Raw genomic sequence first — 142,907 nt, forward strand, 5'->3', positions numbered from 1 at the left:
TTAAAGTCCTAATCTCACCACCTGGGGAACTAATAATGACTTCATCAAGCTCAATATACAATAGAAAAGTTTTGCATGGCCTCCTCATCAACCAAACGACATTACAAACACAACAGAAATTAGGCTGAAAATTTGTAAGCAGTTTGTTAATAATTAACTTTACTTGAAACCTAACACTATAACCTAGCTTTTTCCTTGTTAGATTGTGTATTTGTGTTGATCAAAAGTTTTGGTGATATGATTTACAATCCTTTCTAAGAAAGTAATGGATTTTCGCTATTTTAATCTCATTATATAACAATAAGCTTAGGGCATGTTCACATTTACTGAACTGAACTGATTGAAACTGAACTGAACTAAACTGAGTTTAAATGAATATTTTATGAAAAAATAAAATTAGGAGTTGAGCTGAACTAAACTGATTGGAGCTGAACTGAACTGAACTGAGCTAAAATGAATATTATATGAGAGAATGAAATTAGGAGCTGAACTGAACTGATTGAAGCTGAACTAAACTGAACTAAAGTTAAGCTGAAGTGAACAGACCCTTAATAAATTCAATTCATATATATAGCTAATTATGGTCTATATATATACACACCAAAGTAATATGTAATTACTCTGTACTCCATATATTTAACTAGGAATAAAGAGGTAGCTAAAGACCCTTAAATTAATCGGTAAATATAATAGATACAATTGGCAATTTATTTATTTGAAAATTCATAGAAAAAATAAAACGGAGTAAGAAATAAAAGAATTAAAAGTAGTTCTTCTAGATAAGGCATGAATCTTTAACTAGACAAATGTCACTCTTATAAAAAAAACCTCATATAATAGAATTAATGCACTTATTCACCTTTCAACTTCGTACCCATGCTCCCATGATTTCTCAAACTCAAAAATATGGGTGTACAATTTAATTGATAGATCGAACAAACTCAGAGATTGATATAAATAAATTGTTGTAAGATGAAACAAAACAAAAGAGTTAGCATTGAAAGCAATGCTCGACAATGGTAACCCCACATCTTATGCCACACGAGGGGAGGACAAATTGTTGTTAATTAAGGTAACTCCTAATCCTTATGTCATAAGCTATCATACTCGTAGAAATATAATTTGTTATATACATCCGGATACACTGTACATCTAAGTAATCCAAGGTTAATTTTTGCTTTTCATTTGATGATTAAATGAAAAACAATTATCAAAATGAGAATATATACTTATAGGTTTACGGTACACCCGAGTGTATATAACAATCTCTCTCGTAAAACGGATTAAGTATTATAAAGCATGGATGTTAACATTATTACCATCTAATTTAGTTAGTTAAAGACTTAAAATACATATTAGAACAAAGTGATATTTGAGTCTTTGGATCAAATATTGTCTACAAGGAAAAAAGATGCAATTTATCTTAAAATAAAAGTTACCTAAAAATATATTTCTCTCACGTTTTGGGAGTATAATTCAAAGAAAAAGTTTTACTTTATTCAGAAAAACAGATAAATCATTTTATCTATGTAAAGGGAGCTGAAACTTACCATAAGTCCACAAAGAACATCTTTCATTTTTCTATAAACAACTTCAAAATTTGCTACCTTTCATGCATTTTATGTCAATGTAATGCATACACTAATTTTAACATTTTCAATATAAAATAAAGTTAAAAATATAAAAAAATATAAAAACGTTCTATCCAACAATTTTATTTATTTATTTTATTTATTTTTAATTTTTTTTTATTATACGGAGTAGTAAACTTTCTTTTTTTCTTTTTAGTTCAATTCACTTTGATTTTGTAGCTATCTAACCACTTTAATTTACTTAAAAGCGCATCATAATTAATTTACATTTTTAATATAGTATTGTACACCCGGGTGCACCATGCGCACGGTGCATCCAGAAGGCGGAAAGACCGAAAGCACATACTTTAGTATGACAAAGAACATACTTATATATGTTTGATAATATGTTCTTCTATACTTATGTTCTTTAACATATGTTGATTTAACATGTTTTTGGGTTTCAATAATACAAAATATGTTCTTTGAAGTTGGCTCGTTTGAGGTAATGAGTTCTTTAACATATGTTCTTTAACGTATATTTTTTTTAACTTACATTCTTTAACGTATGTTTTTTAACGTATATTCTTTAATTTATGTTTTTTAACGTATATTTTTTAATTTATTGCTCTTTTAACATATGTTATTTAGAAATTTTAAAATTTAATTAATTTGAAAATGAAATCTTTAATTATTTTTAGTTGAAAATAATTTTAAAGAGAGAAAACTAAAATTATCATGGAAAGTTGAATTTTTAGAGAGAGAAAAAGCTATTTTTGGAAAATGATATCTTTGGTAAAGATTTTTTCCATCAATATGTAATTTTTCATTTTTTTTGTAATATAATGTCTTTATATTCTTTAAAAAATGCATGTTTTTTTGTTAAAAACAAACATTTTTTTTAACCACCTAAATGTTTTTTTTTCAAAAAACCTAATGTTCTTTGTTCTTTGTTTTTTTTATTATTTTATTTATTTATTTATTATTATTTAACCGGATCACCATGCGAATGGTGCACCTGGATGGCTGGATGTACAAACCATGCATTGCTTTTGTTTTGTTTTTGTTTTTTTTTTTTTAACAGCGATAATTAATTTACTTAAAAGTACGTCAAATGGTTACAAGGCAAATAAAATAAAATGGAAAATCATTAAACCAAATAATTAAACATAAGATATTATGATGTCCTTGGTTATGGGTGTGAATTTTGTAATTTTTCACCCAATAGGGTAGCTAGGAAAACTACAGAGAAAGAGCGGTATAACCGTAAATCACGGATCCAGGCTGATTAAAGTCAGAATTTGGGAAAAGGATTGCCTATTTCTATCGACCGTACATGCTGTATGGTTGTGCAAATCAAGTGGCCACATACACCCCCACGTGGATTACAACCGTGCACTTCTATTTTTATTTTTAAATTTAATTATTGTGATTTTTGAAAATTTTATACTTTCGGTCTCGTAATACTTGGGATGTTAGTGTGGACACATAACTTAAGAAAACAACAAATTGATCCATTTAAAACATTTGTTCACTTCACCTTAAAATAATACGTACGAAGTAATATTTAGTAAAAATAAGTTTAGTTCAATGAAAATAATTTCATTTCAGTGAAAATCAGTAACTCTAAAGATGAAATATAAAAGTGGATCATTAAAAATAATTTCATTTCAGCAAAAATAATTTCACTTCAGTAAATTTAATTTATGTTCAGCAAAAATAATTTCAGTTCAATAAAATTAATTTCAACTCAGCAAAAAATAAGGTGAAGTGAACGGAGCCTTAATATTGCTGAAATTTTTTTATTGTCTTGAAATTATTTTTGCTGAACTTAAATAATTTATAATGAACTGAAATTAATTTTATTGTTGAACTGTGAGTATAAATCTTCTTTTAAATTACTAATTTTTTGCTGAACTTGAATAATTTATAATGAACTGAAATTAATTTTACTAAACACAAATTATTTTTGTTGAACTGTGAGTATAAATCTTCTTTTAAATTACTAATTTTTTTATTGAACTTAACTCCTTTATACTAAATCAAATTTATAATTTAATGAACTGTATAAACTTATTTTTACCGAATTGAAGTTATTTTTACTAAATATACTTCATATTTTCTTTTTAAGATGAAGTGAGCCGGGCCTAATTCTTCTAATTTTGAAAATTCAACTTGCTTTTCGTTTTAAACGGTTTTAAAGTAACTTACTTAATTAAATCCTTTTTTATAAACTTCTTTTACGATCTCACGGAGTGTCATCTTATTCTCGAACCTCAAATTAGTTTCCTATATTTTTGCTCTTCTACCTTGTATAGTAAGCGGGTAGAATTTTTAAACAGAAAAATAATACGGAGTAATTATTTAAATATAAAAAAAATATATAGTTAAAAAAAAAAAAAAAGTTTGAATAAAACAGTATATTTTTCAGTGTTTTGTACTCCACCGTGGCAGCACCCGTTGATCAGTAGTCAACTATGTCTCTTCCACCTCACCATATTAAAGCCCCTTAACACCCACTGATAATTAAAATGGCTTGTGGCAATAATCATAAACTGAGTTAAAGCTTAATTCACCATATACCATACAAAACTTTCTAATACACCGTATAACCTTCAGTTTAACTAAAATGTCACAACATGTCATTAATGACTAACGGACGTTAACACCGTTAGTCATTAAGGCTAATAAGGCCACGTGGCAACATATGATTGGTTCCCTTTTAAATTACTTATTTTTTATAATTTTAATTAAAAAAAGAAAAAGAAAAAAACCCAGCCACCCACGTCCCTCCACCCAGCCAGCCACCACCGGTCGGCGAAAAACTCGACCATAACCCTTGCGCTGGCGCCGAATTCCGACCACAACCCCCACACTGACCTGAAATTCGACGAGAATACCCCCGTCGGGCCGCCGTACTCCCTTTCTCTTGAACCACCGGCGAAATCCTAGAAGAACAATCGAACCACCGGTCGCGAAATAGCCCATCTCCCTCGAAGAACCCTTCGCTAACCACCGGTCAGCGCCCAAACCACCCTCCCCCGCGCCGACGAATCAATTTCGCCCCTATTGGTGCCATTTCCACCCCAAACTAAACCACCACGTATGTCAAAATCCTAAAACCAAAATCTAGGGTTTCGATTTTGGTGTTTTAGGGTTTCGGGGTGGTGGTTTTCGGCAAGTTGGGCGGCGGCGACGTGTGGGAGTGGATTTAGGCTGCCGCGCGAAGGTGGTGGCTAGAGATTTCGGGAGGGAAAGGGGAATTCGTAGGTGGTGCTTGGGAATTCGAGAGGGATAGGGGAACTCGCAGGTGGTGGCTGGGAATTCCGGAGGGAAAGGTGGCTGGGGTCGGGAATTTCACCGGCGAGGAGGGGGGACAATCGCCGGCCAGCTGGGGGTAGGGTCAGGGCTAGGCTGGTGGCGGCGGTGGCTAAGGTGGTGGTGTTTTTTTTTTTAAAAAAAATTATAAAATAATTTCTCTAAAGTTAGTTAATTAAATAAAGAATATTAATAAGAACCAATTATAAGTTGCCATGTGGCACAATTAACGTTAATGACTAACTGAGTTAATGGAAATGGCAAGTTGTGACATTTTCGTTAAACTGAAGGTTATATGGTGTATTAGAAAGTTTTCTATGGTATATGGTGAATTAAGCTTTAACTCAGTGGTATTGGTGAACAATCCGTTTTTTTAATGCTTCCTTCCAATTTCATAACAATGGAGTAAAATTTTGAATTTCAATTTGTTTCCGTACCTAAGATGTTTAAATAAGAGTTAATAAAGGTACAAATCTTGTACAATTATTTTATAAAGACGTAAATTACTTTGTAAACTTTTTTTGGATTAAATTATAGGTATTTGATTTTGTAGAAAATTTACAAAATAAATCTGCTAATGATTATGGTATCTCTAAAATTACTGATTCACCATTTGTTACATTATTTAATGATTTATTATTATTTATATTTTATTGTTGTAGGCATGAATATTAGAATATAAGTACTCCAAGGTCTAAAAAAAATGAATATATGTACTCCATAGTATTTTGTTTTTATAAATTCATATTTAACATTTATCTCGTTTACTACGTCTACCCCTAACTATCAATATTAAGGCGTCCATTTTACATACACATCTATTATATAATTTAAAAGACATTTTTCCAATTTTTAACCACAACACTCTAAACTCTTAATCCTCAATTTCTGTTAACTTTACCCCTCTCTCTCTTTTTATTTATTTATTTATTTTTAACCTTTCATTTTCATTATAAAATCTTACTCTATAACTTCCACTAAACAAATTCAATAACTCCCATAAAAACATTGACATATATATACGATTAATATACCCCGTGCTTTAACACGGGTGTACTCTAGTAATGTATAATTACAGTTTCTCATATTCTCTATTTCACCACATGCTATGTAGAAGGGTACAAGCAGAGTGTAAATTTATAATCCAGAATTATACTCAAAACAACCAAAAAAACCTACCAAATTAAAGTGAAGCTTCTTTATACATATGAATGAATGAACTTCACTCTTCTTGAATTGTTCAATGTATTGACCTGCTTATAATTACATCTCATTATCTCATTCTTCGAGAATAAGTTACTTTATTTTTAGTAGCCCAAATCAAAGACATCTACATACAACTATGTCTTCGGTACGGATGATATAAATAATTTATTTTCTAAGAATACATTTGTTTATATAAATAATAAATAATTGACGGCCGTCTAAATTGTGATATACGAGTACTTCTTATCTTATTTTTATACAAGTGTCATTTCATTATATTGAACAACTCGTTAGTCATGAAAGAAGGATTCTATGATTTGCAATAGTAATACAAGTACATATTAAGTCTTTGAAATCATCAAAACTTAATGAGACAAGTACCAAGTAAGCAAACACTTGTTACTTTAAAGTTATAAAGTACACCCGTTTTTTCAAAATATATTTATTATATATTGTATGTACATGCACTACTAGAATGATGAAATACGGAGTATTAAATTTCAAATATCTTGACATATATATAATCAACTGTCGAAATCAATTATAACCCACTTGTGAGTGTCTCATATTAGAGAAAGTTGAGAAATAATGTTTCCACTTTATAAGGTATACTTCGGATATTAAAGGAGTTTCTCCTACGTACTATCATAATTGGTTTTAGTATGAAACTTCGTTCGACCTTGTTTGTGGGCCAAACCTTTTTCATCTCTGTTACTTGTAATGAATAGTACGTTATGATTATAGTTATTGTAACACCTCACATCTATCATGCAAATGTAGTGACATATACTACTCTATATCGAGTAACGGCTGTATGATTTTGATGGTTGCTAATTGCTATGAGATTTTCTTTCCCCATTTACGTAGATCAATAAACTACTAATGATTACTTGTAATCCGTATAATATTAATAGGGTACTAAGTAATTATGTAGCTGAATGCTAAATCTGAGTTGTTTATATAACGACTTTTTTGAGCTTTCTCACCATAATTAACTATTTAAAATAGGAAAAATTGATCCCATTAATATGAACTTTGCCTCATCCGCCGAAATTAATCCCAACTTTCGTTTATTATCTATCACTCCCAATTTTAGGGGGTATTAATTTCTATTGCACCTAACAGGTCATCCAACCTGATGTAGCAGGTTACCTAGACACGTGTCAACACGTGATAGGTTAAAAAAAAAATTAAAAACAAAATTTTTTTAAAAAAACTATCAAACCCAGTCACCACCCCCCATTCTCGGAAAACACTCCATCACCACCCCCACCCCGTCGGAAATTCGCGCCCACCCCCAAAAACCCCTCCCCCGTTGCTGAAAACCGCCGCCCAGCCACCCCTTCCCTTCCCCCACCCCCGAAAACCCCTCCCCCACCCCCGAAAACCCCTCTCTTGCATCGAACAACCACCCAAAAAACCCCAGATCCGCCGCCCAGCACTCCCCCTTCCCTTGAAATTCACCCCTTTCCTTCCTCCACCCCCTAAAACCCCTCCCACGTTGCTAGAAAACGGCGCCCATCCCTCCCTCACCTTTGAAACCCATCCCTTTCCCTTCCCTCACCCTCAATTTCACCCACTTCCCCGACAATTAACCACGAAAACGGCACCCCTTCACCGTCAATTAGCCACGAAAACAGCTATGCTAAGGTTGTTTCCAGGGTCTAGGATGGGTGGTGGAGGAAGGCCGTTGGTTTTTAGTGGAAGTCGGAGGTTGTCCGACCGTTTTCCGGTGAATTGAGGGCCGGGGTTAGGGTTTCGGCAATTGAGGGTGGTGGGGGTGGTGGAGGTGGCTGTGCGTGGGTTTTTTTTTATTTGTTTTGTTTTTTTTAAACCTATCATGATGCGACACGTGTGCAATTAATCACATGTCAGCATTGTTTACCTGATTAACCAGTTGCAAGTCATTTGGGTGCAAATCGTGCAATAAAAATTAATACCCCCTAAAGTTGGGAGTGATAGATAATAAACGAAAATTGGGATTATTTTTGGCGGACGAGGCAAAGTTCAGATTAATGGGAGCAATTTTTCCTTTAAAATATTAACCCTCATACTCCGTATTTTGTAAATATTCAGCACCATATTATTTATTTTATTTTCTTTAAAAATAGTTCTTAGCCATCTCAAAATTAAAGTAAATCAGTATGAAGCTAAGTTAAGTTATAAGAAAATTACAAGCTTTTTCATCTTTGCACATTTTTTGCTTCTCTAATAAGGAATTTATTTTGCTTACATATAACGTTTGTCAAACTCATAAAAGTACGTAGTTTCAGAAAATATGATATCTTCTTACATACTTCGTATTTGATTAACTAAAAATTTATATTAACAAATTAATAAAGCAACAACGACAAGCTGTTTTTAAAAGTAACTGATGTAATGTGTGGAATTGCATATGTATGATAATATATGCACATTTTATTTTTTTTACATTATATGAATGTGTTTGGAGACAAAACTCTGGTGTCTAGGATGATGCTTCAATTTGTTACATAAATTATAATTTGAGTTCTAAAATGTATGGAGTATTATATTAGAGTTACATGTACATAGTATTAAAGTTAAATATATATAAAACAAGATACAATATAAATACACCTCAACACTTGTATATTATAGTAAAAGTTAAATTTATGGACTACTAGAGTTGAGAGTTAAAAAAAGAGAAATTTTTAATTCAAACATTATGAAAGGGGGAGGGGGGGGGGGTATTAAGCTTTCATATTATCCGATCATCTTTCTTTTTTTTTTCCGAGAAAATCTGATCATCTTTCTTGGAAAAAAAAAGTTAATTAATATAGAAATTAATTAAGCGAGTAGGTATGAAACGTATAGAAAGAGAAAACAAACACATTTAAAATTAGAGTTTGTCCATATGCGAAGGTATTAATAGCCATAATATCTGTAAATATTAAAAAAAAAAAAACAAAAAAAGAGTAATTATGTACATTAATTTATAAGGGGGCTAAGGAAATGATTGTAAATTTGTAAGAGTTAAAGAGTATGACATAGTTGTTAATTTTTTTACTTTGACCATGTAAAACCATCATGTTAAAAAACATTGTAAACTTTATTACAAGAAAATCAAGTACACCTTCAAATTTTAAATCTTCTTAGTTAAATAGTTAGTTCTTTAATTCAATTTCTTAATTCAAACATTGATTTGACCTTTCCAAATCGTACAAGAAGTTGTCATGAATCACGAATTTGAATCATTAGCACAACCAAAAAAGGAAACAAGAAATTATTAACCTTACCTTTTAACCTAAGAGAACAACACACACACACAAAAAAAATAAACATGTGTTCAAAAATTACAACAATATATATATATTTTTTTGAAAAAAAAAAAAAAAAAAAAAAAAAAACTTTGCCCGAGTGAAAGGGCAATAGTAGGCAATAGTGACATTAATTTATGAATAAATAAATAGATGTAGAATGCGACAAACAAGGAGGCCGGCTATTGTCGGCCGGTCAATCAGGGAGATGCAAGAGATTTTTTTTGTTTAGCTCCAAAATTATAGGACTGTATATATAATTTGAATGCAATAATTTGATTCGGGGTAACATTTTTTAAAATCAATATACTTTTTTAAAAAATTAAATACTTTAGTTAACGATTTTTATTTTTTATTTTTATTTATTTATTTATTTTAAATTGAAATGCTACATTTGATTTTTTAGTCATGTCATGTGGGATCTTGTTAAATTAGTCGCAATATATGTTATCAAAAAATCAGAATTTTTGTTTATCAGTAATTAAAGATATTATTGGTTTATTCTGTGCATTGACAAACGTGACTCAAGAAACATGTTAATCGAAAAGAAATTGAGGAAGTAATCAATAAGAAAAATTTCTAACTTAATTGGATTAAGTTCTTTTTTCTTTTTAGAAAAATGGGATTAAGAGATTAAGACATATACCTAGTATATGAATTGATTTAATATAAAATGTTAAAATTCCCCTAAAAATTAAAATAAAAAAATTTCTACTAATCTATCAATAAGTCCAAATTGACTAATTAGTGAATATAAGTAGAAATATTGATAAATTTGACCTGAATTGAGTTATTACTTATTTACCTAACCATTCCTAAAACAAAATTAACCCCTTGTTGATGTGATCTCAATACAAAATTATCTTTAATTTATTTTGATTTGATCCTAATTTAATTGACTTGATTAACCCCTCATTGACTTTTGAGAGTATATCAACTTCTTATACTAGTAACTAGCTAGTAATTTAATAAATCTTGGTTGAATGAAAATTTTAAATATCTAGTAATTTAATTAATCTTGGTTGAATGAAAATTTAAAATATCAAAGTCGATCAAGATCAAATAAAACTCAAATTTATATGAACAGTAGCAGATTTACCTCAAGTTTGAGATTAGTTAGAAAACCAAATTATTGTATGTTTACTTCATTTGACTTGTTAGATTTTGACGTCACTTGACTTAATAGATGATTTCACTTTGATAACATATGTTTGTCAATACACAACATTGACCATTAATTTATTAAATTTGACAAATAATTTATTTATTTTTTTGAAGAAATTTTTTGTTGAGAAGTATTGAAGATATTAGATTCTCTATGTTCATGTCATTTTCATTAACTTTGGAAAAATTACTCCAAAAATTAACGAGACAAGTAAGAATCTGTTTTCATTTTGTTAAATACGGGTCTGGGCCGCACCCATCACGGGAGAGTGCAAGTCCACCACTTTTACAAAACTAAGGAGGTTCCACCTCAAAACCATATGGCAATGAGGGGAGTAGCCCTTTAGCCTTATATAGTGGTGGTAACTCTTGAATTCTTTCAATGTGGGATTACCACTACACTCCCCTTTTAGTGTTTAGTGTTTTAGTGTGGGACAAGAGAGTGCTCACATGTGGGTTGTTCATGGGCTCAACACATTTACTGAACTGAACTGAACTGTTTATGAGAAAAGAAATTGGAAACTAAAATAAACTGAGCTGAATTGAACTGAAATTAAGCCGAAGAGAACAAGCCCTAAGCTTAATTTATTAGTTAATAAGAATAATAAAGACTAGATTTTGTATAAATTTAAATTATTAAAAATTTAGTGAATTTAATACACCCTAAATTACTTTTAAATACCCCATAATAATAAAAAGAAACACCCTTAATTATCCAAAGAGTTAAATGAAGAGAAGAATATTATGAGCATAAAATATTTGCAAAAATCAAATAAAAAAGACTGAAAAAGGCAGAGTGGTTAATTAAAAAAACTTGGTATAATTTAAAAATATTCCTTTCCATTTACTAAGGTTTTAGACATTAGAATAAGCATATTCTGAGACATTGAGCTAAAACAAGCACACCCTTTCCCTCCTCTCACTTTCTCTCTCTATATCTTCTTCTTTCTCTCTCCTCTTCAACTCATCAATCTCACCTCAGATTTAACACCATTAATTTCATCAAAATTAGATCACAAGAACCCTAATTTCTATTTTTATTGGTGGGTTTTTATTTTTTATTTTTTTTCAGATAAATTTTATCTAGTTAATTAGCTCGTTTATGAAGCCTCCTTGGCCGCGTCCGCTTTTTTTGGGTAATTAATCTTCACAACCCTAATTTTTCGGTTGTTTGAGATAGGAATTTGCCCAATTTTTCCGATTTTTGATTTGGGTATTTACGGAAACTTTGCAATCCCGCGTTTTTGCATTGCCACTTTCGTTGGCTATTTTTAATTTATGGGTTATTTAACAACCGGAAGAAATTCAAATTTATATCACTTTTTGGGAATTATTTTTTTGTAATTTTTTTCCCAGAAATTGTAAGCTTTCTCTGTTCATTTCTAAGATCTTGGCGGTTATTTGGCTGATTATTTTCGCCTTTTAATGATATGAACAACATATGTTTGATGGAATGCCTGAAAGAATTTTGTCATAAATTTTTAATATTTTTCTTTGTTAAAATGATTTCAGTTTGATCTTAATTGGTGTTATAACATATTACAAATCTTTATTTATTTCAATCATTGATATTCTCATTTTACAGAATTAACATCAATTTTTTTAATCCCTCAACTGTTAATGGGTTCTGTTTTTTTAATCATTCTGAGCCTGTTAGAGCTTCTTATGTAAAAAATGGGTGCTTTTGGTTGAGATGGTCCTCTAACAGATTTGTTAATTTCTCTTTTACCTATCTCCATCAACTTGTTTACTTATTTGTTAATTGATTTTTTTTTTTTAATTTTTTTTTCCAGACTGCAGATATAGAGTTAGGCAATAGAGAACAGTTGGAAAGTATGGAAATTGCAGAGCTAGAAGAAAACCTGTTTGCAGTTAGTGATGCCAAGGTTTGTTCTTTTCTTTGTATGAAACCTTTAACATTGAGATTTCAATATCAGATTATTGAATAGATGTAATAGAGTCCTATTCCACATTTCTAAATTGGTTGTGGTAGCACCTTGGATAGGTGTGGAAGTATTTTTTTGGCAGCAATTTTTCTTTTCTTTTCTTTTTGGTTAAATTGGCAGCAGTTATTGTTATGGTGTGGAGGTTTTGAGATTATTGGTGTGGTGAATAGTTAGAGTTAACCGTCCTACCGGATTTACATCAAATGGTTGCGCTTTGCTGCATCATATGTTTGTACTTTGTAGTGGTGCCTCAAATGGTTGGGATGATGGTTGTGGCGGTTGAAAAGTGTAAAGATTGGTACCTTTGCGGACTTCCGCAGAAAAACCAATTAGTTCTTGGACCTTTTCTTAATATGCTGACTAGTTTATTTTGTGCTGCTTAATAATTTTGTGTCTGAAGATGCTGATTATATATTGTATGATATTTTTTTCTTGTGTGAGATGGGATTGGTGAACGGAGCAGTTGACTGTATGAATTACTCCATCTCTTTTGGAGTTTGAAAAAGTTGATGAAAATGGAGATTATATCATGCTATCATGTAGTTTGACATTTATTTCGCTTAGCTTTTACCCTGCCCACTTTTATTGTACGTGAGTAATATCATTTTTTTCTTTCTTTCTTATTTTATTCAAATAGAATTATGATCAATAAAGCTAGAAGCAGTGTTGTATTTTTGGAAAACTACTCTGTATATGTTGAAGTTGGGATGCTGTGATAGTGTGATGTTACTTTATTTTTTGCACTTGATTTACTTGATACATGCATCCGGGGAATTGAGGGTCTCTGCGGATATATTTGTATGTAACTTCTAGTGGCTTTCATTAATAGGTTTTACTTCTTTTGCAGTTACATGGAGGAATGTGCAAGCTTTTTTCCAATATATACTGTAAAGTGTTGAATATCTTTCCTGCTCTAGAAGCAGCACGCCCACGAAGTAGGCCAGGAATCCAGGCATTATGTTCTCTGCACGTAGCACTTGAGAAGGCCAGAAATCTATTACAACATTGCTCAGAGTGTAGCAAACTTTACCTGGTATTTTTACGAATTTCAGAAATAATAATTGCATCATGAATCTTTGTATTTACTACCTTGGGTTTACAAAATACCTCTAATACCTACCTTTTACATTCCTACTCTGTATTTTTGTCCTCTTGTCCTTTACGGCTTGGGTATATCGTGTAGTCATGTCATAAGGTACAAGGGCCCGAGGAAATCATCATATTTCATGATGGCATCCAATTTACTCCATAAATTATTATTCTAATGATGAATATTCTGTTTGTGTGTTCCAGGCTATAACTGGAGATTCTATTGTTTTGAAGTTTGAAAAGATGAAATCTGCGCTTGTAGACAGTCTTAAACGGGTTGAAGATATTGTTCCACAATCAATTGGTTGCCAGGTTGGTCCGTTGTTTTAAATTGTATTGTCTAGTTTTCTCATGCTGTTTTGCATTGTAATTTAAATTGGGTGTATATTTCTGCATTGCCTAGTGAAACAACTTTCATATCCTTCCTGCTTTGGGAAGTTTTTACTGTGGAGAGTTTTTGTCAATATTTAGTTAGGGATTGTGAATTTGTGATAAAACTCCTTGCAAAAACCTTTTATTTGAGTGTCTTCATCAAGTGTTTTTAGGCACTCCTGTCATTCCTTTATACAAAGTATTTAGCATTTAATGTCAACACCTACTGTGGATTTATTGTTTATCATATTGGTATTCTATATGTGGGTGTGTAATGTTCTATACTGGTTAGGTATTCTGAGGCAACAAGTAATAGTGCTTATGGTATAAGTAAATTTTGTAAAATGACAATTATGGAACAAAATGAACTGTTAACTTGACGTATAGGGGAAAAAAATACGTAGTAATAAAAAAGGGGATAGTTGATAGCTTAATGGGCTCTCTTGTAGCGTTCTGTTAGTTGTTTATTCTAGTCCAATTAGAAGAGCAACATTCATAGCAACTGCTAATCTCTGGCTCTTTGTTTACCCAAATGCCAGGCCTATAGTTTTGTACAGGCTTTTCAAAAAGTTGCTCTAGTTAAAGTTATTGATTTCACTACTCAAATAACCTTTCAGCATTAATTGTTACTTCTGTACAGCTTGGTCCCTCTGATATCCTGTACTTATGGCCTAACTGATCCTCTTTGTTGTGAGAAGTGTTCTAAGTGATGTTTATGTTTATTTTGAGCATCTTTGTTTTGTAACATTTGACTAATGTTGTATCTTTTGCTCTTGTCTGCTGTAGGTTCAAGAGATTGTTAGTGAACTGGAGGAGACTGCTTTTACCCTTGATCCGTCAGAGAAACAAATTGGCGACGACATAATTGTGTTGCTTCAGCAGGGTAGAAAATTCGATGATAGTTTTAGTGACAATAGTGAGCTTGAGTGTTTCCACCAAGCTGCATCTAAACTTGGCATAACTTCTTCAAGGGCTGCTCTTGCTGAAAGAAGATCTCTCAAGAAACTCATAGAGAAAGCTCGAATGGAGGAAGACAAACGAAAAGAATCAATTGTAGCTTATCTTTTATTTCTGATGCGGAAGTATTCTAAGTTGTTCAGAAGTGACCTGGGCGATGATCAGGATTCCCAAGGTTCTGGACCCTGTTCACCCACTGTTCAAGGATCTTCTGAGGATGGTCTTGGTGCTTGTAATGGGAGGGCATTTGACCGTCAACTATCAAAAATTGTTTCATTTAACTTTAGACCATCGTTTTCATTTAGGACAAATAGGAGAACTGAGCACATACCCATTCCACCTGAAGAACTCAGATGTCCAATCTCATTGCAACTCATGTATGACCCAGTTATCATTGCTTCTGGACAGACATATGAAAGAATTTGCATTGAAAAATGGTTCAATGATGGGCATAACACTTGCCCAAAGTCCCAGCAACAGCTTGCTCATCGTTGTGTAACTCCTAATTATTGTGTGAAGGGCCTTATTGCTAGCTGGTGTGAGCAGAATGGGATTCCTATTCCTGGTGGGCCACCCGACACTCTTGATCTCAACTATTGGAGGCTTGCATTGTCGGATTGTGAGTCAGCACAGTGTAGGTCTGAGGATAGCAGCAACTCAGGCAACCTGAAAGGGGTAAAGGTAACACCCTTGGAAAGTGGCATTATTGAAGAGATCGAAGGGAATGAAGGTGAAAGTTGTTCTTGCGAGCAGGAGAGTAATGAAAATGTAATTGGTATATGTGAGAACTTTTTGACTGTTCTACAAGGGGAAGATGACTTGAGAACCAAGCTAAAAGTAGTTGAGCATATAAGACGGTTGTTAAAAGATGATGATGAAGCAAGGATGTTCATGGGTGCTCATGGGTTTGTTGAAGTGCTTGTAGGATTTCTAAAGTCTGCACTTGGTGAGCGGAATGATTTGGCGTTGGAAGATGGGGCAATGGCACTCTTCAACCTTGCTGTTAATAACAACAGGTGTGTCTGCTTTGCTAATTTCTATATGAACTTGGAACAGTTAGATATGTAAATACTGAGTTGGGTTCTTTTGAATGTTTTACGTTTGATGGCCTTTTGAACTTCTTTTCAGGATTGGTGAAATTTTTGATAGTGTCAGTACATAAAATAATTTCTTATACTTCCAGAATTTTAGAGATTCTATAGATTGTGCTTTGCAATTAAATTGAATTTAATGATTGCCATAATAATATTCACATGAGTCGTTTAATGATGTCCTATCCAGTCAGGAATTTGGATTTTTACTAGGCTGTTACTGCAGTATTGAGATGGGGCTGTTCTTGGGTGCTTTGGAAATCCCATTTTATGGACTTTTTGAATATCAGTCCATCTCTAGCTTTAGTAGACCACAGAGGATGTATTAACTATGAAATATGTTATTTGATTTATCTTGGATTCCAATATAACAAATCCATGCATGCTATACCTGTTGAGCTTCTGTAATCTTACATACTTGAAATTCATCGTTATTGAAAGCTTAAATCCCTCTCATTTTTTCCCTCTTGAAAAGTTGGTGTTGGCTTTGGAAAGAAAACAAGAAAAAGCCACTGGACAATCTTAGATTTGTTATCTTTAGGTTAAATGCTTTAGGCTGGTTAGCCATGAAGTTTCAGTTTGAAAGGTTAAGATGGGGTAGGATTGCCCCATCAGACCAAAGCACTCGATAGATATTCTAATTTTTTGTCAGAATTTATTGAAAATGCTCTTGTAAGAGTGTTGTTCCATTGTTGAATCTTGCTCATGAAATTGTTTCTCTCTTGTTACAGAAACAAGGAATTAATGTTAGCCGCTGGGGTTGTCCCTCTGCTAGAGGAGATGATTTCTGATCCTGGTTCTTATGGATTAGCAGCTGCCCTCTTTCTAAATCTTTCATGCCTTGATGAAGCAAAACCAGTCATAGGCTCGAGCAAGGGAGTCTCCTTTCTAATCAGGCTTCTTGTTGGCAAATGTGAACCACAGTGGAAGCTCGATGCCCTTCATGCTCTTTTTAATATTTCTGCTTGCCCATCCAATATTCCTAACCTCCTTCAATCTGGTATAATCAATGGTCTACTGCTTCTTTTGGTTGAGCCCAGAGATCAGACATGGACAGAAAAGTCCATTGCAGTTCTCATAAACTTGGCATCAAATAATACAGCTAAAGAAGCCGTTACATCAGCCCCTGGTCTTGTTGGTGCACTCGCATCAATTATGGACATGGGTGAGCCTATTGAGCAGGAACAAGCTGTGTCATGTCTGTTGCTTCTTTGCAACGGGAATGATAAATGCTGTCAAATGGTGCTACAAGAAGGGGTAATTCCGACCTTGGTATCTATCCAAGTCAACGGGACAGCTCGAGGCAGAGAGAAAGCTCAAAAACTTCTGATGCTATTTCGAGAGCAGAGACAGCGGGATTCTTCTCCTCAAAGAGTACATAGGTCTCCTTCTGTGAGGGAATTCACAGCTCAAGTCCTGCCCCCAGAGCCAAAGCCCCTAAGTAAGTCAAATAGTGAAAAGGTACTGCCAGTTCTTGAAACAAAGCCCCTTGGTAAAGCAGTTTCGCGAAAGAAACTGGGCAAGACATTTAGTTTCTTTGGGAAAAGAAAGAATTTCTCAGGTCCTCAGTGTTAGCAAAATCCAGGAATCTCCTCACACTTTCGCCACTCTTCATCCTCGAATGATGTAAATTCATCTTGTATCTTCTTATACTCTTCCCTTGCCCAATTCTTATGGGCAGCTCCCATTTTTGAGTCTTCTAAACAGAAGAAGAGATGTACAGCTCCCCGCCAATGTAATTTACGCATGAATTTTCTTTTTCCTTTTGCCTTTCGTTGGTTGCAAGGGCAGAATTTCATACAGTATTATGGTAGTTTATTAGAAGAGCCCTAGGTCCTTGGATGAAGTAATTGAGTGCTTTGAGTCACTCTATTATAAAGTAAATATCATGCTATTTCAGATTGTTTTTGGAGTTAAAAATCGATTCTACTCTACACAATTAGACATTAATCAGTAATCACCTCCTCTGCTTCGAGGTAATCGTTCCTTCCTTATGCCATTATTCATGATCTAAAGCTAACACTGTCCATAGTTCAGATCGTATTTTGTATGATCGATTTTAAACTTGAGTGACATGCTTCAATATCTCAAATTTCGATTCAAACACGAGGAGTGTACTATTAGGTGCAGTTCTTTGTTATAAAAGCATTCGTTCAGTGCGAACTTGGGTATTATTTATACTCCATGGTACAGAGTATATACGAACATTTAAGTTTAAACTTTACTCGGTAACAAATTAACATGAACTTTATATTTGTGGATAATAGATGAATTGAGGGAGAAAAAAATTAGGCATTACAGCCAAAGCAAAGATATATTACGCCGCAGACCAATGGCTTTATCTTTTACGTAACTTAGTTTTTTCAAAATCTATTATAATACTCTTTTTGTCTGAAATTAATAGTATAACTTAGTTTAATATACTAATTTTAGTTGATGATTTCGTTGTACAACTATGCGAATCTAATTAATTAAGCAATGGGATGACCCAACTACTCATATGATAAAGGATCATTTTGTCCAATCATGTCTAATCATTGACGTTAAGGAACTAGAAGGACTAGAACAATATTATGATTGATTTATCATCGTTTGATATAAATATATGCGAAGAAATGTTAAGTTAACAATTATAGTTGTCAACAAAACAACTGGTATCCTATTATGATATGTAGCATATCCATCGTTCATCATAGCACACATCTATCTAACACGGTTAAATCACTTTTGTAGATGTCGTATGATTTTTATATTATATATTTGTATACATAGTATAATAATATTATTGTCAAATCTTTACAACTATATTATGGATAGATTTATCTTTAATTTCTTTGTGATCAATAATTTTTATTTCACCCTAAATACAATTTATAGCTACTCTCATACTTGGTGTATCTTAGCTACTATATATATACGTACAATCTATCACAAATCTATCATCATCCCTATTATGTGTATGAAGCTCTACGCCGCGACATGGTTGATTTCGGAGTTTCCCAACCAAAGTCGAAGATTTCCAACAAAGGATGATCATCTGTTTTATTTCCCGTCTTAATTTCATGTTTTGTTTTATGAGTTTCTTGATGATTATCGACTTTTGCCATATCTTTCTTCTTGTGATCTTTAGTAGCTTTTTTATTCTTGATACCTTTTTTATTAACTCCTTGTGACTTCATCTCTTCAATTTTAGTGTTTTCCTTCCGCCCTTTCTTCGACGCTTCCTTGTTACCAACTTGTTGGGACGAATCTAGAATTTAAATTATAAAAAAAACGATTAAAACTAATAAAATATCAATATACTACCTTTGTTTCATTATTTCATATTTATCATAACAAATGATTTTTTTTATGAAATGAAATAAAGTTAGTAATTTTTTTTATAATTTTTTTTTTTTACTACAGAAGTTATAAATTAAAAAGGGGGAACGATTGCATTAATGATGTTGTTAATGTACCTTTATTATTTTCGCAAGTGGCACCAACTACATGAACATTATCTCCCGTGTTCACAACATCTTGTGTAGATGATGGTAACACTTTGTTTTGGTTACTTTGATTGTTATCACTATTTGTATCAACCTCGATTTCCTTCTCCTTTGCGCCCTCCCAAATTACACATACAATCGTCATGTTATAGCATATGCGACAACTTAATATAAGAAGGTAAATTTGTACAATACCTCGGGAAAATTTCTCATGGCATACTCAAACTCCTTAGGAAGATTCTCTACCTTACCAACCAAGTTATCAATCTTGTCAAAAACATGTTGCAATCGAGGGAATCGAGTCTCCAACATTTTCTCCATCGATAGGATAAGGTCATCAACAATGAAAAGGATCGCGAGCCATGGATATAGAACAATATAGACCAAGGGCTGACTAACCATCTTCGAACCTAGCTTGGCTAGTCGTCTTGTCACCGAACCTATAGGTCCATGGAGCTCAGTTGCTTTCTTATAGAGGCTTAAGGCAATGGCTAGCATAGAAGCACCACATGCTTGTAATGGGCCACGTCTAGAGGCCATCGAGGCATATGGCATATCGATCCTAAAATTATTATTTGCATCATTATATTTATACATTCATTTGGAAAATAATAATGAGAAACCAAAAATTACTGAAATATAAAATTACATGTTTCTTCTGTCAATTTTCTTAAACACAAAATTAACATTGGAAACTAGTACAAATGTAAGTAGTTCTTTGAAACAAAAAATTAACCTAACCTTACTTTAAGACCGTCTCACATCCATATATATATATACAAGACTTTACCATTTTTGCTAATTGAATTTTAATTAATGGCAAAATTACACATACAATAAGTTAAAACAACCAATTAATTTTGTAATGATTTCGACGACAAAGAACTAGAAAATCTATTCTTTAGCAACATATTACACATCCCAAGCAATTTCTTTTGATGTTTAAACGAATGAATTACACAATGATTAACCACGATTTGGCATAATTCTAATTAGTATATAACAAATTAACAATCAACATGACAAAAATATTTCATCTATTCAAAATTTAAATCTATAGGAAGCATCATGTATGGGATTTAAAATTTGCAAGAATTATAGGGGTTCGTAAGAATATTATAGACTTCGTACTTGAATATGAAATTACCATAAAATTAATAATTATTAAGAAAAATACTAATCTCACTTACGTACCTTAATAATTGTGTTTGACAAATCCCAACAAAGAGGATGAGAAAATGCAAAGATAATCTTGCAAAATAATTGAATTAGTTTGAGCCTCATTTTTTCTCTAAATTTTGGGATGCAATTAACATGCATGCAATTTTTGAGGATAAATGAACGTTGTTAATATTTGGACGCTTAACTCGGAAACGAATGGTTTCTCATTATCTAAAAACAATGGTAATATTGAACACATACAATATTTGAGCCGTCTATGAACAAATGTTGTGCAAGTTTTAATCCATTAATTGTCAAGTTATCATGAATTAAAGGACAATATACTATTTTCCCTTCATTAGGTGCAAAAATTTGGTTTTGTTTTGCACAATTTATCTTAATCGATAAACTATTTAAAACTCTAATCAACTAAAATACCCAATAAGTATATGAATCTAATCTAATACTCTATTAAAATTTAGGCCGCATTAATATATTATACATAGTACATAAAAAATCTCCCACATTTTTAGGTAAGAGAAAACTTTACAATGATAGCATCATAGCATAAACATGTTTTGAGGAGGCACATCTTATACTTAATTGACATTTTTTTTTTTTTGAGGAATTATACTTAATTGACATACTTTATAAGATATTGTCATGTTTTGGTCTTTTGGACATTGATAAACACTTTCAAATGTAAGTTAGTGACATCCTATTGAGAAACTCATTAACCCTTTTCTTAAGCTTGTCGTATAAAAATTGTATATTATCCCAAAATTATTGAATATAATAATTACCCCGTAATATAATATCTCAAGCAAAATGATCAAAACCTATTTGACAAACACAAAGTATCATCACACAAATATAATTTGGTTCAACCATAAATAGTTTTTGATCAGACTGTTTGACACAAAACCTACTGTTCGAAATATAAAGTTTTACCAGTTATAAAATCCAAGTGTTTGAATTTTCGAAGCCAATCATTGCTGGAATTTGTTATATACACTCGGGTGCATCGTACACCCAATTAAAAAAAAAAAAATCAAAACAAGAATACTCATGAATGTATGTTATACCCAGGTGCATGTAACGATCAATCATTGCAACACAAATAACAATTGGCCCAATTGGCTAACCATCCTCTCACTATTGGGTTTGCAATTGAAATAAATCCCAAAAAAAAAAAAAAAAAAAAAAAAAAAACAAGTTTAGTCCGAGTGACAAGAATTGAAGGGGTCAACTTCAATCTCCATCTCTTCTTTTTGGCTCCAAAAATTCCCAAAAACTTTCCAGCTCTCAACCAACAAACGATGCTCCAAAGTCCAAACCAGCAGTTGAAAATGGCTAAACAAAGGACAATGGAATTCGATTCTCTCTCCTTTTCATGGGTAATTTCTCTTTAAGTTTCTCTTTTTTTAATCAATTCCAAATTCCCCCCAAAATTATAATTGTTCTGTAAAATTTAGAATTTGTTTAATTTGTTGATTTTCCCACACCCCAATTGATGATTTTTGAAGAACTAAATGCCCAATATCGACTCTAATCAACTGCAAATTATTCGTATGTTTTTTTCCTCATCTGGGTTTTCTGGGGTTTAATTCTTTCTTAAATTATGTGTTGTGTTAATTTTAGCATCAAGAATGTACATTTGTTATGAATATCAAATTAATCTTTCTTAAATTATGTGCTGTGTTAATTTTAGCATCAAGAATGTACATTTGTTATGAATATCAAATTAAGTACCATCATGGATTATGGTCCTTATGGAGATGGATTGTGGTGGGAATAGTGACCCTTGAGTTTATGATCAAGGTGAACAAAATTTGGATTTTTATCTTAAATATTTGACTAATTTTGGAATTAATATTTTGATTTTTATCTTAAATGCCTTACTAATTTTGGAATTAGTACTTTGATTAGTTGGTCATAATTTGATGAATTGTATGAATTGAGTTGCATGTAAGCTTGTTGTAAGATATGCTGACCATCAAATCTATGTAGCTAGGAAATTGTGAATTAGCAACTTAGCAAGGCATCTGGTAGTTGATTGAGGTTGAGGGAAAATCTAAGAAGTTGATTGGGCATTGGTTTAACTGTAATGCTGTATTAGTGATAATATTATGCAAGAATACTTTTGAACTTTTTATGAAGGCAGAAAAAATCTAGTAGAATTCAATTTGTTGATGCCCAAGGGCTAGATCTATCACATATTCCCATTGCATTTTTATTTCGCTCTCGGATGAACACTACTTTGTTGGATTACAATGTTTTCTATCAAAATCTATCTAGTATCATGTTAGGCTCGTCTAGTTTTCAAAAGCAACAAGCTATCTAGTGGTATAAAGGGGAAGTTCTGAGATTGTAGGGATATCTGATCTACCATCGTGTTGTTGTATGTTCATGTTCTGTTAATCTTCTCTTCGTCATATAGTGATTTTTTTTTTTTTCCCGTCCATCTCTTGCATTACCAGTGACAACTCAACAAGTCACACAAGGGAAAAACAAACTTTATTTTGCATGGGATGTTGTATTACTCTAAGTTAGCTGTTGTATATATTGGCTATTGGAATGATATTTTCATGCAATTCCTCCAGGTATACCTGGAGATGGCAGTTGTTTGTTTCGAGCTGTGGTCCAGGGTTCCTGTCTTATAAAAGGGATGCCAACTCCAAGTGAGAGCCTTCAAAAGAAACTCGCAGATGAACTTAGAGACAAGGTAAGTGAGAATTTATTAATTACAAGGTCTTGTGAACTAATTAATGATTATCAACATTTGTCTTGGCTTATGAATTTAGTGCATTTTTTGGTTTGTTGATAGGGCAGTGTCTTCTTAGTGTAGCTTTTTTTTACCTTCTCTTAGCTAAATATTCTGTTTGCCTCTTACAGGTTGTGGATGAATTGATCAAGAGACGAAAAGATACTGAATGGTAATTTCCATTGAAGACCTTGCTCTAAGCTATAAAAACCATAGAGTCTCTCTCATAATAATTGAATTATGTACCATGAAGTCGTAGGAAATTATTCTGCTTCTTTCCATCACCATTTATATTCTGTAATTCATTGTTCAGGTATCTGGAGGATAAATTTGACAGATATATCTGTCAGATGAGAAAATCCTATGTTTGGGGAGGAGAACCTGAGCTTCTCATGGCCTCACATGTTCTGAAGTAAGTGAAAGTTATCTAATGCCCTTCACACAGTATGCTAAGGGTTTTTTTTTTTTTTTTTTTTTTTTTTTTTTTTTTTTTTTTTTCATCCTTGCTTGTTAAAGTTCGAGCTCATTTTTCATAGAAAAATCTTTCATTAGCATCATCAATTTAGACACCCAAATTATCCTTCGAATATGTGCAAAAATAGGCTTAATTCTTTTCACTCAAAACCCCTTATTTGAACTTTATTGAGTCTATTAATCTCATTTGTTTATTTCACAAATATAATTTAGTTGTGAGGTGAACTTGAGCATCTCTTGTGTGAGTTTCTCTAAATTTATTTAACCCGATTTTACTTGAACAGTTGAACATACTCTCCAAAACTTATTTTTGTAGGGAGGAAAGAGCAAAGTGTGATATGGAAAAATTTGGAGCAATTAGTAGTAATTTGGCCTTTTAAAGGCTTGAAAACATTAGCATTAATAATTTCTATGCTGTTTTGACAATTTTCATACCTTTGTCTTCAGGATGCCCATCACCGTTTACATGCTTGACAAGAAATCCAGTAACCTTAAAATCATAGCAGAATATGGACAAGAGTATGGTACGCAGAGTCCAATTTGCATTCTTTATCATGGGTATGGCCATTATGATGCATTGAAGAGTAATCCTTAATGCAATCGGTATGATATCTTATCTGTTTCTTCTTTTTGTTAAGGGTAGAAAAGATGATACATACTTGTATTTGGAGTTGCCATTATTCGAACTATCCATCTAGATAGAAGTGTTTAAAAGTGTATCCTAAATTTAGATATAATCAAAGTTCCTTCAGATTCAAACCTTCATATTCGATTTGTCTTATTTCCCTTTTCTTTTTCATCTCCCTTGAATCTTGCGGCTTTTCCAGGGGTGTATAGAGACAAGATGGACATAATGTTTTACTGGAACTTGCATGAGTTGCATCTACTGATTACAGACTACAATGACTATATATGGTGTTACCCAAGATGATCAAATCCTTTTAATCTGCTTGATACTTTGTACTATACTGCTATGCATTTGTAACATGTAAATATTGCATGGAAACAATCTAACTGGTGTTTCTCGTATTCATGGTTACTAGTAGGCAGGATTGATATTAGACAACTATGCAATGGGTACGAAGATAGCCCTCTAATGGGGTCAGACAATCTCCACATCGGAGTTCTAGCTGTAAGGCAGAGCACAGCTTCAGTGTATCTGCGGTCTGTGCTCTGCCTATTGTGACCTTAGACAAATCTCTATACCAGAAAGCTGTGATACAGTTCACAGTGTCAGAATGCTCATATATAATGGGCCAAGATGCTGGTTCAGCCATTGTTGTGTACCCGAGATAGCTCATAGGTGTACTACTTGGCACAATGTGCTATATACTTCGTATTGGACTTTCTCCTGTACTATTTTACGGGTATTAATTACTCTCTAATTTTTAGGTAATCATAGCATCCTTGTCAAAAATTTAGAGTGGTGATAAACAGAAATAGAGTAATGGGGAATATTGCTAAATTACTACTTCGTAGTTCTTATGATCAGTTCCTATTTTACTAAATATTTGATTTGAAGGTTGCAATACTCAACTAATTAAGAGCTGCACTGGAAACTTTGTAGATAAAGAATACACTTAAAATGTTCTCCTCCATTACTCTGTACGTGTTAGATACTTCGTATCTTTTTACTTCCCTAAGGTTGCGTTTGGATACTCTTATTTCATTTCAAATAGTGAAATTCAATTCCAGAATTTCAATTGCTAGAATTCAATTCCAAGTCATTTGTTTGGGAAATTATGAATTTGGAATTTCAAATGCTAATAAGGTGTTTGGTAATACAATGTATTTCAAATTCAGAATTTCAAACAAAGGCAAATTCTTCTAATAAAATCACCACAAAAATACAACATACTTACATCAAAGTTGTAATTCAAGTTCACTCCCACTTAAACAAATTAAATCTACTAATCATCATCAATTCATCATTACATATAAAATTTAGACTAACTCTGCTAATTCGATACATCTTTTTATCATATTGAACTCATCGAATCCATTGTTTTACGAACCTATTCACAACACTTTGTCTTGTCCTTTGGAATTCAGACTCCTTGGAAATTACACTATTAGCTTACTAGTAGCAACATGTCTAGAACAAAATTGCTCCTTTCTTTGCAGTGAACAATTGATTTCAACAATTAATTCAGGATTTTAGGGTTTAAAGATAATCTTACACATAATGAAATAAACATAGCAAATCATCATTAGATAAAAAATTTACAGATCAATCAAAGCATGCATACAACTTCGAAATTCAATTGGAAACAAAATACATTATAGAAAGAAAATTGGGCCAATTTGGAGGAAAGTTAGGCCAATTCAAAGGAAAAAAATAAAATCTGAAGGAAAATCAGAGAATTACCAAGAAGATCCAACACAATTAAACCTAAGATTATAGAAAATAAAACCTTAATTTCTCATAAATTAACCAATAACACAACAAATTCAAGCTAAACAAATTGAACAACCCTTGTAGAGAGATGTGGTTTCGCACAAATTCTTAGCAAACGAGCAATGAGAGCGAACGAGAAGAGAGAGAAAGCACGAGGAGAGAGAAAGATGCATTGTCGTTATTTTTTTGGATTTCAAATGACAGACTTTTATGCTGGATTTCAAATTATAAAAAATAAACTTAAGTTTAAGTGGGTTGGAATTGGGCCAATTCCAATTCTAAATTTTTTGGAATACCCAAACAAGGTGTTTGATCCAATTCCAGCATTTCAATGAAATGCTCCATACCAAACAGGCCATAATATAATTGTAAAATACCTCGAATCATGGAGTTTATATTGACTTATCAATTAGCTTACGAGAACTTATACCAGCAACCTCAAATGTTAAGTACGTATATTTCTTTAATTAACATTTGGCAATTGTTAAGCCCAAAAAAAAAGAAAAAAAAATGTGCATTTTTCTAAAATGTATGTTTTGAGATGATATAAATCAGTAAATCACCCTTTATGTTCCCTATCCCTGAATAAATCGGAAACTGATAAGGAGAAAAACTCTAACGAACCATTCAAAAGTCGAAGAGGGAATTGTGCTTAGTTAAGGCAAGTACATAACTAACCTAGTATATTACTCTGTATGTAAAAGTACATAGGCAAGTTATTATTATTATTATTATTATTATTTTGAAGAAAGTTATAATTTTTTTATTTTTTTTTTGAGGGAAGAAAGTTATAATTTATTATATAGATACATACGAAGTATTATTTATTTAGCAATAAAAGAAATGAGGCAATTTCTTTTCCATATATTCATTTTATTTTTATTCTTCTTAGGGACAGGTGTAGCCTTAAACTATAGATACTTGGGTACCAAGTAAACTGTTACCAAAGCATACATATCGGCAATAATCACTCTCATTATCCATTTTCCAAACTAAAAATTCATATAAATACTTACGGAGTATTTATTTTCCTAATAAACCCCACTTAAACCTTACCTTTGGGAAGAGAATTAACTCCGGAATAACCACAAGTTTCTTCACACATAATATACCACATTTCATTTCATTGAAATACAAACATCACTCTGAATTTCTCAAGGTTTGGACTCTATCTTTTTGTCAATTATTAGTTTGTTATTTAGTAAAAACTAAATTTATTTTGATTTTAAATTTTATTATATCTTATGATTTTTTAATGTTCGTTGTTAATTTTAAAATGAGTAGTAGTTTGATAACTTTGAATTGCTGTAATTTTCTATGTTTATGATAATATTCTTGCTTTAATCCAGAAAAACCAAAATAATGGTATATGAAGAGAAAAAGGGTTTCTAAATTATGAATATTTATTAACTTAAGTTGCGAATTCTATCACATATCCGGGTGTAGTTAAGATGTTGAAAGAAGGTACTTGCTAGATATGTATTGTACCATTTTTTGACATAATTTGTAAAGGTACATGCTAGATATTTTATACAGTCGTATACTGATAAATTGACTAAATTCTAGGTAAAAAGTAGAGATATTTTATCACGGTAGTAAATCATCAATTGTTACATATGTGTTAATTTATCGTTTCATTTGTATACAAAATACTAGTAATCTGTATAAAAATGAAATTAGTTGTTCATATGATCTAGACTACCCTATGTTCCTATTATCTTTTGTATTACAATTTACAATGTATAATGAACACATTTTAGCATAAAAGAGGTTTAAGGTGCTTCCTTTACGTATTCGTATTATAGCTTTGGATTTACTGTAAATTTCTTTCTAATCCTAGTAGTCCTGTCAAAGAAGCTTTTCAATGATAATGAATACTGCCATTTTCATTATAACTTATATCATTGTCTTCTTTAAAATTTCCATGATAATTGTATTTGTTTTGCAGTTTGGCACATGTTATTCTTGGATCTTTTATTGCCTATCTATCTCATATTAATGCAATTTATAAACCCTTCCGATAAGCAGTTCACGAAAATTTTATAGTTTTGGTGTTTTCTTAGGCATGTTGCTCCGAAAGTTCTCTGGAGGCTTACCAGACAGATTGAAGTTTTCCTCAGCAATTTGTCGCGGATATTGTGCAGTTGCAGCTAGTAATACAGGTTTGTCAAATGGTAGTGATGGACTTCAACTTACCCTTCTTGGTCCACCAGAGTTATACCAGTCTCCCTTCACCACTGCGAAAAAGGAGGATAATGTTACCTCAGGTGTTTCTGCTAGTCCTACTACTGCTGATTCTAGTACTGGAGATCCCTTCATGGACTTGATGCTTTCGAGTTACAACAGATATGAGGAACCAGTAATGGGACGCACTGAAAATTATTCCCCTACTTACATGTCTTCAGGGAATCCATGCCTCGATTTCTTCTTCCATGTGGTACCTGACACGCCGGCTGAACAGGTGGTCCAAAGGCTGAAGCAAGCATGGGAACAGGATCCATGCACGGCTCTGAAGCTTGTCTGCAACCTGAGGGGTATTAGAGGGACTGGTAAATCAGACAGGGAAGGCTTTTATACTTCTGCTTTGTGGTTGCAGGAAAATCATCCCAAGACTCTAGCAGGCAATGTTGGATCAGTTGCAGGATTTGGCTACTTTAAAGACCTTCTAGAAATCCTGTACCGGCTTCTTGAGGGTCCCACAGTTCGCAAAGATGAAATAGATCTGCTAAAGAAGAGACGCCGTCATGGTGGTAGTCAGTGGTGGTTAAAGCATGGTGGAGCATATTTGGAGGAGGAGGGAAAGAAAGGCTTGAAGCCTAAGCCTAAGTCAACTGAAGAGAAGAGACTAACAGCTGCAAAAAAGGGTATAGAGAGGTACAACAATGATCCTACCTATCGATTTTTGCATAATCACGTCTCAGAACTCTTTGCTAAGCACCTTCAATCTGATTTAGAGAAGATAAGGTCAGGAACTTATGATGACCTTAGCTTAGCAGCAAAATGGTGCCCTTCATTGTACTCGAGGTTTGACAACTATACTCTGCTTTGTGAGAGCATAGCTAGGAGGCTATTTCCTCAAGATCGATACCCTGAATATGAAGGGATTGAAGATGCTCATTATGCTTATCGTGTTAGGGACCGTTTAAGGAAAGAGGTACTAGTTCCATTGCGCAAATCATTAAAGTTGCCTGAGGTCTATATGAGTGCTAGAGAATGGAATTCCATCGTTTACTCACGAGTTGCCTCAATTGCTATGAAGAACTATGCTCAACTGTTTTATAAGAATGATGCAGAGCGGTTTACAAAGTACCTAGAACGTGTTGTGCAAGGGAAGTCTAAGATAGCAGCAGGAGCTTTACTCCCTCATCAAATTGTAAAGAAGGTCAAGGATCCCAAAAACAACAAAGATCCCATGACAAGGTAAGCAAATTTTGTGAACTAATTAACTAAAACAAAATTTTATACATTGGAACTTTGATAACTGATGGTCTACTAATTAAGTAATTGATAACATTCATAATAATGAATCTTACAGATTAAATTTGATTTTTGGTGATTGAAATCAATTTTAAACAGGATTGTTTCGGAGCTCCAATGGAAGAGAATGGTAGAGGATCTCTCCAACATTGGGAAGCTGAAGAATTGCCTTGCCATATGTGATGTATCTGGGAGCATGTATGGCTTGCCCTTAGAAGTGAGTGTCGCTCTCGGGTTGTTAGTCTCTGAGTTGAGTGAGGAGCCTTGGAAAGGAAAGCTGATAACCTTCAGTAGGTTCCCTCAGTTGCAAGTCATCCAAGGGGAAGATCTTCGATCTAAAATCCATTCAATAGAACAATTGCATTGGGAAATGAACACGGATTTCCAAAGGGTGTTTGATAAAATCCTTGAGGTTGCAGTGGAGGGAAAGCTTACAGAAGATGAGATGATCAAGCGACTTTTCGTGTTCAGTGACATGGAGTTTGATGAGGCATCAGCTAATGACTGGGAAACTGACTACCAGGCAATTGTCAGGAAGTTCAATGAGAAGGGGTTCTCAAAGGTTCCTGAAATCGTCTTTTGGAATTTGAGGAACTCTAGTGCTACTCCTGTCCTGGGCAACCAGAAAGGGGTGGCCTTGGTTAGTGGGTTCTCAAAGAATTTGCTAAAGATGTTTCTTGATGAAAGTTTTTTGGAACCTGAGAAGCCGATAGAGGCTGAGGTTCCAGAGTCTGAGAAGATAATGGAGGCCGAGGTTTCAAAGCCTGTGGAGACTACGGAGGCTGAGGTGTTGGACCCTGTGAAGACAATGGAGGCTGCCATCTCAGGCGAGGAGTACGAGAAACTAGTGGTGCTGGACTAGAACATTTGTTTGCCAGATATATAAGGTTTAGGAAGTGGAATAATTTCAGCAATTGACTGGCATTTTGGCCTGTCAAATAAAGACTTGAACATATTTGCATCAGTAAGTTGTTTTGTCAGAGTTAAGTACTTAAGCTTCAGGATGATCATTACAGCTTACATGCTAGTAGCCTTAAACTTTTAGCTGAATAAGATGAAAGAACCCAATTCGCGCTATTTTATCATTAGTCATGGCTTTCTATTGTGAATACACTGAAGATTGTTCTGTAGTACTACATCTGTGTGAATTCTTTTTGAAGTGTATCACTACATGGAAGTGTCCCATATTGGTTGGGAAAGAGAGACTTAAACACTTTATAAGTCTAAGGGGCTACTCCTCTTATTACCATATGATTTTGGGATGGAACCTCCTTAGACTTGTGAAGTAAAATCTCTCTTGGTTTGTGGTTCAGGCCCGCGTTTAACTATTCTAGCTTACCGATTTCTATTGTTAATGAAAAAAATTGTAGTTATTTTTTAAAAAAAAGATGGTAGGGTTTTATTTTTATTTTTTTTTTTATTATTATTATTATTTTTAAAGATGGTAATTTAAAAAAAAAAAAAAATTGAAATAGTAAATTTGGAAATGAAGAAGGACATTTTGGGAAAAGTCAAATTTATCAACCAAGATGCCCTTTCTCTTTGTATAGTACTATAGATATACTCCTGGATCATGTACTCCATACCAATTATGTCTGAATTATTTTGCCTAAATCTATGTTATTGGAAAAAAATTGACAAGAATAATTCCAACTTTGCTCAATTTGCCCAAAATAATCTCAACTTTTGATTATTTTTTAATAATCCAAACTTTAATACGAATTTACTTATAATGGTCCCGATGACCACTAACCTGATAAATAGGTAATGTTTTTTTTTAAAAAAAAAAGTTAAATGAACACGTGTCATTACATGATTGGTTAGAAATAATTTTAATTTATATTATTGATTTAATTGTTTAATTAATTAACTTACAAAAATTATTATTTTTTTTAAAAAAAAACACCACCAATGCAACCACCGCTGTCCCATCCAGGCTTGACCCCCACCTCCGACGGTCGGCGGTTTGCTGACTTCCTGACTGGCCTGCGCCCATCACGCTGGCTCATTTCCCCCCCTCCCCCGTCGGCGAAGTTCACCCCACTTCTCGTTGGTTTTCTGGGTTGTTTAAGGAAGGCATCTAGTTGGGTTTTTTGGGTAAATTTGAGTCTGATATAAGGTCGTTTATTTTGGGGTTATGCGGTGCATCGGGGAGGGGGAAATGGGAGGAGGTTGACGCGTCGGTGTGGGGGAATTTGGGAAATACGGTACGGGTTGTTCGTGGGAAGGGGAAAGGGGTAAGGTGGCCGAGCTTCGCCGGAGGGAGTGGCCAGTCGCAGGCAAATTCATACTAAAGTTCGGATTATTAAAAAATAATAATCCTGACACGTGTTAGGTGACTTGTTATACGAAGTAACAAGTTTTATAATCGGTTGGGACCATTAGTAGCAAATTCATACTAAAGTTCGGATTATTAAAAAATAATCAAAAATTAATTGGGATTATTTTGAGCGAATTGAGCAAAGTTGGGATTATTCACCATTAGTAGTATGTTATTTTGTTTAAATTTTGTGTTATTTTGCTAAAATAGTACGAGTATGTATAAAAAAAAACATGCAAGAATGAAATAATAAGAACTTCATATCAAAATTACATGAATTTTATAGAATTGGAGTATTATAAAATAATCGATGTTGAACATAAAAAAAAAATATATGCAAATATAAAATAACATGTACTTATTTCAAAATAACATATACTTTGCATGTTACTCCCGGAGTAACATAGAAATTACGAAGTACACCATGGTCCATGGATCTTAGAACAATCGATCAGCTAAAATAGATTGTAAGCGACTTCCATGAAACTGAGATGAGACAATCCTGTAGCATGGTAGATTGAATGTCTGATAACTATTTTGGTGATTTTCCAAACGATCTTACGTTTTTTGCCTGTGCTACTGTTCTCAGTCATGATTCTATCAAGGGTAATGTGAAGAAAAATCAGAAAATGGTAATAAAAATTTCTTAAATTAAAGTAATGACATGCATTTATGCATAATGTGAAGAAAATAATAATATTCAAAAAAAAAAAAAAAAAAAAAAAAAAAAAAAAAAAAAAAAACAAGTATTAATTACCGCAATGAAGGAAGGTTAAAGGGCCTTAAGTGTTTTTCTTCTTCTCAGTTTCTTGATTAATTATATGATCTTCCAATGTTCATGCAACACATATATAGATGGAGGATGAAATTATAATATAGACTTTTCTTCATGGAATTTTATTCATAATTTTTGTTTTTTGTAATTAGTATTGGCAATTTGAGGTTTGTTCGTTACTGGTTAGTTGGACTATTATGGACTTGTTTACCATGAGACGACTATGAATATATGGTAATGATTTTTTTTTTTTTTTTTTTTTTTTTTTATTTTATTATTTTTTTTTTTTAAAGAATATGATAATGAATCTTGGTAGAATAAGTCATTTTATACAATAAGTATAATGAAATTGATTCACTTATTCACTTGCCGATTCTCATGAAAATATACTACGTACTAAAAACATAGTCATATTATACATTGTTGGTTTTATCTCATTATATAGTTTTATATTATGAAAAATTATATTTTTATAATGTTAACAAGTGTATACAAATAGATTAATGGTTAAAATTACAACTTCAAATCGTGCTAAATGAAAAGATACAAACATTATATTACTACGTCTGAAATAGTGGGAATAATTTATTTTTTGTATATTACGTACTTTAACATTAATTACTCAATTTAATTACACATTTTCACATACATATTATAATACTTTTCAAAAACTCTACCTTATAGTATTCGTGATATGTGTCAATTATTGAAACAGAGCTCATAACGAGATTTCATAAAATATGAGACAAACAAATAGAGTCACAGAGCATATATCAACATGACATATGTCTCATGAAGTATTTTTAACACGAGTAGGGTAGTATCGTATATAGAAGAAGTAAAATACGCGCTAACATAGATCAATTTTTTTTTTTTTTTTTTAATATACTTTGGATAAGACTTTTCTTTTCATTTGTTACAATTTATATATATTATTTCCCCTTCAAAAAAAAAAAAAAAATTATATATATTATTTCCTAAAATAATAAGTGATCCTGGGTACTTTGATTTGAGACGTTAGTTTATTAGCGTACAATGACTGGGTCAATAAGACTATTAGGTTGTTCTTAAGTGGGCAGACCCGAATTGGAAAGATATGCATGGGTCTATTTTATTGGACACTTGATGACTTGGGCATGCATGTACAACAAATTTGGAAAGACATGAATATATGATGCTGTTTGCTTGATGACCATGAGAGGTAATGTTCGTGATCTAGCGGAAGGTCGTAGCGTAACTTCTCTTCTTATAAAACCCCAAATGCAAACATTTATTTCAAGGGGATTTGGGATATTCATTGCATGTTACTTGAAGTTGCAAATGGGGCACATTCATTTTTAATTGACATGGTGAAAGCAATGCAAAAGAAATTTGACAAGTATTGGTCAAATTATCATACTTTGCTGTCTTTTGCATGTGTTTTGGATCCTCATTACAAGTTGAAATTTGTTGAATATTCTTACACTTTATGGAGAATTGCTTGGTAGAGAGAAAGTGAAGGAGGTGGAAGGTATGTTATTCAATTTACTTAAGGAGTATATAGAGATGTTGATGGTGGGGGTGTTGGTGAAAGTGGTGAGCTGAGGTTAGTCAAGGTAATACAACGACACGTGCTTCTTTTTCTTTTGGTAATGATAGGATGACTAATTTTGGTTCTTGGATGAGTAGTCAACAATATAATGTGGAGGATAAAACTCAACTTGATCTCTATTTGGAAGATGTTATGATAATATCTAAATATGGATGACTATTATCCCATGTACAATCTAGAATATTCTAGAGTTGGGTATTTGGTCTTATCCATTGATGGAACCCTAGGAAATGTACATTATATATATCCAGTACAACATGGAATATGAAATACAACGTAACTATCTTCCCTCATCTCTCTTTATTTTCTCTTCCATATTTAACACGTTATCAGCACCATTGCTAGTCAACTGAGTAGGATTACCAAACATTTTTCTAGAATCTCATATTATTATTATCATGTAAGTATGATCGTAGCCCATAACAATTATAATTTAACATTTATCTAATTTTGCATGCTTATTTATTGGAATATCAACATATATAACGAGCATGATAAATAATTTAAGGTTCCATTCTTATTTTTCTCCATGCTAACGTTCTCATCTTCTATTTCGTTCTTATTTATGCATGACTTGTATCAGGATTATTTATGCATGATTATAACGTTTAGTACATATTTTGGATACTATTTATATATACTTATCTTTTAATATTATTTTGTATAGTGAAAAATGTCGAACCTTGCCAAGCTCGAATTTATGGCCCTTGATATTACCGGAAAGAATTATTTATCATGGGTGTTAGATGCTGAAATACACCTAGATGCTAAAGGGCTTGGTAAAACAATAAAAGAGGCTAATAAGGCAACACCTCAAGATAAGGCTAAAGCCATGATTTTTCTTCGCCATCACCTCCATGAAGGGCTCAAAAATGAATATTTAACTGTGAAAGACCCACAAATCCTTTGGAGTAATCTAAAGGAAAGGTATGACCACCAAAAAACAATGATACTCCCTAGAGCTCGTTATGAATGGTTGAATTTGAGATTGCAAGATTTTAAATCTGTTAGTGAATATAACTCAGCTATGTTTAAAATAACTTCTCAATTGAAATTATGTGGAGAAAATATTACTGATGCAGAAATGTTTGAAAAGACATACTCCACTTTCCATGCTAATAATATTGTCCTGCAGACACAATATAGAGAAAAAGGTTTTAAAAAATATTTTGAATTAATATCTTGTCTTCTTGTGGCTGAGCAAAATAACGAGCTATTAATGAAAAATCATGAATCACGTCCTACTAGCTCTACTCCATTCCTTGAAGCGAATGTGACAACCCATAACGGGAAAGAAACTAAAAACAGAGACCATTCCAGCAGTAGTGGTAGAGGTAGAGGTCATGGTCGTGGCCAATGGCGCGGCCGGGGTCGTGGACGTGGATATGGTAGAGGTCGTGGAGGTCATTTCACAAACTCACATTCCCACCAGAAGTGGGAACAACGTAGGGATGAAAAAGAGAAAAGTGATAACAATATTTGTTACCGTTGTGGAGGAAAAGGTCATTGGTCTCGAGTTTGTAGAACTCCAAAGCATCTTATTGAACTTTACGAAGAATCATTGAAGAAAGGAAAGAAAGTTGAGGCAAACCTTGTTCTTGAAGATGGTGAAGGTGATTTTGATTTTGGCAATGCCAATCAATTTGATGTTGGTGATTTCCTTATTTCCCCGGAAGGGAATAATTTTGATTTTGGCAGTACAACTTATTTAGAAGTTGCCGATTTCTTCACTGCCCCAGAAGGGAATAATTAAAATTATATTGTTTTATGTTAGTTTTAAGTATTAGACTTATGTTTGCTTATTCTAGTGATTTATTTAAGTTTATTTCTTTCGTTGTAATAAGGATTTTTGCTTTATAAATTTATGAACTATTTGAGTGTTTTTATTGATTTATTTGTTTTATCATCTTTATTTTTATGCTTAATATTTTTACATGTATTTTATTTCATGAAGAACATGGATATTACTCAAGTTCAATTTGCTATGAATGGTGAAGAATTATGTCTTGCTGACAGTGCAACTACACATACAATACTTAAAAATAAAAAATATTTCTCTCATTTGATGATGAAAAGGATTAATGTAAGTACCATATCGGGTAGTACAAATATCATTGAGGGCTCCGAAAGAGCCACTATAAAGTTGCCTTGGGGAACTGGAATTAAAATAATTGATGCTTTATACTCCCCATTGTCTCAAAGAAATTTATTAAGTTTTAAGGATATTCGCAACAATGGTTATCATATTGAGACAATCAATGAAGAAAATAACGAATTACTTCAAATCACAAATATAACTCAAGGCTCAAAACATGTTTTGGAGAAACTACCTACATTCTCTAGTGGTTTGTACTACACAAAAATCAATGCTATTGAAGCTCATGCTATAGTAAACCAGAAGTTTACTGATGATTTTGTTGTTTGGCATGACCGGTTAGGCCATCCCGGTTCAATAATGATGCGAAAAATAATTACGAATTCATGTGCTGCTTGCTCGGAAGGCAAGTTGATTATTCGCCCATCACCAGCTAAAATTAATTTTGAATCAATTAGTTTTCTGGAACGTATACAAGGAGATATTTGTGGGCCCATACATCCCCCATGTGGACCATTTAGATATTTTATGGTTTTAATTGATGCATCAACTAGATGGTCACATGTGTCTTTGTTATCAACTCGTAACCTGGCGTTTGCGAGATTACTTGCCCAATTGATTAAGTTACGGGCACATTTTCCAGATACTCCCATTAAGACTATTCGGCTTGACAATGCTGGTGAATTTACATCTCAAGCTTTTAATGATTATTGCATGTCCATTGGGATAAATGTTGAACATCATGTAGCACATGTTCATACACAAAACGGTCTAGCAGAGTCATTAATAAAACGTATTCAGTTAATTGCTAGACCATTGCTTATGAAATCCAATCTCCCAATTTCTGCTTGGGGACATGCTATATTACATGCAACAACACTAATTCACATTAGGCCAACAAGTTATCACAAGTTCTCCCCATTACAATTGGTTTATGGTCAGGAACCAAATATTTCCCATCTAAGAATTTTTGGATGTGCAGTTTATGTTCCAATAGCTCCACCACAACGCACTAAGATGGGTCCTCTAAGGAGGTTGGGGATATATGTTGGGTTTGAATCCTCGTCAATAATTAAATATCTTGAGCCTACAACAGGGGATTTATTTACGGCTCGTTTTGCAGATTGTCATTTTAACGAGTCACTTTTCCCAACATTAGGGGGAGAAAAGAGAGAGCTGGAAAATGAAATTAAATGGAATGAATTATCATTATCCTATATTGATCCTCGAACTAAACAATGTGAACTGGAAGTTCAAAAGATAATTCATTTACAAAGTTTAGCGAATCAATTGCCAGACTCGTTTGCTGACCCAAAAAGAGTGACCAAGTCACATATTCCAGTTGTTAATGCTCCATTTAAAATAGATGTCCCGGAAGGACAAAATAAAATTGCTAATGAGTCTAAACCACGCCAGAAACGTGGAAGACCAATAGGTTCCAAAGATAAGAATCCTCGGAAAAGAAAAGGAGCATTGATTGATGATGGTCAAATTGAAGAAACAATTTCCGAAAGATCTCCAGAAGAGACTTTAGACATGACACAAGAAGAAATTCAGGTACCTGATAATGAAGAAATTTCAATAAATTATATCATGTCTGGAATTACATGGAACCGAAATCAAATCGACGTCGATGATGTTTTTGCATGTAATGTAGCATTAGATGTTATGGATAATAATGAGGATCATGAACCAAAATCCATTGAAGAATGTAGACAAAGAAATGATTGGCCAAAATGGAAAGAAGCAATTGAAGCAGAATTAAAATCTCTTGGAAAAAGAGAAGTATTTGGACCAGTAGTCCGTACACCTGAAGGTGTAAAGCCAGTGGGATATAAATGAGTCTTTGTGCGAAAGAGAAATGAAAAAGGTGAAGTTGTAAGATATAAGGCACGCTTAGTTGCACAAGGATTCTCACAAAGACCTGGTATTGATTATGAGGAGACATATTCTCCTGTGGTGGATGCAACTACTTTTAGATTTTTGATTAGTCTGGCAATAAGAGAAGGACTTGACTTACGTTTGATGGATGTTGTCACAGCTTATTTATATGGCCCACTGGATAACGACATTTACATGAAGCTCCCAGAAGGATTCAAGCTGCCAGAAGCAGCAAAATCTAGTTCTCGAGAACATTTCTGTATTAAATTAAACAAATCTCTTTATGGATTAAAACAATCTGGGCGTATGTGGTATAACCGTCTAAGTGAGTATTTGTTGAAAGAAGGTTATAAGAATGATCCTATCAGCCCATGTATTTTTATAAAGAAATTTGGATCAGGATTTGTTATAATTGCAGTGTATGTTGATGATTTAAATATCATTGGAACTCCTGAAGAGATTTCAGTGACTGTCAATTATTTAAAGAAAGAGTTTGAAATGAAAGATCTAGGAAATACAAAATTCTGCTTGGGGTTACAAATAGAGCACCTAGAGAATGGAATCCTTGTGCATCAATTAACATACATAGAAAAGGTTCTTAAAAGATTTTCTTTGGATACAACACATCCATTGAGCAGCCCTATGGTTGTAAGATCACTTGAAGTAGAGAAAGATCTATTCCGACCTCGGGAAAATGATGAAGAAATTCTTGGTCCTGAAGTACCGTATCTTAGTGCAATTGGAGCACTAATGTACCTTGCAAGTCATACACGACCTGATATATCATTTTCAGTTAATTTATTAGCAAGGTTTAGTTCATGTCCAACCTGAAGGCATTGGAATGGGATTAAACATTTACTTCGTTACCTTCAAGGTACGAAGGATATGGGTTTATTTTTCCCAAAGTTGTCCAAAGAAAATTTGATTGGTTTTGCAGATGCAGGTTATTTATCTGATCCTCATAATGGTCGGTCACAAACTGGATATGTGTTCACATATGGTGGTACTGCCATTTCTTGGCGTTCCATGAAACAAACCATTGCAGCTACTTCTTCCAATCATTCTGAGATTTTAGCAATTCACGAGGCTAGTCGTGAATGTGTATGGTTAAGGTCGGTAGTTCAACATATAAAAGAAGTTTGTGGTTTATCATCTGGGAAAGAGGCACCAACAACTTTATATAAGGATAACGCTGCTTGTATTGCTCAACTTAAGGAAGAATACATCAAAGGTGACAGAACAAAGCACATCTTACCCAAATTTTTCTTCACTCATGATCTTCAGAAGAATGGAGATATAAATGTATTGCAGATTCGTTCAAGTGAGAATTTAGTAGACTTATTTACTAAGGCTCTTCCGACAGCAACATTCAAAAAGTTATCTTACGGCATTGGATTGCGTCGTCTTAAAGATCTCAAGTGATGTAGTCATGAGGGGGAGTTAATGCGCGCTGCACTCTTTTTTCCTTATCCATGGTTTTTTCCCACTGGGTTTTCCTGGTAAGGTTTTTAACGAGGCAGCATATTATGCGCATTATAGTGTATTATTTTGTACGGGTTTTGTAGTAAATGTTAGTTATTGTTTTATTCAATATATAGTCATCCAAGGGGGAGTGTTATGATAATATCTAAATATGGATGACTATTATCCCATGTACAATCTAGAATATTCTAGAGTTGGGTATTTGGTCTTATCCATTGATGGAACCCTAGGAAATGTACATTATATATATCCAGTACAACATGGAATATGAAATACAACGTAACTATCTTCCCTCATCTCTCTTTATTTTCTCTTCCATATTTAACACGTTATCAGCACCATTGCTAGTCAACTGAGCAGGATTACCAAACATTTTTCTAGAATTTCATATTATTATTATCATGTAAGTATGATCGTAGCCCATAACAATTATAATTTAACATTTATCTAATTTTGCATGCTTATTTATTGGAATATCAACATATATAACGAATACAGAGCATGTTGATTTTAATTCCAAAATTGATGTGTTGGGTTGGTGAAAAAATAATTTAGTGGGGCACATCGACATCCACAACTTACGACATTGGCTCGTGGTATATTAGCCATTCCTATTTTTTCCGTTCCTTCCAAGTCGGCTTTTAGTATGGATAAGAAGCTAATTAATCCATGGAGAGCTTCACTTACTTCCGTGACCATCAGGGCTGTATCTAGGCCGGGGCAGCCGGTGCACCCGCCCAGGGCCCAAAATCTTAAAATCAAATTCGTTAAAAAAAAAAATTAAATTAAAATATTACGAATAACAAGTAAGCGGCATTTCTTTGTAAGTTAATCAATCATCCCCTTACTAACTCCTCACATTAAATCATTAATATTCCTCCTTGAAATTAACTCCTTCATTTTGGGAAGTTAAATTTGACAAATTAATCCCATAATCTAAACAATTCATCCGTATAATCTTCTATTTTCATCCATGAAATCAATTATTTGTATCATTACCTATATTTTTCTGATTTTCATCTTCCTTCCCAAATTAATGCTAAAATGATGATTTTCCCCATAAACGTTCTTCTTTGCAATCAATTTTCAACGGGATTAAAATATATGAATTTTCCTATAAATTATACTCTTTTACTTTTTCTTCACATATCAATCTACTTAATCAATTTTTTCTATTTGTTTCTATTAATTTTTCACCATTATTATGGATTTTGGCTTCGATGATCTCAGAAACGATACGAGCCTGCTATTAAGTCATTGGTAAGTTCTGTACTTTAATTTTTTTTCCCTAGAAATTACAATTAATTAATTTATTTTAATGTATAGATTATTCGATTTTACAAGAGAAGTTATGAAATACTCATATTAATTAATTTTATGTCATACGAATTTTAATTTCTGATTTATGAATAGTATGTCAAATTTATATTTTTCCCAGTTCATTCTAATTTCTAATTTAGTTTGAATTATGATATTTCATATTTGATTAATGATTAATAATTAATTGATTATGAATTATCAAATTGTCAGTATGTCGAATTGATAAATTGATTGATTTTTTAATTATGAATTATCAGTATGTCGAATTGTAGAAATGTAGAATGACCGATAATTGAGTATGTCAAATGACAAACTTTTAATAATTTATTCAATTGTACTGAATTTTTAATTTGTGCTATCAATATTATATTGTAGGTGTCAGGGTGTCGCTCATTCTACCATATCCGAGAAATTATGAAATATTAAAGTCTTTCGTATTTTTTTTTGTGCATACCCAAAATTTTTTCTCTTAGTCAATTCATTCGTTAATTTACAAGGGCCCCATTTTTTTTATCCGCCCCTAGGGCACCTAAGTCTCATAAACGGGCCTGATGACAATTGAATCTCTTGCTTGCTAGGTTTCGTGCAAAAGGCTTCTCTTTAGGTGATGTTTTGTTTCATTTTAATGTTATTGTATTTTTTTTTTAATTATTGGACATACAACTAACCTTTGTATATTTTCCTATTTTGTCAAGGTGGATTAAATATTTTCTCAACTCAAGATGCTAATTATGAAGATGAAGAAGATGAAGATGATCAACCCACAGTTTATAATTAAATTTTAGTTTAGTATAATTTTCAATATTGTTAGTTTGAACATTTGCTATTTTATTTGTAAACTACAAAACTTTAACATTGTTGGATATTGGATTGAATCATTGTACTCATTATTTATTTTTATTAGTTAAGTTGAAATGGTTTATGCAAAAATGAACTTTAAATACTAAATATTATTACATTTTGGAGTTTAAATAAGCAAGACCGAATTGGCCCGAAAGGGCCCGACAGGGATGGGTGTGGGCAGCAACATCTTGGCCCGATTTCCGACATTTAGTCAGGAAAAAAGACTTGAGCCCGGCCCAAACCCGGCCCGGCCCGATATTTGATCAGGTCTAGTCGTAAGTAAAGGTGGGCACATGCAGTGTAAGCGTATTTCATATTTATGTGGACTATCTACATATGACTAGGACTGTACGAAGAATAGTTATACAATGGCATAAACTTTAGAAAAGTTTGGGTTTTCATATTGTATTAGCCTTTTCAAAATTTAAGTCCATGCGACCCAACCCAAATGTCGTGTATGCGGGCCCGTTAATAATTTTTACTTTGTATTTTTTTGTGAAATTGGGAAAAAAAAAGACGGGTCGGCTTGTCGTGCTCATGCCAAAATTTTTAAAAAATGATATTTGTGCAGTATGCACGGCCTATTGGCCCATTGGCATCATGGCATGCCTCGCTCTCGTATCGTGTCGTACCAAGCTTGTGATTGGCTTGTGTCCGCTCTACCATTCTCGTGCCATGCCTAGCTAGGGGAGCCTATATCCATCTCTTAGCTACTTTTTAGCTATGACAAAACATAATAAATTGTTTTAATTTGGCATCTATTATTGGTGCCACATTACCACTACATAAGGTTTGGTATGGAAGAGTTTTGGGTAACAAAAGAGAAGTAGATCGAGTGCTTAAACCAAGAGATTTGCTTGAATCGGAATTGGAAGGTTGGAAATAAGTTTGTTAATTATGGAGTAGCATTATATCTATTCGTAATGTGATGTGTGTGTGTATATATATATATATATATATATATATATATATATATATATATATATATATATATATAAATGCTGCTTGTGGGAATCGAACTAATGTTCTTTCCCTAGAAAAGTTATGCCTCAACCACTAGTCTAGTGAGCATATATAATTATTAACTACAATATTTAATATTTATAAACTTTTTGCTTTTTTACTGGGTCACGTGACCCACCATGCCCAAAGGTAGATCCGCCACTGGTGCTGCGTGTAACGTATGCTCATCCCTTAACTTCCCCTTCAACATTATTATTATTATTATATTATTATCATTATTATTATTATTATAAAATTTCAAAAAACCTACAAAGTCAATCAATTTACAAGAAATTGGTGGGGAGCCGAGATACAATTTGGACCCCCACCCCTCTAGCTATAGCGAACCCGATCCTGCTGAAAATGTGAGCAGCTGCACGAGCACCAATATCCTGAGTCTTAGCGAACGTCTGTACCCGCTTCAGCAACGCAATAGCATCTTTCTCTAATTCTCCCATCGAAAAATTGGAGAAAGGAAAAAAATCATATCCAATAGCCCTGCAACGTGTCCCATACTTGTCCCGCTTCCGCAGAGCCGCCGCTAACACAACACGACTAGGAACGAAGTCAGACAACCCCGACTGTGTTAAAGGTGAAGACCCCGTCAAGTTAACACATACATTAAGGCCTCTATCCCAGGAATAAAGAAGCACATCTGCTGGTCGTAGAGCCCCGTCGTTCCCTCCAGTCAATCCAACGTTAACCTCCTTTCGAGCAGAAATCCCAGACCGAAAACAAATATCAACTAGGATGTCACGAACAACGTTGTGCCGATGTTTAATACCCACAATCCCAGCACAAGACACTGCATGATCCTAATAAATATCTCCATAAAAAACCTTTGAGCTAGCAGAACACGGTGTTGAAATGGAGAATAAAGGAACACCCAACCGGTAGCAAAGAACACTACGGTAAGTCTTACCATTCATAGTCTGACCCAAACCCGATATCAAGACCGTTCGCAACCAGGCCGAAGAGTGATCCCTCTTTTGGGACTTCCATAAAGCAGCCTGACACGGAGATAAGGAGAAAGAGGATTCCGCAGATGTAGTGACCTTCGTGAAATATATATCTGCCAATTTTTTCATGAGTCTGGGGCAGCAATCTCACTAGGTTACTCATAAGGTCAGTCTCCACAATCCTGTTGAAAAGACTAAGAGCACCATCGAAGGCAGGTCCCGAACCAACAATACCAGAATTGCGAAGAAACGTAGCATGTAGACCAGAAGACTGGAGACGCGACTCAAGGAAAGCATAATGTCGAACATTACCCGCCGAATAGACACCCAAACCACCATATTAAGAAAAAGGTAAGGTGGCAAGCCGTCATTGCCAATCACCAAAACTAGGCCCCGAAGCAGTTACAATGTGCTCCAAAGAAGCCCGAAGGGCCACATCAAAAGAAATCTGTGCCGTTTCAAAAAGACGAGGAGGACAAGTGCGCATAGCAAATTAGAGTTTCGAAACCCCAGCACACGCACGAAGAAGCAACAACTCACATTGGGGATCATCGAGCTTAGCAACTGCATCCATTAGCACAATGGTTTTCGACACTATCTGCAAAACAAGCTCACCATAGAATGAGGAATCAACACTGACACTCTGACAGGACCACCCAGCAACTTAACACCATGCACGGGACGACCAATATCTGGAGGAAAGATACCGACGAGACGGCTACGAGGGTCCTCTGAGGGCCAAAATACCTCCGTTTTCTCAACGTCGACATGGAGTCCAAGCCGAGGTCCTTCCGGCCAAAATCAACTCCAAAACCTTTCCTACCACTAAGGTATCACCAATAATAGTATCATCATCTAAATACCAAGCTTGCAAACATAAGTAAAAAGAATCCCTGATTTGTCACACTAATGGGTGAAGAACCAAAGCAAAAAGTAAAGGGGCTAGAGGATCACCATGTTGCACTCCCTGACATGAGCATAAGATATAGTCCTCGTAAAATAACCTGGCTGGAGTAGAGTATCAGAAGTCAACCCATCGCGAAAGGGAAGGACAACGGAGACGAACCTCACGCAACAAAGCCGAAAGATCTACCAAATTAAAGGCATTCTGGAAATCCACAAGCAACATTGAGAGGCCAACATCACCACCACACGCCTCAACCAAACGATTAACGGCATGAAGAATAGCCTCACCCCCCCCCCCGCCAGCACCCCAACACCAAACTGAAAACCTACAAGATATTCCCAAACGCGGACCAATCAAAGCAGCCCCAACCTTTGAAACCAGACGCCTCCAAACGGTACCCACAATAATAGGCCGAATACTACCACCAGGCTTAACAAGGGGCGTAAGAGGAGCACTAGCAATGTATTCTCCCAACTCAGCAGGACATTTTCCAGCGAGAAAAAGATTAACCAGCTGCGTAATAGAGTCCACCAACTCATCCGATATATTAACCGCAGCACCACTCAAACAATCCATAAGGTGCTGAGCACGCAAGCCGTCTCTACCGCATGGCGTACCTCGCGGTAACCCCCTAATTTGATCCAAAACTACAATTATTATTATTATTATTATTATTATTATTATTATTATTATTATTATTATTATTATTATTATTATTATTATTATTATTATTATTATTATTATTATTATTATCTCCAACTCTCACCATGCTTTGACAATGCACGGAATCTATGCTTTTGAGCACGGGGCGTAAGGTCGTGCGAGGGAGTTGCATACAACAAGGGTGTAAAAAGATAGTATTACGTACGAGTAAGGTTTGTGTGCTGCTTGTGGTGATAATATGATACTCTTGTCAACAAGTTTATATTATTTAGAAATAATTAAAAGGTTGACTTGTTTTTAGCGGACCGCTCAAAATTTGTATTATTTTTAACAATTTTTTCATTATTATTATTATTATTATTATTATTATTATTATTATTGATAAAGTAATGTCTAACACATTTAGAGATGACAAGCATTATTGCTATTCAGCTCGAATAATAATATAGACAATCTAATTAATTATGTACATAAATAAAGGAATATATTGCACCTAGAAGAGCTAGCTAGTAAGATTTTATGTCATACAAATTCATACTTCGTATTATACAACACCGATTCAGCATATTAGGGAAATTAATTTTACATAGCACATTACTTGCATATCTTAGAAACACTTGAAATATTTTACTAATCTAACAATTAAGGGACAAAGCCCATGCTTTATTGATTATATATTATATTGAACCTATGTACATTTTGCGCTGCATTAATTAGAAATTATAATAGCTTATATTAGTTTTGAGACCGACTGATCTTAGATTAACCTTGAAACCATTTTTCATACAAAGAAGTATAGAGAGATCGATCGAGGATAGGATAATATCCTTGTACGGTCTCTATATTATAGTTTTGATGATAAAAACAGTTACTACGTATTCCAAAGTTGCAACTAATATGTAATAGATCGTGGTAGTATAATTTTCATTAGGGTGAAAACCATCTGCTTTCCCAAGCAAAGCCTTGGCCCTGAGCCAAACATTAAAATCTTGTATGATGGCTCATGTTTAATCGTCCCACCTTCAGTTATCCACGCACCTTTCGGGCTTGAACTCGTTGCAATCTTCTCCCCATATCCATTTCATCCTTCCCATCACGTACGTATTTATGATAATTTCCGTATTTGGATTCACTTGATTGGTGACTTGAATTGTGATTGTATACTAACCGAGGCTAGAGTCTTAAAGATTCACATAAGGTAGAATGAAAATATATTAGCTGGTCGCTAATTATATTGTGAAAATGAATGAATTATAATATCTCTAATTTACTTAATAAATGAAAGGAATACAAAATATTATGTAAAATTTAAACATTAATAAAAATTGTTTTAGATGGTAAATGTATTTTCTATATGTATCGGAAGTTATGGTATGCTTTCGAATATTATTCAAAGCATATTTTAATTTATTAAAAGAATTGGCTAGCTTACGTGGCGCATATATTTTGGATGACGACATAGTACACACATTTTGAAGAGAGCCACGTGACACCAGAATCACCTTTAAAATATAGTATAGATTATTAAGATATTATACATAAATAGACAGAATAAAAGAAATAAGTCTCTTAGCATACAATCCCTCTATGGAGAGAAAAAGACCTCTCGACGGAGGAAAAAGATCTTATGCGAAGGTCAAATAAAAAGGTTAAACGAACCCCAGAACAATCCCCGGTGGGATCTGGTGACACTGAGACCGCGGTAGAGGATGTTGACATGGCCACGGCGGTGGCTGAAACCCTGCCGGGAGAGTTTAAGACTCCTCATAAGGGGTCGTATAGGAAAAAGGCCCAAAATGCGGCTGGATTCAAAGGTGGTGAAAGATCTAGCCCTCAATTGAATGAGGGTTGGGAGTCAGAGGATGATGTAGCGATGGACTGCGACTCTGATGATGAGATGTGTCCTAATTTTCTCTTAACTAAAGAGGAAAAACAGAGACTTAGGAAACCATGGCAGAACGCTTTAATTATCAAGCTCTTTGATAAGAAATTGAGTTATGAGGTTCTAATTAAGCGTTTGAGGATTAAATGGAGTTTGAAGGGAGATATATCCTTAACAGATGTGGGGTATGAATACTATATCGTTCGATTTACAAGTATGGACGACTATAATTTTGTGTTAACACCGGGGCCTTGGATTATTGGCGATAGTTATCTAACTATTAGAAAATGGATTCCTAATTTCGTGGCTGATGATGCTCCAATTAAGCACCTTACAACTTGGGTGAGAATTCCTCAACTCTCTGTGGAGTATTATGATAAGCAGTTCTTGCATAGGTTAGGCTCTCGCATTGGCAGGGTAATTAGTATCGACAGGAACACTGAGTCAATGAGTAGAGGACAATTTGTCCGCTTTAGCATTGAGGTGGATCTTTCTAAGCCACTATTATCTAAGTTCAGATTGAATGGAAGGGTTTGGAGAATCCAATACGAAGGTCTGAAACAAATCTGCTTTACCTGTGGTAAATTGGGGCACAAAGAGAATGGTTGTGATATGGAGATTGCCCTTGATGACAATGGCAGTAAAGTGCTGAGAAAGAAAAATGTTGAAGTTCAAAATCCCCCTTCTAAGGTAAGGCCTGAAGAACAAGATCAGTTCGGTTCATGGATGCTTGTCTGATATGTCTATTTTATATAGTATTTTACCCCCGTCCCTTGGTCGTAATTAGTAGTGTTTTTGGCTCTTTAGAGCCACTTTTATTACTAATTAGTGTTTTCCAGTGTTTTCGTAGTTTTGGTTGAGTTTTGCAGGGAATTGCACATTTGGAGCATTTTCCCGGGATTTTTATGAAGCAACTACGAGCATTGGAGGAACACGACCACTTTTGGAGCCCAAGGCCGGCTAGAGCCATCGAGCCGGTGACTAAGGGCTCGGTGATTTGGATCACGAGGCATTTGGACCATGTATTCGAGACCCGAGAGGAAATATGGATTGGGCCGAGAAATCTAGCCCAATCGAAGTCCAAGCCTCGAAGGAGAAGACCGGGCCCGATCGGGCAAGCATAGACCCGATCGGGCGGATGCACGCAAGGGCAAGATGCGCAGCAAGCCAAGGCGCGCCCGATCGTGAGAGGCTTAGCCCGATCGGGCGGTGCTGTGAGAAGACCTGTGCGAGAAAAAAAAAGGCGGGCCCGATCGGGCGCGTGTTTCTGGAAGGGTCTTTTGACGAGCAATTACTTTCTAATTAGGAGTAGTTTTTAGTTTTGTTTAAGTACGTTTTTAGGACGCTTAATTTAGGAATCTCTTCTTCTTCTCTTAATCTCTTTCTCTTAGACTTTCTCTCTCTACTTAGTCTTCTCTCTCTTAAACTCTCTCAAAACCTTTGTTCCTAATTCTTTCTTTTAATTCCAGATTTATTTTGGTAACGATTTCTTCTCCCTTAATCTTAGTTATTTATTTTATTCCTTTAATCATGTCTTATTTTATTACCTTGATTAATTTAGTTTTTAATATGTGTGAGTAGTTCAATTTCTAGGGTTTATGGGGATCTAATAAATAATATGAAGGGGTAAATTATTGTTGTTGATTATTAATGCTAGATTAATTTCCTATTGATTGATTTAATGCTCTGTGACTAGATTAGGCCTATCTTTTATGCATGAGTTTGACAATATTGATTCAAGAATCGAGAGATGAGAATTAATGTTTAGGTCTAGTTTCAATAGGCAAGTTAATTTATAAATGGTTAAGTCAAGATTCGAGAGATGAGATTTAATACCGATAAATTAATTGTGTGATTGTAATAAGTAGCGAGAGCTCTTTACAATCTGGTTAATTGATGCATTGATGATTGACTATTATTGATTATTGGTATTGCATGATAATTTCTTATTGGATTGTTTTAATGTTTTACAATTGCGGCTTGTAAAAGTATAGCAATATTAAATTGATGAATCGAGCAGATGTTAATTTGATGTTAAAGGCTATTTTCAATAAGGACTTAGATCTAGTAAATTGCGAGAGCCTGTTAGATCTATGTTGATTAATAAATTGCGAGAGCCTGTTAATCATGTTATTTATGCAATGTCAATAATTGATTACTATGTTTTACCCTGGAGTATTATTTATTGGTGAACCTATGCCCTAGATCCCTTTATATATCGTTTTCTCCCTACTCTTATTCTTTGTAGTTTAGTTTCATACTTAATTATAAATATTGGTTACTTAAATAATTTAGATTCTAATAATTAATTAGGAGTAAAAAGACTTGTTTCCCTGTGGAGATCGACCCTAATTCCCTATCTACCTTAGTTAGTGATTTAGGTAATTATTTTTTATTAGGGGATACGACTTTACCCTGTCAGAATCAGGGGGATCGACATCATGCACTGGTTTTTCCGAATACTCACTCGAATTTACGGCTTGGGATTTCAACACTGTAGGGGTTTTCGAAGCAATAGAGAAATCAAATTTATTGGCGCCCTCTACATGTGAATCATAAGGAATAATTTTAGGATCCAAGTTTTCCTTATTTCTAGCAAAATCAAATTGATTTTGTAGATTCTGGGAATAATTTATTTCCATACTCCTAGGTGAAGAACTTTCATTGATAACCTTATTAATTAAGGCAATCCGATTATTTTGGTCTTGATTTTCATTTGAAACTTGCCTCAAGGAATCACCCAAATTAACCACATTCTGGCTTGCCAAATCAACATCCATCTCCACAATTGGAGTTGCCTTAGATAAATGATTCCCTTTTGACGAAATATTATCATCTCCCAAATTAATCACCTCATTGGAAGTAGCCCCCCTGTCCTCGGGCAAAGTTTCCTTAACTGTGCCATTTCTAGCTCCTGCTGATTCTTGTCTTTTAACCAAGTCGGTCATTTCCATATCTTCATCAATTTCCAAAACATTAAACCTCGACCCACTTGCCTTGGTTTGTAGAGCACCATCCCCTTGAGACTTACACAGACTTTTATTCTGGTTTACTTTCTCCACATATATGGCTTTAGGACTGGACCTAGCATCCTTCGGTATCGAACTCTCCCCTACCTGTTTAACTTGAGGAGGAGTAACTGCTTTAGACTTGTTAACAGGTCTCTTTGAACTCCTTTGGACAATGACAGGGTAAAGTCGTATCCCCTAATCAAAAATAATTACCTAAATCACTAACTAAGGTAGGTAGGGAAGTAGGGTCGATCTCCACAGGGAAACAAGTCTTTTTACTCCTAATTAATTATTAGAATCTAAATTATTTAAGTAACCAATATTTATAATTAAGTATGAAACTAAACTACAAAGAATAAGAGTAGGGAGAAAATGATATATAAAGGGATCTAGGGCATAGGTTCACCAATAAATAATACTCCAGGGTAAAACATAGTAATCAATTATTGACATTGCATAAATAACATGATTAACAGGCTCTCGCAATTTATTAATCAACATAGATCTAACAGGCTCTCGCAATTTACTAGATCTAAGTCCTTATTGAAAATAGCCTTTAATATCAAATTAACATCTGCTCGATTCATCAATTTAATATTGCTATACTTTTACAAGCCGCAATTGTAAAACATTAAAACAATCCGATAAGAAATTATCATGCAATACCAATAATCAATAATAGTCAATCATCAATGCATCAATTAACCAGATTGTAAAGGGCTCTCGCTACTTATTACAATCACACAATTAATTTATCGGTATTAAAAATCATCTCTCGAATCTTGACTTAACCATTTATAAATTAACTTGCCTATTGAAACTAGACCTAAACATTAATTCTCATCTCTCGATTCTTGAATCAATATTGTCAAACTCATGCATAAAAGATAGGCCTAATCTAGTCACAGAGCATTAAATCAATCAATAGGAAATTAATCTAGCATTAATAATCAACAACAATAATTTACCCCTTCATATTATTTATTAGATCCCCATAAACCCTAGAAATTGAACTACTCACACATATTAAAAACTAAACTAATCAAGGTAATAAAATAAGACATGATTAAAGGAATAAAATAAATAACTAAGATTAAGGGAGAAGAAATCGTTACCAAAATAAATCTGGAATTAAAAGAAAGAATTAGGAACAAAGGTTTTGAGAGAGTTTAAGAGAGAGAAGACTAAGTAGAGAGAGAAAGTCTAAGAGAAAGAGATTAAGAGAAGAAGAAGAGATTCCTAAATTAAGCGTCCTAAAAACGTACTTAAACAAAACTAAAAACTACTCCTAATTAGAAATTAATTGCTCGTCAAAAGACCCTTCTAGAAACACGCGCCCGATCGGGCCCGCCTTTTTTTTTCTCGCACAGGTCTTCTCACAGCACCGCCCGATCGTGCTAAGCCTCGCACGATCGGGCGCGCCTTGGCTTGCTGCGCATTTTGCCCTTGCGTGCATCCGCCCGATCGGGTCTATGCTTGCCCGATCGGGCCCGGTCTTCTCCTTCGATGCTTGGACTTCGATTGGGCTAGATTTCTCGGCCCAATCCATATTTCCTCTCGGGTCTCGAATACATGGTCCAAATGCCTCGTGATCCAAATCACCGAGCCCTTAGTCACCGGCTCGATGGCTCTAGCCGGCCTTGGGCTCCAAAAGTGGTCGTGTTCCTCCAATGCTCGTAGTTGCTTCATAAAAATCCCGGGAAAATGCTCCAAAGGTGCAATTCCCTGCAAAACTCAACCAAAACTACGAAAACACTGGAAAACACCGATTAGTAATAAAAGTGGCTCTAAAGAGCCAAAAAAACTACTAATTACGACCAAGGGACGGGGGTAAAATACTATATAAAATAGACATATCAAACTCCCCCAAGCCAAACCTTTGCTTGTCCCTAAGCAAAGAGCTCATCAACGAACATATAAAACATGCCTCACCCCAATATAAAAATCAAGCTCAAACGATTCAAGGTAAATCAAATAAACATGCTTCAAGGTCAACCAATCAAATCCATCTAATTACCTTTCCTCCCTAACAATTGTCAAAAAGAGCAAACCACAAGAGCATATAGAATTCAAGACTAGTGCTCACACACTCGACTCTCATTTATGTGGCGAGTAAAGAATGTACTCGATCTCTCTCCAACCAACTCCTTTAATGTGAACAATGCCCTCCCAACTCACACTCTCGTGTATATAAAAACATTGAACGCTCATTCTACTAGTCGACTCGAAATATGCCAAGTCATAACTTGCATTGAAAAACAACACTTTCACATTTACATAACTTCTATGCACAAGGTCGGAAGGTCTTTTAAGCTTGTAATGTAAGGCTAGGGTAAAGGTAGGATAAATTTGGGATTATGTGAGAGAAAAGCTATGCTTAAAGGAGCCATATCCTAATAAAACCCATGATAAAAAATAATGATCATACACATCTCCAACATAACCAACTCCAAACAACAATCCATCAAATATACTCCAAACAATATAAACAATCCCAACACTTACAATTTCACTCATAAGATATGATAATATGGAACTTTGAGTGAAAAACAAACTTTGAACTCATTCTTTTTTTTTTTTCTTTTTTTTCTACTTGAATTTTTTCTTCTTCTTTTTTTTCTTTTTCCTTGAACAACCTTCAAATAGAACATTTGAGCATTAATAAATTTTTTTCTTTTGCTCTTTATTTTCTTTTTAACTCATATTGGAAAATTCAACTTTGAAACACAATATCAATATTTTCCAATCAAAAATCAAAGAACAATAACTCTTCTTTTATTCCCACATTGTGCAAATAATATGCACACCACAACTCCCTCACCTCACCAACTAATAGCTCCCCCAAGCCAAGCTTGGGACTAGTAACCAATGGGGCTCATGTAGGCTTGTAATGTGGCTAAATAAACAATAAAAGGGCACAAGCAACAACATGGGTAACAAGAAGGGAACAAATGTATCTAATACTCTGAAGGCTACCTAAAAGAATGAACGTCTTCGTCCTCCTCATGTGCATAATAATAAGTCATGAAACACTACTCATAGTTGTAAATCAATACTCAAATTCATTGACATACCAGGAATTATGGAACTATCACACATTTCCTAACCAAATCAACTAGTCAAGCACTATAATCACAAGTAGTTGGACAAAATTGACGCATGCTAAGGTTTCAAGGCAATCAAACATCATATCATGATCAACTAATCCACAATATTCATCATCAAATACCAAGAATCGAAACAAATTTTCTCAAGTATGGGGCACAGGGAAGCATGATTTACAATTCATTGGAACGTATTTTTGGATTTTTTTATTTTTCAAATTTTTTTGTATTTTTCATATAAGGGAAGCAATAAAACTAAATTAGAAAGCAAATAAAAACTACACTAGAAAGCAAGTAAATAGAGAGAAAGGAAAGAGAGTTACCAAGCGAAAGATTACCCCCCCCAAGCCAAATCAAGCAATGCCCTCATTGACTTGGGAGTGTAACCTACTCCTCATCCTCATCCATCCTCGAATAGCCGCCACCACCATGGCTAGAACCGGCCCCTCCATGGCTCGAACCACCACCTCCATAACCCGAACCGCCTGCAAAATAGTTAGGGTCTACATTCCCCCCAAGCCCACCAAAAGGAGCATTGGTCCCATATCCATGGACCGATGAATAGTCCACATAGGTACCGTAGGCACTTGGGTCCGTGTATCCCCCTTGGGGGTATTGGAACCAATCGGGGACAAGTGATTCGGGGGGAATAGCCCCCCGACGGGCATAATCATCATACATGGGGTATAAGCCCCGCCCCAAGTTCCTCTCCACAACCCCAACCCTAGCATCTAGGGCTCCTACCCTAGTGTCCAAATTTCTAACCATACCCTCCATCCTCCCTTGCCCACTCTCTATCCGATCCAATTGGCTTCTAAAAGCCAAAAAGTCATATGGGGCGTTAGGGTCGATGTTGTAGTTGGTTGAGGAAGTGGGAATGTGATGTGTGTAGTGTTGGGGTGATGGTTGGTGGAAATGTTGTGGTGGTGAGGGAGGTGCTTGGTGGTGTGCTTGGGCCTCCCCTTGGTCTCCTAATTCAAAGGTATAAGAGGGAAGACCCTTCTCAAATTTAGTCAAGGGGTTAGGCAAGGTGAAAGCATTGTCTCTTCTACCCGACTCCCTATGAATCACCCACCAAGTCTCACCCCCTATCACATTTAACCAATTAAGGCCTCCTAAGTAGGGTGCGTCCATTAAGGTCGGTCCGTCTACCTTACCATCACCGTTAGGAGTCAAACTAAGCTATTTGACCGCTATATGGGTTACTAATCCACCAAAGTAAATTGGGACCCTAGACCTACCCGATTCGCCCGCATTGGCCACCCTCTGAAAGTGTTGGGCCATCCTATGAACTATGTTAAGCTTGTCACTCTTAGGAATCATGTATGATCCTAATAGTTCTAGTTCATCTCTCCTCACATTAGCCGGTTCATGCCTCCCAAAGATGGTAAGGCCAACAAACCGTTGCCAAAGTTTTGGCACGGGATGTTGAATCCAAGTGCCCTTGGCATGTTGGAGGTTTAAGTTAGGATTCCCTGTTAGAGCACGGTAGACAAAAGTAATGTTGTCTTGGGGTGGTTCAATTGGTCTATCGGCTTTCAATTCAAATAATTTTCCAAAATCTTTCAAGGACAATCTAATATCATTATTAAACAATCGAAATTGAACATGAGAGATTAGAGCATTTGATTTTATGACATTAAAACTAGAAATGAATTCTAAAGTCAAATAATCATAAGTATCATAGTGTAAATTGAACAAACCACTCATGCCAATTCCTTTGAATAGTTTTTCAACATGTTTATCAATTCCCAGTCTAGAAAGCGTAGGATGGTGAATAAAACGGGTAGGAATTACCTGCCGTGTGATGAGGTTGAGCATCCTTTGCTTTTGCTCTTGGGTGGTGATGACCACCCTCTCCCACCCCGGAATTTGCAACTCCGGGTCAATGCTAGGTGCTTGTTGCCTCGATCCTTCACCCCTAACAGTTCTAGACCTCTTGAAAGCCATTTTAATGTGAAAATAGTAGGAATTGAAGCTTTCTCTCTCTTAGGGTTTGAGAAGAAATAAAGAGAAAGTGTTGAAAATTTAGTGTAGATTGTAGAGGAAGATGAGAGGAGTTGGAAAATGTAAGAATTTTTAAGTTTGGATGGAAGAATTGGAGGAGATCTTGGAATGAAGTGTGAGTTGAAGGTTTGGAAATGGAGGTTTTAGAGAGAGAAAGTGAAATGAAGAAGATGAAATAAGGGGAAAGTGAGGAAAGAAAGAAGAGAAAAGAAAATAAAGGGGGGACAGGCTGTAGGCGCGCCCGATCGGGCGAATGGGGAAATTTCCAGAATGCAAGTTGTGCGCCCGATCGGGCGAGCTCCGCCCGATCGGGCGCGAACGCGAACATAATTTTTGCCCTTCTCTCGCCCGATCGGGCGAGCTTCACCCGATATTTCTTTTCTTCTCACTCGATTTGAGCCCGATCGGGCGACCTCGCCCGATCGGGAGAAAAGAGAACTTGTTTCCAGGTCTCCTCTCGCGCCCGATCGGGCAGCCGTGCCCGATCGGGCGAAATTAGCCAAGAAATCAGCTCTGCTTGCGTGCCCGATCGGGCGAATTTTTCTCCGATTTTTGCCTCACTTGCGCGCCCGATCGGGCCCGTACCAAGCCCTGGAGTTTCTCCGATTTCTTTTCTTCTTCAAATTTTTCTAAGTCTTTTTACCTGTCAAATTCATACCTGTATAACAACACTTAAAAATGGTAAAATATCACTCTCCTCACCTCTCTAAAATAAAAATAAAATAAGAGAAAAGGAAAACTAATCTAGAAAGCATGAAATACGGGTTGCCTCCCGCAAAGCGCTGGTTTATATAGGTCCCGCACGACCTTCTTACCAAGTACAATTTCTAGGGCCCTTTACCTAACGCTTGATCGGGTGGTTTCTCACCCGGTCTAGCGATGTTTAGGCTGCGATGCGGCTCCCTGACATAACCTGTGGGGCGCCAAGTCGCCTTATCTGGTGGATCCTCCTTGACTTGGAATGGGGGATCTTCAATGCTACGCACTAAAAACCCTTCTTCGATCGAATGTTGCTTCAAATTGTCATTGCGTTCAACACTTGCAACTCGATCTGGCGGAACACTTACCGTAGGCTCGATTCGCACAACTTGCTCGATCGGTTCCACTTGTTCATCCTCGAAACCAAGGCCAACATTGTAGAGTGCTCTTTCTATTGCATCGACTTCCTTCTGCCATTTGTCTATCTCATCTGAAAAGGATGCAACACCAGATACCGCCTCCAAGGGATCTTTTTCAAGAGCTTGGGGCTTGTTAGAATAATTTACAACCACATTAACACTGAAACATTTCTCCTCAGTCATGGAACTTTTGGGGGCATTATTCAGATTAAAAACCACTTTATCGTCCCCTACTGATAGTGTTAGATTACCACTTCTTACATATATGACTGCTCCTGCAGTGTTAAGAAATGGTCTACCCAAAATAATTGGAGTTTGCATATCCTCAGCCATATCAAGAACAACAAAATCTTCAGGTATATAAAATTTACCTACTCTAACGGGGACATCCTCTAAAACACCTAGGGGGTATTTGAAAGAACGGTCGGCCATTTGTAGAGTTATATTGGTAGCTTTTAATTTACCCATATTCAACTTAGAACACACAGATAATGACATGACGCTAACACTAGCACCCAAATCACATAATGCATTATCAATCAAGAGATTGCCAATATGACAAGGGATAGAAAAACTACCCGGATCTTTTAATTTAGGTGGAGACTTATTTTTAAGTACGGCACTACACTCTGCAGTGAAAGCTACTGTCTCTACCTCACTAATAGACCTTTTTCTCGTCAATATTTCTTTCATAAATTTTGCATATGAGGGGATTTGTGTGATCAATTCAGTAAAGGGAAATGTTACCTTCAAATCTTTAACCACCTCCAGGAACTTACCAAACTGCTTATCCAATTTTGTCTTCAATTGACGATTGGGGAAAGGAAGTTTAATAATTGGCTTTTGAGCATTCTTATTCTTATCTGGAGTAGCCACCTTCTCTGGAGTTTTACCCTGCAATGTAGAATTAGGTGTGTTAGTATTATCCTCTAGCCCTGCAGGGCTAGCAACTACATTGTTTGGTTTAATGGAATCAAAATTAGCATTATTTAATAAAATAGGTTCATCAACTCTGGGCATAGAGGGCCCTTCATAGTTTGAACCACTCCTTAGAGTAATTGCAAATGCTTGATCCGTAGGCCTAGTCGGCTGTGCCGGCAGGGCTCCTTGTTGGCGTGCTTGTAGAGTAGCGGAGAGTTGCGCAATTTGATTATCTACAATTTTATTATGCGCTAGAATTTGATCAATTGTCGCATCCCTGCTCTCCATGTGCTTTTGCATATTGACCAACATTGCTCTAATTTCCCCCAAGGAAGGGTCGGAAGATGAGGGGGGTTGTTGTGGTTGATTCTTCTGGCTAGCGTTGGGATGATAGTATTTCTGCTGCTGATGCTGTGGCACCTGTGGTCCTTGTGGTGGTGGATTTTGAACATTAGTGCTCCGGTAGGAAAGGTATGGATGATTCCGATACCCAGGATTGTAAGTGTTGGAGTATGGGTTATTCTGCCTATAAGCTTGGAAGGCATTAACTTGCTCCACGGAACTCCTGCAATCCTGCTCCCAATGACCTACAATACCACAATTTTCACAGAAAGCCTCATTAGAATTATTGTTAATCGCATAAACATTAGCTACATTAGTAGTGCTCAGATTATCTAATTTTTGGCAAATAAAGGTCAGTTGAGCTTGCAAAAAGGATACAGAGTCGACACTATGTTTCCCCTTGTTAGAAAATCCTCTGGGATTCCCATATTGGGAATTGTGTATCGTCATATCTTCAATAACCTGACCTGCATCATCAACATTAAGATTCATAAATCTCCCACTAGCTGCAGAGTCTAAAATTGTTCTAGAAGAATTTCCAATGCCGTTATAAAAGGCTTGGATTAACTGCCATTGTGCTAAATTATGGTGAGGGCATTCTCTTTGTATGTCCTTAAACCTCTCCCAAGCCTCATATAAAGACTCATTGGCTTCTTGGGCGAAGTTCTGAATCGCACTCCGTAGTACTGCTATTCTCTCTGCAGGATAATACTTGTTATAGAAATTCAAAACAAGAGTTTCCCAGTCAGTTATACCAAGCGTAGTTCTATTTAAGCCATTAAACCACAATTTAGCTTTTCCAGTTAAAGAGAAGGGAAAGAGAATCTCCCTGATTTGGTCTTGAGTGACCCCGGCTTGCCTGATGGTGTTGCAATATTGACAATAGTCGGCAATGTGAAGATTTGGGTCTTCACCCTTGGCTCCACTAAATTGCTTCCTCTCTATCATCGTTATAAATTGAGGCTTAATTTCAAATTGAACCCCATCAAGAGCCGGAGTAGGGGTGAGATGTGGAAAATCCGTAAGCTTTGGTTGTGAATAATCACTAAGCTTCTTTGGAGCCGCCATCTCTGATTCTGTGTCTGATGATGTCTCTGAATTGCTAGAATCAGTTGGAGGATCGCGGTGATTATTGTTAGTATCACCAGAATCCGCCAGGATTTGCTTGTAGAAGTTTTTCTGTTTATGGAAGGAACGTTCGATCTCAGGATCGAATGGGATATAACCTGATCTGGAACACCTGGGCATAAACAAAAACTAGAAGCAAATATGAGATTTGTCTCAGAGAACTAACGTTCTCTGAGACAAAAGAGAAATAATCTAGACTACAAAAACAATCAGAAATAAAAAATAAAATCGTTTCCCCGGCAACGGCGCCAAATTTTGACATGGTAAAGTCGTATCCCCTAATAAAAAATAATTACCGAAATCACTAACTAAGGTAGATAGGGAAGTAGGGTCGATCTCCACAGGGAAACAAGTCTTTTTACTCCTAATTAATTATTAGAATCTAAATTATTTAAGTAACCAATATTTATAATTAAGTATGAAACTAAACTACAAAGAATAAGAGTAGGGAGAAAACGATATATAAAGGGATCTAGGGCATAGGTTCACCAATAAATAATACTCCAGGGTAAAACATAGTAATCAATTATTGACATTGCATAAATAACATGATTAACAGGCTCTCGCAATTTATTAATCAACATAGATCTAACTTGCTCTCGCAATTTACTAGATCTAAGTCCTTATTGAAAATAGCCTTTAATATCAAATTAACATCTGCTCGATTCATCAATTTAATATTGTCATACTTTTACAAGCCGCAATTGTAAAACATTAAAACAATCCAATAAGAAATTATCATGCAATACCAATAATCAATAATAGTCAATCATCAATGCATCAATTAACCAGATTGTGAAGGGCTCTCGCTACTTATTACAATCACACAATTAATTTATCGGTATTAAATCTCATCTATCGAATCTTGACTTAACCATTTATAAATTAACTTGCCTATTGAAACTAGACCTAAACATTAATTTTCACCTCTCGATTCTTGAATCAATATTGTCAAACTCATGCATAAAAGATAGGCCTAATCTAGTCACAGAGCATTAAATCAATCAATAAGAAATTAATCTAGCATTAATAATCAACAACAATAATTTACCCCTTCATATTATTTATTAGATCCCCATAAACCCTAGAAATTGAACTACTCACACATATTAAAAACTAAACTAATCAAGGTAATAAAATAAGACATGATTAAAGGAATAAAATACATAACTAAGATTAAGGGAGAAGAAATCGTTACCAAAATAAATCTGGAATTAAAAGAAAGAATTAGGAACAAAGGTTTTGAGAGAGTTTAAGAGAGAGAAGACTAAGTAGAGAGAGAAAGTCTAAGAGAAAGAGATTAAGAGAAGAAGAAGAGATTCCTAAATTAAGAGTCCTAAAAACGTACTTAAACAAAACTAAAAACTACTCCTAATTAGAAACTAATTGCTCGTCAAAAGACCCTTCCAGAAACACGCGCCCGATCGGGCTAGAGGCCGCCCGATCGGGCCCGCCTTTTTTTTCTCGCACAGGTCTTCTCATAGCACCGCCCGATCGTGCTAAGCCTCGCACAATCGGGCGCGCCTTGGCTTTCTGCGCATCTTGCCCTTGCGTGCATCCGCCCGATCGGGTCTATGCTTGCCCGATCGGGCCTGGTCTTCTCCTTCGAGGCTTGGACTTCGATTGGGCTAGATTTCTCGGCCCTATCCATATTTCCTCTCGGGTCTCGAATACATGGTCCAAATGCCTCGTGATCCAAATCACCGAGCCCTTAGTCACCGGCTCGATGGCTCTAGCCGGCCTTGGGCTCCAAAAGTGGTCGTGTTCCTCCAATGCTCGTAGTTGCTTCATAAAAATCCCGGGAAAATGCTCCAAAGGTGCAATTCCCTGCAAAACTCAACCAAAACTACGAAAACACTGGAAAACACCGATTAGTAATAAAAGTGGCTCTAAAGATCCAAAAACACTACTAATTACGACCAAGGGACGGGGGTAAAATACTATATAAAATAGACATATCAGATCCCAATCACCCTGGAAGTATGCGCCCCCCCCGGAGTATACAGCGTTTATCGATTACCCAATGGACGGTCCGACTTTGACCAAGATTCATCCTTTGGCGAACAAGGCTCTACTGGAAGTGAATTCATATCTCCCACCCCAACACAACCCGCCAGCGATGTTAGCAACCGTCGATATTCCGATGGAAATCAAGGGACTGTTAAGGGCGCTGATGGAGGCGTTCTTAACTCTTCTGCCTAATATCCCCTTGAGGGTGTATGGCCGATACCCAAACTTTCCCCAGTTTAATATGTCGATTAAGATTATGATTTGGAATGTGCAAGGTGCGGGCAATAAACTAGCTGCTATCAAGGAACTAGTTAGAATCAATAATCCTACGGTGATGGCCTTAGTTGAAACCCACTTGAGTGGGGATCAAGCTCAAAAAGTCTGTGATCGTATTGGCTTTTCTGGTCAATTTAGAGTAGAGGCTCAAGGGTTTAGTGGAGGTATTTGGTTGTTTTGGAGGGAGGATATTGTTTCCGTCACGATTTTAGACAATAATTCTCAACATGTAACAGTTGAAATTGTGAAGAGAGGGGAAACTCCTTGGTTGTTCTCTGCGATCTATGCTAGTCTGGATTCCTCGCTGAGAAAAGACTTGTGGAAAGAACTGGAAAATATAAAAAATTCCTACTCTGGACCTTGGTTGTTGGGTGGTGATTTCAATGATACCACTAATATGGCGAAGATGAGTAGTACAGGGAATTCAGATATGCATAGAAGAAACAAGGAATTTTCTGATTGGATCAACTCCATGGGCTTGATTGATTTGGGTTGCTCGGGCCCAAGTCATACGTGGTTTAGGGGTCTATCAGAAGAGACCTTTAAATCGGCTAGATTGGATCGTGGTCTTGCGAATGAAGATTGGATATTGAAGTTCCCAGAAGGTTCAGTTCGAAATTTACCCAAATTTGCCTCAGATCATTGCCCTATTATCATTAGTAATACTGGATTTGCGCCTATCCCGACTGCCCTTAAACCTTTTAGGTTTCAAGCAGCGTGGTTTAGGCATGAGAAGTTCGAACACTTTGTAATAGAAAAGTGGAAGAATGATGAACCTCTTATTCCCTTCTTGAAGAAATTTGCTGGAGAATTGACTAAGTGGAATAAAAATGTTTTTCATAACATTTTTAGGAAAAAATATGAACTTATGGCTAGACTAGAGGGAATTCAAAAGAGTCTTGCTAAAGGTGGACCAAGGTACTTGATCAAGTTGGAAGATAAGTTGAAAAAAGAGATGCAACAAGTACTTGATGAAGAGGAGATGTTATGGTTTCAAAAATCACGAGCTTCGGCAATCTGTGATGGGGATAGAAACACGAGATATTTCCACTTATCGACTATAATCAGAAGAAAGCATAATTGGATCGAAACTCTGATGGATAGTGCGAACAATTGGGTTGTGGAAACTGATTTAATTCGAAGTATGGTGCTGGAATATTGGAGCGGGCTATTTACTAAAGAGCCCAATCATGGATATCAAGTGGGCTTGCTGCGTGATTATTTCCCAGTTGTTGAGGAATCTGTATGGGAAACAGCTAGTAGGCCATATGCGGATTATGAGATTTTGGAAGCCTTACAGAGTATGGACCCTTATAAGGCCCCAAGGCCTGACGGTTTTCAGCCCATCTTTTACCAGCGATTTTGGCCAGTAGTTGCTCCTAGCCTGATCCGTACGGTGAAGGATATTCTTGAAGGAAAATATTTTCCGAAGGGTTTTAATGATGCTTTCCTTGTCCTAATTCCAAAAATGGAGGTTCCTCAACGCCCAAATCATTTTAGGCCGATTGGATTATGCAACATAACTTACAAGCTTGTTACGAAGGTTATTGTCAATAGACTGAAACCTTTACTGCCTACTCTCATCTCTCCGACTCAATGTAGCTTTGTGCCTAAGAGACAAATTACTGATAATATAATTATTGTTCAAGAAATGCTACATTCGATGAGAAGAAAGCAAGGTCGAGTTGGTTATATGGCAATAAAAATAGATTTTGAGAAGGCTTATGACCGTCTTAGATGGTCATTTATTCGGGAGTCTCTTATGGAGCTTCGAATCCCTCAAATGATGATTGACCTTGTGATGATGTGTGTAAGTTCGGCCAAGCTTAATATTTTATGGAATGGGGAACCTATGGAAGCTTTTACTCCCTCGAGAGGTATCCGCCAAGGGGATCCCTTATCACCTTATTTGTATGTCATATGCATGGAACGCCTTGCACATTTGATTAATAGAGAGGTTAGACTTGGTACTTGGATGCCGGCCAGGGCAAGTAGAGGAGGGCCCCCTATCACCAATCTTGCTTTCGCGGATGATCTCATTTTGTTTGGAGAAGCATCGGTTGAACAAGCTAGACTTATGAAAGAATGTTTGGATAAATTTTGCTTGGCCTCGGGAAGTAAATTTAGTGTTGAAAAATCTCGTGTGTATTTTTCACCAAACACCAATTTTAATGTTCGAGATGGTGTGTGTGAAGTGCTAGGGATGGAAAGCACGGAGGATTTTGGTACATATTTGGGGGTCCCTACCATTAATGGGAGAGTTACTAAGGCAAGCTACCAATTTCTAGTTGATCGTGTAAACAAGAAATTGGGTGGTTGGCAGACGAAAACTCTTTCTCTTGCGGGGCGTACTGTGCTAGCTCAGACATCTCTTTCAGCTATTCCAATGTATACGATGCAGACAACCAAGGTGCCTAAGGGGATTTGTGATGAGATCGACAGAAAGACTCGAAATTTTGTTTGGGGTAGCACGGATGAGAAGAAACGTGTACATCTTGTTGCTTGGGAGAAGATTGCAAAACCGAAGCTTGAGGGAGGCCTTGGTTTTCGATCTATGAGACAAGCTAATGCGGCTTTCATGTCAAAATTGGGATGGAGGGTGTTGACCGAACCCCAAGCTTTGTGGTCTAGGGTGCTAAGACACAAATATTGCGACCCTCGCTGTGATGTGGAAATGTTCAAGCAAAAGGCTGATTGTTCGAATGTGTGGCGTGGCATAATTGAGAATATTGATATCTTGAAGAAAGGGGTGAGTGTGGCTGTGGGTAATGGAAAAAACACTCGGTTCTGGCTACAACCTTGGGCTGTCAAGGAACCATTATTGGAGCACTCTCTGTTGGAGCCTCAAGGCGAATTACTGCATAGCACAGTAAATGATCTATGGGACTCAAATAGGGGCTGGAAATTCGAAAGATTTGCGGACTTCTTACCTGCTGATATTCTGAAATTGATTCAAGCTTATGAATTAATTGAAGATGAGGAGGCTGTTGATTCGATATATTGGAATGGTTCTCCTAATGGTAAATTCACAATGCGATCAGCAATGAAAATTATAAGGAATGTGAATCAAGTGCAGAACTCGAATGAGAGTCATTGGAAAACTATTTGGAATATGCGAACCCCTCAAAGAATCAGCTTCTTTCTCTGGCTTGCATATCAGAACAAATTGATGACGAATGCAGCAAGATTCTTAAGGCAATTGACTGATGATCCTCGATGTTTGGTATGTGGGTATGTGGAAGAGAATTCTGAGCATATAGTGAGGGACTGTCCTGCTGCAAGAGCGGTATGGAGGAAGATGGATGTTGATGTCAATGCGCTGGAATTTCAAATGTCGTTCCCAGATTGGTTGATAGCTAATCTGCAACACTCTGATCCTAAGCAGAAAGAGGGCTGGCCCCTGGTGTTTGCGGTAACGTGCTGGTGGTTATGGAAGTGGAGAAACACGAGATGTTTTGAAAGCAATCCCTCTATTCCCATTGACCAAGGTTGCTTCATTTTAGCTCGAGTGGGAGACATAAGAATAGCATATGACAAACAAGACGCTAGAAGGAGTGGCAAGAGGAAGAGGGAAGAGGTGCTAATTAGGTGGAACACCCCACCCCATGGCTGGGTTTGCCTTAACACTGACGGTGCAGCGAATGGAAATCCAGGTCCAGCTGGGGCAGGGGGAGTAATTCGTGATCAATATGGTGAGGTTCATGAAATCTTTGCAATGAATTGTGGAAAGTGCACCTGTACTCGGGCTGAACTGTTGGCTGTCATGAGAGGTTTGGCAATCTCATGGAATGGAGGACACAGGAGAGTCCAAGTTAGAGTTGATTCGGAAGTTGTAGTTCGCTTGTTTGTGGAGGAGACTCCAGCCAACTCTCCTTACATTCATATCATCAGAAAATGTAAGGCTTTAATTTCTAGAGAGGGGTGGGAAGTTTCTGTTGGACATTGCTATAGAGAGTCGAATAGGGTGGCTGATTGGCTAGCCAACTTCGGTGTGTCTCTCGACCAGAAACTGATGATCTTCGAGGCGGTCCCAGGGGACCTTCGGGCTGTTTTATTGGAGGACTTGGGTGGAAGAGCAATCCCAAGAAGCATCCCTCGAAGGGATGAAGCTTAGGATAGCTTATTAGCTCTGTTTTGTTTTATTTCTTGTTTTCTTTATTTTTTGTTTCCTGCTCTTTTCTTTTCTAGTTGTAAGGTTTATCTCCCTCGGCTTCACCAAAAAAAAAAAAAAAAAAAAAAAAAGCATACAATAACATGCCATGTCGTACAATTTGTGCCTCTACATATTGTGCTTTTGCCGTTTTGAGCCGTGGCACACTTTTTAAAATCTAAGGCTTAAATTGAATACTAAAATTTGTCATTAAGTAGCAACGTAAGCTAAATTTACCAACTTTACCACTATAATTATTCCCTTGACAAGTTGTCATATGATAGATTGGAACATATGTTTTCGTTTGTAGTTGTTTAATTAATTAAAGCACTACTTCGTACTACATTTGTTCGTATCTCTATATAATTATTTAAGGCAAATCAAGAACAAAATCATATCATCTGGTTTTGAAGAATGGAGAAACTTTCCGATTTCGTCACGCAATTTGGTTTAATATATAGAAGTGGGGTGTTTTTGCGCAGCCCATTGTTTGTCAATATGCCGCTTCATCGTCCAGCAGTAAGTAATTGGGTGCATAAAATATAGTGTCTCCTTGTGTTTCTATACGACGCTTTATAAATCTGCCCCTTAAACTATGTTACCTATGAATATAATAATCCGGCTTTTGGCTATGTTTAGTTCACTTTATTATTGTTTATGTGATCTGATTGGACTTATATTTTCTAATCTCATTTTAATACGGACTTTTTTATTTTTATTTTTATTTTTTTTAATTTGACTAAACTTTGACAATATTTATATGCAAATATATAAGCATAAAATATTTCAAATGAGGTCTTATTCGATTTATATTAATTAGTTGCAATTTTGGAATATTTTATATCTCACAAATAATACCCCAAAGTTGCAACTAAAAAAAATTGAAGGTACGTAGTATATTAATGTATATTTTCTAAATATTTTTTAAAAAAAATTTTTAATAATATTTTTAAAGCGATTAAAAAATGCAAATAAAATGATAAAGTCTAATCTTATCTTATTATTTTTTTATATGAAATAATATGAACTTATTTTTTTACATTTATTTGATAAAAAATATGTAATAAGGTTATGAGATTAAGTGAACTAAACATAAGGCGTGTTCGGCAGTAGCTTTAAGTGGTTTAACCAAGTCAAATCAGTACTTAATAAAAAAAATTGTGTGTTTGGTAATTTAGCGATGGAAGCTAGGTTAATTGTTGTGTTTTTTTTTTTCATATTTGAAGGTAACAACTAGTCAGTCGCTACTATAACAAGCATTTATACTTAGCTTAATTATTTGTCATCACAGCTAACAACTTGTTGACAACTAACAATTACTCTCATAGCTAACAACTAATATCATACGAATTGAAGTAACTAACAACTACCACTACAACTATATTTTGCCGAATATGGCCATAGGCAGTTATATTGAATTAATATTCTCAACTTTTTTTTTATTCTAAACTTTTTAAATAATTGGAAATTAAAAGTGAGATATATGGGAATTAAAAATAGAACGAAGCAGTAGACCAAGCCAAGATGTGTAATTAATTAATACTCCGAAATAAGCTTCATATCTTAATACGAAAAAGGATAGAGTGTAAGCTATAAACACTATATTTAAAACAATCAAAATAACTACCTTACAAGTGTAACTATTATTTTGATACAAAGTTAGTAGGATTATAATGATTTAGAGGTGAAGAGTAATCCATGGAATTGGTTTCTCTTTATGTTGTCTCAAAATAATTGGACATACATCACTAATATATACTAATTAAATTCTCATCCAATAATTGTATGGGTAATGATTTAATTAATGCTAATATTGTCTTACTATATTGAACCATTATATTAATAATTAAGCGTGGTGCATGCATGCATGAGCTTGAGTTCAATTACGTACGGACTAGTGAAGTACATATAATAATATAGGTAGAGTGAGATAAGTGAGTGTATAGTACGAGTAGTATATAAGGGATTGATGTATGAACTTTCACTTCATGTTTTTGTAAGCCATATTTGCCAAAAAAGATAGAGTAATTAAGAAATACTTAAAGGCTCTTTATTATTAGTGGTAATCACCAAAGTATATTTCAGTAAACCTCTTAATTATTTTCTTGACAAACATCATTCACTTTTATTTATCCAGGTATGATGATCTATATCTTTCTCATTTACTTTGTTATAGTATATGATGTGCTCTCTCTATTCCGAACTATTAATAACCAAATCTATAAATATACTATTTATTTCAAATTGTTTCGCCTCAAAAAAGTTGTCTTTACATTAAGTTTTATTTGGAATAATTCTAATATGTCAAATTGAAACAAATAGATATGACATGACTAGTAGCTATGAAATTTTTTCAGAAATGACCTTTTATTTTAACATTTTAATGAGATAGAACCTTAAAAAGAAATGGCACTTAATTGGGACGTCAAGTTATTATTTTGTCGTTGATCAATCTGACAGGACCTTTGACCGGATTTCGATAATTGATTATGCTTTTTTTTAGCCATAACTCCCATGAGAGTGACAAGTGACTTCAATTTTTCTTCTCTTCTTCCTCTAGCTAAACCACCATATCCGGTTGTTCACCACATCGACCATGTCCTACCACTATTAACCCACCATTCCACCACCATCCAATAGCAATCCTCTTCATAACCAAAAATTAATCACATGCAAAGTGTTTTTTTTTTTAATAAAAACATGTTGAGTCTATGCAAACAAAACAAATTATTAATATAATTATGTCAAATCCTTTGGAACAAAATAAATGATATTAATTTTCTAGCATCATATACCGTACTTATAATTTATTATTTCATAGTTTACTGAGAGTTTGTTTTGTACAGCCGGATGTATCGTATACTCGAGGACATTTGCTCATTTAATCAACAAATGAGCAAATAATTATTAATAAATAAGCAAATTGTTGATTAAATGAGCAAATGACCCTTGGTGTATATAACACATTCTACAGTTTACTAATTGTAGGAATAATTGTTGCATTTTAACTCTTTTTTCTAATAAGATATACATCCTAAGTAGTTTTGTGTTCCAGCTCAGTATGCCACATATATTGGATTTGTCACTAGTACGTAAAAAGTATTGATCATAAAGTACATACAAGTAATTTAAAATAAAGATTATTGTAGTTATATTATGTTGTTGGTAACAACTCCACCTAAGATTAGTAACGGATCTAACAGAACTATTCTTTTTCATGATGTTTTATACTATTATGGATTATGTTATTGTTATGCTCCCTTTTGATTTGTTTCACATCATTTTATATTCTATTTGAGTAATGATACAAAGTTACATACGTAACTGCGGCTGGGTTACTTTATCAGAGGTTACTTGGTTAAGTGTTACTCGATCAGTTAAATTAGAGGTTACTCAGTTAGGGGTTACTCGGTCAGTGTTTGATGTGTGTCATCTGATTACACGGTACGACTAGCCACACAGAAAACGCGCTGGATTAACCTTATGTTAGTTTATGGCTTTATGGCCTTACAAAATTTAAGATTAATTATGATCTCACAATTCACAAACAAAATAATTATGAAACTATGTTACATTGTTGCAAATCTCTCATGCTTATCATTAATCACAGGCGGCCTAGTAGTCTAAGGAACATAGGTTGTTCTATACCTCTATGGCCAACAAATTTACATCAATATTTAATTTTTTTTTTTTTTTAATTTAGTTGTCACATTACTAGCTAGTATCCGAAGTACTAATATGATAACTGTTTGTTTTTGGACATAGATAGTGGCAGTTAGCTTGCTTAGCTACGCTCAAAGCTCAACTACATTCGCGGGCTATAATTGTACCATGGGCCATTTCATATGTTGCCAAGGTTGTGGAGCTGTAATAAATTCAGGTTCTTTAGTGAAAGAAAGCACAAAACGTAAAATCTGCTGGAAATTCTGCAAAATTGTACTAAAAAATGTAGTAGCAGAACTTATAAAAGAGGATTGGAATCACAAAGATACTGCAATGTACTACAGAGGAAGACAAGGCCAAGTGAAAGCACAATTAATGGCAAATAATGTGCCAAATCTTTGTCGAACATGTATTAACAAATCCGAGGTTGAGGTTGAGGCTGAGGCTGAGGCTGAGGAGGCTGCTGCTGCTGCTGTCACGAAAAGAGAAACTAAGGCTGCATTGGTTGTTGCTGCAAGGAAAAGAAAAGCCGAGGATATGGCTGTTGCTGCTGTTGCTGCTGCTGCTGCTACGGCGAAAAGAGAAGCTGAGACTCGTGCGTACTGCCTGATGCTGATGGTAGGGTGCTTCATTTGTGTATCAGTGAGTGTTGGTGTGTGTACTTGGTGTTTTATGAGGGGTTGATCATATGATAAATAATGTCTGAAGTATGTGGAAAGTCAGCTAAAAAATGTTCATCACATTTGAGTCATGTTATACATGGGAACATGACTAACAATCTGCACCACGTACTGATGACTGTTACTGTGTTACTTGGCTTAATTAATTGATGGTCGTCTAATTGATCAACCATTTTGTACGTGTGCCTTGGTTTGGTTCGATGTTCTTGGTTGTTTCTTTGAATATCATTGTACTATGAACAAGTGTTAGATATGCATTTTTTAATTATCATTGTAGTATTTATATTTGTTGTATAAGCTTATTAACTTAGTGCAATCGTACCATATATATGTCATACATGTTATTGGCTTCTTAGGTGTAATATTGTTCAACAACTATTGATTATTCATATAAAAAAAATGTGTTTCAATATAATATGAAAGGCGTTCAATAAAGTGTTGCACTTCTTTCTTCTTTTTTTTTTTTTTTTTTTTTTTTTTTTTTTTTTTTTTTTTTTTTTGTTATAGAGAAAGCTGTAAGAGGGACAAACATTGTAGACGTTGTTGGAGTTATGACAATAGTAATGCAAATCGGAAGAAGTTATTACCGAGCTACCTAGAGCGCTATCGTTCTCTCGGTGACAGTACACGAGAACAAGGCCGAGCTATAGCTCGCGGGTGAGCATGCAATAGCTCAGTTGCACACAAAGTTGCGGCAAGGCCGAGCTATAGCTTGCAAGTGAGTGAGTGATTCAGTTGCACACAAAGTTGCAATAAGGCCGAGCTATAGCTCGCAAGCGAGTGAGCGATAGCTCAGTTGCACACAAATCAAAGTTGTGACAAGGCCGACCTATAGCTCACTATCTCGCAAGCGAGTGAGCGATAGCTCAGTTGCACACAAAGTTGCGACAAGGCCGAGCTATGCTCACAAGTGAGTGAACGATCGTTGCACACAAAGTTGCGGCAAGGCCGAGCTATATTTCGCACGGGGGTGTGTGCGCAGCAAGCTAAGGCTGTTTGTGTGGTATGGAGTGTAAAAAAAGATATTTATTTATTTATTTATTTTGTTTACTCGTATATATACCCTCATTGACCCTAAAATTGAGATATACAATTTGTTATCTCTAAAACCCTACCTAAACAAATCAAACACAAATTAACCCTTTAGAGTTGTAACACGTGTCATATGTGACCTATTAAACAGGTTACCAACATGTCACGTTCCATAATTGACAGATTTGGGTTAATAGTCATTTCATTTTGAAATAATTCAAAAATTATTTTATTTTTGAAAAACCACTTAAAGGCCGTGTTATTCTCGGTAAATTTTTCTAAGAAAATTTGCCAAGAAAAATCTTTTAAAGTGACCTTTTTGTTAGAAAAAAACCTTTTAAAATTTTTTTGGCCAAAGAAAACTTTTAAAAAAAATTTGTTGTTCAAGAAAGCCAAAACCCACTTTCCGACATTGACTCACAATTCTCCGGCGTTGACCACGTCTTTTACAACATGTGCCACGCACATAACCCTTCTTTTCCTAATTACACCCCACTTTGGCTAATTTCACACCTTTTCCCTCCAATTAAACACTCTCTCTCCTAGCGATCGGTAAAAAGTCTAGCACTTTCGCATATTATTCTACTACAAATTTTTTTCCAGTTATTATAACAACAAACTTGATACCCGTTAATCCGTTATTCCTACCCTCCTAGTGCGACGATCCAACGCCGACGGAAAACTCCACCACTCCGGTTATCTCCTACTCTGAAATTTTGGACATTGATTATTTTTTTAGTGTTGGATTATTTTCTTTTAATTTTGACACAAATATCTCATTCTTCTGCAATCCCTAATCTGTGAAACAGTTCAAAATTTCTACTGCCTGCCAACTGTTTGTTAAAATGCCTCTTAGAACTTGAAAATTGTTTAATTCTAATTACTTCTGATTCTATTAATCATTTCTTAATTGGGGTTTTGCTGTTTAATTGTTTTTAGTGTTGCAGTTGTAATGGATAAGTACAGAGAAGCAAAGGTGACAAAATTTGAGGAATTTGTTGATCGTCGGTTGAAGCCTGATCTTGTTAAGGCCATTGCTGAAAGGTAACCCCTTTTGTTGAATTTATGTCTTTCGATATTTTGAGCTGTAATTAGATGCTTATGATAGGAAAGAACTAGCCCTTTAAGTGTTAATTTCAAAATTATGTTCCCACTATCTGAAAATTGGAAGATTCAAATAGGAAAAGTAGGGGAGCTTCAAATGGTTGAAATCAAATGTAAAAATTTGATGGGTGTATACTAATTTGATTGCTAAGCTATGGAAAATTTATTATGATATCGAGTTTGGCGTTGTTGAATGTTTATGATTCAATGAGAGAATTAGAAACTTGAGAACCAACATTATTTCCTTTATTATGGTGTGCCAACGTGTTCGTGTATCTGCTTGCAGGGACAAGATTTTTGAACGACAGAAGATATTGTATCCTTTTGCATTCAACTTACATGTTTGTCTTACCATTATAGTTTATGTTCTTGACCGTTTCTAGTGTAAATTTGTAAGTATCGAGTAAAGCTTTTACCTTTGATTTTGTGAGTCATTGATTGTTATGCATAGTTCAATAATGTTTTTGGAAGAGAAAAGCCTGTGAAAATGTACATATCTCTCATAGTCATCTCAATTATTTTGATCGTGCTTGTTCCATCAACTTTAAGTATTTGTTGCCCTTTATTTGTTTGAACAATAGCTCAGATTTGAAGAGGAACATACAGAATTTGGAAAAGAATAGTGTAAGCAGCCTCAAGACATTAGTTAATCTTGGATCTGAAGTGTACATGCAAGCGGAAGTGTAAGAGCTTGACCTGCCTTTCTGTCATATCTTATGAGCAAGTCCTGCTCCTTTGTCTCTTTCCTGGCCGTTGTTCATCCTAAGCACTTAATTATATATAAAGCTATATTATTATTAATACCATTTTTATTATTAATTTTTAATAATGTTTGTGGATATGTGCTTGCAGCCCTGACACACGCCGCATATTTGTAGATGTTGGATTGGGATTCCATGTTGAATTCACCTGGTCTGAAGCCTTAAATTACATCGCAGCGAGGGAGGAACGGCTAGCCAAGTAAAATAATCTTTTCTTTTTATAATCTATTTTAGTACAATCTTTTCTTTCTTGTCTGAAGACTTTGTTGTAGACAATAATGGTCAATATGAAAATGCTTTTGGTGGATATATGTAAGGTAGCAGTTATAGGGTTTTGCCATACATTGTTGGCTGGCTGTGGTCACAATTATTGGTGGCTTAGGTACTTTTTTTTGCTCTCAACAACTACAAATGTTCCTTGTCAAGATGCTTCAATTGCTTATGATGTCATGTTAAACATTAACAATAGCATCATCATTACCTAAATGCATTGAAAAAGGCTTCTGTTAGAGGCAGGGATAAAGTGGGTTGAATATGAGCAACCCCTGGAACAAAAATGTGCTGTTTATTCTATAACCATTCTGATAACATTGTCCACTATGACTATCACATTTAACTTTCGTGTTTGCTCCATTTGTAGGCAAATAGAGGAATATACTCGCATGATAGCATCAATCAAAGCTCAGATTAAGCTGGTATGCATATTTCTTGAACCATTTTTGTCGTTGCTTCTTAAGCTTGAGTAGCTATGGTAGGATGGTTCACTTTTCAAAAGATCTTGAAATGAATAGTTGAACAATGTGCAATTGACAGTGGCTCTCAACTAATTCATGCAGGTTTGTGAAGGGATACGAGAGTTGCTTCAGATTCCAGTGGAGTAATACCTTTTTTGTAGTGGTTATTTTGAGGAATCTCTCCTGAAGTCCTGGACATATAGCATTATGGATGATCTACTTTCAGTCTGGAGTGAGCTTCTTTATATCAGAGTCAGGATTAATTATTGGAACTTATCAAATCTCTAAAGTGATAGAAATGTAAAGATCAGAGCGAATGACAAACTGACATTATGTCTGCTAATTTAGGTTTTGTGATATTAGTTTGCTTGTTAGAAAAAGCACCATATACATTTTTCTGTAGATTCAATGAAAAAAAAATGTCTTCTTCACAAAGTGTTTTATAAATTCCTTATAATTAATATGCCAGAGTTGAGTTTTCATATCCTATCAAATTTATGAAACCAACTCAAGGTATGTTATCTTCTAGAATTAAGGTCCTTTGTTGACAGTAGTTACTTAGAAAAAATGAAAAAGCATTACATACAACGTAGAATTTAAAATTTGGGCCAATTATCTGGTTGACACTGAGCAATAGGGAATTTGTTAGGAATATAGGAAAATATATTATTGTGATATATTTTCCATATATATCTTATGATATTATATTTAGGATAATAATATATCTTAGTGATATTCTAAGATAGATTTATGGAAGTTTATATGATAGAGTTTATATTGTGTAGGTTATCTTATGTAGGCTATAAATATTAGCCAAGATCATCAATACAATTCAAGCTATTCTCTCATAAATAATTTGTCAGAATTCCTAGTTGATCCGTGGGGTAAGAAAATCCTATCTATGTGAATTCCAAATCTGCCCTCCTTTTTCGATGATAAAATGCCATAATTCCTTATTTATACCCAAATTTTTGATACGTGGGAGTGATTTTCATTGGGATACATGGTTTTGGGTATTTTCAAGAAAGTATAATCATTAGTCTCTTCGGAGACATCTCGATAAAATTGGAACGACACAGAGAAAAAAGTATAATAATTAGACATTGGAAGTAGTTGTAACCCTGGATCAACTTTTTTTTTTTTTTTTTTTTGGGTAGATGAACACTTTAAAATCGTGCAGATTAGCTGTTAGAAAATCTGCATTTTGATTCAACTTTACAAGAGTAGTTGCATCCATGAAACAAATGTCTAAATTAGATTGAAAAAGGAGAATGTTTTCACGGTTCCTCTCGCCACAGGTCAGCATGATAGTTAATATCAGGAGCCATTTCTCCATGCTTCTTGCAAGAGTTTATACCTGACGACATCCCTGCCACATTTCCCCTTGGGCATCCAGTTAGGTTTCGACGAGGCAGATTCAATGCAAATGTTCTGAACATTGATCAAAGCTAGAGGTACACTCAGCTTATCCAGCTCATCATCACTGTTATGTGCTTTTCTTAGTAATGATGACCCGCTTCTCTTCTGAGCTTCTCCTAACAAACTCGAGAACAATGCAGCTGGAAGAGGTGAGTATACTACTGGTTTTGCAGCACAAGGAAAGCTTATAATATAATCATTTGTAGTCTCATGAGGATCCTGAGTAGAAAAAGAATAATTCAGCCAAGAAAATAGTGGAGAAAAGCTTACAGTTCAGCAAAGAAATATGTTACATAGAAGATTAGAAGAAGCAAGGGACTAACCTCAGATACAAAAGCCTCAAGAACTTCCACTGAAATGGGATCCGGTGAGAAATCATCCGGTTCAAAATTGGTGAAGACCCTTTTGAGAAGAGTTCCGCCAAACATTGGGCATACCTTAAAAGTTGTAACCCAAAATATCAGAACAAAGAATTTCAGTGGTGACTACAAACTTACAGGTTTATGTTCTGTTCTACCAATACAGGAGGAAATAAATGGCTAATATCTAATATATTAGAAGGGCGTCGCATTTAGCTATATGTTATGAACTTATGACCCCTAGAAACATCATTAGTTTAGGGCATGTGCATTATTACTGTCAGTTTCTGTATTTGAGCAAGCTGCAAGCCCTTAGCTAACAGTCTGTAACAGACGCCCTAATTTTGCAAAATCATCTAATTAGTGAAATAGGTATTTGGTTATTACAGAGTGTGAATTTTTCTTTCCAATGCCAGTTTTACTCACCTCCTTCCTTGTGGTGGCATCAGCAAGCATTCCAAGGGGAAGCCTCATAAGATCACCCAATGCGTTAAGGAGATGGAAAGCCTTGACGGCATCTTCTTCATTGGATTCATTTTGATCCTTTGATGGGTGATCATCTTCAAGACCAAAATAATCACTGAGCCATTTCGACCAGCTTCCAACCTGGTTACAAGTTTAAGAAACCAAGCAACAAAGTCCATATCATTCAATCACTCCATAAACATTTGGAACAGAAACTACAAGAGGGTCAGATACTACTGTAAGTTACTAACAGCATTTTTCAGTTGAGCACCAGCACCAAAACTTGATTTCCCTGCAGGGATGGGAAGGACTTTAAGTTCAGTGATGGGGTCTGACATTGGATCTGTTGGCATCTCTTCTGAATCACGAAGAATGGCATTAAACATCGCTACATCTAGCCTATCCACCAAATGCTCCATTACCTAGAAAGCAAAACAAAAGTAAATATCACCACAGTTCTGATAGATGACATGCTAGTGTAAATGGTTGTGATATAACTGAAAAATCAGTGGAAACAAAGATAAGTACCATTTTTGACAACATTGGCAAGCAACCACAATCATGACCTCCAGCTCGAATGGGGCAAAGCCGCTCACAAGCATCATGAAAAGCTTTCTTCCAGAGCTCTATTGAAAAAGTTCCTTGTTCTTGATCCCCTAAACCAAATTTCCATCTCTGAGTTTTCCTTGAGGTCAGCCTCTTTCCCTTTTTCTTCTTTTTTGCTGGCTGCATATGCGGGATAAAACTCTGTGGAAGTACACAAAATTTAGAAAAATAAGTACTTAATATTGACATTTAACCTACAAGTGCTACAACAATATAAGAAGAATATCAATGGCACAAGTTGTACTGAAAGGATATAGGCAAAACCTGCCACCATATGCCCTCAACAATGCGAAAGAAGATCCAAGCTTCGACCTTCTCTAATGCCATGATGAATGTATGTGGATCTTCCCAATCACCCAAGCTATCTATTGAGTCATTTGAGGAAGATTTTTTCTCTGACTTCTTTCTTCCAGATTTAGTATCAGCGCGAATTGGTTCAGGGAGAGAAGGGAGATCTTCAGTTACTTGGCTCACCATAGATCTTAGTATTATCGTGTTTGATAACCAAAAAGTCAGCCTGTACATCAGCAAAGCATTCCAACACAAGGTCATTCCAGTTCAAATCAGTAAAAATCAGTTTTTATCAGGGAAAGTCATGCAAATTCAACCACAAAAATTGTAACAAAGAAATGTACAACAACTTGAAATTTGAGGAATGGTAATACATGGTTTTATTTCTCGGTGTAGTTCATACCTTGTAACATCATTTCCACAAGCCTTAGAAACCATAACAACTCCTGATACTATTGTTCTAGCAGAACTTGCTCTGTTAGTTTGTGATTCCATTCTGCAGACATGACGATAAAACCTTGCAAGTCTTCTAGCCGGTGCATGGACCTTCCTTTTAGAGTTCAGATGCTCGGCTATCACTGAATACAGTCCAATCTCAAGTGCAGCAGCTTCTCTTAACTCTTCCTCGAGCATCTTAATTTTAGACTCGAGTTCAGGTTTATTATCAGATTTTACATTCTTCTTTTCTTTCTTGTCACCTTTTCCCTGACTTTTGGTATCAACTTGCACCTCTTTTACAGAACTCTCTTCCTTTTCCCTGTCAAATAAATGCAAAGGAATAGGAGGACCATTGGACCTTGGAGAATCAGTCGGAAGTCTGACAGATTTTAAGTGCTTCAATTTATCACCAAAACCTTGCAGATCAAGCCCCTTTTTCCCAAATTTTAGAGTGCTAATACTTCTTGAGGTCTGTTTTCTTGTTGTAGCCACTTCTGAGAATTTGCCAAACACATTAGTATTGCTTTCTAAGCTCCTCCTTCCATAGGCCCAATCATCTTCTCCACTATGCGTGTGTTCCTTTTTCTCTGTCGAACTCCTTGTCCTTCCTTCATCATTTTCAGGTACCTCTGCAGCACCCCCTAGCTCCGAATTCAGACCCACCTACAAAATTTCAAGGTTCAAACTCATAAATTTAAGTTACATTTTCTTTCCTGCTAATCAGGATATACTAGAAATATGGCTCTCATTACAGCATAAAACAACATAGAATCATTATACATTTATACTAAGGCAAAATAAACATATACATCATTCTAGAACTTGAAAACACAATGCTACATACAATATACTTCTTAAGCAGTATAACAGATGAAATAAGACTACAAAAAAGAAGCTGCAAAATACTTACATTGACAAAGTTAAGCATTTCATCCATCTGAAAAGCAGAATTCCCTGCACGAAAACTCGAAGTCCTAGAAATAGCAGATGCATATCCGTCATCATCAGTAACAGAAGCAGGCTCAGATTCATTATCATCACCTTGCTCGCTCATCATTCGTAACACAGACTCAATCCCTTCATTGTCAAAAGGCTGAATCTGAACATAGAGGAGAGGTAGAGCATTAGCACCTTTCGAAACCTTTTTAGTAATAACGATTGGCGCTGTCATTGCCTGAACATCTCTGATGATTCCAAATTCTGCAAGGTTAATAACAGCAGTACCTAAAAGTTGACCTTTTACAGCTTTATCCTTTTTTGGCTCATACAAGTGAAACTCCAAGTTATTCTTCTGAAAACCATGATTATGATTGTTATAACTGTCTTTGCTCGTTAATGTGACCGGGAGTTTAAAGAACTCGTTGAACTCGATTTTCCCATCTTCGAAACCATTAAGGGAAGGCACACCAGGAGGTAAAAACCCGGAATTTTGCTCACCATTTTCCCATTGGATTAACACAGTTTGTACAGAACATAATGCAACTGAGGGCGGCCAAGGCTTGATCTCGAGTACACTTACAATATAGTCGACTTGAAAACAATTTCCCTTCTTCTTCTTCTTTCCTAACAACATTACTATGATTTTACAAGAACAACAAATGAAGAAATAACCAATGTAGCTAAAAATCAAAAAATGAACAAAAGTTGGAAATTTGGATTGAAAATTCTAAGAAATTTTTTATGTTTAAAAGACTAAATGATATTTATAAAATGAAAAATGCCGGTATCAGCGGAAATTATTGAGCCTTCCCATGTCTCATCTGTGAAACAGACTTCAGTGCACGTATCCCTCAACTATTTCATCTTAAAACATAAAATATTGTTATTGTATAGTTTTAATTTAATTTAATGGCCTTGGAATCTATACTATGGTCAAACTTTATATTATACAAAGTTACTTTTCTTTCTTCAGATTACGTTAATTAACTACTTATTCTTTAGTTTAAAAACAAAAACTTTTGTTAGATTCAACTTATTTCAATTCCGACATACTTGGCCATGTTTTTGCTAAACAACATGTGTTATAGTCCTGTTATTGTTTGTAGTTACATAATACAACATCGAAATGGAGGTAGTTAAAAAAATTATATTTTTATAATACACATTTAGTAACATCTATCCATATACAAAATAACACAAAAAAATGGTTAAAATACGGGTTAAAAGTCAAAAGTATGCTTAGTAACTATATCAGGATACTTGGAAGTAACATTTTAGAAAACCGGTTTCCCAGATATCATTTAAAACTATATCAGGACACTGGAAGTAACATTTTAGAGAAACGGTTCCCGGGACATCATTTAAAGATATACGCACGATGGATTAAGTAGGACTCCAGATTAATTTAAACAAATGGAGAAATGTACAATGATATACATAGAGAATTAAATAGAAACTGAGGGTGTGGCACCTTTTGTAATTGAAATCCTGCCAAAGTTAGGTCATTTACATTCTTGTTGGGTATGGACAATAAATAAGACTGATGAGACAATGACTTCACTCAATTACTTGGATTTCTGTCTGTCTGTATCAATTTTTCATCAGAATTCAGAAACTGAGGGCCAGCCATAAAATGAGTCTTCTTTGATAATTCCATAAAACATTGAGTCAGTATATATGATCTAAATAGTCTGTTTTTAGTTTATGTGGTCAGAAGCTGAAGCGGTAGAAGATTTGAGATTGATGGTAAAAATAAAAAATTAAAACTGTAAGAAAGATATTTATTTTTTTTCCCAAACAAATAATCTGTAAGAAAATCTGAGTAAGAAGGACTATATTGGCAGTCATAGTAGAAGAAATCTGGCACTATCTGTGTGCAAGAATTTGAATGGCAAGGTGGGGCGGGAAGGAGCAATCGCGGCTGTTATGTTTACTTAGGAAGAATTTGAATGGCAAGGTGGGGCGGGAAGGAGAAATCGCGGCTGTTATGTTTACTTTGGAAGAATTTTTACTTGAGAGTGTTAGGGAATCGGGATTGATGAGAAAAAATATTTACAGGGTATCTTCCTGCATATTTCTAATATCCTGCAGTGAATTTTCTTGCATTCGGGGAATCTGTTAAATTTCACTGTATTCGGGAACAGGTATAGAGCTATGCATCTATCCCGGTTACACCCTTTGATGAGCCAATGCACATGCAATCACCAGAATCCAAGGGATCACAACATCAAAACTAGTGGCCGAGGGAATTCTGTCTCAGGATCATATTACAGTTTAAAGACTTGAAACATCCAATAAAAAGCTACAAATTTAAGTATTCTAATTTCTCCTCGAAGGTTTTCCGCAAAACTTTGACACCAGCTGCGAAAAAAAATTAAGATTGATCTGATACGCTATGAAAAACAAGGATTCTAAAAGCATGGTCTTAAGAAATGTTTTGCATTGCCTTACACCAGAAAACAACATGAACAATATAAAATTTTTGTGTCCGTCCAGACACATTCAAAAAGTATGGAGTTATTGCGATAAAACGAATACAGCCATGTTGTTGATACATCTTCAAAACGAAACAAATTACTGGGACATACATGTACTTGAGCTACCTCCTGGATTATACTTAGAGGGCAATCCCTTACAATCTCTTATTTCAACAATTATCCAAGAATTGAAGGTCTCCTGTATCAAATGTGACAGAACAATGTCAACCAATATGAAAACCACAGCTGAAGCATTTCAAGCAAACAACTCCTGAAACCAGCACTGTTTAGCTGGACAGAAATAATGTGACACCTTTTATTTTTTATTTTTTTTTAATGGATGTGACACTTGGTATCATATAGGAGAGATTTTTTTTTCTTCCCGTTTTCGTATCGTTATGTGGGAAATTGTTTTCCGTGTTTTAAAGGGGTGACATGGACTCTTTCCTCTCAACCTTTACCATATAGAAGTACAAAGGAAAGACTAGAAGAGAAGCTCGAGGCATATGTCCCTTCTTTTAGAAAGGCTTATGCTTTAAACCCATACAAAAAGATGCATTGAAATACAAATTAGGTAGGGGAATAACAACATTGCACATGAAAAGGAAATTTTTTTTTTAACTGAAATCCTTGCATATAGAAAACATTGAAACAGAGCCCACTGCCCACATTTTAAAAGATATGGTTTAATACTGTGTAGAAACTATAGAAAATAGCCCTCTCAGAATAATGAATTTCGTCATTATCTGCATGCATGAAAAAATGACCAGCAAAGAGAAGGCTCAAACCTGCATAAGATAATCTAAGCAGCAGCCTCAAGCAGACCTCTTTTTTCAACCTCGAGCAACTCCCTGGCTGCATGATCTTTGATCCTTCTCTCTAGCTCTGGCCGGAAATGCCTAATAAGACCCTGTACAGGCCATGCAGCAGCATCACCTAAAGCACAAATGGTATGCCCCTCGATCTGCTTTGTTAACTCTTGAAGCATATCAATCTCCTCCAACTTTGCATTTCCTACTTTCAACCTCTCCATAATCATCCATAGCCACCCTGTTCCTTCTCTGCATGGAGTACATTGACCACAACTCTCGTGCTTGTAAAAATATGATAGCCTTGCTATTGCGTCAACAACATCAGTAGATTTATCCATCACAATTACAGCAGCAGTCCCCAAACCAGATTGAACAGCCTTAAGAGCGTCAAAATCCATCAGCACATCATCACACAAGTGTTTAGGAAGCAAGGGGACCGAAGAACCCCCGGGAATCACTGCAAGTAAATTGTCCCATCCACCTCTCACTCCACCACAGTGCCTCTCAATCAGTTCTTTCAAGGGGATGCTCATTTCCTCTTCAACTGTGCAAGGCTTGTTGACATGACCCGAAATGCAGAATAGCTTAGTCCCTGAATTGTTCTTCCTGCCAAAACTAGCAAACCATTCAGGGCCGCGCCTTAGAATGGTGGGGGATACAGCAACTGTCTCCACATTTGTGACGGTTGTAGGACATCCATAGAGTCCAGCATTAGCAGGGAAAGGAGGCTTCAATCTCGGTTTTCCTTGCTTCCCTTCAAGACTCTCCAAAAGTGCAGTCTCTTCACCACAAATATAGGCACCAGCACCATAATGAATATAAACATCAAAGTCATAGCCAGATCCACATGCATTCTTGCCCAAAAGCCCAGATTCATAGGCTTCTTTCCTCGCCTTCTGCAGATTCAAACGTTCGTTAACATACTCACCTCTTATATATATGTAAGCGGCACTGGCCCTCATTCCTACCCCCGCAATTAGGCAACCCTCAAGTAACTTGTGAGGATCATGCCTCATAATTTCTCTGTCCTTGCAGGTTCCAGGTTCACTTTCATCTGCATTGACAACAAGGTACGAGGGACGACCATCAGATGCTTTTGGCATGAACGACCACTTGAGACCTGATGGAAATCCAGCACCACCACGTCCACGGAGACCAGACTTTTTCATTTCATTGACTATCCAGTCAGAACCCTTCACAACTAAGTCCTTTGTTCTATGCCAGTCACCACGTTTCATAGCACCTTTAAGAAAGGGGTCATGCAGCCCATATAAATTAGTGAAAATACGATCCTCATCTTTCAGGCCACCAAAATGAGTTTTCTCTGGAGGAGGAGGAGGGGGAGGAGGCTGAGGGGTACTGGATGTTGAAGCAGCCTGGGTGTTGAACAATCTGCTATAGCCAACTCCCCAGCTGTCACAGTGGCGCTGAATTTGCCCTATTCTTTGAAGATTAAGAATGCCCCTCAGGGGTGCCTGTGAAAAAGTATGTTTAAGGTCAGATGAAAGGGTCATGGAAGCTGCTTATCATTTAGAAATCACGGCATTAAGAATGAACCTCAAACTACTTTAATTACAAAAATACTGCTATGATCATGAAGCAACTTGATCCAATTTCATAAACCAAGAACAAACATTTTTATAGAGCTTTAACTTCTTATAGCTAGAAAACGAAACAGATGGTCATCTTCATGACCTAGATATTATCTTTCAAGCCAAATTACACAACACTCCTTTTCATTTCCATTAATGAAATCACTATAGGCTCATTCTCTTGATTAAATAAACAATCCTTTCGTCAATGTGTAAGGTGGATAAGAAAATCTTCAACCAGCAATCCACTCTACTAAGCTCAATTCTTGCATCTTAGTATTTGTTAGATGTGTGCTATCAACTCTACAGAAGGATCACCGTCTAAATACTATAGTGTGATCGCAAAACCTTAAGGCTAACAAAGTAACATTCTTGTATTATGCATTTTCAAAGTACTACTTATTAACATCATTGTCCAAATCATTGTCCAAAGATAAATTCAATAACAATCCATTTTGCAAGATCTATAAAGTAGCTCAAAAACATACTTTAATCACCTACCACATTATAAATGACCCTTACATTAGGAATTCCCCTCGTGAGGAGGACTTCCTAATGATTATTTTCCTTACCTTTATAAACAATATACTACCTCTGTTTCATATTATGTGCAACATTTATAAAAAATGGTTGCTACACATTATGTGCAACACATGCATCATTATCTTTCTCTCTCCATTCAACACTTACACACAAATTTTGTCTAGGAGTCCGTGCAAGCTCATTTGTTGCGCATAATAATAATATAGAGGTAGTAAATGACCCTAGAAGTTCCCTTGAATCAAACAATGAGGTGCCACAATTTTGTGGACAACTATCATGATTCCTGAAATTTCATGATTCATTCATTTCAATCCAAATACTGCAAATTATATTTCCAACCTTCTCGTGCTTTAATGATCTATATTTCAATACACTTCTGATACCAAAGTAACATGGGAAAAAATGACAAAGTTCCCAGATAGATGAAGAACAGAATAGCCAAGTAATGTCATCTTTCTTCCTAATTAGGAAGGCACAACATCATTTTCACCTCGAGCAATTAACCATTTTTCTAACACTGAAAGGTTAACCTAACTATATTGATTAAACCAGCTCAAATTCATTGATATTTTGTAACCCATATAATCGCGAAAAATGCAGCAATAGTTCATGGTATCCAAAACCCAATATTTAAATTATGATCAAACAAGCTCAAATCAACTAATCATCCATTTAATCCCTAAAAAATGCGGCTACTGCCCATCATCCATAAAACCCCAAAAAATACCTAAATCGAACAAAACCAACATTATAATAAGAAAAAACAACGCATTTCAAAGCAAATACATAAAAAACCCACTAAAATTAATCTTATATAAGATCTAAATGCAACCAAAATTAACCTCAGAAAACCCAAATCACACCATTAATCAATACAAAACCAAACAAACAAAAACTGGAAATTGATGGGGAAAACCCCATCAAAAAATACAAATAAAAATGCGCAAGAAATAATTGAAAAGAAACAACTTTAAGAAATTCAAATGACAATAAAGCGTACCATATTAGCAGCAAGATGAAAGCTTGAATTGTGGGTGAATTTGCGATTCAGCAGATTTGACTGTGCGTTCTTCGAATAATAAGAGTTTAAAGAGGAGAGAGAAAGAAAGAAGAAGAAAATGATCTGGTGTGAGAGGGTATGCTTTATGAAACGTGGAATTGGGAGAGTCGTTTTTTGTTTACGACGATGTTGAGTGATTTTGACGGCTGTGATTAATGGCGGTGTATTATGATGTGATGATCGAATGGTCCACGTTGCTTTGTATTTTATGGGCTCACCTTAATTTTGGATTTGGGTTTATTATTTGGTCTTTTTGTTGATGGGCTGGATATTGTGCCCATAAAAATTTATACCTCTAGCCTTTGGGTATATGTTTGCAATTGTCAATCGGCAATTTTCATTATACACTCGGGTATTCGGTTCGTGATTCGTGATTTTTTTTTTATATGAAGTAAAGTGTTACATCAGAAATGTGAGATGCTTATACTGCGATGGATGTGTAGTCATACAAGAAAGAGTCAGTTGAGGAATGAGATGAGTCAGAAAAAAGTAGGGATTACATTAATTGAGTACAAGATACGAGAGAATCGCTTAAGATGATTCGGCTACGTAAGAAGGAGACCGATTGAGGCTCTGATAAGAAGGCTTGAGGAATTGCAAAGTGTTAGAATCGCGGGGGTAGGGGGAAGACCAAGGAAAAACATAGAAGAGACTAAGGGTGATTGAGAGTGATATGAGTGTTTTGGGAGATGAGGAAGATATGGTGTTAACTAGAGTAGTGTAGACTGTAGAGGGAGAACATTTCATGATTATATATATACTTTGTTTATTTTATTTACAAATTTATTGATTTTGTCATTATGTTTTTTACTCACACATTTTTACCATAGCTTCAAAATTTCTTAACTTTTATTCTGAAGGCTTTGTTTGGTTGACGTGGGAATTAAATTCCCATAGGAAATTGCATTTTATGGGAAGTTATTTTCCTTGTGAAATTCCTAGGAATTTCCTAAATTTGTTTGGTTGGCAATGTGGGAATTAGAAATCCCATGAATTTTGATTGACCTAGAGGGGGCTAGGTAATTTACTTCCCTTGTCTTGTAGGAAGTTGAAATTCCCATGAATTTTCACTTCCCTCATTTTTGCTTTTTTGTGTCAACAAAATAACTCCACAATTTCTCAAATCCCATAAATTTCCACCTCCCTCATTTTATGTTGTCAACCAAACAACTCCTTAGTTTTCTTTTAAAACTCTCTTAATTTAACTTGAATGCCTTTACTTTTTCTCACTTTACACACCTTTTTACAAACTTTTTCAACCGTTATTCTTGTGATATCCCTTTTTCATTTTGCGGAATGTATCTTTATTACTTCTTTATAACAATTCATTTTAGCTGACCTTAAATCATTTACACATTATATACGTGTATAATAAACTTTGTGTAGAGGTGATCATGGATGGCTATCTTAGGGCAATGCATTAGAGTGGACTTGTGTAAATTTTATGCCACACTGAAAATTTAACCAAAATTTTGTTAAGGAATGGTAATAAAAGGATAAAATAATATATAGCTATGTATTTCATTTTATATTAAATAGTGTTACGTTCTTAATTAAATTCATATGTGGTATACCACTTTTTATAAGTACTCGTAGAAAATTATACGTTAATCTGCTGTTATAATGACAATTTAGATTTTATAATGAAAAATTTAGTGTTATTTGTGTCTGTAGTATAATAGCTAGGAAGCCTAGAAGGCCTAGAACACACAGAAAATAAAATGAGATAAATGGTATGTATATATGGAGTACATAAAATGATACACACTTTAAAGAGATTATTATTGGATAACCATGTCATTTATGTAGAACCCTATTTGCTACTCTTTACTTTAAAAATTCACATCCTTATCACTACTATTGATTTTACAAAAAAAAAAATAAAAAAAAAATAAATAAATAAAATAATAATAATAATAATAATAATAATAATAATAATAATAATAATAATAATAATAATAATAATAATAATAATAATAATAATAATAATAATAATAATAATAATAATAATAATAATAATAATAATAATAATAATAATAATAATAATAATAATAATAATAATAATAATAATAATAATAATAATATATGTTGTGATGTCTTTCTTAACCCCACAACTTATGAGCATGATGATGGCTAATTTTGAGTTAGTGCCTATGTGGTCATCTTTCACCAACAGGAAACGGATGAAGAAGCTAGCTAGGAATGGGGTCAATGGGGTTATAGTGTTTTATCCTCTACTAATTTAATTTCATTATTTAATTGGGATTTCATTTTGATTATTGTCCAATATAAATCTTGATCTCATTAACATTAAGATTTTATCACAAATTTTGAATTTGAATTATTGATTGTAACCTATGAGTATCAAATCAATTAATAGGTCCAATTTGATATATATTAACCAAAAAAATTAATAGGTCCAATTTTTTTTTCTTTCTTTTTTTATTTGAAAAAAAATTATAAATCTAATCAAACTTACCTTTCAATTATTGAAAGATAACATGTCTAAGTCATACCCCTTTGACATCTTGTATGCTACCTTAATTGAATCGACATAAAGGATAATAAAATTTTATATATTAATCATTACTAATATGATATACTCTGTGATATTTTTTTTTTTTAATTTAATATAAATTTTTAATGTGTGTCAAAATTTTAATATCATAACTAAAAGAGTGCTCTTTCAATCCAACCAAATCTAACCAATTAATTAGAGCCATAATATTTGCTTCTATCCTAATGTAGCACAATTCACAAATCCAAAAAAAACAACATAATTACCAAACAAACAATTATTACAAGGATGAACTCTAACAATATCTTAATATACAAGCAAAAAGATAACCCAAATAAAATTTTGTGAGATATCCATACTTTAAAAACATGATTGATTGACCACTCATCCTTCCATTTTTTCTTATACATCTATACTACATTCATTATTAAGAGTTTTTAAACTTCCAAGAGTTTTCAAACATTTCACATTCGCTAGTTTGTATTGGATATGCTTATAACCTAAATGAAAATGATTTTTTTTTTTACAAAGTTAATTACTTTAAGACTTTTTTTTTTACAAGTTTTCCTTAATATTAATGGTTAAAATTATGCAAGTACTATGTGTCAGTCAAAATGTTGTGATTATTAAAAAATAGAAATTTTATACTACCTCCCATCCAAATTAGTGAGATATAAAATATTCTAAAGTTGCAAGTAATTTGGACTAGAGGTAATATATCCCAAATCCGATATCTATAATCTATATGTAATAATGGGGCCCACTAAATACTTTATTTAAAAAATTGATCAATAATACAGTATCAACGACTGATGAGTGTAACGGCTAAAAATGGTCACTGAAACTCCAAAGTCCAAACCCCCACATTCCAACCATCAAACTCTGCGCACACTCCATTGTCTCTCAGACAATTAGGAGAGAGAAACACAGAAAATAGAGGAGAGAGAAACTCAAAACCCAGCTGATCACACAACAACAACCGAGGGCAAACACGTAATTTCCCCCAACCCCGCGAAAATACTATGCACGGACTCCGAGTCTACAACAACTCCTCCGGCAAGTTTCACGGCGGAAAACAGATTTTTCCGATGACTTCCGGCGAATCTGCGGCGGCTTCACAGCGCCTTATCGACGCCATTCTCGCCGGAGATTCGAAGCTCGCGTTTGATCTTCTCTCCGATCCTTTCGTCGACGTTGATTTTGTTGGTACTGTTACTTTGAGGTCTCTGAAGACTGAACTTGTTCCTAATGGTGAGTCGACTCACCGAGTTGTCTCCGAGTTTGAGGAGTTTCGGACTGATGTTACTGCTTTGTTTCTTGCTGCTCACTCTGGGAATCTCATTCTCCTCAATAAATTACTGGTATTCATTTTTATTACAGTACTTGTTTTTTTCCTGCTTTTTTGGCTGGATTAAAGTGAATAATATGTGGATTTGTGTGTAAAGGTGAAAAAAGTTTTGATGTAGAAGTTGTAAGAAAACTTTTAGAACAAATTCGGATTAGTCGGAGTCTAGTTAGGCTCTAAATTACGGACCGGGTTGGGTAACTCGAACAGAAAAATTAGTCGGAGTCTAATTAGGCTCTGAATAGGTATATTTTGGGTCGAATCTGAATTAGTCCGAGTCTAGTTACAGACCTGGTGGGGTAACCCGAATAAAATTAGAAAACTTTTGAACTGTTAACTAAAACTTTAATGCTGTTATTATTTCCTATTCTAGAGGAATTTTGATTTTTTATGGCTTCAATTGGAGTTCTGTTTGTACTGTAAATTGATTTTGGTTGATTTAGCTCCTTTTTTTGCAGATTTTTGTGCTGTTTTGATTTTCGCGGCTTAAATTGGACCTTCATTGTTAGTAGAAAATGATTTTTGAATTTATAATACTAGATAAAGTTCTGGAAAAAAAAAATTCGAAAATGTCTGATTTGGTAGTTTTCTTATTTATTGGTTTAGGAAAAACTTTGAATTTCTGGCTAAATTTATAAAACCTAAAATCAGAATATATATATATATATATTTTTTAAGATAATACTGTAAAAAAGTTGATAATTTTTGTAAATTTATAAAACCAAAATCATAATTTTAATTTGTAATTTGTGGATGATAATTATTTTTATTTTTTCCTCCTTCAAACGGCCACTTTGACTTGTAATAAGTAACTCAAAATTTAAGGTCAAACTTCCAATTTCAGCAGAAATAAAATTTCCAATTTCACTACTCTTTTAACAAACTAAAACAGAAGATTTTTGTCTTTTGTTTAACTCGATTGGAGGAGGTTCTTTAAGCGTAAACTATAGACAATATTTAGGAATGATCTAATTTCTTGCTTTACTTGAGCTACAAATCTTACATAATATGTAGACAGATCATCGGTATTCGCCTACTCTGCAGTTATCATGTAGACAAATCATTGATACTCGACTACTCGGTAGTTGTATACTATATAGTACATGGAGACGACTCAGTGATACTTCATACTCGGTAGTTGAAACACAATTCATGCACAATTTTGCATTTTAGCTTTTATGTGAATGATTTTGAAACAACCTTTTGTCTTAGAATTTACTGTGACTATGTGGTCCAATGGTTGTTGCTGTTGTTGTAATTTGGTAAATTTAGTTGAGTTGTGAGTATTTCTGAGGTGGTTTGTTGAAATTTTATGTCGTGCCAATTGCCAAATAGTCGGAAATCAGACTAGGGAAAAACTATTTGTGCTGGATCATGGAAGATTGGGATCTAGATCTCGTACGATTTCTTAAAATAAGTTTTGGATTTTGGCAGAACTGCAAGTGCTAAACTTATCAGTTTATTAAACATATGTTTTGTTGCAGACTTTCATTAAGGAGAATGTGTGTAGGAGTGGATTAAAAAAAGAATGCTTGATTTAGTGATGCCATGTTCTTGTTTGATATGCATATTTTATAATCAGTCTTTCACTAGTATTGAGATTAAGGGATAAGTATGCCATGTGGGTTGAAATGTTATCCTATTAAAAATTAATACCTAGACATAAAATTTCGGAATTTTGGTGTTACTTCATGTTAACTTGTGGTACGGTGGTAGAAGGAGATTGCTACATTTAGCCGTGATACTATAAAGTAATCACTATAGTTGATTTGGAACTGTTATTTTTCTTATTATTGTAGGAAATACTATGTATCTCTGTTGATAGTTTCACATAAATTCTTGTAAATGATACTGTGAGTTGCGGAAACATGACAGAGTTTTAAAGCTGATGTAAATAAGAAGCTCTTCCGAGGCTATGCAACAACGGCAGCAGTTAGAAGTGGTCACATCGAAATACTTGAAGTTCTACTGAAAGCAAGGGTATGTCAGCCAGCATGTGAGGATGCGTTGTTAGAGGCAAGCTATGTGGGACGGCCAAGGCATGCAGAGCTACTCATGGGTTCCAACAATATCAGTTCACAAGTTGCTGTCCATGCCCTTGTCACTGCTTGCAGCAGAGGCTTTCTTGATGTTATTCAGGTGTTAATTAAGGTAATTACGCCGTCTTTTAGAGGAATTTCCTAATTGCTTGTGGACTTTAATTTTATAGCCGTAGTAGTGTTTAGGTCACAGAGGCACTCCCAAAAAAAACCAGTACTAACTTCCTCAGATTTTGTGTTCACCGGAAGCAATTTCAATTTTCAAGGCCCTACTCTTTGTTCTCTTAATCATTAAATCCTTCAAAATATTTATATGCTAAATGGTGCTAGATTTCTAGTTCTTACTATACAAATTAGTTAAAGCCACAGAGGCAGGCAGAGCTTATTGAATGACCACTACATAACTCATGTCTGCTTTTGTTATTTCTTCATTTTTATATGAATGCAGTGTGGAGTGGACACTAATGCTATTGACCGCATGCTGCTCCTGTCATCAAAACCATACCTACACCTGAATCTTGACTGCAATGCAATTGTTGCGGCCATAGTTAGCAGACAGAGTTCTGTTGTCGAATTACTGCTAAGGGTGAGTGACCAGGGGAGTACTAAATATACTTGGATTTATGTAGGTGTATTTGACATTCTTCCAATAATACATCTCATTATACAAATAAAAACAATTATTTGCCACAGGAGGGTGTCCGGACAGATACTAAAGTCAGGTTAGGTGCATGGTCGTGGGATCCATCAACAGGAGAGGAGTGCAGAGTGGGTGCTGGACTAGCTGAACCTTATGACATTGCTTGGTGTGCTGTTGAATACTTTGAAGAAACTGGTAGTATCTTGCGCTTGCTCCTTCAGCATCTCTCCCCTAACACACCTCACCTCGGAAGAACCCTTATCTACCATGCCATCCTATGCAACAATGCACGAGCGCTTGATGTGTTGTTGAGTTGTGGCGCAGATGTGGAATTTCCTCTAAAATCAAGTAAAAAAACTGAAATCCGTCCTATACATTTGGGTGCACGCCTTGGGGAAGTGGAAATTCTTTGGCGTCTCATAACTGCAGGCTGCAAAATCAATTCCAAAACCAGTGGAGGAGAGACTGCAGTTATGATATGTACTAAATACAAGCACAAGGAGTGTCTTAAAGCACTAGCTTCAGCTGGTGCTGATTTTGGGCTGGTAGATGCAGCTGGTGAGTCTGCAAGCTCCATAGCAGGGTCCACGAGGTGGACATTAGGTTTCCAGCAGGTAATCCTTGATGTGATTAGATCTGGGAAAGTAGTCAAATCCAGTAACTCTGCAGTCTTTTCTTCAATCATATTTGTGGTTCAATCCAATGAGATTCAAGCATTGAAAATCCTTACAAAACAACCAGATGTTGCTCTTAACGAGCAGGATGAGAATGGGTTTACAGCAGCTATGTTGGCTGCAGCAAGTGGTCAAGTGGAGACTTTCCACTTGCTTGTCTATGCTGGAGCTGATATATCAGTAAGCAACAAGCGTGGAGAAACAGCGTTAACTTTATCTGAAGCAAGCTGTAACCGAGAAGCTTTTGAGCAGATAATGCTGGATTATGCCCTAAAAAATGAAAGTCAAGGGCCTACTAGTTCTTTTGCCTTGCATTGTGCAGCACGACAAGGGGACTTGGCTTCAGTTCGAAGGCTAACAAGCATGGGATACGATGTCAATGCTTTTGATGGTGATGGGTATACCCCATTGATGTTAGCAGCTAAGGAAGGCTATGGAAGCACGTGTCAATTTCTGATCTCTCGAGGTGCAAAATGTGAGACCGAAAATGATAAACACGAGACTGCACTTTCACTGACGAGGAAGAACGGCATTGGGAACGAAGCAGAGCATGTGATACTTGACGAACTAGCAAGGGTTCTAGTTCTATGTGGTACATGGGTGAAGAAGCACACCAAGGAAGGCAAAGGATCACCACACTGGAAGAAATTGAAGATGATTCGATCAACTGGAGTGCTGTACTGGGGCAAGTCAGGGAAGAGGAATGTGATTTGTCGGGCAGCTGAAGTTGGTCCCAGCATAACATTCCTTGGAAACAGACCGAAGACATGCAGTGACAAGCAGTCAGGGCTGTTCCACGTAGTGACCACCAAGAACCAAGAAGTGCACTTTGCCTGCGATGGAGTGGAAGTGGCCAAGTTGTGGGTGAGAGGGATAAAACTAGTGACAAGAGAAGCCATTTTCGGGAAGACAACACTCCGAGCTATATTCAATCAGGAATTTGGGAGTTAAGTTAATAAGAAACTACCCTATTCACATGTGTATTGCTAGCTGTTAAATATCGTGCCTTGTAAAAGATGATCAGTTTGTAACTAGCAGGGACAATATTGATCTTCAGTAGTTAACCATCAGAAGTAGAGTTCAGTTTAACTATTACTCGTATTAATATAGCTCTTCGTATAGCTAGCTAATTGGAGATGGCAAAATTAAGTGTTTGAAAATAGAGCTAGTTGATATAAGCCAGTTAGAATGTTTTCCAACCCTAAGAATAATAAGAAGTTGCACATTCAACACTTTAAAATTTCGCCGAAGCCCCCTAATTATCAAGACATGATAATTCTAAGGGTCAATTTAATCCACCTAAATTAATCATCAATATGAGAGTAATTTCTGGTAGCAAGTTTTAAAGGAGAAAGTTTCCAGGCCTTTCTGTTAGTAGGCGAAATTTTAAAGGAGAAAGTTTCCCATTCTTTGTCACAGCTTTCCCTTCTTAATCATCATTGTCGGGTGTTGCTGAGAAGTTTTCATTATCTTCGGGTTCTTGAGGCATGGATTCTCACCATTGTTTGCGTTACATAAGCCATGTAGCTAGCATACGTTCTTCCTCTTAATCTGATATGAGCCCTAACACGTCTTTACTGATGTTTATTTCACACTCACAACTTTGGCATATTGGTTAACTTGATGTCTTAATCAATTTGTATCCACTAAACTCATACTGTAGTACTCCGTACTAAATTTGCCATTGTCTTTTTCTGATTAGATTGGGATTGGGTAAAAGAGGATAAAAAATATTTCCATCTTTGTATGGCGGATTGTTTGAGGCAAACAACATCTCTAGTCTTTACACTTTTGTTAACTCATTTATAACTTTCTTCTTTTTGAAACAAATAAATAAATAAAAAATACGGAGTAACACAAAGATAATGACAATAAAGCTACACTAATTCATAGTACCCCCGTTTCTTTTTAGTTGACACGTATTCCTTTTTGGGAAGTTTTTTTTTTTAGTTGACACGTTTTCTTTTGGGGTAAATTTTTTACCTTGTATTTACAAGTTACCCCACTTTCTTTTTCATTCTCTCTCACTCTCTCTCCTCTCCTTAATATATGTACCTAAATCAAACACGTCAAGTCGTCAACTACTACGTAAATAGAAACGGAGGAAGTATTATGGAGTATTTTATAAGAAAATACACTCTAATAATCCTAATTATTGCCGATTTACTTCTAATAATCTCAACTTTATTATGAGTTTGCCTTTAATGGTCCTAATAACCGATGACCTTCTGAAAGAGTTATTATTATTATTATTATTATTATTATTATTATTATTATTATTATAGGCATGTGTCAACACTTGAAGCTACTATAGCCTATAGGGGCTTGGTGATCTCATATTCTATTATTTTGCAAAAAAATATAGTTTTGCTTTTGTAATTATCAGCTATTCAGCTTGCCTTTGGAGTTTGTAAAGATTCTATTGTTTTTTTTATTTTTCTTCTTTAAAAGTAAATGCAAAGACTAGAAAGGTTTTTTACCCTTTGAAAGTGTGATTATATTTTAGACCATGGAACGTAAAAATACCATGTTTTGAACTGAAATTGCGATAATGTAGTTCTTCCTCTATGAATCTATAACACAATCAATCAAAATTGATCCGTGAAACAATTTGATCTATGGATGGCGTTGTTAAAGTAAAGATCGTAATGCCAAAAAAACCATATAGTAAGCCCCTAAGGCATAGATTGTTGACACTAATAATATGCAATGTTTTGCAAGGCAAAACTACCATAATTCTGAATACTGATACATTAATTCCTGCCCTTGTGACCAAAGAAAGGCAATAGGGATGAAGAATTACCGTGCTTAAATCACACTGGTGGAGAGCTGTACATCTCTTTTACTATGGAAGACCTCAAAAATGGGAGCTGCCAATGAGCTAACTAATATGCAATACCCTGTACACAGTAAACAATGGTAAGTACACAAATATTCCAACAAAAATAACCACTGATTCAAAAGATACATGTAAAGTTTTTCCCCGAACATGAGCTCTCCATAATCAGCTGTCAATAACAAGAAACTACTACTCTGTATAAATCTCAAAATGATACAATTTCATGGTTATGGTGAAGATGAGAATTCATCAAATCAGCAAAATCACGGCCTATAACACAACTACAATCAATTTCACCTAGTAAATGACTAATACCTGTGGGCTGTGGCAATATAGAATTATAGATAGCTCTTATCCTAAAGCTACTTCTTCACTTTACGAGCAAGGAAACGCTCTCGAGCTGCTTGGATTTTACTATCCCGATCAGCAGGAGACTCGACTTCCTTCACTTCCTTCTTTGACACACCTTGATCATTCTCTTTAATGCCATCCTCGGGATCAGTGAAGCCCCCACTGAGTTTGTTGATATCAAGAGTCTCAAGCTTCTTTAAGATGGGGGAGATCCATTGCATTTTCTACAGTACACACATTCCGCATAAATGGACTAGATGTTGTAATCAACTCCTGGTACACAACATAATTCGGAAGCATTCCATCCTCATCGGGTTGCAACACAGATGATGGATGTACTTGAACAAGCTGAGACTTCAACCCAAGTGTTCGATACCCATTATGGCGAATCATTCTTTCAGCAAGCTGATTAGCATAACCAACACATAATGCCCTCCTCAAGTTTCTGTAATTCATTTTTCTCTCTCTGGACTGGTGTTTCCCTTGAACTTCTGTAGCACATTTGGCCATCTTCTGCATTAACTGACACAGCTGCCCACGAACATCTTTGACAAATGACATCCCTCGTATCTGCAATCCATACTCTTTACACCATTCAATATCATAGCCTGTTTCATTCCACAACTCAAAAATCTGCAGCAGTTGTATATGATCACCCAAACCTCCTCCATCAGGAAGCTTCAAGGGAGTGTGCTTCCTTTTCTTTTCAGACCCTTTAGCAAAACTAGGAAGCAAAGAAGTCTCAGCCGATAACATGGCAGCAATTGTCAAAGCCTGTGACAGACTTCCATTCTCATTGGCTGCTATTAGAGTCCTAGACAAAGAAGGCTCCAACGGAAGCTCAGCCATGGTTCTTCCAACACTAGTTATCGCTCCATTCTCATCTATTGCATCAATGAGATACAACTGCCTAAGTGCATCACCTAAAGAAGCATAAGAAGGCGGGTCCAAAAAATCAAACTTAAGGATATCAATGCCAGGGAGGTCCAAGGACTTCAAATACAGGACACTCCCTGCAAGTGAGGTTCTCTGTATCTCAGGCACTGCGGCCTCCATAAAATCATCTTTATACACAATAGATGAATATAACCTATAACATTTCCCGGGGCGTGTCCTCCCAGCACGCCCCGCTCGTTGATTAGCCTGCACTCTACTAATCTGTACAATATCTAATGAATACATCCCAGTTTGAGGATTATACTGTCTTTGCTTAACATAACCAGAATCAATAACATACACAACACCATCAACAGTCAAAGAAGTTTCAGCAATATTAGTTGCAACAATAAATCTCCTACAATTACTCGGAGGAGGGTTAAAAACTCGAACCTGTAACTCGGGTGGCAATGACCCATGAAGTGGATAAATCACAGCATCCATCACAGAACCTTCCTCTAAGCTCCTAACTCGATCCTCCAGCTTCTGCACCAACTTCTCAATATCCTCCTGACCTGTCATAAAGATCAATATATCCCCTTCAGGCTCCCGAACGTGTATATCGATCGCCTTCTTTAACGCCGCCTCGACAAAACTCTTAGTCACTTCATCCGTGTATATCACCTCCACCGGAAACAGCTTCCCAGGCACATTTAGCACAGGACACCCATTAAAAAATTCAGAAACTTTCTCCCCTTCAAGAGTTGCCGAAGTAATCAAAACCCTAAAATTCGCCGAATCACGAATACACACCAATCTTTTCACAAGACCCATCAAAATATCCATATTCAAACTCCTTTCATGAGCTTCATCTAATATTATCACGGAATATGATCGAAGTTCTGAATCAGATAAGCTCTCTCTAAGAAGAACACCATCAGTTAGGTATTTGATTCGGGTTTTTGTTGAAGTTCGATCTTCGAATCGAATTGCGTACCCAACTTCTTCCCCAAGTCGAACCCCCATTTCTTGGGCGACACGGCGTGCGACGGAGACGGCGGCGACACGGCGAGGTTGTGTGACGCAAATGGTGCCGGAATCGGCGAAACCATGCCGGAAGAGGATTTGGGAAAGTTGGGTACTTTTGCCGGAACCAGTTTCTCCGATTAAGACAGTGACGAGGTTGTTCTTGACTGTTTCAACGATTTTGTCTTCGAATTGAAGAATTGGGAGCTTATCCATTGAAATGGAGTTGCAATGATGGCGGAAATTGTGATTGCGCCGCCGTTTAGCTGGAGGTTTTTGGGCGGGACTGAGGGGTGCTGTTCTTATATCCTGCGAGTATAAGAATGACAATCCAAATTCCAAACTCTCTAGCAAATACAATTTTATCTGCCAGATAAACGCATTTATGTTAAACTGATGGCATTTCTGTAAATATATTGAAAAAATATGGTCATTTATTCTATATTTTTGGTGAGCTGTTCAATTACTGTTTGCAGATTGCATTTATGTTTGGTGAAAGAAATTACACATGTATCCCTCAACTAGTACATGAAAAGACGCATGTACCCATCTACTGGTACTTCAAAAGACGATTATACCCCCCAAATAAACAAAATTATCTGGAAAATTAACTGGGCATAGCTCCTAGTTTCCACGGGTCGCGTGCAACTAGAATCTAAAGAACGGAGATATATAAACATTAAAGATACTTTCTAAAATAAAATAAAGTTAAAATTTTATGATAAAATTATGCGTTGATCGGTGTAATCTATACTTAGTATTTAAAAACACAAACCACACATTACTCATATGCCACATGTCACCACAAATCACTCATATGCCACATGTCACCTTCTTTATCAAAAAATAATGTTCATGTCTTTATGCATTTTGTAACTTGCAAATTTAAGAAGGAAATTAAGTATTTCAACTACACCAAAATAAAGTCGTAGTCTTTTCATCTCCTAAACTTAAAATAAAGTAATAGTAAAAAAAAAAAAAAGTTGAGCTAATTAGTTCACATTATATAAATATATATATAAAGTACAATAAAACAATGCTGACTCATATAACACAAATAAGCAACACATTACAAGGAAAATATTCTAAGTAATAACCTGTGCATGGAACGGGCCAGAAGGCTAGTTAATGTTAATTTACCATTAATATTTCTTTTTATAGATTCTTATACATAATCTTTAAGGCCCTTAGGGCTATGTTTATCATTTTCCATAAATTATAAATCTGATTAAAAACTCGTAGTGCTTCATTTAGGCATAAGTGAATAAGCTAAATGAGCCTAGCTCAAACCATTTTGGCTCGTGGATAGCTCATTCATTTTGTTTGCTACGTTCATCTTGTGCCACAGACGGTAATTTTAAAATTTGTTATCCATTCTATACTATGTTTAGTGTGCTCATTTAAAAGTCTATTTTAAATTTGTTCAAACCGAATTAAAAAAATAAAAAGCACGGAGTAATGATTATTATTTTTAGGCAAAATTGGTCTTAACATCATAAAATATTACTCCGTAGTTAATTACGATGAAGGTAATATGTACTTGTTTTGGGTGTTTTTGTCCCTCGGGAGAGTTACGTCACGAAGTCTGATCCGGCTGAGCTGTACCTGCAAAACAAACGGAGACACCAATTGGGTGGTGCTCCGCCTCCGACGCACAAGTTAGGAACTTGAAGGGAGAAAAAGGTGCGGAAATTTAGGTAGGGATCTGCTCGGATTCCAAGCTCAGGTGTTTCTCTGATGTGAGAGAATGCAAGTGTAATAAATGGTAAAAACGTGCCCCCAAAATGAGGGACATCTCCCTATTTATAGGGTCTTTTGAAATTGTGCCCCTGATTAGGTCACTGAACCCTAATCATTGGTGGGCTGCGCGTTTTGCGGCGTTCTCGGGATTTGGGCCTGAAGGCCACCATTTTTCCCTTTATTTCTGGAGTGACACGTGTCAAGCAGGGATTGGTCCACTCTGGACCATTCTGAGGCTGACACGTGTCATCCTCTGATTGGGCCACGTGGCAGGGTAAAATTACCCTAAACATTTGCCCCTCACAGATGTGATGTGGCACACCACGTGGCATCTGTGACACATGTCACGCTCCGGTTGGCGGTAATTTTACCATAAAGAAGTAACCGTTCACCTTCCGAGTAAATTACGAAAATGCCCCCATATTTACCCTCTATATATAGCCGTTTTATCCTCATAATTTTGTACGTTTACAAAAATTTTCTAGAGAGAAAAACTTTGAGAGCAGAAGTCATCCGTTTGAGTCAGACGCGAGTAAGAAAGTTTGTTCTTCAACGACCCAGCCGGACCCGCCTACCTTCAGATATCAAATCCAAAGGTACCGTCTTTGTCTCTCTCAGCTTTTTTCTTTTTTCACCGCTTGTACATATTTCTTGCAATAAATGGATGCATCACCAACACACACGGCACAGCCTAGGTTAGAATCCAGCCGGTCACCAGGGACGGCTGAGTCTAGGACTGGGAGTGCCGTCTCGGGGTGTTGGGACCACCCTTTGCCTTGGATTCCGACCAGTTATGTGTCTGTGCAGGACACCATGGCTCGGACAATGCAGACAACAACTGATCCAAATTACAGGAGCGAAGGCTTAGGCGGCCAAACGCCTGAGGGAGAAACGTTTGGTCAGGGAGACCAGACGGCTCTGGAGAGATCCCCTCCGCGCGCCCCTTCAACCCCTGCTGACTCTTTTTTGGAAGAGTGCGACCAATGCGGCGACGAGGCCGCCTCTGCCCCCTTGACCCAAAATGAGGAGGGGACGGAGAGCGACAGCTCCGCCTCTACTTCTGAGAGCAGCGGCGATTTACCCCTGCTTGAGGATAGCGAGGAGGAAGAAAGGAAAAAATGGAACGAGAAGGGCGATCCCTTCAACATCCACGTCTCCTGCAAGGACCGGATCCAAATGGAGGAGAACTTAAAGAATTTTACCCAACTACACCCGCTAGGAGACGGGTATAGAATCAGGGTGCCGCTTGAGAATGGCACCATCGCCTGGGGGGACGATCAACAGAACGCCAACAGCTATTTCGGCTGTTATGAGGCGGCATTCAAAGCTGGCCTTCGCTTCCCCCTTCACCAGGCGGTGAAGGCAATTTTAAGAGGCTACGGCCTTGGAGTCTGGCAACTTACCCCCAACTCTTGGACAAACATTCTGGGGTATGTTGCCGCCTGCGAGTTCCAGGGGCTTAACCCCGGCTGGGAGGCTTTTGCTAGTATGCACTATCTTAGCAGAAGCCCAGGCGGCTGGAGGGCGTGGTACACTCTAACCACGCAGCCTCAGTATATGATGACCTTGGACAAGGTCTCAAAGTTCGATGGCTGGAAGCACATGTTCTACCTGATGTCAGCCCCAACCAGACGGGAGAATTATGAATTCCGTCTGTACAATAAGAAGCCCGACTTGTTGGGCAGGAAGTGCGCTCTTCCCCGGATCCCAGAGGAAGATTTTGACAAGATAATTGAGGCAGACTTTTTCGGCCTCACAGACGCAACTCTGTCAAACGGGGAAACAATAAAAGTTCCCAAGAACTGGATCCTCAAGAGCGCCTGGTTCAGGGATGAGTGTTTCCTAGCCGCCTGCGGGCTAGGGCACATGTTTACAAAACGTATGCGCCTGAGTTTATATCCGTCTGTAGTATTTTTCTATCGAAATTGATTTATGAAATTGACCAATTTCTTTCTTTTTACAGAAGAAGCATTAAACATGTTGCAGTCGGAGAAAACTCCCAAGCGGTCTTCTGCAACCATCCGCAAAGATCTTGCGGAGAAAGCTGCGGCTGAGGTCAAGGCCAAGGTATCAAACGCCTGACCCTTTCATAAGTTAATCCTTTAAAATCATTTTTCCCAGATGCTAACCTTAACTTTGGTTATTTTTGCAGGGAGGAGAGGTTGGAAAGTCGTTTGAGAAACAACTTAAACGGGCTAGGGAGGAGAACCCCGCCGTTCTTAACAAAATTAAAAAAGCCACCTCTGCGTCAACTCTTGGCGCCTCAGCCGGGCATCAGCAGATGCGGATAGCGGGGTGAAACGAGAAGATAGGCGACAGCTTGTGCCTTGATCTCGTCAACCCCTTATCAGCAGTCGCGGGGTTCACCACGCCTGCAAGCGGTTCCCGCTTGGCCGGCTCTGAAGGTAAGAACCCTTTTGAATCCCCGCTTGAGTTGGGGTGGCCTTTACGGGTGAAATTCCACTCTAAACAGACGTCATCTTCAGACGGCCGGCAACAAATAGGTGCTGCCTTAGTTTCGCACTCATCACGTATTGATTGTGGTGCAGATTAATCTCCCCGCTGGCCAGACGTCCAGAAGCACGCCAAGGCCATGCTGGAAGCCGTCCGGAAGAGGGATAAAGACAGTATCCCTGGGATTGAGACGTTCAATCTTGAACGCATTCTATCCCTTCTGGCTGAGGTAAGAAACTTGTCAATTCAATTTTATTTTTTCCAAGTGTTTTATCCCGCCTGCAATACTTATGCCGCCTGACCTTTTGCAGGCCATGTTGCGGGTGGACGGGCTCAAACGTCCTTATTCCCGCAAACGGGAAGAGGTAAAAAGGGCCAAGAAGTCCGCCATAGACGCTGATAATATTGCTTTACACTCGACTATCGTAAATGAACTTGAAACTAAAGCAATAATTATGACACAGGCGTCTAGAATCCAGCAGCTGGAGTCAGATCTGAAGATGGCCAATCAGCGGGCGACGGATGCTGAGACGGCTAAGAAGGAGGCGGAGGAGGCCCAGAAGAAGGCGGACGAGAGCGCCAAGAAGGCTGATGAGGCGCTCAAGAAGGCCCAGACGGACCTTGGCACACTTAAAGGTGTTTCCGAAGAGAACACCAAACTGAAGACCAAGGTTCAAAGGCTGGAGAAGGAGGCTGCTCAGGCTCAGATAAACTTTGCAGCAACCCTGGAGGCGGAGCAAAACCGCCTTGTCGCTGAGAGTGACGCTGACAATGACGCCCGTATGAAGATTGTCTGGGCTGCCTTGTACCCAGACGCGGATTATAGCATCTGGGCACTTGCGCACAGCAATGCCGAGTACGTGGTGTACTTGAGAGAACAAGGCGAGCTAGAGCCTGCCTCTTTCGAAGCCTGGGTCAACTCCAACAACGAGCCGTCCGCGCCTGAGCTTCCTGGTCCTGGTGAAGCACAGGAGATACCCTCAGATGATGAGGAGAAGGAGGAGGACCAGGAGGCACTGTCTGCAGGCCAGAAGTGACCATTCAGCGGCAGTATGCCAATCTCAGCTTTTTTATTTTTTCTTTTATTCAGCGGCTGTATGCCAAAACTTGCTTTTTTCGGCCTGCGTACCGAGTATCCTTGTATTTACCGGCTAAGGAGCCGAGTTAATTAACAATTTCTTTCTCCCGGACGGGGTCCGGTTAACATTTGATCCACTACAACCGTTTGGTTGGGTGGACTTTTATGAAATGCACCGACTGAGTCGGTTTTTATCATTTTGCATTTGAATTTTTATTTTGTGCAAATTTTAATTTTTCATTTTTGCCTAACTTATCAAAAGCATGCGATTTTTTGCCTAACTAGCCAATAGTCTGGTTGTCCTTGCCCCTGGACGGCTGTGTGATTGGTTTCAAGTGGAGTTGGTTGATTGACTTGAAAACGTCTGATGCTGCAAAGAGCATGATATGTTTGTAAGTCAATCAATCACAGTAGTGATTGTCCCAAACCAAGTGCACAACCGTACACCGACAGGCGTTCCAGTTACTACCCAGACGGTGCTTATCTGTCTTGGTAGAGATTTCATAGCCATTGCACGTCTCCTTTGCCCCAATTAAGGTAGGAATTTGCAATTTTGGAATAAATAACCTAAGTGAGTTCTTCAGCCGGTGACCGACTGATGCCCCATGGCATCCGGTATTCGGCAACTTGATCATTCTTCACAGGTCATTTTGGTCAGACGGCTATGAGTTGACCAGTTTGGTCGTTCATTTTTTGCCGTCTGCATGGGTACGTAGAACCAACAAATAGTCTGTTCTCTGCGACGATTGCACCCGGAGGGGTGTCGCCGGACGCCTTTGTCCATATTGGGACAGACGATTTTATAAAATGAGCAACCATCCGGCCATTTTAGCCTCTGGTCTTGTTTGAGACCGATTGTATAGCCACTAAACGTTTTTGTGCTTAGTTTTTAGTCGAAGTATTGAATTTACACTAAGTATCGAACTTAGTTGTTTAAAAAAACGAGTCCGTCTGGGTATTACCCAGACGGACAGGCAATTATTTAATCTTACCAGGTATCAAACTTGGTTAGGTAAAAGAAAAATCCGTCTGAGTATTACCCAGGCAGATAATCAAACTTAGTTAAATGAACAAAGTATCAAACTTAAATAGACAAGAAATCCGAATATCCGAGTATTACCCAGGCGGTCAAACAAATGTAACCTTTACTAAGTATCGAACTTAGTTAGGTAAATGAAAAATCCGTCTGAGTATTACCCAGGAGGATAATCATACTTAGTTAAATGAACAAAGTATCAAACTTAAATAAACAAGAGATCCGAGTATTACCCAGGCGGTCAAACAAATGTAACCTTTACTAAGTATCGAACTTAGTTAGGTAAATGGAGAATCTTCATTAATTGACTCACTGTTTACAAAAAGTTTACAGTCTCAGAAGTAGTACTTTTTTAGATTGTCTACATTCCAAGTTCTAGGCAGACGCCCGCCGTTTGGAGTTTCCAGGGGGTAGGTGTCATCCCTTACTTCTTCATAGATCCGGTAGGGGACTTCCCAATTTGGGGTTAGCTTCCCCAGCTCATTGGCCCTACCGGTTGCCTCCATTTTTCGCAACACTAAGTCGTCAACTTTCAAAGGATGTTTGTGTACTTTTTTGTTGTAGGCTCTCGTCATTCTCAGACGGTAAATCTCATGACGCAAGGCGGCATTTCCCCTGCGTTCTGGAAGTGAATCTAATGCTAGGCGCATTGCTTCCAAGTTTGCCTCTTCATCATATAGCATGACTCTGAGAGTCGGCTCGTAATGTTCGATGGGCAAGACGGCTTCAGCACCGTAAACCATGAGAAATGGGGTTTCACTGGTTGCCCCTTTTGCTGTTGTCCGGATGGCCCAAAGGACATGGATTAACTCTTCTGCCCATAAGCCACCGGCTCTTTCTATTTTCTTCTTAATGCCGTCTGAGATGAGTTTGTTGAAAGCTTCAACTTGGCCGTTTGCTTGGGGCCGACCAACAGATGCAAAATAGCTTGAGATCCCCTGATCTCCCAACCAAGTTTTTATCTGAGGCGTCTCAAACTGAGGACCATTATCAAACACCATAGACATAGGTTACCCATACCGGGTGATAATGTTCTTCCAAATGAAGGAAATTACGTCTGAGGTCTTGATGTTTTTAACCGCCTCAGCCTCCACCCACTTGGTGAAATAATCCACAGCCACCAAGATGTAACGCTTTCCGCCTGGAGCAGGCGTGTAAGGACCTAAAATGTCCATGCCCCATTTTGCAAACGGGATTGGGCTGTGGATGGCCGTCAGATCAGTAGCCGGACGGTGAATGAGTTTGCCAAATTTTTGGCACTTGTCACATTTCTTCACCAATTCCTTGGCGTCTGCCTCAAGAGTAGGCCAAAAATAATGTCGTCTGGCTCTGACGGCTAGGGACCTGCCGCCTATATGAGAGGCGCAGAATCCCGAGTGCAAGTCTTCGAGAACTTCTTTCCCCTTTTTTGGGGTGACACACTTCAACAAAGGCTTCAGAAACCCCGCCTTGAAGAGTTCTCCATTTTTCAACTCGAAGCTTGCAGCTCGCTTTTTCAGTACGGCTGCTTCCTGTGGCGAATCAGGAAGTGTACCGTCTGAAAGGTAAGCCCGGATGCCATCCATCCAGGTAGAGCTTCGGTCCAGAATTCCAATGGGATCCTCATAGATGCTTCTCTTTTCAAGAACTTCCCAAAAGACTGACCGAGGCGTATCATGGCAGGCGGAAGACGCCAGCTTTGACAATGCATCCGCCTGGTTGTTTTCCGACCTAGGCACTTGACTCAGATGGAATTCCTCAAGTGCCTTGGTCTCTTCTTTGACTGCCTGAAGATATTTAATCATAGCCGGATGAGTAGCCTCGTAGCTTCCCTCATACTGGCTAACGACCAATTGAGAATCAGAGTAGGCGTCAATTTTCATGGCCCCTGCCGCCTTACACATGCGAATGCCGGCTAGCAGGGCTTCATATTCCGCCTCATTGTTAGAGGCTTGAAATTTGAAGCGTAGTGCATACTCAAATCTGTCCCTTTCAGGAGACTCGTAAATTACGCCTGCACCACAGCCGTTCTTAGTAGAGCTCCCGTCTACGTACACTTTCCAAACCTGATCAAGATTATCCGGAGCCACCGGACGGGTCATTTCAACAATGAAGTTGACAAACGCCTGACCTTTCACTGCCTTTCTTGGTTCGTAAGTGATTTCAAGACTTTGCATTTCAATAGCCCATTTCAACATTCTCCCAGATGTGTCCAAGGTAGACATTGGCCGCTTGAGTGGCTGGTCGGTGTAAATCACCACCGGGTGTGCCAGAAAGTAGGGCTTCAATTTTTTGAAAGCCATATGCAGAGCAAGGCCAAATTTTTCAACCATGGGATACCGGAGTTCAGCATTTTTAAGAACATGGCTAATGAAGTAAACCGGGAGCTGCACGCCGTCTCGCTCAGCAAGGAGAACGACACTGAGGGCATGATCTGAGACGGCTAAGTACATGTACAACGTCTCCCTAGGTAAAGGACTGACCAACCTAGGTAGAGAATGTAAATGCTCTTTCAACCTCTGGAATGCCGCCTCAGCATCCTCCCCCCATTCAAATCTGGTTTTCTTCCTGATTGCTTGGAAGAAGTAGAGGCACTTGTCGCCTGACCGGCTGAGGAACCTCCCCGGGGCGGCCAGACAGCTGGTGAGTCTCTGCACTTCCTTGACAGAACGGGGGGACTTCATGTCTATCACCGCCTGTATCTTTTCAAGGTTAGCCTCTATCCCCCTTTGATCAATCAGGAATCCGGGAAACTTCCCAGACTCAACACCAAAGACGCATTTCTTAGGATTTAACATAACCCTATGCCGCCTGAGGGTGGTGAATGTTTCTCGGAGATCAGCAAGGTGATCCGTCTGTAGCTTGGATTTGACTATCATGTCATCAATGTACGCCTCCACATTCCTCCCAATCTGATTAATGAAGACCGTATTAATCATCCGTTGGAAAGTGGCAGACGCATTTTTCAAGCCAAACGGCATCACAGTATAACAGAATAACCCCTGATCAGTGACGAAGGCCGTCTTCTCTTGATCTTTCTTCCACAGGGGTATCTGATGGAAGCCGGAGTAGGCATCCATAAAGCTCATCAAGGCGTGACCGGCTGTAGAGTCGACCAGACTGTCAATCTTTGGAAGCGGGTAACTTTCCTTTGGACACGCCTTGTTGAGGTCTGTGTAATCAACACACATGCGCCAGGTCCCATTCGGTTTCTTAACAAGGACCACATTGGCCACCCAGTCGGGAAAATTACAGGGCCGGATGAACCTGGCGTCTAGCAGCTTTTTAACTTCGGCAGCTGCCGCCTGACTTCTTTCCCCGCCGTGGTTTCTTTTCTTTTGCCGGATGGGCTTCTTTTTGGGGTCCACGGCGAGTTTGTGGACAGCGAGATCCGGGCTGACGCCTGGCATCTCTTCCACTTCAAAGGCAAAAATGTCTTTGAATTCCTTCAGCAGAAGGTGTAAGCTTGCACCCAAAGTAGCATGAGCAACCGTCCCAACCTTCACAGTACGTTCTGGACGGCTTTCATCCAGAACGAGATCAATACTTTCACCAGCCGGTTGAGGGCGGAGCTCATCTGACCGTTCACCGGTCAGTGATTGCTATTTTTTCTCTTTCTTCACCTCCACCAGCAGAGGTGCCTTTCTTTTCTTCCCGGCTGCTGGTGGGACAGGCGCAGGGTCGGCATCCTTGACATTGTCAAGGTCTATTGGTTCCTGGCCGTCTGGGGCCACAGTGTCTCTGACGGCTGAGAGATAACATGCTCGGGCCGTCTTCTGATCCCCATTCAGGGAACCCATGATAGGTTGTCGTACACCTGTCAAAAATAAATTCCTAACAAATCCAACTAACAATGTAGCAGGGTAAGCAGGGTCGAATCCACAGAGAGATGGTATTCAATATAACCTCTAAGAAATTGGAGAAACTAAACAAGTCACGAAATTCGGATAGAAAAGTAGTCTAAATTAAAAGAGGGATAAAATAATTAATAAAAAGACCTAGGGTTATGGTTCACCATGTTTATAGCTCTAAATCTATCAAATATCAATAAAAATTCAATCAATCAATTATCTAGAGCAATTGCTAAGCCTACGGTCGGGTCTTAACGCTCTCAATTCAACATATGCAGTACGGTCGCTAACATAATCAGAATTGCTAATTGTAGGGAAGCCTCTAAAAGTAAGATCTTTCGATTCAAACTCTTATTAACATGAATTAATCAAACAATTGATCAGGTTGCAAGATTAACAATAAAACTCTATCAATTAGAGAAATTAATAATCAAAATATTAAAAACATCAATCAAGATTCATTGTATAAACATGGATTCCCAAACCCTAGAAATTTAACTACTCAAACATGAAATAAATAATTAAAGCTAAATCTAATAAAGAAAGCATAATTAAAAAAAAAAGAAATAAAATTACCTCAATGAATAAAAATAGTAAACTCAAGAACAATCCATGGAGAATCCATGGAGTTGCCCATGAGAAAACTAGGGCTAAGAAAACGAACGTAAAATAAAAAGTATGAAAAAGCATAAGGGAAAAATAATATCCCTTGAGTATTTATATTATCCTAAAACTAATCTAAAAATAATTAAAGAAAAGAAGTAAGAAAATAATAAATACAAAAGTTGCAATGCTATTGGATGATAAAAGATGACGTGGCACGAATAAAATCGATAGATCAAGGGACGAGTGAAGATGTATATGCAGCGACGAAGCCTCGTGGTCGTGGGCTGCGTTGGCTGCTCGTCAGAACCTGCGGGCGTAGGTCAGCCCCGCGGCCTGGCAGTAGCGTTGGGAAGTCGAGTGGGCGCGGGGTTTGGTCGCAGGGTAGATAGCACGGATTAAAACGACCATAACTTCTGTTCTAGAATGCTTCTTGGAGCGTGTGACCTATCATTGGAAATCTCTTTAAGTCTAGTTTCCAACGCAATTTGAATCGCATCAATCCAATCTGTAAAACTTGATTTATGATCAAAAGAGTGGACAAAGGTCATTTTTGTCACTTTGCAAACCTTCGTTTTTCTTCGTTTCTAACTCAAATTCATTTCCGTAAAGTACATAACGACCCTTTTGAATGCTATATTCATGTCTCATGCACATATTAATCAAAATCAACATCCACAAACATGGGATATTCGATTAATAAACTCAATTCATCGGCTTCCATCCAAATATCATCCGAATCAACTCCAAACACTTCGAAAGCGTCTAAATGATCACTGAAATCATTTGGAACATTAAGAAAAACAAAAACGGAGCGTAATAGAGTACAAAACAAACAACTTATGTATTTACGACCTAAAAAGAAACAAAAGACCTAAAAAGCTACTATAAACTTAGCATAAACGTGCCTATAAACTCTATATAAATATGACTCATCAACCCACAGTGCCGTCATCCCTCTCATACTTGATGAGCATGAGAGATGGGATGATTACCGCCTTGGCTACGTTGAGGGTTGGCCTGCCAAGGATAATGTTGTAGGCGGTCAACTCCTCAACGACCAAGAATCTGACGACAATATGTCATCCTTGGCCCTTCTCTCCCAGCCGGATGGGTAAGTCAATTCTTCCGGCTGGGTAGACCATCCCACCCCCGAAACCAACCAAGGGGTGGGTGACCGGATGCATGCTGCTGACGTTATATTTCAGCTTTTGCAAGCACCGGAGGCTGATGATGTCTGATGAGCTGCCGGTGTCAATAAGGATTCTTCCAACCAGTTGGTTGGCAACCTTACATTCAATGACCACCGGGTCATCATGCGGACGGCGGACGCTGCCCCTATCCTTCTCAGTAATCAAGACGTCTGGGAAGGAGGTGCTTGCAGACGCTTGCTCGTCATCATCCTTATCCATCTTTCGAAGATGGCTCTTGGTGCCCCGGATGGTAGGGCCACCACAGGAGAACCCGCCTGCTATTGTGTAGACCGGCTCCTTATCGGTATCCGAGCTACTAGCAGGCTGGGGGGTAGTCTTGGAGGACTTACCCTTGTTTTTCTTTTTTGCCCCGGCTGGGGACTTAGAAATGTAGGACTTCAACAGCCCTTTGTCAGCCAGACCGCTGAAGACTGAAGCAGTCGTTGGTGTCATGGCGACCTCCTTATGGAACTGACATAATTTATTTTTGTTCCGTGACTGGACAGAACTCTTCATAGGATTCGGCTTCTCAATGGACAGCCGGTCCTTTACCTCCATGAAGATGGAGTTGCAGTCTTTGTTAAACTCGTACTTGGGGATGTACGGTTTAAACTCTTTCTTTTTCTTCTGGGACGGCTGGTCAGAGTCAGTAACCGCCCAGACTTCTTTTCTTTTCTTGCTCTCTTCTTTGTTTTTGGCCGGCTGAGCAGACCGGCTGTCTTTCTCTTTGTCGGACTTCTTGGAGTCCGACTGGCTACCAGGCGAGCAGAGGTCGGTAGCTTGGATGTAACTTTCCGCCTCCCTCAGGGCCGCCTGTAAGGTGAAAGCCCCTTTTCTGACTAGGTCGAACTTAAAGGTCGACCCGTCTCTCAGACCCTTGAAAAAGTCTGTAAAAGCTACCTCGTCAGACAGTCCTTGAATCTGAATTCTTATCAGATTGAACCGCCTGACATATGAGCGCAGCCCTTCTCTCTCTCCTTGCTTAACAGTGCTCAAATCAAGGCTTGTTTTCTTAGCAGGGATGTTCATAGAGAAGTTGGAAGCAAACAGGAAGGCGAGCTTCCTGAAGCTATCGATGGACCCGGCCGGCAAGTTGCCAAACCATTGTTGGGCAATGCCCTTCAATGTAGCCGGGAAGCACCGACACCAAGTGGCATCATCCAACCCCTGCAGATACATGAGGTTGGTGTAAGCCATAAGGTGGTCTTCCGGGTTGGTGGTACCATCATAGGTACCAACCAACACATTCTTAACCTTGGCCGGCTGGGCCGCCTCGGTTATCTCCCGGGTGAACGCAGAGGGCTGTTCACCCAGGCGCAGCAGACGAAGCTGCCAGTCCAATGGCTGGACATTTGGATATGCCGCCTGACCTCCAAAGAAGGCCGACTGCATGAAGTGAGGAGGATACTGTCCGTAAGCCTGAGTAGGCACATACGGTACAACTTCAATCATGTGAGGGCCAGAATGGACGGTATTACCGCCTGTCTGGCTCTCATGCAAGGAGGGTGCACTCCCTGCAGAAATATTGTTGAAGCTGTCTGGAAAGTTCGACGTTGAAGCCGACTCAGACAGCGATTGGTTTCTCTTCCGGTTAATGATCTCCCAGGCATCAAGAGTTGATTTTTTACTTTTCACTGGCTGCTGAGTCCGGCGAGTGTTATTGGTGTTCTTCCCAGGAAGGATAATTTTTGACCAATTGTAGACACCCATTTGTGTCTCCCCAAAACCAAACCCGGTGATGAGTGCCTTTCACGTCGAATCATAATCGAATGAAACGAAAGTGTGGAAAGGTCTAGTGTTGCGGAAAGTTTTTCTTTTCTCTCCTCTCTATTTTTGAAAACTTTATTTTAAGAAAACAGCCAATCCAGTTTGGTTGGTCCATGATATGGGTCCAATAGTGGTGTAGTTGGATGGGGTTTGCAAAGACCTTTCCAACGATATATTATAAGCCCAATTCCGATGAATATTGAGGAATTTATGGCCAATTTACTAAACTGGGCTTGGTTTGAGTTTTAAGTACGGCCCAATGATCTAGGGGAGGGCCTAATATGATTTATCATTCCTAATGCAATTAGGAATGGTTTTAGTTTTCTAGAACATTCTAGAAGGTTCTTATCATTCTTAATTCAATTAGGATTCTTCAGAGTTTTAATTAGATCAAATAGCATTTTCGACTGAAGTTATATTATTTTATCTTCCAGTACGGTAAATCTATCAGTTTTTCGAAAACGTGTTGAAATCCAAATTGACGTCCAAACCCAGGCCTTGGCGCCTGGAATCAGGATTGGCGCCAGACGCCAGTATTGGCGCCTGGCGCTAGCCACTGGTCCTGGCGCCAATGAGCCAGGGCTGGCGCCAAGGTGTTTTTGTGGTCTTCAGATTCTGTTTTGATAAATTATCTTTTTTGGATGATTTTCTCTATAAATATCGTATCAAAAACTCCGGTTTCATTGATCAATATTCACGGATTGTCAATATTCGTTCACCATTCATTCATCTACATCTATTGTTTCACCAATTCTTCTTATTCTTAAGTTTTAATAAACTCCGTTTTCATCTACAATCATCATTCATCAATTTTCTTAATCTTCATTCATCTCTTTTCATCAATTCTTTTCAATAACATTCATTCATTCATGCATTCTTTCTTCTTTGCTTTTTAATACAAAATTCCGCATTCACAAGATCTAGAAACACCTAGCCATATTCGAAGTTGCCTTCGCCCTATACGTGAAAGGTTTTAATTTCCGAGGGTTTGGTCCCAAATCTCTCTTTACATTATTTAATTTAATTGTTTTGATTATTATTTTCCTTGAAGTTACTAACGTATGTATTTTGTAATTAGAAAGAGGTACGAGGCATCCAAGTAAGTACTTTAAGGGATTTTATTGATTAATTGATATTATGATGTAGATATCATGTTTAGATTGTTATTATGATTCCTAGTATCATGTTTAGGGTAATTTTAATATCAAATATGATTGCTATGATGCCTCTTATTTTCTTCCTAATATTTATGATTGTTAGTATCATGTTAGGGCTAAAGACTTGATTTTTATTGCTTAGTGACATGCTAGGGTTTGTTATTAATCTTGTTAGTATCATGCCTAGGATCTTGCTATGCTTTAACATGATTATGATTGATATAATTATTATTCATGATATTGATTATTTATTATGTTGCTTGATATGTATCATATTTTATATTGTTATTGCTTGATCACCTTTATTGCATGTTAAAGGGAATTTGTATTTGCAATCACGCTTAATAAGATAATTAATAATCTTGTTAGGTTAATTGTGATTATAATTCAAGTGATCGCCAATAATAGTTTATTTGTGCATTAATGTTCAACCAACATAGATTAAACAGGTTTAGGGTTAATCCTATTGATTGTATGTTAATCAGAAAGCGCACATGAATACGAGCAGAATAAAGTAGAGGCCTATTATTAGGGCAGGTTCAATCTCTTTTAGGTTGGATTTGTACCATCATCCCCGAACCCTTATTTGGTTCATGACCTTATGGAGTTGACGATCTCTTGGATCGTTAAGGGGTGTAACCTTCACCTCGTGATGGTTTACAAGTTCCTTCAAAACTTGTTGGCGACTCTTTTGCTCTATCTTCTTCCCTTTTGGACGCCACCGTACTTTAGTGTATGATCACAGTGGGGTTCAAGCTAGTGGGATTTTAAAGGCTTGAAATTATTCCCTACACCAATCAATGGTCCCGGCTGCCTTCTCCTTTGGATGAGGAGTGGGCTGCCGGTCTCTGACTGACTTCCCCTAGTCTGGAGGAGTCTTCTTCGCCGACTGACCTTTACTTGGGCCAACCCGGCTTTTGGTGATCAACTCTTTAATTTCACCCTTGAAACTTGTCATGAATCTCATGAGTTCGTCTCGGGTGACAGGGGCTGATCCAGCGGCCGTTTGGGTTTCCCCTTCCGGCTGCCCAGTGGGTCTGCTCGGACCCGCCTGGGAGGCACCCCGCTCCAGAGTCTCTCTGGGCCGGATGCGCTTGATTCTGAGAGAGCCGTCTTCGGCTGTAAAGGTTTCGACCTGAGGATCTTCATCCTCCTGGTCTGTAAAAACTTCTGGGTCATCGTCCAGACGGTTAGGGGGTGGTACAGACTCTTGAACCATCTTCGAGGTACTCTCCCCACAGACGGCGCCAAATGTTTTGGGTCCCTCGGGAGAGTTACGTCACGAAGTCTGATCCGGCTGAGCTGTACCTGCAAAAAAAACGGAGACACCAGTTGGGTGGTGCTCCGCCTCCGACGCACAAGTTAGGAACTTGAAGGGAGAAAAAGGTGCGGAAATTTAGATAGGGATCTGCTCGGATTCCAAGCTCAGGTGTTTCTCTGATGTGAGAGAATGCAAGTGTAATAAATGGTAAAAATGTGCCCCCAAAATGAGTGACATCTCCCTATTTATAGGGTCTTTTGAAATTGTGCCCCTGATTAGGTCACTGAACCCTAATCATTGGTGGGCTGCGCGTTTTGCGGCGTTCTCGGGATTTGGGCCTGAAGGCCGCCATTTTTCCCTTTATTTCTGGAGTGACACGTGTCAAGCAGGGATTGGTCCACTCTGGACCATTCTGAGGCTGACACGTGTCATCCTCTGATTGGGCCACGTGGCATGGTAAAATTACCCTAAACAGTACTAGCATGACCTTTAACTAGTAGCCAATGCAGCATAGCAATATCACAAACTCCCGATCCCTGACAGAATCTCTAGTGCCAGGTTTCAATTACGATATTTCACCCATTTGATGAAAGGTCAATTTTTTCTTATTCTTCTTCGAGTATTAGGATATAAATATAAATTACGATGTAAATCTTACAAAAATTTATATATATTATATAATTGAAAGAAAGTTAAATTTAAAAGTTAAACCCTAACCCAATTGAACTCCATTACGAAGTATTTAGTATTACGTATCTATATTTATTATTATTAAAACTCACGGGATTAACATGATAACGCTATGTGTACCCTTATTATTATTTGGTACCACATGTGCGCCATGTGTCATCCTATGTGTAACACCCATCTCTCACCGCATTGAAATGCAATAACGTGTAATTAATTTAAAAACTTCATTAGTATACCTTTAATTCTCTATATTAATAATTTATTTACTTCAAAAACTATTCATATGTATAACTTTCCTATTTATATTTGACATTTTTAATATAAATATTAATGAAAAATAATAATTTAAATTATATTATTTTGACTTACTCAATTATAATTGTTCAACATTAACCTTTTTTTATTAATTTTGATAAAATTTACATTATATCGGGGCATCGCCCGAGCCAATAACTAGTTATAAGGGTCTGTTTTCATACGTTGAAATTCAGTTCAGTTCAGCTCCTAATTTCCTTCTCTTATAAAATATTCATTTCAGTTCAGCTGTTCAGCTCAGCTCATCTGAGTACAGTTCAACTGAGTTCAGTCAATAAGAACAGACCCTAAGTTTATAAGTAGTATCCTTAAGTTCTTAACCGGTAATTTTGTGTGAGTTTGAGTCGAATTGACGAGTGTCACCTCTACCCATTTTGCCACATTTGACTTGACGACTTCATTGAAATTTATTACAACCAGTCAACCATTGATTAATTAAATCCATTTATTGAAATAAAACATGAAACTAAACTTCAATTATTCAATAAGACAAATTTTCAATATCGAACTAGTTTGCTGCTCACTGATGCTCTCAAAACTCCCAGTTGTCCTATTCTATTGAATTAACTCAACGTTTGAAGCTTCAATTTCCAATTTAATTCCAAGGTTCAACTCTCTTTCTTTCCCCATTGTTCTTGATTCAGTCAAATGCAGCATTTTAATTATTTGATTTTGTAATGGGTATGAATGTTTTGATAATTTTTTTCCCCAAAGTTTCAATTTTTAATCAAATGTCTGGAATTTGTAGTTGCTTACTTTCTTTAATTTGACATGCATGAATTTCCTTCGATTTTTACTAGTTTCATAGTCTGTGATGTTTATGCTTGTATTTCTTATGATTTTTCTGGGACTAAATAAATAAATACATATCAATCTTTGTTCTATTTAATGGCTGTTTATGTTGGGCATAATTTGGTGTTTGAATAGTGGTTCAACTGCTGGGTAGAATACTCAAATTGGACAAAATCCCCCCAAAAATGGTGGGGAAAAGAAGGATGGAAATGGTAAAATATTTAAAATAATGGAAATGGGAAGTGAGAGAAAATTATTTTGTGTAAATTCAAGAATATACTTAGTAGATCAGTGTTGAGGGAGGGTGGCTAGAATCAATTTTCCTTGATCTATAATCGTCGAGTTTCGAAGTTTCATAATCTGTTCAAAGGTGGTGGAAAGTCTTTTCTGCTTGATAAAAAATGGCCTCAGGGTTGTCAAGTAGGTTAATCAGATTCCCTAATGTTTGATATTTGGGGTTGGGGGAAAGCGTCGTAAAGGCATTGCTTTCTATTGACCGAAATCACATCCATTCAATCATGTAGTGTTAATCTCTTCCTCCTTGAATTAAGGTACATGTATTGTTAATTGACTCCAGAAAAATAGAAGGTTTTCTTTTAAGTACTTCATTCTAGTTCTTGGCCTTTTGATTCTGTTCCCATTTGTCGACATGTTTCTACTTGGTTAAAGCCTTTGTTTTATATACCCGGTAAAACATGTATAGGAAGAAATTGAAGGATAGAAGCAATGTGACTTAGAGGGGATTCATGAGAATTGTTTTCATTAATGTCCGTGTTTCTTGTTTTTATTATAAGTATATGTATGGGACCTTCTTACTCTAATTTCTATCATCGTAAATGATTGCAGTTGATAGTGGTGCAAATCTCTGAAGGAAAGTTACAAATGAAATTGTGTCCTAGAGAGGTTGAGAAACTAGCTCTTCATAATGCTGGTTTCCTTGCGCAAAAGCGTCTTGCTAGTGGTCTTAGGCTCAATTATACCGAAGCTGTGGCTGTCATAGCAACTCAGGTGGCTACCACTTACTGCCACTTTATAAACCCATGCCATTCATATTTTTATTTCTGAATTGTTTAAGCATCTCTTAACAATTTTTTTTAGGCAAAATTGGCCTCAACACTCTGAACTTTGGCTTGGGTGCACTCAGCACCCTGAACTAAGAAAAATAGCCAAAACACCCTGAAGTATTAGCATGGGTGCACTTAGCACCATACAAGAAATTTTCCGGCCAAAAGTGGCCGGATTCCGGCGACTTTTTTTTTTTTTATAAAAAATGTTTTTTTATATAAAAAACGTTTTATATAAAAATGTTTTTATTATTATTATTATTATTATTATTATTATTATTATTATTATTATTATTATTATTACGAAAATACCTCGTTTTGCGTGTCGAGAAATATCTAAGTAGCTAAGACACGCAAATCGAGATATTTCTTGACACGTAAAACGGGGTATTTTCTTTGCAAATCCCGGGCTGAATTCGGACCCAATAAGAGTAAAAATGACCCCGAAACCAATACGCGAATCGAAATATTCCTCGACACGCAAAACGAGGTATTTCCATTATTTTTTGCGAATTCCGAGCTTAATTTGGATTCTTTATGGGTAAAAATGACCCCGAAACCTTACCAAAACAATTTCCGTCACAAGAAATAACAATATGCAAATCGAGATATTCCTCAACATGCAAAACGAGGTATTTCCATTACTTTTTTGTAAATTCCGAGCTTAATTTGGATCCATAAAGGGTAAAAATGACCCCCGAAACCTTACCCAAACAATTTCCATCACAAAAAATAACAATACGCAAATCGAGATATTCCTCGACACGCAAAACGAGGTATTTCCATTATTTTTTTGCGAATTTCGAGCTTAATTTGGACTCATTAATGGTAAAAATGACCCCCGGAACCTTAATTTCCGTAAAAAAAAAAATAACACGCAAATCGAGGTATTTTGTAATAATAATAATAATAATAATAACAATAATAATATTAAATAATAATAATAATAATAACAATAATAATATTAAATAATAATAATAATAATAATAATAATAATTAATAATAATAATAATTAATAATAATAATAATAATAATAAAAATAATAAGAAAATAAAAAAAATTATTTTATTAAAAAAAAAAAGTCGCCGGAATCCGGCCACTTTTGGCCGGAAATTTTCTTGTATGGTGCTAAGTGCACCCATGCTAATACTTCAGGGTGTTTTGGCTATTTTTCTTAGTTCAGGGTGCTGAGTGCACCCAAGCCAAAGTTTAGAGTGTTGAGGCCAATTTTGCCTTTTTTTTAATGTAAACTTTCTAATGTACTTCATTCAAAATTTGTGGAAGCATGGTTGAGTATTGTATACACAGATATTTGTAAAATTCTTTACACCCCATATAACCCCTTGATTTTGATGGAATTTGGGGCTTTCAGCTAATACCTCATACCTAATCCTTTACCTAAGTCAAGGAGCTAGGATCTGACTTCCACCTTTATTTATTAGTTCCTTGCCACCTGTTGAAAATAATTTCTCAAGCAATCACCTTCGAATTGAAGGGTCAATGCGTCACTATTAAGTATTAACAGCATCGAAGATTTATCATCTGGTTGAATGTGTTTGGTATGTGGTTTAAAGCCTCAAAGGAAAAAGGTTGATATACTAATTGTTTTATTCTATAGATTTTAAGTTTTGTTCGTGTTGGAAACAAGAGTGTGGCAGAACTTATGGACATCGGGAAGCAGCTTCTTGGAAGGTAACTTTTACGAAGTAATTTTATTTTTATGTTTTGATCATCTCTAGGAAAATGCTCTTCGGAATAAAGAATTACTTTTCCAGCTTTCCTTATGTTTTGCTATGTTTGGATAACAAATTAGAAGGGAAATGAAAGGGAGGGAAATAGGAGGAAGGGGAAGGAAGGGAAAGTGGAGGAAATGATGAGCTCCATTTTCCCTCCAAATCTCTCCAAATCTCTCCAATTTTGAAGCAATGGTCTTTATTAAAGGAGGAGGGAAAATGGATCCCTCCCTCCCCCTCCCCCTCCCCTTCCCTCCCCCAACATATTATCCAAACAAGGAACTTTGTCTCCCTCCCTTTCCCTTCCCTTCCTTTCCTTCCATTTTTTGTTATCCAAACATAGCCTTTGTATCTCCTACTCCCCGGGATCAACCTTCTGATGTGTAAACAATTGTATTATCATGCCGAAAACCTATACAACACACTTGTTTTGTTTCCTTTTGTTTTCATATTCAGACCTCCATGTGTTGTTTCACAACTATTTAGTTATCTGAATGTTTGCACCCAAAAAAAAAAAAAAAAATTATGTAAATGTGTTGCTTGAAGTAGATTTTGATCTGTTGAGGAAAACTCACAAACTCATTGTCATTATATCTATTGGAACCGTGGAAGGAAAATATTTCTCTTTATGATGAGCACTGTCATAAAGAGTGATCTTCCATCCTGTAGTGGTAGTTGGTGATCTGGGAAAGACTGCTTTGTGGAGGAAGTTTGGGATGCTGTTAAGAATTTGGGTGAAGAAATTTTTTCAGATTAGGTCCATTTTAAAAGTACGTTCTTAAAGTTACCAGATTGTATGGATGACTGTTGGTTTCTTTATTACCTTTGATAAAAATTGTATGGAGTATCTTAAAATCTTTTATGTCACTTTTATGATGTGGCTTTTACATGCGTAGTTGAGATTAGAACCCAATACTGTAACTAATTGTATGGATAGTTGTAGCTTTCTTTACTACCTTTGGAAAAGTATGCTCAAACAATCAAACCTATTGATAGATCTTTTAATTTGAGATGAGGAAGTAGTAAATTAGAAGGCTTTACTTTGGGAAGCACCTTGATGCCTAACCTTGTCGAGTCCAAAAATGTTGTCCAGAGTCTAAGTTTGAAGTCAATAATTCACGAAATTGGACCGTTTATGGAGATTGACTCGATGACAAAAACTCAAGTGATGGCAGGGGAGGCATCCCTAGGTCAAATAACGTTGTTTGGATCCATATATACAACCACTAATTGGTCGCATAAAGGCCCGTGGTAGCATTGAGTTAATAAAAAGAGACTTGCACGTAACCTACTACATTGACAGCTTAAAGGCAATGTTGATGGTTCCAACCACCCAAATGGCCTCTCGGGATTTTTTTATTTTTATTTTTGGGCCCAAATAACTCGAAACCGAAAACTATAATAATTGCTTAGAGGCCAATTTTGAGAGAATTTTCCAAGAATGAACTGAATGTGTATGGTGGTCCCCAAAATAAAAAAATGTTTGTTTTGAACCATAATAGGCATTCCGTTAGGTCTATAAAGTTTCGAGAATGAGTTAAGTCTAATATGTGGTGGTTTCGAAATTTTAATGCATTGGTAGTTAAGAGAAAAAAAAAAAATAGAGCATCCCAGGTGAGAAGCACCTCAATGCCTAATCTTGTCCGATCCAAAAATGTTCTTCTGAGTTTAATAATTTTGTAGTCTATAATTCATGAAATCGGACCATTTTGAAGATTTTTGACCTAGAGTCGAAAAATCAAGTGATGGCAAGGGAGGCATCCCTAGATGTGTTGAGAAGTATCTTGATGCCTAATTTTGCCGAATCTGAATTTGTTCTCTGGAGTCTAATTTAAAGACTATAATTCGCAAAATCGGACCATTTTTTTGGAGATTTTAGAACCGGTATTAAAAACTCAAGTGATGGTAGAGGAAGCATCCCTAGTCAAATAACGTTGTTTGGAACCATATACCACCACTAACCGGTTGCATAAAGAGTTATAACTAGAGCTGTCAATTCGGGTATTCAAGTCAGGTTTGGGTCGGGTCTAATCAGGTTTCGAGTTAAATCAGGATTAGGTTTTGTCGGATCAATCTAGCTTCAGGTTCGGGCCGGGTTATAGACTTATAGTACATCACTTTTCAACATTAGATAATGTCTTCTCACATGTAATGAGAAGCTAACCTAAAATTTTGGTTATGGCAGGCGACAGGTCCTTCCAGCTGTTGTTCACATTTTACATACTGTCCAGGTACATGGCTTCAATTCTTAATAAACTTTGTGTATTTTGACTGTAAAATGTTCCAGAGTCATGTTGCTGATTAATCCAAGATAAAGTTTCCTGGTTTCAAATTTGTTATTCTGATCTCTCAGGGTGTTTCATTCATGGATTCTGACAGGTGTGACAGCTTGTCTTCTTTCATGATAATTTGGGAATCACTTTTGTTTATTAGTTTCTGGACTTTAGAACACAATGAATCAGTCAAACGAAATTCATTATTTAGGACTCAGAGTTTGTAACTGCTTTTTTTTTTTCTTTTCTTTCTGTTTTTTTTTTTTTCAGAACATTACTACATAAATGTATTGCTTTCATGTTTAGGTTGAAGGGACCTTCCCAGATGGGACTAAGTTGATCACCATCCATGATCCTATTGCTAGTGAAAACGGAAACTTAGAGTTAGCTCTTGATGGTTCCTTTCTTCCAGGTTACAATCTGCACTTCTTTTTGTTTACGTCACTTTATCTACTGGTACAGCAGCATATTCAGTAGCACCAGGATGAAAATTCATTTAATGAGGCATTGATTAAAACTTTAGCTTTGCAGTTCCATCATTGGACAGATTCCCGGAGTTGGAAGACGATATTGTACCCGGTGAGCTAAAGCCTGGGGTTGGAGACATCTCCCTGAACAATGGCAGGGGAGCAGTAATCCTCAAAGTTGTTAACAACGGAGATAGACCAGTTCAGGTGCACTCCTTAACTAGATTTAAGTGAATAGATTGATTTAAGAGATTAATTTGGTAACCAACTTAATTCTTCTTAACTAGATTTAGAGAAAAGATTGATTTAAGAGATAAATTTGGTGGCAAGGTGAAAGATATCTTCAAGATGCGACAACTGAGTTTGATTTTAATGGCAACGACACTAGTCCTTTGTTTGAATTTTTATAAAGAATTCTCTCTCTCAATGGTTCAAGCACAACAGCTCAAGATAGACATATTAATTCATATGCATCCAACTATATTTGCGGGCATGTGACTTGAATTATGGCAAAAATAATTTAACTTTCCTTGTATCTTCTACACTGTTCAGGAGAAAACAACTAACTTATTTTGCTGCCCTGCAAGGAAACTAAATGAACGCTTACTAACACTAAACATAAACCCCGGCCAATTAAAGAACCAATGCTGCCCAATAATTATCTGATATGAAGTATAGCTTTTGAAACCTAAGACTCCATAAATGTAGGAATTACATACATAAAACAAATCCCAACACATTAAACCCTCACTATAAGAACCATTATAAAGTGCCTCCTAGGAAAGCAATTAAACAAAAGTAACTCCTATAACAAGACTAAATCAGCTGTTAGGAGTCTTAGGACCCAAGGACACTGTCTCAGCCAGTGTAACGAAGGGAAAGCTTTGGAATCCTAATTCTTTCTTGGCCTATGTTTGGGTACCTGAGCTGTAGTTTTAAAGTGTTTTTAAGGACCTTTTTCCTTTAAAGTTCATACCACAGTATCAGTTGACCGCGTATAGCATTCTTATATTCCTAATCAGTCTTATACTTGTGTTCAGGTTGGCAGCCACTATCATTTCATTGAGGTGAATCCTTCCTTAATATTTGATCGAAGAAAAGCTTATGGCATGCGATTGAATATACCTGCCGGAACAGCAATACGGTTTGAGGTTTGACTCTGCATTTTAAGCGTTTGACTGTTACACTATCAACTTCCTTTGCTGAAATAATTTTAGTCCTTTATCTGCAAAAGTTATCTGTCCGGTGAAGTGTTGAGACTGTCTATTGTAAAGCTACAAACCTTCCGCTCCAGAGGTTGTGTTAATGTGATATCGTTCCATTATAGTAATATTATGCCTTCCTATAGTTCCATTATTAACAATTTGAACTTAGCCAGTCCTCTACAACAACAAAGCCTTAGTCCCAAAATAATTTGGGGTTGGCTAACATGTATCGTCACAAGAAACCGTCCGACAAAAAAAAGGGAATATAACAAGATAACCAATTGAAAAAGTCCTCTATTGTGACTTTTTTTTTTTCTTTGGTAAAGTGATGAGTCCTCTATTGCCACTCACCCATCTATAGATTTAGGATTATTGTATAACTCCTAAATGATATGGAATTGGAATGATAATGCATTTCCTTCAATTTTTCAACCAAACCCAAAATTGACTTTGTTTTAAGAGGTTGCTTTATTGATTTTTCTAATTTCTGTTATTGTTGAACCTTAAATTTACCGGATTTCTTCTGTTTGTTTGTTCCTTTAATTTGCTAGCCAGGGGATCCAAAAAGCGTCACTCTTGTAAGTATTGGAGGTAAAAGATGCATTAGAGGAGGGAACAACATTGCTTATGGTCCAGTTGATGATGCCAAAATTAAAACTATAATGGACACTATACATTCTAGAGGATTTGGTCATTCAGATGAAGATAATGCCAGGTCAATAATTACTGCATACTGTATTTATGTCTAGACACGTGAATGTCATAGCTTGAATTCTTTATAGACCCCCCTCCTAATTGGTTTGCAGTAGAGGAGTCACCGGAGAAGATTCGAATTTCACTAAAACTATGTCTCGTGAGGCTTATGCAAACATGTATGGCCCTACAACTGGTGATAAAATCCGGCTTGGTGACACTGATTTGTTTGCAGAAATAGAAAGGGATTTTGCAGTTTATGGTGATGAATGTGTTTTTGGAGGCGGGAAAGTTCTAAGGGATGGAATGGGTCAGGCTTCTGGGTACCCATCAGCTGTCTGTCTGGACACTGTTATCACTAATGCCACGATCATTGATTATACCGGAATATTTAAAGCAGATATCGGTATTAAGGGTGGCAATATTATTGCCCTCGGAAAAGCGGGTAATCCAGATACAATGGATGGTGTATCAGCCAACATGATCATTGGGGTAACAATAATCACTATTTGTGTGCTACTTGTACTAATTAGATTTCTATTTTGTTTCAAGTACATAATGCATTTGAATTTTTATATTATCAAATGTATCAGGTCAATACAGAGGTGATTGCTGGAGAAGGAATGATTGTTACAGCAGGGGCTATAGACTGCCATGTGCACTTCATATGTCCTCAATTGGCTTCTGAAGCAATATCCAGTGGTAAGGATCTAATTGATCTGAATTGTGTGAGCTGCTGCAAAAAAAAATAAAAAAAAAAGGCTGTAGTTGTTCCATGGTTTTAAATAAAAAAATTGCTGATATGATGTAATGCTAATGAATACACTGAAGTCGAAATTATTTTTTAGGATTCTGGACCATCTTCAACTTGTTTGTCAAACATATCTTGTCGTTTCTTTTTCCAGTTAAACTTGTATTGCTTTTGTAGGAATTACTACTTTGGTAGGAGGTGGAACTGGACCTTCTTTTGGGACACGCGCAACTACCTGCACACCTGCACCTTCACACATGAAATTTATGTTGAAATCCACTGATGATATTCCACTAAACTTTGGTTTCACTGGTAAGGTAGGCTTAAGTTATTGTTTTGTAAGAATTTAAGCTTTTCTCTTGGGTGCTGGGAAGTGGCATGAATACGCATAATTTTATCCTTTGTACTCCCTATGTCCCTAAAATATTGCCCCAAACCTTTAACTTCACTTTTTTAAGAAGCAAAGCCAGATTTGTGCACATGAGGGACACAATTATTGATGATGAGAGATAGATAGAGAGAGCAAGTTGGGTTGCAAGTGGGAAAATTTACCAAATAGGTTTTGGGGTGATCTTTTTGGGGCAGAGGGTGTATTTGCCATTTTGTTCGCCTGTAACAATTCTTAGGTATTGAGTCTCTGATTGAAACATTGACTCTTATAACTACTTTTGTTGAATGTCACTAGGGTAATAGTTCTAGGCCAGAAGGACTTCCTGAAATAATAGTTGCTGGAGCAATGGGACTGAAGCTTCATGAGGATTGGGGAACGACTCCTGCTGCAATAGACAGTTGTCTTAATGTTGCAGAAGAATACGATATTCAGGTATTACACCGTAGCATTTATGTGAAGAATATGGTACATGGATTAATATCCAAATGATTATTGTCCCAGATGTCATTAATGTTTTTTTGTAGACCTGGCATATTTCATTTGTGCGACTTGTTCTTATCTAATAATTTCTTAAGAGCCATGTTTTGCTATATAAGTCCTGTGTACAGGTTCATTCTATAATGGGGATTATATAAAATGCCCTGAGTTCAAGTTGTTTTCTCAGATTTACCCTAACTCATTAGAAATTCCCAAAGTACAATGAAGTACCAAAAATTGCTCCCAAACTAATCTTATGCTAACGGGTCTTTGGCAGTATATATACCCTCTCTTCGTCTCTTATCTATCTCCACTTTGAAATTTGAATCCCTCCTCCTCTACATGGATATATAAAAATTCATTTTTTAATGCTTATTCTGTACTTTATTAGTATTTCAGTACCTATTGGTTTGGAAATTGAAGCAAGCTAGCAGTGTAATAGCTGCGACTGATGCTGGCTTGCTGCACTAATACTCAGTTTTTAGATTTTTTTTGTCAGCTTAATTAAGCATACTACTTACTATGGGCTTGTATTTTTCTCTTTTGTCCCATTTGCCAGGTCAATATCCACACGGACACATTGAATGAATCTGGATTTGTTGAACACACAATTGATGCATTTAAAGGAAGAACGATTCATACTTACCACAGGTGTGAATTGTGGTTATATTTCATCTATATTTATGATGAAACTTGATTTGTGAAGTACACAGAAATATTAGCTTGAAACTATCTGCATGTATCTGTTCATTGTATTGCTTGAGCAGTGAAGGTGCAGGTGGTGGTCATGCTCCTGATATAATCAAAGTCTGTGGAGTTAAAAATGTTCTTCCATCTTCAACTAATCCTACTAAACCTTTCACTTCGAATACAGTAGATGAGCACCTTGACATGCTGGTATGCCTCCTTATCTCCCACTGTCCGTGTGTGTGCGCCTCCATTTCATTTATGCTTTTTGCCTTTTCTTCTGTCTTCATGCAGATGGTCTGCCATCACCTCAACAAGGACATTCCAGAAGATGTGGCTTTTGCTGAATCACGAATCCGTGCTGAAACAATAGCTGCAGAAGATATTCTGCATGACATTGGTGCCATCAGTATCATATCTTCTGACTCGCAGGCTATGGGTCGCATTGGAGAGGTTTGTTAATATGACATCATCTACTGTAAAGCAAAGTATATTTGCTTATCTTTATGTGCTCTTCCCTCTCCTTCCTGTCACGTTTTGCAATTTTTTTATTTTTTATTTTTATTTATTTATTTATTTATTCTTATTATTATAATAATTTTTTGCCATAAAGTGAGGGATTTGCCACCTGGGGGATGTTTTAAAGAAGGAAAATCCCAAGAGAGAGTTGATCCCTTGTCTTAGGGTTAAGAATGTGAGTTGCACTTTGTTGTGTGAAATGAATATATTACTTCCACAAGAATCATTCTGTTTTGGGTATAGAAGAAACACTAAATTTCACAAAAAAGGTAAAATTACCAAGTACCAAAGTAGCTGTGTCGATCTTCGTTCCTGCTCTCACTGATACAGATATTAATGATTTATGCAGTATTTTTCTATGTCCATATGATTATTTTAAAAGCTATCCCCAGTACTATTCCAGGAAAGTCAATGCTGTCAAGAAGCTGTTCTGTTAAATTGATATACCAGTATATCGAACGGTTGGACTTTCTAGTCTCAGTTATATTCATTTATGCAGGTTATATGTAGGACTTGGCAAACTGCACACAAGATGAAATTACAGAGAGGACCACTGCTGTCAAGTGAAACTGACAATGATAATTTCAGAATTAAACGCTACATAGCAAAATACACCATTAATCCTGCCATAGCGAATGGGCTTTCTAAGTATGTTGGATCAGTTGAGGTGTGTTGCTTAAACCAGCTTGGCATAAAATTTGCATCATCTATAAGTATCTCCTTGAATATTAATTTTCCCAAATTTAAATTATTTTTTTTACATGATTTACTTGGCTCTCATATGCATAGTACGCAAGAAAAGATACAACGAGAGTTCTAGTTTTTTCATTGAATTACTATTCCCTGCAGGTTGGGAAGTTGGCTGATCTTGTTGTGTGGGATCCTGCTTTCTTTGGGGCAAAACCAGAAATAATCATCAAAGGTGGTGAAATTGCATGGGCTAATATGGGTGATGCTAATGCTAGCATACCAACACCAGAGCCGGTAACAATTTTTTGTCATTGTTTAAAGGAATTATATGCAAACTAGCTCGATGTCTTAGATATGGTTTATCAAACATCAGAAAATTATGCATTTAGCATTCACATGATGCTCCCTCCATCCCGATTTCCTTTTAAATAGCTCTATTTTTGGTTGTTGCATAGCATTAGAAGATTTAGAACATTTTCTAATTACACCGTATTAAGTAAAATTTGAACTTTATTGTTTTTTTTGTATGATATTATTAAGGTCTTATCTAAAAAGTCCAAAGGACATGTAAGAAATCCAACTGATATGTTGGAGATTTATTACGTAAAAGAGTTAAGGATAATCATGGGTTTTAACTAAGTTCCTTGAAAGTGACCCCCAATCAAATGTGAGTGACGGAAGGAAGATTTAATCATGTAGCTTGCATAGTTTATTGGCCATACAAGTTGAAAGGTACTGAAAATGTCCCTGAGTAGAAGCATCCAGTGGTGTTATGTTATAAGAGGGTGTCTAGCCGAGTTCTTATTATCAAGGCATTATTGTAGGTGATCATGCGGCCTATGTTTGGAGCTTTCGGAAAAGCTGGAAGTGCTAATTCGATCGCTTTTGTCAGCAAGGTATGCACACAATTGATCACTCTCTTTTGGAAAATAGACAATTAGAAATTTTGGACATTCGCATTGTGAATCTTTTACATACTGAATCTGTTTTATGAAAATCAATGGAAAAGCGGGCCTGTTCGTCCATGGGAACTATATAAGATATATATGTTGGTTTGACCTTAACTCTGAAATTTTCCACAACTTTATCCTGCAAGCAAACAAAGACTTATGGGACATGTTTTAAATTTAAGATACTATGCTTTTCCTGAAATCTTTTGAATTTCCTTATTACAATATTTTGTACTTTGTGTTTTTATGCTTATGGTTCTTGGTTAAGATTTAGTTTTATAAATCAATTTGTTTTTCAACAGGCAGGTCTTACCCTACATCACTGTCAAAATTTTTACTATCTGCTATTCTTTTGTTCTTGATGTTACGTATGCAGCCTTTTCTCTAGTCATCTAATTATAAGTATTGTCTTTATATCGAAACATAACTTTCTTTTCAATTGCAAATGGGTAACATTTTTTGATATCATATTGTATCTGAAGACACTAGTTCAAATGAACGGTGAAAATAAAATTTTCCATGCCTGTGTACACATGTGTGTACTGTCGGCGCATGTCATTCACACCCAAGAATAAATTCATTTAGACCTGCTCAATTCTCTGTTAACAGGCAGCTCTAGACAGGGGAGTAAAGGAACTGTATGGGCTTGACAAGAGAGTAGAAGCAGTGGGTGGCGTAAGGAGTGTTACCAAAGAAGACATGAAACTCAATAATTCCCTGCCAAAGATCACAGTCGACCCTGATACTTACACAGTTACTGCTGATGGCGAGGTGCTCACGTGTTCACCAGCAACAGCTATTCCATTGTCACGAAATTACTTTCTGTTTTAGGCTTTTATTGGTAAGTTTCTCTTCAGTTTACTTATTTAGGTACGCATTTTATTTGGTGTGAATTTTTCCTTTTCACCTGGGCTTCTGGAGTCGTTTTATCTCAAACTTTAGTAGCACATGAGAATAATTTTCTTTTTCCTTCATTTAGGTCGAAAACTTCTGAATTTATCACAGTTATCCCGCGAAAGAGGCCTGTGAAGAAATGGAGAAGTTTTTATGATTACAGACAGACCTACAATCACATCTGGTTTAGGAAGAATAATTAACCAATCCTGGGAGAGAGTGACACAATTATTTATGGGTAATGATATATGTAGCCCTTAAGACTATGTATATAAGTATTAAATATACTTCCTAAAATGGAAATGAGTTGGGAATCACTCGCAAATTGGTGTAATTTAATGTTAATTTATTCTCAATATTTCATTTGGTAGCTTCTTATACATGGCTATGTTTATTATTTTCCATTATTTATTCCAGACGACGTCTAATGAAAAAAATCAATAAATTCAAACTGAATAAACAGAATAATAGAAGAGTGTTGGCTAGTGATTCTACCAAAATGACGCTGGTAGTTCATACACCATAGATTACTCTTCTGGTTAATTGGGTGCTCTTCTTTCACTTTTCATTTTATTGGCATGTACACTTGTACTGAATTCTTTCGGAGGCGGAGGTTAGGGGGGATTAACCCTCTTTGAATAAGCCATGAATATGTCGTACTTTGATAAATTTTGTAAGATTTATTCGTACACTACAAGTCTCTTGGATTTGATCTTCTGCATCTCCTCTAACATCGGTCACATTCAAGACACTTCGGCCCTTTTTGGTTGAAGGAATTTGGCTGAAAAAGAAAAGAAAGGAAAAGATTTTAATATGTTCCTATGTTTGGTTTGATGAATGACAAGAAAATTTAAAGGAAAGGAAGGGAAGTGAAAGGAAAGCCTCTTTACAAATTTTCAGCTTTCCTTTCCTCCCAAATTTGGAGGAATTCGGCTGGAAAGAGAAAATAAAAGGATATTTCCTTTCTCTTCCCTTCATTACATTTCATTTACCAAACATTGGAAATAAAATCTCCTTCTTTTCCCTTCTCTTCCTTTCTTTTCCCCTCCTTTCCTTTCTCTTCTTTTCCTTTACTAACAATGAACCAAACAAATCTATTCATTCATCAATTGTTCAGGTCTTTATCTTGGCACTTATGTACAGTATTAAAAGCTTGAAAGAGAACATCAAAGGAAAAACGTCTTAAATCAAGATTACATATCAGATCCGCACCATTCAAGGTTAAAAACAAGGACGAAAAAAAAAAAAAAAAAAAAAAAAAAAAAAAAAAAAAAAAAAAAAAACATAGGCTATTGATCAATTTTACATGACCCGAAAATATTTTGACTAATATTGATCGATTTTTATAATATTTTGACCTAAATACGAGTACACGACCTTATGCAAATACATTCAAACCAGTCAAAATGACCTAAGTACGACATCTTGACTTAGTGGCTAAGATGAAGGCCTCAAGAGCTAAGGATAGGTCACAAATTTGTAACTCCCCTTCTCCATTTGTAATTTATAATGTCTTTTTATCTCTTATAAAAAAAAAATCCGAACTTTACCAAAATCAAGGAATACTGAGTATATTTTCTGCCTACGTTTATAATAGTCTTTTTTTTTTTTTTTTTTTTTTCTCTCTTATTTAATGAATTATAATTAGTAATTAAGACGCACCCAATTATTTTGAAACAAGCAACAAATTCACGTTACAAATTTAGTTGAGCTAGCTGATTAGTACTTTCTATTTATTAAACTATGACTTTTAGCAACACTGTTATGCAGTATTTGTCAAAACAAAAACAAAAAAACATATGATATGATTTTATCTTATCTTATCCTATCACCATATTTCATACTATATCAAAAATAACATCTTTCCCCCTTGTTTTTCTTCCCTTAAGTTTCATAAACTCAGCTCAAACCCAGCAAAAAAGCTGTATGATCCTACGAAAATGTCGCGAATTGAGACGGAAGAATTGAAGATTGCAAGGAGAAGACTTGCAAATGTAGCTAACCATGTTAACCCAGAAATAGTAACACACTCAAAATCTCATCAACTTTATGGTTGTTCCATTTCTTTGTCAGCAACTTCTATGAATGACAACTACCACAAGGTTCATGGTCAGGTTTCGACTGACCCTGTCGTCTGGAAAGCTGCTACTGATGATTCTGGTGATGATTTCATTGATATTATTTACGAAAAAGCCGTTGGTGAAGCCATTGCTAAGGTCATCACTTCTTACCACTAGTACTTCCTCTGTATTATATTTTACTGGTTCATTTTATTGTTATGAATAAGTATTGGATTCATTTTACTGATAATGTTGAGTTGACGATTCAGGCAAATGAGTCTGTTACTATATATTCGGGTTTAATTTGGTTTTGATTATGCTCAAAACATATAAAGGTTTTTTTCAAACATAACAAATTATGAACATTTTGGTCAAATTAGGTGATCAAGGGTTAAGTAAGGTAAAGTTTGACTTTCTCTCAGTAACTTCAGGTCGGGTTGACTTTGTTAGCTCTGCTAAAAAGAATACAGTATTGTCTGATATTAATGAATGACTTTTTTTGTTTTTGTTTTTGTTGTTGGTGAGTAGATTACGATAAACAGGCCAGAAAGAAGAAATGCTTTTAGGCCGGAAACAATTAAGGAGCTGATTCGAGCATTTGATGATGCAAGGGATGATAGTTCAATTGGTGTTATTATTCTAACTGGCAAGGTGATTAACTCGGCTGCTTTTCGTCAATTGTATTATCTTCTTTGTTGATTTTTGGATTTCTTGGCTGTTTCCCTTTTGCTGTTAATCATGACATGTATTTGCAAGCTGTATTATATTTTTGTTGATTACATGCTTTTCGGCTTTGCTCTGGCTAGGTGACTTTGGCAATATGAGCATTAGCATTTTAGCTGAATTAATAGACTGAACATGAAACAGCAGTTATGCATACAGAAGTTTAGTTACAGATTAATTTGGTGTTAAAGAGTCGAATTTAAGTGCAGAATTCAGCGCGTTACAGGTTGAGTATTATGCTAAGGTGCTTTGGTCTTGCAGTTGTTTGGTTGTAGTTTCATGAAATTGTTGTTCTGCAGGGGACCAAGGCATTTTGCAGTGGCGGAGATCAGGCAATTAGAGGGAAGGATGGCTATATTGACTCAAAAAAAATTGGCCGTCTTAATGTTTTGGACTTGCAGGTGTATTTATATCTTTGATCTCTCTTAACTTCAATCCAATAAGTTTGCATCTTTTACTCACTTTTGTGCTCGTCTTCAAGTAGGTCCAAATTAGGCGGCTTCCAAAACCAGTTATAGCAATGGTATGTTACTATGTTCATTTTCCATCTTGCTAATCTATGAAGTTTGTCTAGCTTAAATACATATATCTATATATAATTGCGTGATTTTTATTCAGGTTGCTGGTTATGCTGTTGGAGGAGGACATATTCTGCACATGGTATGCGATTTAACTATTGCTGCTGATAATGCCATTTTCGGGCAGACAGGTCCAAAGGTTAGCCATTTATTTTTCACTGCTAGAACATTGTTACTTGTAAATGTGTTATATTCTGTTGGTTTGGAGTACAGATTGTAGAGCAGCAGCTATTGCTGTATAACATAAGCATATCTGCTGGTGGTGTATTGCAGGTAGGCAGTTTTGATGCGGGTTATGGAAGTTCTATCATGTCTCGTTTGGTGAGTATCAAAGCTCATTGATTAATAGCTCTGAATTGCTCAAGGTTTGTGCAAGAATATTATGCTAAGCAAACGACTTAACATGGAATTTGGTCAAGCAGATTGGACCCAAAAAGGCGCGTGAAATGTGGTTTCTTACCAGGTTTTACCCAGCAGCTGAGGCAGAAAGAATGGGACTTGTCAACACAGTTGTACCTGTAAGTAATTCTTTCGTAACTAATGCAGAATTTCACATGAAAAATGGGGGTGACTGTTAGAGGTGCTTAAACGTTGAAGAAATCATATCTTTTCTTGTGTAGTTGGAGAGTTTGGAGCAAGAGACAATAAAATGGTGTCGCGAGATCTTAAGAAATAGTCCTACTGCAATTCGAGTACTCAAATCAGCTATCAATGCAGTTGATGATGGTCATGCAGGACTTCAGGTACCTAAAATCATACCATAAATCATTAGTACAATAATGTAGTATAATAAACCTTAGTTAATGTGTGTTATTTTGGACGTGACAAAAGCAAATTGGAGGAGATGCAACGCTCTTATTCTATGGAACGGAAGAAGGTAACGAAGGGAAGACAGCATACAATGAAAGAAGGCGGCCTGAGTTCTCCAAGTTTCCTCGTCGACCATGATGGATGCTTGATTCTATTTTCTTCCTAGAAGGACATACACTCCATGGTTTTTTGGAATGGATTTTCCTATTGGTTGTACAAGTATTGATTAGTAAAATTTGGTGGACTTGTAATTGTATTTAGAATGAAACTCATTTCATGAAAGCAAGCTCCTTGAATTACTTGATATGTTTGATCTTTGAGATATTGTTAATTGTATTTAGAATGAAACTCATTTCCTAATTGATTTTCATTGTTAACTATTGATGAAAGTGTATTGTTATTAATTTCAAACAGAGTGTAGTGGATCTCTGTACTGGGCTCCTTAGATGGTCATCTAGTTTTGGGCCTTGTTATATTGCGTTGGCAGATTGCATGTCCTACTAGACTAGTAGCCTTTTGGAGTATTTTGCTTTTTTTTTTTTTTTTTTTTTTTTTTGGTAGGTAAGTTGAAGGGCCCTATTGGACTGGAATGTCTCACGGGTAAACCTGTCAATTCGGGTCAATGGGTTGGGTTTGGGTCAAAGGTTCAAGTGGTTTGGATTGCTTGAATCATTACAAATTATGATAAATGGGTCAAATCAGATCTATTTCGGGTCATTTGGGTTGGGTTTGGGTTTCTCTCTCAGTAAAACAGTACATGTTTAAAATCGGGTCGGGTCAGGAATTGTCAGGTCTACTCACGGGTCAATCAACCTATACAATTTAGAAGGGGGGGGGGTTTAAGGGAATCCCATCCCCCTAATTGTCACTGATAGGTATTGAACCTCCAAACTTATGATTGGAGCTTAGAGGTTACTATTCTATCCACTAAACCAAACTTAATTTGGTAAAGTATTTGCGTTATTATGTGGTAGTTAGATGAATGGATGTTATTCAATCTCAAATTTTTGGGTACCAACTAGGGCCGAGCAAAACTACTCGAAAAGCCGAAAACCCGTTCCGTTACCGTTCCGAAAATTAGGGTACCCGATCCGATAACCATAATGGTTCGGGTACCCGTTTCGATAATTTGTTATCGGGTATGGTTTTTGGGTATCATTTTAAAATTAACGGTTACCCGTTCCGAACCGATAAGCAATTTTTTGTTTTTTTATCCTACTTAAATCTATTTTTTCCAAAATCTAAACTCTTACTTTACTTCATAATCACTATATATTAATGATTAGTAATATAATTAATAATTTGGTCAAGATCATGTGGTATTGTTGTTAATTAGTGTTAAAATATATCATAATAACTAATTTATTAAGTTTAATTATCACTGTTAGATATTTTATTGGGTACCCGATAACCGTTCCGAAAATTCGGGTACCCGAAGTCTGGGTACCCGAACTTATCGGTTCGGTTTATGGATATCACTTTTAGTGATATTGATTATCGGGTACCCGAACCGTTAGTAGTAATGATACGAGTACCCGTCCCATGCTCACCCCTAGTACCAACCTTTTAAAACTTTAATGATATTCTTAATTAAATGTACATAAATGGAGAATAAATATCAAACGAACTCTATTACGCCTCTTGTTCAAATACTTTGTATTTCTTGTTATTTGAAACTCTATTACGTCTCTTTTCAAATACTTCGTATGTCTTGTTATTTGGCCAATAATATTTAGGCCTGTTCACTTCAGCTTAATTTCAGTTCTCTTCATCTCCAATCAGTTCAAATCACTCCAGTTTAGTTCAGCTTTAATCAGTTCAATTTAGCTCCAATCAGTTCAGTTCAGTTCAGTTCAATAAATATGAACAGACCCTATGAATAGAACCATACATGTATGTTTTTTTTTTTTTTTTTTTGAAAGCACCTGTATTTACGTACTTCTTGTACGTACTTGTAAAATACTATGTCGTACATTCGAATGTATAATGAAATTTGTTGCGTTATAGGCTCATACGGGATATTTCGCAGAATTTCTAGGACCACCCAAACACCTCATATATGTGTACATACAATTATAATTGATCACACGGACACTGTCATTTTCAGCCAGTATTAAAGTTAATGGTCCCATTAATAAATTATTGACATTTCAAATTGGAAAGCTTCTTAATCTTTGACAAAAGAAATTGTACGTACATGATTGTTGTAGAATCACACAATCTTAGGCTTCATTTATTGTGCATACTACAATGTTTTTCCACTACTACTATGTCTTGTTTCTATTTTTGTCTTAATCATACTTGTAAATATCAAACGTAACACCTTTATATAATTACATTACTTCCTCCGTTATTTTTCTATTGCACTATGAGTGATTTTACGCTTGTTAATACATTATTTTGTCTATTAATATTTTAAATTACATTTTTGTAAAAATTATAAAAATTTGTTATTTAAAAGGGAAATTATCATTGGTACACCCTATGTTTAGGCTTTTATCAATGATACACCTGCTTAAGTTTTAATTATCAGTATTACACCTATATTTTCAACAAATTATCTACAGTAAGCATTTCGTTAACTATGACTGCAATTTTGACCAAGTTTAACTCCCTTTTTTTTTCTCTCCTTAATTTCCTTCTTCTTATGTAAAGTAACCCACCCACCTCTGTCATTATATAAACAAAGCCCCCTCATTTACTCTGATTTATGCAGTTTCGATCTTCTTCTTCTCCGTTTATATAATGACAGAGGTGGATGAGAGAGTTACTTTAAATATAGGAGGAAAATTGAGGTGGAAAAAAAAAAGGAGGGAGTTAAAATGGTCAAAATTGCACGTCATTAACCAATAATACTAATGTTTAATTAACGGAATGCTTACGGTAGATAATTTGTTGAAAATATAAGTGTACCATTGATAATTAAAACTTAAGCAAGTGTATCATTGATAAAAGCCCAAACTTGGGTGTACCAATGATAATTTCCCTATTTAAAATGTAGATATGAAGACGAATTTGACTAAATCCCCCATGCATGATTATGTCATATGTATTTTTTTTTTTTTTTTTTTTTTTTTTTTTTTTTGTTCTTTTCTTTTTTTAAAAAAAAAAAAATTAAAGGAATTAGTATTATTTTCGTATCAAATATATGACAGAATAAAATAGTTGTTACATTGATCAACGGGTGGAATTGAGTCCTCTTCCTCCATTAATCACTCTAACAATGCAGATATTTTCGTATATATACAGGATTACAGGACATATATATTGTGATATTATATATGTTAACATTATTTGCTTGCTCAACCATATCATCACATGCAATGGTCTGCTCGCCATTTACTAGAAACTTCATCAACTAATAAAGTAAATATAAAATCAGAGAGATAAGCTTAATAATTTCAATGTAATAAAGCAAGTCAAATTTTCATGAAAAAATTATATGAGTAATAAATAGGGCAATTGACCAGATTGATAAATAAAAAAGACCCGATAATTTGGTAAAAAAACTTACTCCGGCGACAATTGGTAAAATAATAATTTGGTAAAATAACAATCTGGTACGTAATAATTTGGTAAAATAATAATTGGTCTAGAGGTCTTTTTTTTACCAAATTGTCGCTATTCGCTAGAGGTCTTTTTTATTTACCAATCTGGTTAATTGGCCGTAATAAATGCGAAGTATAGCAAATTAAGTACGTACTATTATAAAGAGTTTGGCAAAATTATTGAGTAAACCCTTTTTTTTTTTTAACCACCCAATTAATTATACTATACCCAAAGTTTAAATAATTGAAGGTCGCTATCTTCTAAAATTAGAATGGCCACATATATTGATATATAGGATCGGATTTTCCACTACATTCATTTTTTTGTCTTTGTTCCAAAAAAAAAAAAAAAAATAAATAAATAAATAAAAAAATCGTTGTCTTTTATGTCACGCAATGCACGTTTCCAAACAGTAATGCATTGTTTAATAAGGAGTACGAGTAAGAGAGTAACTCATATTTTGATAAAACTAGTTTAGGCCCGGTGTCAATACACTGTAAGTCCAAAACAAATTATACATTAAAAGATTATATAAAAGAGTTTGGTAAATAACTAATAGCTTAAATGTGATTGAGTATGTGAAATGACCAATAAACTAATTGTGGGGTAGGTAGTTTAGATAGGATTTTGAATTAAATGAGGTTATAATTGTAATTTCACAATAATTAATGAATAAGCTAATTGAAAAAGCTCTTAAAATGAGCTTTTTCAAAAAGAGCTTATTTAGTGGAATAAGCTCTTTCAATAAGCTTAGAACCAAACACTTGTATGTATTAGCTTGTTTGACTAGTCAAATAAGCTAATATACCTCCAATAAGCTTAACTACCAAACAGGGTCATAGCTTATGATTGTTATACACCATTATATTCATACAACAATATCTTATGATTATTATTTTCAAGGTAGAAAAAAACATAGAATTATATAAAAAAAAAAAAAACTTTTGCATCTAATAACACCATTTCCAAAGAATCTGTTTCATAATTAGGATAAGCTTTTGAAGGTACAATCCATAGCCTAATTAATCTAGCCTGCAAAATTACATGCTCATTAGTAAGACTATTATCGTTAATTGACCCCTGATTTGTTGCCATGATGAAAATATATTTGGGGCTCCTAAACACATTTATCAATTATCAATAGAATTATTTATACAGTATAAATCATTCAAACTTAACAAAAAAAAGTTTGGGTTAATTAAGTATAGTAGTATTTTTTATTTTTATTTTTTTTGACAGGCACTAAGCAGGAAAGAACCTAGGGTCATTCAGTATCCCTATTCCTAGCCTTAAGGGCTAGGTCATGGGCTTTCCAAATGACTTGTCTAGAAGCCTTAATAATATTACAGAAAAGAAAAGAGCTACACTTTCTCTTAATATCCTCAAGGAGATGATGTAGATGAACCGGCCCCGACGCCGGGGAGCGTAAGAGATGAATTGCCCTTTGACAGTCCGTTCTGATCAAGATTCCTGAGAAGTGCTTGGATTGACACCAAGTTAAAACATGGAGTATGATAACACATTTATATACTCATTGTTATATGTTATATTTGAGTGTTTCTATCATATTTTCTCTATATATTTAATCTTTTAGATCTATATTTCTTTATATTTCGATGTTGCTCTCCTCGTGCTCTCTTTCTTTACTTTGTAGGATTTACGCGTAAAAGAGCACCTTTGCAAGCTAAGTGAGCTAGGAGCGTGTAGGAGATTACGAGCCCAACATCATATGGTCATATTCCAAGCTTGAAGTTGTTTTCGAAGGAGTATTGTGTAGAAATTGCCTAGCCTTGGCCTGGTCGTGGCTTGTTGCATTAAGCTTTGGCCTGGTCGTGGCTCCTCCTTTTATGCCCAAGAGAAGCCTACCAAGATTAGTAGACACCACGGGTTGGCCGTGGCAAAGTCCCAGCAGCTTTGGGTAACCCGTGGTATCACCTGACGAAGCATCGAAGCCAAGTTTGAGGCAGTTTAGAAGACCTATTTTAGGAAACTTCTTTACTTATTCCTAGGGATATAAATAGGCTTTGGTTAGGCATATAAGAGAACTTTTTTTTGGGGACTCATAAAATTGAGTTGAAGAATTCTACAATTCCCTTCAATTTTAGATTTACTTTGTTCAAGATTTCATCTTCAATTTCATTAATTCAAGTATTTCTTCTTTCCTATATTATTATGTCTTTTGATTATTTTGTTAATTTAATCATGAGTGAGTAGATTTATATTCTAGGGTTAGGTTGAACCCTAGTTACGAGTAATGCATGATTTCCCCCAATTCCTTATTTAATTAGATTAATTGCTTTGCTTATTGAATTGTGCTAATTTATTAATGTTAGGTTAGACGTAATTTGATATTGATTGAACCAAGTATCTTATTTATCAATGGAAGTTGAGATTAGATGGTTTGATTAAATTCAATAAGGGCATGAAATTCTCCATGGAAATAGGTAGGATGAATTGCTAGGATTGTATGGATGTTGAGTTTAATGTCTCTAAATTGCATGACACCATGGAAATAGGTTTGATTGGATTTTAGAGAAGCCATAAATACTCGGAAGGGGTTTATTGGTATTTTCAAGGGCACGTCCTTCCTTTGAGTATTATTATTTTGATTAATTGGGCTAGGGATTTATCTTTGCATTATTCATACTAGTGGTGATACTTAACTCTGGATGTTTTTATTAATTGAATTATTTCATCTTGATTCTTCTTGTTTATTTTGTTTAGAATTAGATTAGTTGAATATCACTATTGATTGGTTACTTGCTTAGTAGTTACTTGAGTCTAATTAATTAGTTGAACCATAGTCTCTTGGGATCCGACCCTTACTTGCCCGTCTACATAGTAATGGTCTTGTTAGGTTATTTTTGTTAGGTACGCGACACGCCTATCAGAGTATGCCTATCAGCTCCGTATGGAGTGGAGAATCACCAAGGACCACCTCGTCTCCATGTTCTAGAACGTCACCATCGGCCGACCGCCTACACGCCCAACCAATGCCACATCTCGGAAATCCCATCCCACTCTTGTCCTTTTTCCATGCCCCATCCACGTCAATGATCCTTTGAACAGTTCCTGATTGCTGCTGGCCTAGCTCAACTGCACTTGCTTTGGTGTTTTCCCTGGGTTTATTCTTTGCTTGTGAATTTTCCAGCTTATTAGAGACAGCTGCCATACATGTGGTTTCCCACCGCCGCATGCTATCTACAAGGTTACTAGGATCTGCCTCCTCTTCTCGAAAGATAACTTTATTCCTGTAAGTCCATAAAGCCCATAATCCTGCAAAAAAAGAATTAACTCTGTCGCATCTCGGTCTGTCATCCTTCAAGAGAGCCTTCACCCATGATTGAATCCATTGCTCTATGGGTATGCCGAAGCTCGCCCTCGAATTGAGCCCCAAAGTTGAAGTCGCCCACAATATGGAGGCCCAATCACAATCCCTAAAAAGATGCTCCCGGGATTCGTTCTCCTTTTTACATAAGACACGGACAGGGTCAAGACGTACCCCTCTTTTCTCCAAATTAGGTTTATCTGGAAGAGCATCGTTACATAATTTCCAAACGAGCAGCTTGACCTTTGGTAAGGACGGAATATCCCAAAAAATCCTCCAAAAGGATGAAGTATTTTCCAAGAAGGAGTGCTTTAGGCTCTCCGATAGTAATGAGCTGTAGCCTGACTTCACTGTGTATTCTCCTGTTGAAGTGTGCTGCCAAGCCCGCTGGTCCTCCACCGCAGTCTCCGGAATGTGCATGCTAACAATTGCCCTAGCATCATTGACCTCAAAAGCTTCCCCACTAGACTCACATTCCATCTCCTCCCTGTCGGGCACATCAGATGCTGAACTGTCTGGATGTTCTCTTTATCTGCAGGGTCAATGTCGTGCCTGATTGTCGCCTTTTTCCCATGAACCCATGCGTCTTCAAAACATCTTATTCTCGACCCACTGCCCAGCTTCCAGCAAGTATGCTTTCTCATTTGTCTCGCCACACGAACTATCCCCTTATAGCCCCACGACCAGTGCCCTTTTTCCTCCTCTCTCTCTGCCGCCTCCAAAGGAAGATGCTTGTACTTGTCCCTGTACAGTGTGCTGAGGAGACTAGAAGGGTCTCTTTGGCAGCGCCATGCATACTTATACAAGAGAGCCCTGTTGAACAAACTCATACTCCTAATTCCCAGTCCACCTTTCCCTTTCGGGAGTTCCAGCAAGTGTTTGCTCCTCCAATGCATGGGCCTATCTTTTCCCTTAGAAGCCCAGAAGAACTTTTTGAAAAGGGAGTCCAGGGTGTCGGTGATCTTCTTCGGAACCAGAAAGATGGAAAAAACATGAGTGAATAGAGCAGATAAAATACCATTTATGAGCACCAATCTTCCTGCCTGAGATAAGGACTTTGAGGCCCAAGAGGAGAGCGTTGCGGTCGCTTTATCGATCATGAACTGGAAGTCCTTAGATTTTGCCGAGGTGAAGGTCACAAGGTTTCCCAGATACAGTCCTGCGTCGTTTTTCTCAGGAATTAGGAGTGCATTTTTTATGTTGAGTTTTTCGTCCTCCGACAAGTTCGGGCTAAAGATAATCGAGGACTTCTTCAAATTAATCATTTCTCCCGACGCGTTCGGACAAGTTCGGGCTAAAGATAGTAGTATGATTCTTTCAAAAAAAAAAAAAAGTATAGTAGTATGAAAAATTATTAGAAGAGTTTACTTATGAAACTTATATATATTATAAGATCAGATTGTTATTTTGTGAAGATATTGTGCGTGCATAAATACTAAAGATGTGCATAAATACTAAAGATGTTGTGATATTAAGATAGATAGATAGTGTATGTGTCCCATATAATAGTAATGATTAAAAAAAATTTAATGACAATGATATATATTGTGCAATTGTGTGTTTATATAATGGTAAATTATCATCCCTAGTGTCTCTTTTAGTATTATGTATTGATTATTGAATCATCTTATTCATCTATACTTTAATTTTATCATTTACTTTAGCTTAGGTTTGAAATAAATTATGAATGAGGACTTTTTTTGAAAGGCTTATGAATGAGGACTTAATATTACGGCTCTCTAAACACCAAAAAAAAATATTACGTAGCTTATTATTTGCACGAGGTTTTATGATAATTCAATAACTGAGTTTACTTTGCTTAATATTTTGGGACAATATCATAGTAGATGCATGGATTATCCTTCCAAGCAAGTTTCCTTAAGAAGAAATTGTAAAATACTAAATTTGGTATCCTCATTTTAATGTATATTTCGAATACTTTTGTTATTTTATAACAGGCCTTAAAATATCAACAAAGTTTTGAGAATTCAATGAAATTAACAATACGTTAATGAATCACAAGATGCCTAAAAATAACCATAACATTGAATTAACTTATTCTTGAGACTTCCTCAACTCAATCCAACTTTAAAAAATTTCCACACAGATCCAAATCATGGATTTGCCTTTAATTTTACAAATAATTTGATTTTTTCAAACCTTGATATATTGATGATGAGGTGTTCCACATGCATGGAGGGACCACATAAGATCATGAGAGGCTAGATAGATAATTGATTGGAACAATTTAATTTACTTATGGTGCGTGTTCTATTCACCTGATTTTAATTTATCTGAACTTATTTGTTAATATAAATTTATTAAATTAGCTCTTATTAGAACTTATTTTAGTTAAAAATTAAACTTGGATAGCCCTGATTAACCCTTATCACAACTTCTCTAAACTAATCTGAATTCATTATTCCTGAACTTATCTTATCTGAACTTTTTTTTTTTTTTTTTTTTGAGAAATCTTATCTGAACTTATTAACCCTTATCTGAATTTATTTTCCTGAAATAAGTGGAAATAAGGTGATTAGAACAAGCCTTTAGCATCTTAATTATCAATTAATTAGCCAATTATGAACTAACACTTCTTCTATCAATGATTCAAGGTCATATTAGGCTTTTATATGACAATGCAAACTAGTGGCCTAGACAAGTATGGTTCAAAACAATTTTCTATTGCTACTATGAGTCAGTATAGGATATGATGTATCTCACATCCATTAATTACTTGAATATTTGACATCAAATCTCAAAATCACCAAAATTGGTCCAATTTCTTTATTATCATAAGCCTTCAACCTAGCTAGTCTCTCTACAAGAGCTTGGACTTGCCTTGTGCTTATGCCTTCCCTTTCTTATAAATACAATGTCCTTGAGATCAGCGAGTCAAGACGCTACCTTTCTATGGTTATATACAAGTATTTTAATAACAAGGTGTTCTTGCCCGATCCTTGCATGTTGCAAGTTTAATTTTGAACATCAATATATAATATAATATATACACTGTGTGAATAATGTACTCGTAATAATTAAAACGCTGCAATTTATAAAACATATAAAGGAATATTTTAGGTGGACAACATTGAGAACAATCCATTATTATTGTGTAAGGAATTAAGAGCCAACCATGCATAGTTTTTATTTTTATTTTTGTTTTATTTATTTATTTACTTCATATACTGTATTCAATCTTTCTACTCATATGATTTGAACTACTTTTTTTTTTTTTTTTTTTTTTTTTTTTTTGAATAGAACTACTAAAATAAAATCATTGTTGTTGTAGGTGGACAAAAGGACTAATTTGCCCTTAACTCATGTTTTGCATGCAAGCCCAATAATAAGTACTTGTATAAGAATGCATAGTGCAGAAGAAGGCAACGTGCTTTCCATTAATTGCCATTGAACAGTGCATGTCTCCATGATTGTACATTATTGATTTATTGGCATCATTTTGTACAAAAAAAAAAAAAAAAAAAAAAAAAAAAAAAACCGAAAGATATTGCATCAAATCATTTGCGTTAATTATATATATATAGGGGAAAGCTCTCGTGAGAAATTTTCTTATGTGAGAACACTCTTTATGTTCTAAATTTTTACTCGCATGTTCTAAATTTTAAATCTGATGTTCTAAACTTTTCCTTAGGTATTCTAAATTAAATCAAATGTTCTAATTTAGTACTCACATGTTCTAAACCATAAATTAGTTAAGTTCGATGTCATAAATTTTAAATAACTTGTTCCAAAATTTTAACTTGTATGTTCTAAATTTTAAAACGTGTGTTTTAAGATTTTTAATTATATGTTCCAGATTTTAAATTGTATGTTCTATTTTTTTTACTCGTATGTTCTAAATTATTTACTCACATTTTCTATATTCTATATCAGTTTGTTCTAAATTTTTATTCACATGTTCATAATCTTAAATCATATGTCTAAATTTTACTCATATGTTTAAAATTTCATAAAGCAAATTTTATAAATTTTTAATCACTTGTTCTAATTCTTAAATCAGATGTTCTAAACACATTACTCACACAAATGTTCTAAATTATTACTCATATGTTCAAAATTTTAATTTGAGTCACATGTTCTAAATTTTAACTCGCATGTTCTAAATTTTAATTCACATGTTCTAAATTTTTACTTCAGTTCTCATATAAGTATGAATTCTCACATATGGATCTATTCTCACCGGATCCCTTCCCTATATATATATATATATATATATATATATATATATATATATATATATATATATATATATAAAATGTAGTTCAATATAAATTCGATGAAAAATGTCTTAAATAACATCTTAG

At 36.2% G+C, this 142,907-nt stretch overlaps 10 protein-coding genes, 2 long non-coding RNA genes, 1 other non-coding gene and 1 pseudogene across 19 annotated transcripts; 9 read left to right on the forward strand and 5 right to left on the reverse strand.

Annotated features, from left to right (window-relative positions):
- The first annotated feature begins 11,337 nt into the window (after window positions 1-11,337).
- Window positions 11,338-17,816, forward strand: LOC145640275 (U-box domain-containing protein 6-like). 2 transcript variants are annotated; one of them, XM_081691580.1, is made up of 6 exons: window positions 11,338-11,580; window positions 12,331-12,423; window positions 13,331-13,516; window positions 13,777-13,884; window positions 14,731-15,917; window positions 16,724-17,816. In XM_081691580.1, the coding sequence occupies exons 2-6, from the start codon at window positions 12,373-12,375 to the stop codon at window positions 17,565-17,567; spliced, it is 2,376 nt and encodes a 791-aa protein (XP_081547706.1). In that variant the 5' UTR covers window positions 11,338-11,580; window positions 12,331-12,372; the 3' UTR covers window positions 17,568-17,816. The 2 variants fall into 2 exon arrangements, with proteins under 2 accessions (XP_081547706.1, XP_081547703.1); XM_081691577.1 differs by having other exon boundaries at window positions 11,339-11,673.
- Window positions 17,817-21,928: 4,112 nt separating this feature from the next.
- On the forward strand, window positions 21,929-25,344 carry LOC145640286 (OVARIAN TUMOR DOMAIN-containing deubiquitinating enzyme 4-like). Of its 3 annotated transcripts, XM_081691591.1 has the most exons (6): window positions 22,090-22,210; window positions 23,245-23,366; window positions 23,537-23,577; window positions 23,719-23,817; window positions 24,327-24,482; window positions 24,707-25,344. In XM_081691591.1, exons 1-5 carry the CDS (start codon window positions 22,174-22,176, stop codon window positions 24,472-24,474), a joined length of 447 nt encoding a protein of 148 aa, XP_081547717.1. In that variant the 5' UTR covers window positions 22,090-22,173; the 3' UTR covers window positions 24,475-24,482; window positions 24,707-25,344. The 3 variants fall into 3 exon arrangements, with proteins under 3 accessions (XP_081547723.1, XP_081547717.1, XP_081547713.1); XM_081691597.1 differs by lacking the exons at window positions 22,090-22,210; window positions 24,707-25,344 and adding an exon at window positions 21,929-22,038 and having other exon boundaries at window positions 24,327-24,699; XM_081691587.1 differs by lacking the exon at window positions 24,707-25,344 and having other exon boundaries at window positions 24,327-24,699.
- A 3,295-nt stretch (window positions 25,345-28,639) lies between these two features.
- On the forward strand, window positions 28,640-30,619 carry LOC145633065 (uncharacterized). The gene is made up of 3 exons (XM_081685376.1): window positions 28,640-29,697; window positions 29,854-30,435; window positions 30,532-30,619. The coding sequence occupies exons 1-3, from the start codon at window positions 28,640-28,642 to the stop codon at window positions 30,614-30,616; spliced, it is 1,725 nt and encodes a 574-aa protein (XP_081541502.1). The 3' UTR covers window positions 30,617-30,619.
- On the reverse strand, window positions 29,619-30,619 carry LOC145633124 (uncharacterized). Its single transcript, XR_014112591.1, has 2 exons — window positions 30,190-30,619; window positions 29,619-30,089 (listed from the first exon to the last, which is right to left on the reverse strand). It is a non-coding gene; the product is annotated as an uncharacterized LOC145633124 (long non-coding RNA).
- Window positions 30,620-32,316: 1,697 nt separating this feature from the next.
- Window positions 32,317-33,049, reverse strand: LOC145633170 (uncharacterized). Its single transcript, XR_014112593.1, has 2 exons — window positions 32,832-33,049; window positions 32,317-32,671 (listed from the first exon to the last, which is right to left on the reverse strand). It is a non-coding gene; the product is annotated as an uncharacterized LOC145633170 (long non-coding RNA).
- Window positions 33,050-47,219: 14,170 nt separating this feature from the next.
- On the forward strand, window positions 47,220-48,212 carry LOC145560995 (uncharacterized). The gene has a single exon (XM_081621854.1). The coding sequence runs from the start codon at window positions 47,220-47,222 to the stop codon at window positions 48,210-48,212; it is 993 nt and encodes a 330-aa protein (XP_081477980.1).
- Window positions 48,213-58,557: 10,345 nt separating this feature from the next.
- LOC145566188 (small nucleolar RNA R71) lies at window positions 58,558-58,664 on the forward strand. Its single transcript, XR_014095377.1, has one exon. It is a non-coding gene; the product is annotated as a small nucleolar RNA R71 (small nucleolar RNA).
- A 12,750-nt stretch (window positions 58,665-71,414) lies between these two features.
- LOC145633211 (uncharacterized) lies at window positions 71,415-73,950 on the forward strand. Of its 2 annotated transcripts, none has more exons than XM_081685524.1 (7): window positions 71,415-71,611; window positions 71,864-71,960; window positions 72,307-72,336; window positions 72,602-72,703; window positions 72,873-72,980; window positions 73,422-73,476; window positions 73,618-73,950. In XM_081685524.1, exons 2-7 carry the CDS (start codon window positions 71,869-71,871, stop codon window positions 73,660-73,662), a joined length of 432 nt encoding a protein of 143 aa, XP_081541650.1. In that variant the 5' UTR covers window positions 71,415-71,611; window positions 71,864-71,868; the 3' UTR covers window positions 73,663-73,950. The 2 variants fall into 2 exon arrangements, with proteins under 2 accessions (XP_081541650.1, XP_081541631.1); XM_081685505.1 differs by having other exon boundaries at window positions 71,421-71,611; window positions 71,856-71,960.
- Window positions 73,951-74,754: 804 nt separating this feature from the next.
- On the reverse strand, window positions 74,755-78,742 carry LOC145633426 (uncharacterized). The gene is made up of 8 exons (XM_081685531.1): window positions 78,004-78,742; window positions 77,059-77,756; window positions 76,629-76,881; window positions 76,287-76,505; window positions 76,010-76,180; window positions 75,720-75,899; window positions 75,258-75,371; window positions 74,755-75,153 (listed from the first exon to the last, which is right to left on the reverse strand). The coding sequence occupies exons 1-8, from the start codon at window positions 78,664-78,666 to the stop codon at window positions 74,833-74,835; spliced, it is 2,619 nt and encodes an 872-aa protein (XP_081541657.1). The 5' UTR covers window positions 78,667-78,742; the 3' UTR covers window positions 74,755-74,832.
- Window positions 78,743-80,421: 1,679 nt separating this feature from the next.
- Window positions 80,422-84,627, reverse strand: LOC145640305 (NADH dehydrogenase [ubiquinone] flavoprotein 1, mitochondrial-like). Its single transcript, XM_081691606.1, has 3 exons — window positions 84,457-84,627; window positions 81,298-82,796; window positions 80,422-80,708 (listed from the first exon to the last, which is right to left on the reverse strand). The coding sequence occupies exons 1-2, from the start codon at window positions 84,457-84,459 to the stop codon at window positions 81,312-81,314; spliced, it is 1,488 nt and encodes a 495-aa protein (XP_081547732.1). The 5' UTR covers window positions 84,460-84,627; the 3' UTR covers window positions 80,422-80,708; window positions 81,298-81,311.
- Window positions 84,628-87,899: 3,272 nt separating this feature from the next.
- Window positions 87,900-92,867, forward strand: LOC145633580 (uncharacterized). Its single transcript, XM_081685536.1, has 4 exons — window positions 87,900-88,395; window positions 90,255-90,530; window positions 90,867-91,004; window positions 91,112-92,867. The coding sequence occupies exons 1-4, from the start codon at window positions 88,057-88,059 to the stop codon at window positions 92,681-92,683; spliced, it is 2,325 nt and encodes a 774-aa protein (XP_081541662.1). The 5' UTR covers window positions 87,900-88,056; the 3' UTR covers window positions 92,684-92,867.
- A 1,530-nt stretch (window positions 92,868-94,397) lies between these two features.
- LOC145640308 (putative pre-mRNA-splicing factor ATP-dependent RNA helicase DEAH4 pseudogene) lies at window positions 94,398-97,154 on the reverse strand (annotated as a pseudogene). Its single transcript, XR_014114946.1, has 2 exons — window positions 94,887-97,154; window positions 94,398-94,632 (listed from the first exon to the last, which is right to left on the reverse strand). The product of XR_014114946.1 is annotated as a putative pre-mRNA-splicing factor ATP-dependent RNA helicase DEAH4 pseudogene (transcript).
- A 17,260-nt stretch (window positions 97,155-114,414) lies between these two features.
- On the forward strand, window positions 114,415-127,892 carry LOC145640312 (urease-like). 2 transcript variants are annotated; one of them, XM_081691613.1, is made up of 20 exons: window positions 114,415-114,554; window positions 115,587-115,748; window positions 117,423-117,496; window positions 119,723-119,768; window positions 120,117-120,222; window positions 120,342-120,484; window positions 121,318-121,428; window positions 122,034-122,197; window positions 122,289-122,667; window positions 122,769-122,877; window positions 123,104-123,243; window positions 123,612-123,749; window positions 124,354-124,445; window positions 124,562-124,691; window positions 124,776-124,934; window positions 125,500-125,667; window positions 125,850-125,984; window positions 126,515-126,586; window positions 127,250-127,481; window positions 127,620-127,892. In XM_081691613.1, the coding sequence occupies exons 2-19, from the start codon at window positions 115,623-115,625 to the stop codon at window positions 127,469-127,471; spliced, it is 2,514 nt and encodes an 837-aa protein (XP_081547739.1). In that variant the 5' UTR covers window positions 114,415-114,554; window positions 115,587-115,622; the 3' UTR covers window positions 127,472-127,481; window positions 127,620-127,892. The 2 variants fall into 2 exon arrangements, with proteins under 2 accessions (XP_081547739.1, XP_081547743.1); XM_081691617.1 differs by lacking the exon at window positions 114,415-114,554 and adding an exon at window positions 114,575-114,629.
- A 1,518-nt stretch (window positions 127,893-129,410) lies between these two features.
- LOC145640321 (1,4-dihydroxy-2-naphthoyl-CoA synthase, peroxisomal-like) lies at window positions 129,411-132,061 on the forward strand. Its single transcript, XM_081691620.1, has 9 exons — window positions 129,411-129,750; window positions 130,123-130,245; window positions 130,617-130,718; window positions 130,802-130,840; window positions 130,936-131,034; window positions 131,169-131,216; window positions 131,318-131,413; window positions 131,516-131,638; window positions 131,727-132,061. Exons 1-9 carry the CDS (start codon window positions 129,475-129,477, stop codon window positions 131,841-131,843), a joined length of 1,023 nt encoding a protein of 340 aa, XP_081547746.1. The 5' UTR covers window positions 129,411-129,474; the 3' UTR covers window positions 131,844-132,061.
- Window positions 132,062-142,907: the final 10,846 nt, after the last annotated feature.

This window comes from Chenopodium album, chromosome 1 (genome assembly GCF_948465745.1).
Source record: "Chenopodium album chromosome 1, dcCheAlbu1.1, whole genome shotgun sequence".
Taxonomy (NCBI): Eukaryota; Viridiplantae; Streptophyta; class Magnoliopsida; order Caryophyllales; family Amaranthaceae; genus Chenopodium; species Chenopodium album.

What these genes read in the sequence shown, in the direction of transcription:
- LOC145640321 (XM_081691620.1), top strand. Translation starts at nt 129,475, where the DNA reads ATGTCGCGAATTGAGACGGAAGAATTGAAGATTGCAAGGAGAAGACTT. An exon ending in TTGGTGAAGCCATTGCTAAG is followed by an intron (nt 129,751 to 130,122) that starts GTCATCACTTCT and finishes GTTGGTGAGTAG; the next exon opens with ATTACGATAAACAGGCCAGA. An exon ending in TTGTCAACACAGTTGTACCT is followed by an intron (nt 131,414 to 131,515) that starts GTAAGTAATTCT and finishes TTTCTTGTGTAG; the next exon opens with TTGGAGAGTTTGGAGCAAGA.
- LOC145633065 (XM_081685376.1), top strand. Translation starts at nt 28,640, where the DNA reads ATGGGACGCACTGAAAATTATTCCCCTACTTACATGTCTTCAGGGAAT. An exon ending in AACAAAGATCCCATGACAAG is followed by an intron (nt 29,698 to 29,853) that starts GTAAGCAAATTT and finishes AATTTTAAACAG; the next exon opens with GATTGTTTCGGAGCTCCAAT. An exon ending in TTGCTAAAGATGTTTCTTGA is followed by an intron (nt 30,436 to 30,531) that starts TGAAAGTTTTTT and finishes TGTGGAGACTAC; the next exon opens with GGAGGCTGAGGTGTTGGACC.
- LOC145633211 (XM_081685524.1), top strand. Translation starts at nt 71,869, where the DNA reads ATGGATAAGTACAGAGAAGCAAAGGTGACAAAATTTGAGGAATTTGTT. An exon ending in TTTGAACGACAGAAGATATT is followed by an intron (nt 72,337 to 72,601) that starts GTATCCTTTTGC and finishes TTTGAACAATAG; the next exon opens with CTCAGATTTGAAGAGGAACA. An exon ending in GTGTACATGCAAGCGGAAGT is followed by an intron (nt 72,704 to 72,872) that starts GTAAGAGCTTGA and finishes ATGTGCTTGCAG; the next exon opens with CCCTGACACACGCCGCATAT.
- LOC145560995 (XM_081621854.1), top strand. Translation starts at nt 47,220, where the DNA reads ATGCGAAGGTCAAATAAAAAGGTTAAACGAACCCCAGAACAATCCCCG.
- LOC145640312 (XM_081691613.1), top strand. Translation starts at nt 115,623, where the DNA reads ATGAAATTGTGTCCTAGAGAGGTTGAGAAACTAGCTCTTCATAATGCT. An exon ending in ACGATTCATACTTACCACAG is followed by an intron (nt 124,446 to 124,561) that starts GTGTGAATTGTG and finishes TTGCTTGAGCAG; the next exon opens with TGAAGGTGCAGGTGGTGGTC. An exon ending in CGATCGCTTTTGTCAGCAAG is followed by an intron (nt 126,587 to 127,249) that starts GTATGCACACAA and finishes CTCTGTTAACAG; the next exon opens with GCAGCTCTAGACAGGGGAGT.
- LOC145640286 (XM_081691591.1), top strand. Translation starts at nt 22,174, where the DNA reads ATGCCCAATATCGACTCTAATCAACTGCAAATTATTC. An exon ending in TAATCAACTGCAAATTATTC is followed by an intron (nt 22,211 to 23,244) that starts GTATGTTTTTTT and finishes CAATTCCTCCAG; the next exon opens with GTATACCTGGAGATGGCAGT. An exon ending in AGACGAAAAGATACTGAATG is followed by an intron (nt 23,578 to 23,718) that starts GTAATTTCCATT and finishes TTCATTGTTCAG; the next exon opens with GTATCTGGAGGATAAATTTG.
- LOC145640275 (XM_081691580.1), top strand. Translation starts at nt 12,373, where the DNA reads ATGGAAATTGCAGAGCTAGAAGAAAACCTGTTTGCAGTTAGTGATGCC. An exon ending in CACAATCAATTGGTTGCCAG is followed by an intron (nt 13,885 to 14,730) that starts GTTGGTCCGTTG and finishes TGTCTGCTGTAG; the next exon opens with GTTCAAGAGATTGTTAGTGA. An exon ending in CTTGCTGTTAATAACAACAG is followed by an intron (nt 15,918 to 16,723) that starts GTGTGTCTGCTT and finishes CTCTTGTTACAG; the next exon opens with AAACAAGGAATTAATGTTAG.
- LOC145633426 (XM_081685531.1), bottom strand. Translation starts at nt 78,666, where the DNA reads ATGTTGTTAGGAAAGAAGAAGAAGAAGGGAAATTGTTTTCAAGTCGAC. An exon ending in TGTGGAAATGATGTTACAAG is followed by an intron (nt 76,882 to 77,058) that starts GTATGAACTACA and finishes GCTGATGTACAG; the next exon opens with GCTGACTTTTTGGTTATCAA. An exon ending in TGCCAATGTTGTCAAAAATG is followed by an intron (nt 76,181 to 76,286) that starts GTACTTATCTTT and finishes TTTGCTTTCTAG; the next exon opens with GTAATGGAGCATTTGGTGGA.
- LOC145633580 (XM_081685536.1), top strand. Translation starts at nt 88,057, where the DNA reads ATGCACGGACTCCGAGTCTACAACAACTCCTCCGGCAAGTTTCACGGC. An exon ending in TTATTCAGGTGTTAATTAAG is followed by an intron (nt 90,531 to 90,866) that starts GTAATTACGCCG and finishes ATATGAATGCAG; the next exon opens with TGTGGAGTGGACACTAATGC. An exon ending in TTGTCGAATTACTGCTAAGG is followed by an intron (nt 91,005 to 91,111) that starts GTGAGTGACCAG and finishes TATTTGCCACAG; the next exon opens with GAGGGTGTCCGGACAGATAC.